This window comes from Oncorhynchus tshawytscha, linkage group LG30 (assembly GCF_018296145.1).
Source record: "Oncorhynchus tshawytscha isolate Ot180627B linkage group LG30, Otsh_v2.0, whole genome shotgun sequence".
Classification (NCBI taxonomy): domain Eukaryota; kingdom Metazoa; phylum Chordata; class Actinopteri; order Salmoniformes; family Salmonidae; genus Oncorhynchus; species Oncorhynchus tshawytscha.
The window spans coordinates 744,631-888,809 of NC_056458.1; the positions used below are offsets into that span (position 1 = coordinate 744,631).

General features: G+C 43.9%; 6 protein-coding genes across 10 annotated transcripts; 4 read left to right on the forward strand and 2 right to left on the reverse strand.

Annotated features, from left to right (window-relative positions):
* The first annotated feature begins 8,988 nt into the window (after nt 1-8,988).
* Nucleotides 8,989-30,485, forward strand: LOC112229041 (platelet-derived growth factor receptor beta). 2 transcript variants are annotated; one of them, XM_024394925.2, is made up of 24 exons: nt 8,989-9,495; nt 12,333-12,411; nt 14,811-14,884; nt 15,061-15,342; nt 15,736-15,993; nt 16,154-16,284; nt 17,820-17,979; nt 18,185-18,368; nt 18,495-18,610; nt 20,157-20,277; nt 20,570-20,781; nt 21,101-21,195; nt 21,794-21,926; nt 22,061-22,165; nt 22,304-22,414; nt 22,515-22,677; nt 22,852-23,003; nt 24,741-24,859; nt 24,988-25,110; nt 25,782-25,893; nt 27,546-27,645; nt 27,759-27,864; nt 27,959-28,230; nt 28,495-30,485. In XM_024394925.2, exons 3-24 carry the CDS (start codon nt 14,836-14,838, stop codon nt 28,679-28,681), a joined length of 3,291 nt encoding a protein of 1,096 aa, XP_024250693.1. In that variant the 5' UTR covers nt 8,989-9,495; nt 12,333-12,411; nt 14,811-14,835; the 3' UTR covers nt 28,682-30,485. The 2 variants fall into 2 exon arrangements, with proteins under 2 accessions (XP_024250693.1, XP_024250692.1); XM_024394924.2 differs by lacking the exon at nt 12,333-12,411.
* Nucleotides 30,486-39,381: 8,896 nt separating this feature from the next.
* Nucleotides 39,382-73,832, forward strand: LOC112229040 (macrophage colony-stimulating factor 1 receptor 1). 2 transcript variants are annotated; one of them, XM_024394922.2, is made up of 21 exons: nt 39,382-39,533; nt 55,139-55,405; nt 55,488-55,766; nt 55,870-56,006; nt 56,143-56,311; nt 56,577-56,787; nt 56,931-57,046; nt 57,186-57,297; nt 57,472-57,629; nt 57,822-57,949; nt 58,041-58,167; nt 58,252-58,359; nt 58,533-58,643; nt 58,755-58,935; nt 65,015-65,094; nt 71,636-71,745; nt 71,848-71,970; nt 72,078-72,189; nt 72,297-72,396; nt 72,491-72,596; nt 73,028-73,832. In XM_024394922.2, the coding sequence occupies exons 1-21, from the start codon at nt 39,482-39,484 to the stop codon at nt 73,181-73,183; spliced, it is 2,943 nt and encodes a 980-aa protein (XP_024250690.1). In that variant the 5' UTR covers nt 39,382-39,481; the 3' UTR covers nt 73,184-73,832. The 2 variants fall into 2 exon arrangements, with proteins under 2 accessions (XP_024250690.1, XP_024250691.1); XM_024394923.2 differs by having other exon boundaries at nt 39,405-39,533; nt 55,144-55,405.
* Nucleotides 73,833-80,706: 6,874 nt separating this feature from the next.
* Nucleotides 80,707-89,155, forward strand: LOC112229039 (vascular endothelial growth factor C). The gene is made up of 7 exons (XM_024394921.2): nt 80,707-81,289; nt 84,205-84,418; nt 86,018-86,208; nt 86,405-86,535; nt 87,352-87,455; nt 87,669-88,005; nt 88,798-89,155. The coding sequence occupies exons 1-7, from the start codon at nt 81,194-81,196 to the stop codon at nt 88,910-88,912; spliced, it is 1,188 nt and encodes a 395-aa protein (XP_024250689.1). The 5' UTR covers nt 80,707-81,193; the 3' UTR covers nt 88,913-89,155.
* Nucleotides 89,156-98,019: 8,864 nt separating this feature from the next.
* On the reverse strand, nt 98,020-104,374 carry LOC112229038 (steroid receptor RNA activator 1). Of its 2 annotated transcripts, XM_024394919.2 has the most exons (5): nt 104,261-104,374; nt 102,124-102,252; nt 101,661-101,935; nt 101,390-101,498; nt 98,020-99,383 (listed from the first exon to the last, which is right to left on the reverse strand). In XM_024394919.2, the coding sequence occupies exons 1-5, from the start codon at nt 104,289-104,291 to the stop codon at nt 99,187-99,189; spliced, it is 741 nt and encodes a 246-aa protein (XP_024250687.1). In that variant the 5' UTR covers nt 104,292-104,374; the 3' UTR covers nt 98,020-99,186. The 2 variants fall into 2 exon arrangements, with proteins under 2 accessions (XP_024250687.1, XP_024250688.1); XM_024394920.2 differs by lacking the exon at nt 102,124-102,252 and having other exon boundaries at nt 104,261-104,358.
* A 201-nt stretch (nt 104,375-104,575) lies between these two features.
* Nucleotides 104,576-132,197, reverse strand: LOC112229035 (amyloid-beta A4 precursor protein-binding family B member 3-like). 2 transcript variants are annotated; one of them, XM_042309273.1, is made up of 13 exons: nt 131,799-132,197; nt 117,985-118,172; nt 117,784-117,857; nt 116,351-116,402; nt 115,561-115,707; nt 115,124-115,251; nt 114,218-114,223; nt 109,462-109,576; nt 109,266-109,353; nt 109,026-109,109; nt 107,472-107,587; nt 106,971-107,150; nt 104,576-106,716 (listed from the first exon to the last, which is right to left on the reverse strand). In XM_042309273.1, the coding sequence occupies exons 1-13, from the start codon at nt 131,845-131,847 to the stop codon at nt 106,489-106,491; spliced, it is 1,455 nt and encodes a 484-aa protein (XP_042165207.1). In that variant the 5' UTR covers nt 131,848-132,197; the 3' UTR covers nt 104,576-106,488. The 2 variants fall into 2 exon arrangements, with proteins under 2 accessions (XP_042165207.1, XP_042165208.1); XM_042309274.1 differs by lacking the exon at nt 114,218-114,223.
* Nucleotides 132,198-133,604: 1,407 nt separating this feature from the next.
* On the forward strand, nt 133,605-138,812 carry LOC112229036 (SLC35A4 upstream open reading frame protein). The gene is made up of 3 exons (XM_024394918.2): nt 133,605-133,985; nt 135,457-135,540; nt 137,954-138,812. Exons 1-3 carry the CDS (start codon nt 133,971-133,973, stop codon nt 138,149-138,151), a joined length of 297 nt encoding a protein of 98 aa, XP_024250686.1. The 5' UTR covers nt 133,605-133,970; the 3' UTR covers nt 138,152-138,812.
* Nucleotides 138,813-144,179: the final 5,367 nt, after the last annotated feature.

The window sequence follows — 144,179 nt, forward strand, 5'->3', positions numbered from 1 at the left end:
TCAGGGTAATGTTAAGCAGTTAACTTCTATTAGATAACTAGACGGATTCAGCTAGGTACAACCATTTTTCAACAACCATTTTCCATCTAACGTTAGCTAGTTGCTAGCTACAGTACAGCATTCCTCACTGAGTTCCCTGAATTCCTATCGGACCTTGTAGTCATGGCAGATAATATTCAAATTTTTGGTGACTTCAATATTCACATGAAAAAGTCCACGGACCCAATCCAAAAGGCTTTCGGAGCCATCATAAACTCAATGGGTTTCGTCCAACATCTCTCCGGACCTACTCACTGCCACAGTCATACTCTGGACCTCGTTTTGTCCTGTGAAATAAATATTATGGACCATTTTATTACGTTTACAATCGCAACAAATAATTTGCTCAGACTCCAACCAAGGATCATCAAAAGCCATGCTATAAATTCTCAGACAACCAAAAGATTCCTAGATGCCCTTCCAGACTCCCTCCACCTACCCAAGGATGTCAGAGAACAGAAATCGGTTAACTTCATAAGGTATAGGGGGCAGCATTTTCACTTTTGGATAAATAGCGTGCCCAATTCCAACTTCCTGATACTCATGCCAAGAATATAAGATATGCATATTATTAGTAGGTTTGGATAGAAAACACTCTGAAGTTTATAAAACTGTTTGAAACATGTCTGTGAGTATAACAGAACTTATGTAGCAGGCAAAACCCAGAGGACTAACCGTTCAGATTTGTTTTTTTTGAGGTCTCTGTCTGTTCAGTATTATCTCATTGGGAAACAATATTTCGGAGGAACTTGTTTTCAGGTCCTACCGCTTCCACTGGAGGTCACCAGTCTTTGGAATTTGGTTGAGGTTATTCCTTTGTGCAATGAAGAAGTATGGCCATCTAGGAACTGTGTAACACTGTTGACACTTGAAAAGTAGCTTGGTTTGTTGTCTTCCTGTATTGAACACAGATAGACCTGTCTTCAATTTGATCTATTATTAACGTTTAAAAATACCTAAAGTTGAAATGTTTTGGCAAAGTTTACAGGCAACTTTTGAAATATTGCGCATTTTGGAAGCTGTTTTTTTCTGGATCAAACGCACCAAATAAATTGACATTTTGGATATATATGGACGGAATTAATCGAACAAAAGGACAAATTGTGATGTTTATGGGACATATTGGATTGCCAACAAAAGAAGCTCGTCAAAGGTAAGGCATGTTTTATATTTTATTTCTGCGTTTTGTGTAGCGCCTGCAGGGTTGAAATATGCTAACCTCTGTTTACTGCTGTGCTATCATCAGATAATAGCTTCTTATGCTTTCGCCGAAAAGCCTTTTTAAAATCTGACATGTTGGCTGGATTCACAACGAGTGTAGCTTTAATTTGCTATCTTACATGTGTGATTTAATAAAAGTTTAGATTTTTATATCATTTTATTTGAATTTGCCGCAATGCATTTTCCCTGGCTTTTGGCCAAGTGGGACGGCAAGCGTCCCTTATACCATAAGAAGATAACCACCTAAATGAGGTACTACATTTAACCTTGTGTAATACCTTAGATGCAGTCGCACCCCTAAAAACAAAAAACATTTGTCATAAGAAACTAGCTCCCTGGTATACAGAAAATACCTGAGCCCTGAAGCAAGCTTCCAGAAAATTGGAATGGAAATGGTGCTACACCAAACTGGAAGTCTTCCGACTAGCTTGGAAAGACAGTACCGTGCAGTATCGAAGAGCCCTCACTGCTGCTCCACCAAACTGGAAGTCTTCCGACTAGCTTGGAAAGAGAGTACCATGCAGTATCGAAGAGCCCTCACTGCAGTTTGATCATCCTATTTTTCCAACTTAATTGAGGAGAATAAGAACAATCCAAAATGCATTTTTGATACTGTCGCAAAGCTAACTAAAAAGCAGCATTCCCCAAGAGAGGATGGCTTTCACTTCAGCAGCGATAAATTCATGAACTTCTATGACAAAAAGATCATGATCATTAGAAAGCAAATTACGACTGCTCTTTAAATCTGCGTATTTCTCCGATGCTCAGTTGTCCTGAGTCTGCACAACACTGCCAGGACCTAGGATCAAGGGAGACATTCATGTTTTTTAATCCTATATCTCAGTGGGGCAAAAAAGTATTTAGTCATCCACCAATTGTGCAAGTTCTCCCACTTAAAAAGATGAGAGAGGCCTGTAATTTTCATCATAGGTACACTTCAACTATGACAGACAAAATGAGAAGAAAAATCATCCAGAAAATCACATTGTAGGATTTTTAATGGATTTATTTGCAAATTATGGAAAATAAGTATTTGGTCACCAACAAACAAGCAAGATTTCTGGCTCTCACAGACCTGTAACTTCTTCTTTAAGAGGCTCCTCTGTCCTCCACTCGTTACCTGTATTAATGGCACCTGTTTGAACTTGTTATCAGTATAAAAGACACCTGTCCACAACCTCAAACAGTCACACTCCAAACTCCACTATGGCCAAGACCAAAGAGCTGTCAAAGGACACCAGAAACAAAATTGTAGACCTGCACCAGGCTGGGAAGACTGAATCTGCAATAGGTAAGCAGCTTGGTTTGAAGGAATCAACTGTGGGAGCAATTATCAGGAAATGGAAGACATACAAGACCACTGATAATCTCCCTCGATCTGGGGCTCCACGCAAGATCGCACCCCATGGGGTCAAAATGATCACAAGAATGGTGAGCAAAAATCCCAGAACCACACGGGGGGACATAGTGAATGACCTGCAGAGAGCTGGGACCAAAGTAACAAAGCCTACCATCAGTAACACACTACGTCGCCAGGGACTCAAATCCTATAGTGCCAGACGTGTCCCCCTGCTTAAGCCTGTACATGTCCAGGCCCGTCTGAAGTTTGCTAGAGAGCATTTGGATGATCCAGAAGAACATTGGGAGAATGTCATATGGTCAGATGAAACCAAAATAGAACTTTTTGGTAAAAACTCAACTCGTCGTGTTTGGAGGACAAAGAATGCTGAGTTGCATCCAAAGAACACCATACCTACTGTGAAGCATGGGGGTGGAAACATCATGCTTTGTGGCTGTTTTTCTGCAAAAGGACCAGGATGACTGATCTGTGTAAAGGAAAGAATGAATGTGGCCATGTATCGTGAGATTTTGAGTGAAAACCTCCTTCCATCAGCAAGGGCATTGAAGATGAAACATGGCTGGGTCTTTCAGCATGACAATGATCCCAAACACACCGCCCGGGCAACGAAGGAGTGGCTTCGTAAGAAGCATTTCAAGGTCCTGGAGTGGTCTAGCCAGTCTCCAGATCTCAACCGCATGGAAAATCTTTGGAGGGAGTTGAACGTCCGTGTTGCCCAGCAACAGCCCCAAAACATCACTGCTCTAGAGGAGATCTGCATGGAGGAATGGGCCAAAATACCAGCAACAGTGTGTGAAAACCTTGTGAAGACTTACAGAAAACGTTTGACCTCTGTCATTGCCAACAAAGGGTATATAACAAAGTATTGAGAAACTTTTGTTATTGACCAAATACATATTTTCCACCATAATTTGCAAATAAATTCATAAAAAATCCTACAATGTGATTTTCTGGATTTTTTTTTCTTATTTTGTCTGTCATAGTTGAAGTGTACCTATGATTAAAATTACAGGCCTCTCTCATCTTTTTAAGTGGGAGAACTTGCACAATTGGTGGCTGACTAAATACTTTTTTGCCCCACTGTATATGGCCCAGGAGGCCTGTAAACAGTAGCTAACCAGGAGGTGAGGCCTCATTTAGCACTGTATATTCTGCCGGAGTCTCCCGCCTGTCTAGCGCTATCAGAGCCTTTCTCCTCTCTAGCGCTGCCGGAGCCTCCCGCCTGTTCAGCGCAGCCAGAGCCTTCCTCCTCTCTAGCGCTGCCGGAGCCTCCCGCCTGTTCAGCGCAGCCAGAGCCTTTCTCCTCTACAGCGCTGCCGGAGCCTCCCGCCTGTTCAGCGCAGCCAGAGCCTTCCTCCTCTACAGCGCTGCCGGAGCCTCCCGCCTGTTCAGCGCAGCCAGAGCCTTCCTCCGCTACAGCGCTGCTGGAGTCTCCTGCCTGTTCAGCGCAGCCAGAGCTGCCAGCCTGCATGGAGCAGCCTGAGCTGCCAGCCTGCATGGAGCAGCCTGAGCTGCCAGTCTGCATGGAGCAGCCAGAGCTGCCAGTCTGCATGGAGCAGCCAGAGCTGTCAGTCTGCATGGAGCAGCCAGAGCTGTCAGTCTGCATGGAGCTGCCAGTCTGCATGGAGCAGCCAGAGCTGCCAGTCTGCATGGAGCAGCCAGAGCTGCCAGTCTGCATGGAGCAGCCGGAGCTGCCAGTCTGCATGGAGCAGCCGGAGCTGCCAGTCTGCATGGAGCAGCCGGAGCTGCCAGTCTGCATGGAGCAGCCAGAGCTGCCAGTCTGCATGGAGCAACCAGATCCGCCAGTCAGCCAGGATCCACCAGTCAGCCAGGATCTTCCAGATCCGCCAGTCAGCCAGGATCCGCCAGTCAGCCATGATCTTCCAGATCCGCCAGTCAGCCAGGATCTGCCAGAGCCTACTACCTGCCTGAGTTTCCTCTCAGTACTGGGCTTCCTCTCAGTACTGGGCTTCCTCTCAGTACTGGGCTTCCTCTCAGTGCTGAGCTTCCCCTCAGTGCTGAGCTTCCCCTCAGTCCCGAGCTTCCCCTCAGTCCCGAGCTTCTACCTCAGTCCCGAGCTGCCCCTCAATCCAGTGGGGTCCTTGGTGAGGGTTATTAGGCCTAGGTCGGCGGCGAGGGTCGCCAATCAAAGGACGCGTTACAGGGGGACTAAGACTTGGTTGGAGTGGGGTCCACGTCCCGAGCCGGAGCCGCCACCGTGGACAGACGCCCACCCGGACCCTCCCCTATGGGTTTTAGTGTGCGGCCGGGAGTCCGCACCTTGGGGGGTTCTGTCATGCCCTGGTCTTAGTATTTTGTGTTTATATAAGTATTTGGTCAGGCCAGGGTGTGACATGGGGTTATTTTGTGTTGTGTTGTGGTATTGGGGGTTTTAGTAGGTATTGGGATTGTGGCTGAGTAGGGGTGTCTAGCATAGTCTATGGCTGCCTGAGGTTCTCAATCAGAGTCAGGTGATTCTCGTTGTCTCTGATTGGGAACCATATTTAGGTAGCCTGGGTTTCACTGTGTGTTTGTGGGTGATTGTTCCTGTCTCTGTGTTAGTTGTCACCAGACAGGCTGTATAGGTTTTTGCATTCCGTTTGTTGTTTTTTGTATTGTTCGTTTTCATCGTTATTAAAGATGTCTCGATTTAACCACGCTGCATTTTGGTCCGATCCTTGTTCTACCTCTTCGTCAGAGGAGGAGATAGAAGAGAGCCGTAACAGTAGCCCTATTTTGAGATGTGAGATATCACAATCCCTTTCAATAATGACAGGAATGGAGGAGGTCTTTATTCTAGTGAGATTGCTAAGGTGAACACTGCCATGTTTAGTTTTACCCAATCTAGATCGAGGCACAGACACGGTCTCAATGGGGATAGCTGAGCTGACTACACTGTCTGTGCTAGTGGCAGACTCCACTAAGCTGGCAGGGTGGCTAACAGCCTGCTGCCTGGCCTGCACCCTTTCTCATTGAGGTGCTAGGGGAGTTAGAGCCCTGTCTATGTTCATAGATAAGATGAGAGCACCCCTCCAGCTAGGATGGAGTCCGTCACTCCTCAGCAGGCCAGGCCAGGCTTGGTCTTGTTTGTGGGTGAGTCCCAGAAAGGGACCAATTATCTACAAATTCTATATTTTGGGAGGGGCAGAAAACAGTTTTCAACCAGCGATTGAGTTGTGAGACTCTGCTTTAGAGCTCATCGCTCCCCCTAACTGGGAGGTGGCCAGAGACAATTACTAGATGCCGACACATCTTTCTAGCTGATTTACACTCTGAAGCTGTGTTGCGCTTGGTGACCTCTGACTGTTTCATTCTAACATCGTTGGTGCCGACTTGGATAACAATATCCCTATACTCTCTACACTCGCCAGTTTTAGCCTTAGCCAGCACCATCTTCAGATTAGCCATAACGTCGGTAGTCCTACCCCCAGGTAAACAGTGTATGATCGCTGAATGTTACTAATACTACGAGTAATACTACAGGCAATGTAGTCGCCATTGACTAGGGTGTTCAATTTGTCAGAGCTAATGGTTGGAGGCTTCGTCGTCTCAGACCCCGTAACGGGTGGAGGAGAGACCAGAGAAAACTCCTGACCTCCTGACTCCGACTCGTTGCTTTGATACGGCAACATTTTCTCTACGCCCCATAGCAAAATGTGTAAATTGCATAAAACATTTTTTATTTATCCCCACTGCCAATAGGGGGCTGCTAAAATGTTTTGCTCGCTATGTGGTGGGGGGTATGTACATGGATACGCAGATCCGGGAGAAACTGCAGCCCCTCATGATGAGGTCAGATTTTTTTGTGGTCCCAACCCCCATCAAAGTTGCCCTTCTCTGATCTAGGAGGAGGAGACAGTACAGGTGCATCAAAGCTGGGACCGAGAGACTGACAATCAGTTTCATCTCAAGGTCATCAGACTGTTATACAGTCACCAACAGCCGGCCTCCGCCGAGTATTCTCTTAAGAACTTTAGTCACTGTTACTAGCCGGCTACCACCAGGTACTCTACCCTGTGCCTTAGAGACTGCTTTGCCCTATGTACATAGATGAAAGAATGGCCCTCTGATTGGACACGATTCGGAAAGGCACGCACCTGTCTATATAAGTGTCACGCCCTGACCTTAGAGATCCTTTTTATGTCTCTATTTTGGTTTGGTCAGGGCGTGAGTTGGGGTGGGCATTCTATGTTTTTGTGTTCTATGTTTTCTATTTCTGTGTGTTTGGCCGGGTGTGGTTCTCAATCAGAGGCAGCTGCCTATCGCTGTCTCTGATTGAGAACCATACTTAGGTAGCCTTTTTCCACCTGCGTCTTGTGGGTAGTTATTTTCTGTTTAGTGTTTTCTGCACCTTACAGGACTGTTTCGGTTTCTTTTATTCACGTTGTTGTTTTAGTGTTCAGTGAAAAAAAATCATGAACACGTACCACGCTGCACTTTGGTCCACACCTTCTTCATGCAACGATGACCGTTACAATAAGGTTCCACAGTTGACAATGTCAGGGCAAAAAACAAGCCATGAGGTCGAAGGAATTGTCTGTAGAGCTCCGAGACAGGATTGTGTCGAGGCACAGATCAGGGGAAGGGTACCAAAACATTTTTTGCAGCATTTAAGGTCCGAAGAACACAGTGGCCTCGATCATTCTTGAATGGAAGATGTTTGGAACCACCAAGGCTCTTCGTAGAGCTGGCCGCATGGCCAAAATGAGCAATTGGGGGAGAAGGGCCTTGGTCAGGGAGGTGACTAAGAACCCGATTGTAACTCTGACAGAGCTCCTCTGTGGAGATGTGAGAACCTTCCAGAAGGACAACCATCTCTGCCGCACTCCAACAATCAGGCCTTTATGGTAGAGTGCCCAGACGGAAGACTCTCCTCAGTAAAAAGGCAGAAGTTTGCCAAGTGGCAGCTAAAGACTCTCAGACCATGAGAAACAACATTCTTTGGTCTGGTGAAACCGAGATTGAACACTTTGGCCTGAATGCCAAGCATCACGCCTGGAAGAAACATGGCACCATCCCTACGGTGAAGCACGGTGGTGGCAGCATCATGCTGTGGGAATGTTTTCAATGGCAGGGATTGGGAGACTAGTCAGGATCGAGGAAAATATGAAAATAATAAAATACAGAGAGATCCTTGATGAAAACCTGCTCCAGAGCGCTCAGGACCTCAGACTGGGGCAAAGGTTCACCTTCCAACAGGACAACGACCCTAAGCAAACAGCCAAACAGGGGTGGCTTCGGGACGTCTTGAATGTCCTTGAGTGGCCAAGCCAGAGCCCGGACTTGAACCTGATCGAACATCTCTGAAAATAGCTGTGCAGCGACGCACCCCATCCAACCTGACAGAGATTGAGAGGATATGTAGAGAAGAATGGGAGAAACTTCCCAAATACAGGTGTGCCAAGCTTGTAGCGTCATACCTAGAAGACTCGATGCTGTAATCGCTGCCAAAGGTGCTTCAACAAAGTACGGAGTAAAGGGTCTGAATGCTTATGTAAATGTGATATTTCAGTTTTTATTTGTAATAAACTTGCAAAAATTTCTAAAAACCTGTTTGGCTTCGTCATTATAGGGTATTGTGTGTAGATTGATGGGAGAGTAAAATTAATTCAATCAAATTTAGAATAAGGCTGTAACGTAGCAAAATGTGGAAAAAGTCAAGGGGTCTGAATACTTTCTATATTTGTTCCGGACTCTGACATTGCTCATTCTCATATTTCTTTCTTTTTACTTTTGAATTATGTGCATAGTGTTTTGTATTGTTTTCTAGGTATTATTACTACACTGTTGGAGCTAGAAATACAAGCATTTCACTACACCCACGATAACATCTGCAAATCTGTGTACGTGACCAATAAACTTCGATTTGATTTTCGCGGTTACCCCCACACACTGGTCGAAAACTGGTGAGGTCAGTAATCAGGGTCTGCCTCATTTAATGTGGGTGTGTGTGTGTGCCAGTCCTCCCACAGAGCAGAGCCATGAAAAACACTGCTGTGTCAGAGAGAGCAGGAACATGCCAGCACTAACATCTCCCTCTCTCTACAGCAGTGCTATGTGGGAAATCTCATATGAATATGATCCCGCACACATTCGGGATAAATAAGATCCAAATGCGATCTCCAAAAAGTCATAAAAGTTTTGAAGTATTGAATTTAGTTTCACTATTATATTATTTTAGCTAATGGAAGACGATTAAACTCATGCATACACAAACACACACTGAACATTTAGACGGTATCTGTCCAAGAATGACTTCACCGAATCCAGTTAAATCCCTCCACTGACCTTGCTTCCCCTTCCCCCACAAAAAAAACACAAATAAAAAAGCTCTAGCCAAGGTTCTGGCGAGCGCCCTGCATTTTCTAGCCAGCCACTCACATCCTGAGAAGGAAAAGGAAAAAGAAGGGCTGAAAAGCCAAGATTGAAAACAGATATAGAGCTTGGACCCTCAAAGGAAGGCAGCAGCCATTCTCTTTTCTCGCTCTTTATCGGAATGGAATGATATTGACTTTCAAGGCAATAATAGACTTCCGCCAGTGGATAAGATATTTATTTTGTATTGATTTGTTTGTCCTTTTGTAGTAAGAACGGACATAGAAATTCTAGCCAGAATGCTGTGCTGTTCAAGGAGGAGGAACTGTTTACCCTAATGGCTTCAAGAGAATTGTTGTGTATTGTTTACTTCCCATACACCCACTCTCCTAAAGCATGCGCCAGACGGAAGGTTTCCACACATATATCCCTGCAAATTGAAGGAGCTCACTCAACATCAAAATCAAGGACTTCTCTCCAACTCAGAAAGGATACGAGAAATCTTACTAGTCAACAGACAAGACAGGGTGGTGAAAAATGTGGAGAGGAACTCTCCCAAGGTAAGTGACAACAACATCGTCCTTATCACCTTTCTTCTTCCCACCCTTATTCTAACACACAAAAAAGGAGGGTTTCAAGGCTGCGTCTCTCTGTCTGCAACCAGCCCAGACTATTGTACAACTGCCAACCCACACTTTTGCATGTGAGACAGTACTGGTTTCTCTGCTCTCAGGCATTATAAAACCCCCAACTTGGTGATGGGTGACAAAGCTATCCACATCCTGATGGGTCTCTCTTGTGGCATTGCCAGAGTGAACAACACAAACGGGTGTTCTTCCGAATAGCTTGTCTCTCAGTGCAGCTGGTATGCGTATCCCCTGCTGTGCATCCCTTCCCATCAGGCAAGGCAGCTAAATGATAACAAGAGGATTCGAACCAAATAGTACTTCCAGACACGGAAGGCTACTCAAAGTACTTCAGTTCGACGGACAGGGTGGTCAAACAGCATATAACATGGTCTGAGAGCCACGACGGCCCAGACACATCTATCTGTTGAAAGATTTACTGACCCTCTATGGATACCACTCATCTCCTTCAATGGGGGCTGTTCGACATGAACACTTGTTTAGATTTCAGTTCAGTGGCACAATGGTCAAAGAGCACATAGACATCGCGTGTTACCATGCTGTTGCATAATGTGCCATAAGCCACACAGCTCATTATATATTGACTATTCCACTGCGGTTTCAGTAGCATCATTCACCAACATTTTATTATTCTGCACATTGGAGTCAACACTGGTGTGTGCTGCCGTGCTTCGTGCATACTTACCAAAGAACGAAGACAGGAGAAAAGGCATGCGTGGAATGTCACCGCGGATACACAATTCACGCGAAAGCAACAGCAACAACAACAACAACAAATAAAGGAACCCACTACTGTATCTGTGATAAAAACAGCTCGTCTAGATCACATGGTGCAAAAAGAAACCAAATTGCAATAGCAGATTGTGCAGTGTAGAGTTTCATGCCCATACGCCCTTCCATCTCTACTAGACACTTACTTTCCATCACAGAATGTACTAACCTCAATGGGTTAAAAGTAATACCGCAAGACTTCCCTCAACTAAAAACAATGGCATAAAATACTCTTCTAACCCAGAACTGGGTACCACTCTATACCCTGTAACCTGATTACTCTATAACCACCACCTACCCCTCCCTTCAATCCAGACACTGCATGGAACATGTGTTAAATTGATTAAAGCCTTGTTTTGGTCACAGATGAACATTTGCTTAGTACTGAAAACGACGAAAATGTCTATCGATATACTGCTGCAGGGTCGTTTATGTAACATCTAGACAGGCCAAACTCTCAAGGAGTACAGCTTATTTACGCGTATTTGAAACGGTGAAATGATGGCCTCTGTGTGATTTCATTTCCATTGCATTTTGCTATAGCGGCTACTCGAGCGCCTATTACCATTTAATAGGCTTGCGACGATCTAGGAGGAGCTTGTGTTTAATTTAGTACATCTTTTTTAAATAAAAATATGCCATACCCAATGAGAGGGTCTGCTGCAGACTGTATGTGGGCTGAAAATGTACCAGTCTTGGAGTCGTTGACGTGCTAAATCGGATACAGGAGCGTAGGCCATATGAAACAGAGGTTCAGTTTGTTTTGCAGCCCTTCCGATTGGTGGGAAACACATGGCATGCAGTGCGGCTATGGTAGGGTGCCACAGATCAGCATCTGTGTTCGCAGGCTGGTTGCGTCTGGTGTGTCAGTCACTCACCCACACAAGGGAGGCCAGTGTTCCTCATCACAGAGACACTGTGATGGCCAGGTTCTGCCTCCCTCACAATGATAAGAAAGCAGCTGGCTTCTTTAGCTCAGCTCAGAGGGCTTCGTAAACACCATGCTCCAGACTATAACTGATTGAACTGATGAGGTGATGCACAGTTTAGTTCCGTTGGCAATTCAGTCTTATCCCGAATTTGCCTAGACCTCTAGATAAAGTATCTCTCACTTACTCAGTGGTACCTCCCTGGTGAGGAGGTAGTATGAGTGTGAAATGAGTTTGTGTGTGTTCATGTAAACATTATTTGACCTGAGGTCAGGTCACATAGAGACAGTTTATTTTGTTTTATTAGACATTTTGACTCACAGCCAGCCCCTCTTGGGCAGCGGCCAACTAGCATTATAGGACCTGGGCCAATGTGCTTACATACTATTGATACTTTTCTGAAAGAGTTCATTTGCAAACCTTTGCCAGAGAGAGGTTTTGGTTTCTGGCAAATAATGTTTGTTTTAATTCCTCAAAGAGCACGAGTCCTGAGAGGATGCTTGATTAGAAAAGAGCTGTTTATCTCAACAAGGTATTTTGATCGCATTGGCTTTCAGGCTTTCAGTGGAAAATTCCCCTATCTTTGGGGCTCTTTCGCAACATCTCCCTCTGTGGCCTCCTCCCTTAACCACTCTTCCTCTACCTCTTTATATTTTTCCCTGAAAACACATTGCTTCTTTCAGATGGAATTTCCTTATACTTGGCCTGCTTGGTCTAGTCATTAAATCCATGCCATATTCCGTTTGTTTCCAGAGGGAACACAAAATTGAAATGATCAGGTAGCTAGAGCAATTCTTTTTAATTCTGTCTAAAATGCCTGGGGTCTGTTTATTGAGTTGTTCATTCCCCAGAGAAAAAGGCAGTGTGATTGATGAAAGGATATAGGGGGGGGGGAGTCTGTTTTTAGCTCTAGTAAAAACCAGAAGGAGGGAAACAGGGAGAGAGAGAAAGAGAGGCTAACAGGGCAGTCACATCTCAGTGAGGTTCTGTCTGTCTGCACCTCTTGCCTGCGAGTTGCCACCAATGCCCCGTCTGTACTCTCACTTTCAGACATACTGTAGCTGGGAAGGACATTAACTTCACTTGCTGAGGATCACGATAGCTGCCTGAAGGGTCTTGTAGCAGAGAGGTATGCTTTTGATTCATGGTACCAGACAGACAGCAGAGCAGTGTCCTGCTGCTTTTTTGTTCGGCAGCCGGTGGTCTGAGACAACCAACGATGTTCGACTCCGAATAGCAATGGCCTTGACAACATAAGGTTACTATGACTGAATGGAAAAGATTAATCATACAAGATACCATGACTCAGATTGTACAAACAAAATTGCTCTCAATAGGTTAATACAAACCTTTTCTAAAAGTGCAGAGGAAGAAAGACCTGCTGGTTGGTGTAGTGAATTCCAGAAGCAGTATGTCATACATTTTGGGAAACCCCAGCCGCGACATCTCTATTTTGACTGTGAGCTCAGCCTGGCCTCAAAGAGCAGAAGAGACATGGTAAATGCAGTGCCGTGTATCCATGCATGCCAAGGGAAGCGGGGCTTCCCCCAAATATTGACAAAGAAACAAAACAAAAAATTGAGTCTCTCTGTGTTTCCATAATCGTCCTTAAATTCGCAAGAGCCTGAATCTACCTCACTGGAGAAAGCATCCGAGCAAAACAGCGCCCCTCTGTCTCTGTAGGCCATGTATCTGGTCATAAAGAGTATGGCATTGTTGCCGCCAGTAGCATTTTAAAATTTAACTAGGCAAGTCAGTTTAGAACAAATTCTTATTTACAATGACGGCCTACTTTGGCCAAAGCCAGACGATGCTGGGCTAATTGTGCGCCACAATATGGAACTCCCAATCACAGCTGGATACAGCCTGGATTCGAACCAGGTACTATAGTAGCACCTGATGCAGTGCTAGCCATGGATGAAGATAAGGATTTGGACTTGTGGTTTTTCTTAATTCTCCGTACTGGCCAATGATTATAACGGCAACTCTGATCCAACCATTAATTCATACATTGTGTCCCTGGATTGGAAGTTCAAAATGTATCTAGATGTAGAAGGCTAATGTTAACTAGCTTACACACACAAATCAGAACCATGGAAAGCCACATAATATTTAGCTTATGTTGACTGAACTAAATCGTTTTTGGTATCCTTTAGTTGTCACTGTCTTAGACTAACTATCAGTGAATTTGTGATGTTGAAATGGTGCAGGAATAGTGGAGGCAGCTTGTGTTTTCTTTGCGACTTGCGGTAACTCTCCGTGGTTCTACATCAATAGTTGTTTAGCAGTCTGAAAATGCCGGAAAAATTAACTTGCATGACCATGCTGTGGGTCATGTAACCATTTGCAATATGCTTATGCTTTGTGGATTTCACCGGACTGAGGTTGCTCTCTGGTTTTGTGAGGAAACAAAGGTGTGGTTGAATTTATTCTGCCACTGTATCTTCTTATTGTCTCGGTCTTAGGCCTATATATCACAGTCGCAAGGCAAATGAACTAACAGGTCACAGAGCAAACAACGTAATTCTCTGACTTTTCAGACTTGGCTTCCCCAGTGATTTTAGCCACGCACCGCTACTGAGTAAATGTGAATCTGTGACAGATGTGTTACATTTCGTATGGTTATTTAAGCCAAAAATGAAAGAAGGGCGTTTGGGCGGGGATGGGTGGGCAGGGAGGGAGGATGGGTGGGCGTATACTCAAAGTTTGTTCGGAACACATCACGGACAACTTTAGCATTTTAGCTAATTAGTACGTTTGCAACAACTACATGAAACGCTTTAGCTACTTTTCAACTACTTAGCAGGTTAGCTAATGATTTCCTTAACGCTAACCTTAACTCCTGACCCAAACCTTATCCCTAACCTCAACCCCTAACTTTAACCTTAACCCCTAGCCTAGCTAATTTGTAACATACACTCTTAGGGAAAAAAAGGGTTCCAAAGGGATTCTGCGGATGTCCCCACAGGAGAAACTTTTTTGGTTCCATGTATAATCCTATGTGGAAAGGGTTCTACATGGAACCCAAAAGGGTTCTACCTAGAATCAAAACGTTTCTACCTGGAACCAAAAAGTGTTGTTCAAAAGGTTCTCCTATGGGGACAGCCGGAGAACCCTTTCTGGTTCTAGATACAATACAACTTTTTTTTCTAAGAGTGTATCATACAAAATGGATGATGGACATCCCCAAATTAAAACATACCATACGAAACGTAACATATCATACTTAATGGAGGGAGACAGATTTACACTTACTATGTTACATCTACCCCTGGATGGTGAGCTTCCAATTCACAGACCTTACTTACTTACTTACTTGACATGCTCTGTGCACTCCCAGTACACCCACTCATTCCTGTCCCAGTGTCCTCGCCATCTTTGTGCTCTCCACTCTTTGATTTGAGCCTAATTGTTTCCAGACACGGCAAGTCCTCCATGCTTACAATCCCTCTAAAAACATCACATACATAGTATTTACAGGCCTCTCTCTACACAGTACTCCTTCACCATTCAATGTTTATTTTCCAGAGTGTTATCAATTCACACTGGCACTATGGAGTTGGGCTTGGCAAAGTCTCTGCCTTTGGTGGCCATCTTTACAGGTAAGAAAAAGCTAAATGGGTTTTTACACTGTAGTTGGATCGTGAATTGGTCAAGATTGCACATTTGTAACGTGTTCACGTTGTTCATCTCATTATGTTTGAACCCCAGGAAGAGTAGCCACTGCCTCGGCAGCAGCTAATTAGGGATCCTAATAAATACTAAATACATTTCCCAGTGCTGCTGCAGTTTTGTCCAGAGGGCTTCAGTCTGGAGCTCAGCCCCAGTGAGAAGGAGGTCATACTGAGCACCAACTCCTCCTTCACGGTGGTCTGTTCTGGTTGGAGCAAGGTGACCTGGAAGTCTCCCCACGACCCCAGCCTGGAGGGAGTGGCTGTGGAGGACAGGGGAACCACCAGTGTGCTGGTCCTCCACAATGTCACCTGGAGGCACTCTGGGAACTATGTCTGTGAAGAGCCCTCTACAGAGGAGGCCAAGGACATATCGGTGTTTGTACCAGGTGAGACCAAACACCCTCTATGAAACTTCTATTTTCTTTGTCATGCATTTGTCTTTTATTTGATTGGAAAGGACAAAGGTAGAGAGGAAATATAGAGGAGCGAGTGTGCTGAAATAGCAGTGGGCTGGATTTGACCCATGCTGCAGCGATATATGTGATCTGGAGGCAGTGGCCTAGACCACTAGACCTACTAACCCTAACCCATCCTAGACCACTGAACCTTCTATTGTAGGAGGACTATGGAGGAACAAACTGTTACAATTTGAAGCTAATACAAATTAGTGCTGGTTTCACAATTGACACCACCCCCTACCGTTTGAAAACAATGTCCCCGTGTCTCCAAAGGCTATTTTAGAAATGTCATTGTTTTTACTTCCCTTTTTACTTCCCCAGACCCTGAGGAATGGTTTCTTCCCCTGCAGCAAGCAGTAGTGATGAAGGAGGGAGAGGAAGGTACCATTCCCTGCGTGGTGACTGACCCTGGCATTAATGTGACCCTGTACGAGAGGGCCAGCAAGGCCAGTGTGGAGGGAACATACCACCCCAGTAAAGGGTTCACCGCCATCCTGAAAGACAGCTCCTACATCTGCCGAGGTGCCATGAACGGAGAGGAGAAGGCGTCCCAGGTGTATTATGTCTACAGCATTGTGGGTAAGGCTCTGTGTCAACCCTCAAAGTAAAACTTCAACCAAAATAAAAATAAAAAGTGTCTCAACAATATTCTTTCAAAAGCTGTAAAATGCTTATTGAAGACCAGGCTGCAAGAAGGTCGGACCTGTTATAATGTCCTCTTCCGATTGACTCTTTCCAGTCCCCAAATCCATGAACGCCTTCATGACACTCTCAAAGACGGTGCTGAAACAAGGCGAGGCCTTAATGGTTAATTGTACTGTAGAAGAAGCAGAGATGGTTTACTTCGAATGGGATTTTCCTCGTAAAGAGGTGAGTGGACAATATGTGACCTATATGTCGTGACGTTGTATTAGTTAATGTGACGACTGTTGCTCATCGAATGATTACAAGTTTCTAATTACGTGATTAACTGAATCAAGCAATTATTAACTCATTATCCTGGGGCACCATGGGAAAACTAGTTTTTATTGAGTTTCTATTTCCCAAATTAACTCAAAGAATATCAGAATATCGATTTTACAACAGCTGCTAATTAACCAGTTGCCTCTATCAGTCTCATAATCTGAACGTTGTATAGCCCTTGAATCTGCACGGACCCGGGTCCCACTAATGAATTTGCACCACACCAATCTTAGTTTACTAAGAAGCTAAAATGATGATAAAAGATACACATAGACAAAACACATTATAGGCTATTGATTTGAACTTAGTACAATGGGGATTTCAAAAGAGAGAGAAAAAAGAAGTACACAAGAGAAATATACATTTGGTGAATTTGTCAGCTATGTTATTCTAACCCTAGCCTTGCCCCAAACTGCCGCTCTCCAGGAATTCTCTGTGAGGACCATTCCACGGTTCGATGACGCACTTCTCCTGCGCGTCCTCCCGGTGTCACTGTCCTTTTTTGGCTTAGGAGTCTGTTCCCCCACCCCTTTCTCTGGAAGGAGGACAGACAGCTCTGTAGCTCAGAGCTCACAGCATAGGAATGAAACCCTTTAGATACCACGATTCGATGGGAGATGGAGGCTAGGTGGTTCGACTTGAATTCACCCGCTTAGACACAGCTACTCATCCGTAGCTTGGGTAGAAAAGGATTTCTTTGTCCTCAAACTTGCGTTGCGTTCTGGGTTGGTTGACTTTTTCAGACCCTGCTGCAGCTGGGGTCACGTAGTCCTGTTGTAAATTCTATACTCACAGGTTTTATACCCTTGGGTCAGAAGTGGGCGTAGCCGCCTTTAGGGCAATTCTCTGGGCGTACCAAGTTAATGAGGCAAGGGCTAGATTTTTCTCAAATACCATTTTAGACAACTAACTTAACATTTCATCTTCCCCAAAACATTCTCTTTGATTTGGATATTTTCCATACAACCGTACAATGTATAAACATCAAACATATACTAGGAAAACACTTCATGTTACAATGTTTTCGTAATAACGTCATCTATTAACCTTTAATAACAGAACAAAAATGACATACATTTTCATAGTCCATCTATCGTCATGACCACCATTGTGGCTGACGGAAACCATTGTTCCAAAGTCCCTTTATTTCATGTTTACTGTTCTGAGGCTGGTTCTCCATAGTAACAGGACAAAGGAATTTGTCTGTGGCCTGAGATTTACCAGGGGCGTGAGGGGCCATAAAACTCCCCACGTCTTCAGACCCACAGATCTCTCCTCCTCTGTTGGGGTTGAGAGATAATCTGTAGGGTTGTGGTGTCCTGTAACCTGACCTGATCAAGACAGTCATGACATATATTACCAAGCATAATCATCTCTTTTGTTGATAATTAGGTTGTTGCTATGCTGTTCTTACCTCTGTTATAATTTGTTTCCATCTGAAGACAATTGAGCCACTGACAGACTTTCTATCGGAGATTAGAATCCGCTCCTTCTTGAACATCTCCAGTGTTACTCTGGAGGACTCTGGCCAGTACATCTGCCGAGTGCAGGACCCTTTTTCCGGAACGTCAGCCATGGATAATCTCACTGTCACTGTTCTGGGTGAGCAAACACCCTCAAAGCTTTTCCAAACTCACAACAACATAAGCAGAGTAACTTTTCATTAAGTCGAATGAAAAGGTGGAAATACTATGCACAATGTTATGGGACCTCAATGGGCTTTGTGTGTGTCTGCTTTGGAAAGTATCTAACTGATTGATGTTCTTGCCATAAGGTAGTGATCTTCTATTCAAATGTAATTTTACAGAACGGGGCTTTGTGGATTTGGAACCCTCCATCAACACCAATGTTTCAGCGCTGCAGTATCAGAGCGTTGCGCTCACAGTGCAGATCGAAGCGTTTCCCAAACCTCAGGTGCTCTGGACCAGAGACAACACCACCCTTACTGGGGAAACTGTATCCATTGACACCAGAGAGGTGCATGAGACCAGGTACCCGTCATATATGTTCATGAACAGCCCAACAAAGAAATCTATTATTTTGGTGACAATGAAATTGAGAATCAGTACATAAGCCCCATGATATTGATTGTGTTCTGTTTGACCTTTGACCTTAAGTTACCTCAGTACTCTGACCTTGGTAAGGGTCCGGATGGAACAGAGGGGGCTCTACACTGTCCAGGTGGCCAATGAAGACGACGTCAAGGAGATAACCTTTGATCTTCAAGTCAAGTGTAAGATACACGCCTGAATCATTATCAACTCTGGACAGACATATCTACATTAGATGGGATCACTATTCAGCCATTTTTCTTTATTGAGTTATCATGTTTGAATTTAAAGGATGTTGAACAGTTTCTTCTATTGATTAAACAATCAACTACACTGAACAAAAATGTAAACACAACATGCAACAATTTCCAAGATTTTATTGAGTTAAAGTTCATATCATTCAAATTAATTAACTACGCCCTAATCTATGGATCTCACATGATTGGGAATACAGATATGCATATGTTGGTCACAGATACCTTAAAAGAAAATGCAGGGACGTGGATCAGAAAACCAGTCAGTATCTGGTGTGACAATCACTTGCCTCATGCAGCGAGACACATCTCCTTTACATAGAGTCTCACTACTCTTCAATGGCTGTGAGAAGTTGCTGGATATTGGTTGGGAACTGGAACACGGTGTCGTACACATTGATCCAAAGCATCCCAAACATGCTCAACGGCTGGCATGTCTGGTGATTATGTAGGCCGTGGAAGAACTGGGATATTTTCAGCTTCCAGGAATTCTGTACAGATCCTTGCAACATGGGACTGTGCATTATCATGCTGAAACATGAGGCATTGGCATTGGGCCTCAGAATCTCGTCACGGTATCTCTGTGCATTCAAATTGCCATCGATCAAATGCAATTGTGTTCATTGTCCGTAGCTTATGCCTGCCCACACCATAAACCCATCGCCACTATCGGACACTCTGCTCACAGCGTTGACATCATTAAACCGCTCGCCCACACGACGTGTAAAAGAGCACACTTCTCCAGCGTACAAGTGGCCATCGGAGGTGAGCATTTGCCCACTGAGGTCGGTTACGAACTGCAGTCAGGTCAAGATCCCGGTGAGGACGGCGAGCACGCAGATGAGCTTCCTTGAGACGGTTTCTGACAGTTTGCCAAAAATTATATGGATGTGCAAACCCATAGTTTCATCAGCTGTCCGGGTGGCTGGTCTCAGACGATCCCGCAGGTGAAGAAGCCAGATTTTGAGGTCCTGGGTTGGCGTGGTTACACGTGGTCTGGGGCTGTGAGGCCACATTCTCTAAAATGATGTTGGAGGAGGCTTACAGAAGAGACATTAACATTCAATTCTCTGGCAACAGCTCTGGTGGACATTCCTGCAGTCAGCATGCCAATTGCACGCAATCTCAAAAGTTGAGACATCTGTGGTATTGTGTTGTGTTGTGTGACAAAACTTCACATTTTAGAGTGGCCCTTTTTATTGTCCCCAGCACAATGTTCTTGATATGCCACACCTGTCAGGTGGATGAATAATCTTGGCAAAGGAAAAATGCTCTCTAACAGGGATGTAAGCAAATTTGTGCAAAGGAATTGAGAGAAATAAGCTTTTGGTGCGTATGGAAAATTTCAGGGATCTTTTATTTCAGCTCATGAAACATGGGGCCAACACTTTACATGTTGTGTTTATATTTTTGCTCTGTCTATCTATGTTTCACTACCTTTCACTGTCTCATTGGATATTTCCACTCCCTGCAGCTTCCCCGAAGATAATAGATTTGTCTGACCAGCACATAGACCAGGGCCACGGAGTGCTCTGTGTCACAGAGGGGGTCCCCACACCCACCGTCCACTGGTACAGCTGTGAAAGCATTGGAAAGTAAGGGAACAGACCCCTGTAAGGGAACAACACAATGAAGCATATTCAGGCTTTTCAGTTGTGTTTAGACTTTTAACTCTCAATCTGTAGAGGGCAGTGTTACAAAGGGGTCACACGTTGTAATTAAACAATTGAGTGATATTTGTTAGACCTGTTGCTTATTTTGGACTCTCAATAGTCTACAGCTGTTTTTTTTCTGTCACCCCATATCTCGCTCAGACAGAAAGTCTCACGACCTGAACAAGCATTTTTTCTATCACCATTCGAAGCTAATTATGACATCTTCACCCAGATGCAGTAATAAGACCACAGCATGGAAGTCTCTGTCGGCTGACCAAGAGAACGTCAGCATCCAGATGAACGTCAGCTACATCGAGGCCTCAGGGGTCAACCAAGTCCGCAGCCTTTTGACCTTCCAGACCATGGGGGGTATTACATCAGTACGCTGTGAAGCCCGCAACGAGAGAGGGCGCAGGGCCTGGGACATCAAACTGGTCTCCAACTGTAAGCATTCATGCAAATAAGCGATACGTATTTACATATATGCAAATAAGCTATAAGTAGTTACAGTAACTCTCATTTAAAACATTTCATTTAAAATGGAAACAATTTGATTACTTTTGATTTACTCTTTCAAATCACAATCTATTTAAAGTGCATTGGTCAAATGCCTCAATACACTTTACAGACATATTTATAAAAATAAAGTCATAGAAATGTATTAGTCTTTGGCTAAGTCTTTGACTTTTACTAACAGAGTATGAATAAGGAACGCTGAGGTTCTCCTCTTGTATGAGCTCCTTCTCTGTGTGTGCATCTGCAGCTCTGTTCTCCCAGGTGGCTGTCTTGGCTGCAGTGTTAGCCCTGGTGGTCATTGCCGTCATCTTCCTCATCATCCTCATCGCCCTTTGGAGAAAGGTGAGCCCCCAAACAGAAACCCATCTGTTTGTCTTGATAGTGATGCTACTGTTGAACGATGAGACTGTAAAATTAGCGAAGACTACAATAATTAACTGGAGCCTGGCCAGTAGGTCTGAAATCATGTGGAACTGCCTTAAGTCACAGCCTTGCATGGCATAACAAACTTTCTGTTGATTCTATGTATTCATGTATTTTTGTGGAAGTAGCAGCACTCTTTCATTGTCCAAGACAAATTTCCCCTCGGGGACAATGAAGTATAATTCTGTTTATAAACTGGGTGGTTCGAGCCCTGAATGCTGATTGGTTGACAGCCATGGTATATCAGACCGTATAGCACCGGTATGGTAAAACATGTATTTTTTACTGCTCTAATTATGTTGGTAACCAGTTTATAATAGCAATAAGGCACCTCAGGGGTTTGTGCTATATGGCCAATTTTTCACGACTAAGGGCTGTGTCCAGGCACTCCGCGGTGCGTCGTACATAAGAACAGCCCTTAGCTGTGGTATATTGGCCATACACCACACCCCCTCGTGCCTTATTACTTAAATATATGATATATAAAACTCTGACAGCCTTTTGTACCTGCCTTTAGAAGCCCCGGTATGAGATCCGTTGGAAGGTGATCGAGTCAGTGAGCTCAGATGGCCATAAGTACACCTACATGGACCCCATGCACCTGCCATATGACTGTGTATGGGAGGTTCCCCGGGATAGCCTGGTCCTGGGTGAGCGACTACTAAATTACAGGGAATGTTTTAGTATAATTGTGTGAATACTGCAGCCTATTTATGAATCATCATGTAATGATATATTTGACATTAGCTAAACTAACAGTACACCTCATTTTCTGTCATACCAGGTCACACTCTGGGTTCTGGAGCATTTGGGAGGGTCGTGGAGGCCACAGCCTATGGCCTTGGTCACTCTCAGTCCACCACCAAAGTGGCTGTGAAGATGCTCAAGTGTGAGTGCTTTATGCTTTTACTATTACCAACAACTTGACATTTCCTCTATTTTACACACTGACCTCGTTACTCGTTACTCATTCTACCATGTGAAAATATTGCAACGCTGCATGTTCTGCTATTGTTTTGACTGACAGCTACAGCAAGGACAAGTGAGACTCAGGCTCTGATATCTGAGCTGAAGATAATGAGTCACCTTGGGCCCCATCTAAACATCGTCAACCTACTGGGGGCTTGTACGAAACGAGGTGGGAACTGGAAAGCATGCCACTGCTTATAGTCTTAACATATTCTGATATGTTAGTCAAAGTATGTGTTAACAACTGCCCGCTTTCCTCTGTCCTGAAGGTCCCATTTACCTCATAACTGAGTACTGTTGCTATGGTGACCTGGTTGACTACCTTCACCGCAACAAGCATACCTTCCTGCAGTACTACGCAGACAAAAACCGCAGGGATGCTGATATGTGCAGGAACAGCACAGAGAGTACAGTCCAAATCCAAGGAAAAAGGCAAGACTGATGCCTTCCCGAAGTACACACTACTAATTTTACATTGCAAAATCACCCATCAACATTCAATGTTAAGTTGCATTGGAAAATGGATTCAGAGGCCAATGCTTTCTGTTTTAAGTCAAAGATGTACTATCACTTATTGTAACAAATTATGCCCTTGGTTTTTGACAGTGAGTGCGATGGGGGTTACATGGACATGACCAAGGAAGATTCTTTAAATTATGTCCCAATGCAAGAGCTGAGTGACAACATCAAGTATGCAGACATCGAGCCCTCAGTCAATGAGACACCCTACCATCAGGACAGCAACTACCAAGGACAAGGTACATTTTTGTACACATTATCCACTGGGCACACACTGGTTGAATCGACATTGTTTTCACGTCGTTTCAACTAAATGACGTTGAAGCAATGTGGAATAGTTGTTGAATTGACGCCTGTGCCCAGTGGGTACTTTCTTTTTCAGGGGTTGGAACCAATTCAGGGACCAGAACCGAAAACCTGAAAAATAACTTTACAAAAAAAAAATAACTACAAGGAACAGAATCAGAACCGGAAACGAAAGTGATCTATACTTTCCTGGAACAGGAACCGGTTAATAACGTTGTTTAATGTTCTGGCCATTTCTTCCAGTCCCATAAAAAACGCAGCGCCTATTCAAAGCCCTCCCTCTGTCAATCAGAAACTTCCTCCAGTGTCTGCCTGCCAGCTGACAATCTTTGACAGTATGTGTTAATTTAGGCTACCTGCCCATCCCCCTCCAAGCATTGTCTAGTAGCCTACTGACTTAAGTATGATTCAGAAGTTAGGGAGAGAGATTTTTTATTGGAGGAGAATGGATTCACTTTTTCAATGCTAGTTAGGGATTCTATAGTTATCACATTTCACATTGGATGTATTAACTACAAAAAGCTAAGAAGTGCATTTAATTCAGGTGCCGCTCTTCACACACAAGCTTGTTAGCTAGCTAGCTCTGGTCCAACATTTAACCAACTCTGAAGTTCAAAGACATTCAAAGTTCCTCTATAAAAGCCGATCCTCCAGGTATGATTATGTGGGCCTAATTCAGATAATGCATGTCATCACAAGATGCCCAGCACTTCAAGCCAAGCCTCCTTCCTCCTTCACCCTCTCTTGCACTCTCCACACCAGTAAAGTTTCAGTTACATCTCGTGCCCTACACTTGTCTTTCTATCACAGCATGTAAACAACTCACTGAGCTATAGTTTTCCTGCTCCATAGCAAGCTGCTCTATCCGCAGTGCATGATTGGTGAATTAATTTAATGTCGAGCTAATTGTTTAAAAAGTATGATTTCAGTGGTTTAACAATGAACAGAAAAGAACGATATAAACCGGTACTTTTTGGTAGGTTTGAACTGGTTCAGAACTTTATTTTGCTGATTGGAGCAGTGGAACAGAATAAAATAAATCTTGGTTCTGTTCAAAATGATCCGATTGGAAATGTATTTTCGTTCCAACCCCTGCTTTCTACAAAGAAATGTGTGTTTTATGGCACCTTATTCCCAATATAGTGCACAAATTTTGACCAGAGTTCTATGTGCCCTCGTCAAAAGTTGTGCACTATATAGGGAATAGGGTGCCATTTCAGACACAGGCACACACTTTCTATTAATTGGTTTAAGCAATGTAAATACTGAAGGCATAAAACACTTCATAAAACCAACATTTTATTTGATGAAAACTTGGTTGTTCATCATGTATTATGGTAAGCAGCAGCAAACAATGGTCATCCTCACGCTACTTTAGTCTGTTGAAGACATTTCAACATCCCTGTCAGGCAGATGGTGAGCAGACAAACAGACCCCTGATGTTGAAATACTACCGGAGAGACCAAAATAGGGAAGCCTTTCTCTCCACTTAGAGTTTTGACAACCAAGCATCTTTCAGAAAAATATATACATATGTTTCAACTTCTTGTGTAACCAGACAATGCCTTTTAACACGGTTCTTTTGATAAACACCATCAGTTGATCAATTTGTTTGCACGGTCTGGCTCAAAGTTTATGACAATTTGATGTTCTCTTTTCATGTTGCTCAGGCCAAGAGAGAGCAGACGTCGCGTTGTCTATCAGTGACTCCCCAATTCTGAGCTACACAGATCTGGTGGGCTTTAGCTACCAAGTGGCTAAGGGCATGGACTTCCTGGCATCCAAGAATGTATGACAATGGAATAGCTTCATAATACATCCTTATTCATATCATGACATTTCTTGCCATGTCACATCGAACGTTCCTTAATTCTTGAGAACACGTGTAACTTACCTTACTGTTGGCCCTGTCCTCAGTGTGTTCATCGTGACCTGGCTGCCAGAAATGTTCTCATCTGCGAGGGAAAGCTGGTGAAGATCTGTGACTTTGGCCTGGCCCGTGATGTCATGAACGACTCCAACTACATAGCCAAAGGCAAAGTGAGTTCATTTGTTTAGTTTTTTTGTCGTTGTGTATTTGTTTACAGGCCATTGGAAGATGTACAGTAAGCAAAGGAGGGGAAGAAACAACCAAACAGCCATTCTGTTCGGAGATGAAAGTGATTGAAACTGAAAGACAATTTTTTTATAAGGAACTTCCAGAGATGTGGGTTAATATGACCTACTTATGCAAACTATCTGACCGACATCACTGTAATGTTTAGAATCGTTTTAGCTATTTTTTCCCCTAACAGACTGCTGTATTGCTGGTAAATTCTGCACATCCTGAGAGTAAAATATGTTTTAGGTTAAAAAGATGGCGCAGGCGCCATTTTCAGGGTTTTTAAATGCTAAAACTTCCTAGTAGGGTGAAGTTGTTTTTGCCAGAAATGCGGTTGAGTTATTGGATATCTGGGCTGCAGACTCTTTCCACTGGGGTTTTCTTGGCTTTTGTTTTTTTTGGTCTTAGATCAGAAGAGGATGTGAAACAGCTTTCCAAAAGTCATTATGCCATAGATGGTACAGGACTTCAGTCAGAATACCAAAACAATGTCAATTTTCTTCACTGTACCAAAAGCAGAAGGCCATTTTCCATAATTACATCTGTAACTCTGTATCGCAACTGTCATTACCTAAAATGGATTACCCACAGTATGTCTCTGATATCATAGACATTCCTGCCACTGAAGTGGATGGCTCCAGAGAGTATCTTCCAGAACCTCTACACAACCTTGAGCGATGTTTGGTCTTTTGGCATTCTGCTTTCAGAGATCTTTACTCTAGGTAAATACAAAAATCTCTGCATAGAACAGATGTGTTTTGATTCTTTACTTATTGCAACTAGAGATAATATATATGAATGTATGTCTTGATATTAGTTACAGTGCATTCGGAAACTAATGAGACCCCTTGAATTTTTCCACATTTTGTTACGTTACAGCCTTATCCTAAAATAAATAAAATATTTTTTAATCTACACAAAATACTCCATAATGACGAAGCAAAAACAGGTTTTTCCACATTTTTGCAAATTTATCACAAATAAAAACTGAAATATCACATTTACATAAGTATTCAGACTCTTTACTCAGTACTTTGTTGAAGCACCTTTGGCAGCGATTACAGCCTCAAGTCTTCTTGGATATGATGCTATAAGCTTGGCACATCTGTATTTGGGGAGATTCTCCTAATCTCCTCTGCAGATCCTCTCAAGCTCTGTCAGGCTGGATGGGGAGCATCGCTGCATAGCTATTCTCAGGTCTCTCCAGAGATGTTCGATCGGGTTCAAGTCCGGGCTCTGGCTGGGCCACACACGGATATTCAGAGATTTGTCCCAAAGCCACTCCTGTGTTGTCTTGGCTGTATGCTTAGGGTCGTTGGAAGGTAAAACTTCTCCACAGCTTGAGGTCCTGAGCACTCCGGGGGCAGATTTCCAACAAGGATCTCTCTGTACTTTGCTCCATTCATCTTTCCCTTGATCCTGACTAGTCTCCCAGTCCCTGCCGCTGAAAAACATCCCCACAGCATGATACTGCCACCACCATGCGTCGCCTTAGGGATGGTGACAGGTTTCCTCCAGACATGACACTTGGCATTCAGGCCAAACAGTTCAATCTTGGTTTCATCAGACCAGAGAATCTTGTTTCTCATCGTCTGACAGTCCTTTAGGTGCCTTTTGGCGAACTCCAAGCAGGCTGTCATGTTCCTTTTACTGTGGAGTGGCTTCCGCCTGGCCACTCTACCATAAAGGCCTGATTGGTGGAGTGCTGCAGAGATGGTTGTCCTTCTGGAAGGTTCTCCCATCTCCATAGAGGAATTCTGGAGCTCTGTCAGAGTGACCATCGGGTTGTTGGTCACCTCTCTGACCAAAGCCCTTCTCCCCCGATTGCTCAATTTGGCCGGGCAGCCAGCTCTAGGAAGAGTCTTGGTGGTTTCAAAGAATGATGGTGGCCACTGTGTTCTTGGGGACCTTCAATGCTGCAGAAATATTTTGGTACCCTTCACCAGATACAATTCTGTCTCGGAGCTCTACGGACAATTCCTTTGACCTCATGGCTTGGTTTTTGCTCTGACATGCACTGTCAACTGTGGGACATTATATAAATAGGTGTGTGCCGTTCCGAATCATGTCCAATCAATTGAGTTTTAATCAAGTTGGAGAAACATCTCAAGGATGATCAATGGAAACAAGATGCATCTGAGCTCAATTTCGAGTCTCATAGCAAAGGTTCTGGATACTTATGTAAATAAGGTATTTCTGTTTTTTTATTTCTAAAACTCTGTTTTCACTTTGTCATTATGGAGAATTGTGTGTAGATTGATGAGGGGGAAAAAAGTAGTTATCAATTTTAGAATAAGGCTGTAACGTAAGAACATTTGGAAGAAGTCAAGGGGGCTGAATGCACTGTATATACCTTGTTTCGGCCTAACTTCAGGAGGAACGCCCTATCCTGGCATTCCCATGAATGAGCAGTTCTACACTGCCTTGAAGAGAGGCTACAGGATGCCTAAACCTGCTCATGCTACAGACGAGATGTAAGGCCTCATCTGTCTCTCTTTGTCTGTAGGAGCTTTGTGGTTATAAGTCAAATAACTTATGCATGCATAGGACAAGGTGAAATTCACTCTGAATAAAAATGTTCTTTCAGCTATGATATCATGTGCAAGTGTTGGGATGAGAAATTCAAGAAGAGGCCACTCTTCTCCTCTCTGGTTAATTTGACGGGAAACCTGCTGACTGATGCTTACAAAAAGGTATAGAAAACTAGAATAATTCTCAAAACTATGACTATGACTTTTTGATTGCTCATGTAATTAATAACTCCATACAATTTCCAAACCATCCCAGAAATACACCCAGGTGAATGAGAGCTTTCTGAAGAGCGACCACCATGCTGCAATCAGGTCCAAACCTATACCAGCAGGGAACCCGGCTGTGTCTTCAGATGACCACTCCTCAGGGGATCGAACGGGTCAGGAGACAGGGGAGATAGAGGAGACTGGGACGGAGGCTGGCCCCTCCCAGACTGACTACATAATCGCCATCCCAGATATCCATGTAGCCGAAGAGGCAGAAGCAGGTGGTGAGGTGCTGGACACCGCCACACAGAGTACATCAAGGTAACGTAGGATCTTCTCTCCACAGAATATGTCTCTTGTCTGTCAACTCAAACTGGCTGTTTGCCACAGGAAGAGTGTGGCTGCGTGATTCAGAGGCAGCATTTGAGGACTTCCCGATTCTGCACAATCTTTTCTTATGTTGGGTTTTTGTTTATTGCTTATTGTTTTTAATGATTTCCAGTTGACACTCGGTCTTATTGATTTTCCTCTGACATTAATAAAGCAGTAATAACGTAGAAAACGATCTTTGTTCTGCCTTCTTAGTCCTCCAAGCACAACCGACCAGGCTGATACAGCCTCCCTGGATGGACCAGAAGCACCCCTAGAAGAACCAGTACCCACAGAGGAAGCGGTGCTTGCCCCCACAGAGGAAGCGGTGCTTGCCCCCACGCAAGAAGACAAGCTCCCCCAGTCTCCATGTGTCCCTGAAGTGGAGGAGAGTTTCCTGTAGACCCTCATTAGAGAGCTGAAGTTAGAGGTGTCTACTGTATAGGACAATGTTGTACATGACAATGTGTGTTGTTAGTTAAACACTAATGTTGTAGGCCCTTTTAGGAAACATTATATCGTTATTATTTTTGTATATTGGTAATATACTGTATATCTTTCAGGTACTTTTCCCCTTGTAATGCTATGATTCACAAAAAAAGCATCAGCAGTTTGACACATGGCAATGGTAATATTATATACAAATGTAATCAAATTGAAGTTGTCAAACTGTAAAGAAAAGTATATTTGGCATGGGAATACATTTAATTTCAATCATTAAAAAATTATAATTTAAAGAGAATGTAAGCTTGCAGTAATGCACCTCATATTTGCACTTCTCATTCTCAATTTTAGACAAAATAATGCTTTGAAAAAGCGATTAAATAAATTGATGCATACATTTTTGGGACTATTAAATGAATGATATATACCCATTGATTCTCGAAGAATATAACTTATAAATGCCTGCTTAGCTTAACTGTCCTACCCCATCAGAACCCAACATATAAGCTTGCTTTAACTCCACTGTTTGTAAACAATGGGATTGTAAACAAACACTGTAACAAACACTGCCTCGAAACATGGGCCTAAATTCAATCAGATCAAGCTTTAACCGGCGATAGCAGACAGCTTGCATAGGATGCTTTGGCGTGTTGGAGGTGGAACTGCAACTGGAGCGATCAAATCAGTCAGCAGCTGCTCTTGCGATCATTTGAAGCAACACATGCCCCACTCGCGTTAGAAGTGTAGGCAATCTAGAACCTAAAAGGGTTATTTGGCTGTTCCCATAGGAGAACCCTTTGAAGAACCCTTATTGGTTCCAGGTAGAACCCTTTTTTTGTCATTCATATTCCATTCACCCAGTTCAACGTAACATCGATAAGTTTAGGCTACTACATGATACTCTAATTTTCCCTGTACCCATCATGAGTTTGCTAAAAAACCTAGCCTATGAATGAGTTTAAAACATAGGCGCGCACAAGTCGAGAGAAATTTGAGTAATCAAGGTGACAGACATTGACACATTCATCCGCCTTGCACAATCTTGCCTGCATCTGGCTGATCTAGGGTGTGATCATTAGTCCAACAGTTGCAAACGAGAGTTTCTATTGGACCAATTCAGTTATGTTTATCCACATTTCAGCTTTTTTTTTCAAAAGAATGGGCGGAATGAATACACCCCTGATCACACTCAAACAGTTCAATTTCATAGCAGCCACATACAAACAGCATGATCCCTTTGATCGTTGTAGAATTCCTTCTTGCATCTACTCCTCTCACCTTTTCCCTTCGCTTGTGTACTTCAGTGCACAACATAACAGCTGTTCTGTGACCAGGCGAAAAAAACACAGACTACATCTTTGTCACCATATTATCTAACGTCAAGTCAACAGAGCTACTAGAACTAATGCGTTAATAAACCCACTACATTGCCGTACAGTGTACAGTCAGCAAGCAGTTTAGCCGTTACATTGGCGGCCCCGGTGGCAATAAATTAATCAAACCAAAAGCTTACCTTGACTTGGAAGAGATCCACTGTTGGATAGCCATAGTCAGCTAGGTAACATAGTATCCATCTCTGTTTGAGCCGGGTGTTTGAGTAGGCTAAACTAGCTAGCTGCATTCCCTAGCTAAGAAAGTGAATGTGAAAAAAACTAAATATAGCTCTCCCTCTCTTTGATCTTCATTTTTGAAGAAATGTATTCGTTCTGTAAATGTAACTGTTCAACTATTGTCCTTCTCTCTCTTTCAGTCAACTACTTACCACATTTTATGCACTGCAGTGCTAGCTAGCTGGGCTTATGCTTTCAATACTAGATTCATTCTCTGATCCTTTGATTGGGTGGACAACATGTCAGTTCATGCTGCAAGAGCTCTGATAAGTCAAAGGACATCCTCCAGAAGTTGTCATAATTACTGTGTAAGTCTATGGAAGGGGGTGAGAACCATGAGCTTCCTAGGTTTTGTATTGAAGTCAATGTACCCAGAGGAGAATGGACACTAGCTGTCCTCCGGCTTCACCCCCCTTGGTGTTAACCTACAGAGTGCTGTTGAGGCTACTGTAGACGTTGATTGCAAAACAGTGTGTTTTAAACAATTGTTTGGTGACGTGAATATATTTAGCATAGTTTTATCTAAAAAGGATAACTTTCTTAATGTTTCACCAAAAAATAATATTCTGAAATTCACTGAGGATGGTTCTCTGAGGACCCTCCACTGCTTTCCACAGAGGGTTCCACATGAAGCCCAATAGAGTTCTACCAGGAACCAAAAAAGGTTCTACCTGGAGCCAAAAAAGGGTTCTCCTATAGGCACAGCGGGAAAAACGCCAATTGCAGCAACGCTCCCCAATAATGCCCAAATCCTTTTTTTCTGAGAGTACATAGAAATAATTTTGCCCAAATTGAAAAATCATTCAACAAAATAGAGGATTCAATTATCTTAATTGAGGTGTAAAAATCATCACAAATTCCAATGTTCGAACTTGTAAACAATGCTGCATGGGTGTTCTTTTAATGTGACTCCGTGCAGCCAATGGCAATGTCCGCCTTAGGTATAATGCCAGGAGCCGCTTGTGGATTTGACAGCTCTAAAGCGCCCACAGTACAGTGCCTTCGGAAAGTATTCAGACCCCTTGACCTTTTCCAAATTGTGTTATGTTACAGCCTTCCACAATGGATTAAATAGATTAAAAAAAACCTGCAGCAAACCTACACACACATCCCCCATAATGACAAAATGAAAACAGGTTTTTAGAATTGTTTTGTACAATTAACAAAAAAACACTGAAATACCTTATTTACATAAGTATTCAGACCCTATGAAACTCGAAATTGAGCTCACGTGCATTCTGTTTCCATTGGTCATCTTTGAGATGTTTCTACAACTTGGATGGAGTCAACCTGTGGTGAATTCAATTGATTGGACATTATTTGGAAAGGCACACACCTGTCTATATAAGGCCCCACAGTTAACAGTGCATGTCAGAGCAAAAACCAAGCCACGAGGTCGAAAGAATTGTCCGTAGAGCTCCAAGACAGGATTGTGTCGAGGCACAGATCTGGGGAAGGGTACCGACACATTTCTGCAGTATTGAAGGTCCCAAAGAACACAGTGGCCTCCATCATTCTTAAATAGAAGACGTTTGGAACCACCAAGACCGGCCAAACTGAGCAATCGAGGGAGAAGAACCTTGGCAGGGAGGTGACCAGGAACCCAATGGTCACTCTGACAGAGCTCTAGAGTTCCTCTGTGGAGATGGGAGAACCTTCCAGAAATACAACCATCTCTGCAGCACTCCACCAATCAGGCCTTATATGGTAGTGGCCAGACGGAAGCCACTCCTCAGTAAAAGGTTACAAACTTCTTCCATTTAAGAATGATGGAAGCTACTGTGTTCTTGATGACCTTCAATTATGCAGACATTTTTACGTACCCTTCCCTAGACCTGTGCCTTGACACATTCCTTTCTCGGAGCTCTACAGACAATTCCTTTGACTTCATGGCTTGGTGTTTGCTCTGACATGCACTGTCAACTGTGGGACCTTACATAGACAGGTGTGTGCCTTTCCAAATAATGTTCAATCAATTGAATTTACCACAGGTGGATTCCAATCAAGTTGTTGAAACATCTCAAGGATGATCAATGTTGCACCTGAGCTCACTTTCGAGTCTCATAGCAAAGGGTCTGAATACTTATGTAAATAAGGTATTTCAGTTTTACATTTTTATAAATTTACAAACATTTCTAACAACATATTTTTGCTTTGTCATTATGGGGTATTGTGCATAAATTGATGAGGATTTGTATTTATTTAATGCATTTTAGAATAAGGCTGTAACATCACAAAATGTAGAAAAAGTCAAGGGGTCTGAGTACTTTCCGATTGCACTGTATATAAGCAAACTGTTTGGACTGGGAAGCAAATGGTAAGCTTAACACAGTTCCACCTCAGACACCGCCAAAGCAGCTGCCTTGTGGATGTCGACTAAAGCAGTCCTTCCATCCGTAGCTCTGTCTATGAATTTGAGCGGGGTTGCATTTCTCCAGCCCCATCCCTCAAGCTGTTTGCCCAAAACAGGGGCAGGGTGCCGGCTTTGTTATTGTTTGAACTGCAGATTCCCCCCTTAAGCACTACATCTCATTCCTTCCAAGGGTTCTCATGTGGTCAGGGTTGTTCCATCAGGTTTCGTCAGCATATTAAAAGGTACTGATTGTAAATGCCAGAATTCATTTGTGATGTTACATTTTTCATCAATAGTATATATTCATTGTTTCTAATCTGTTTGCCTGGCTAGAGTACTGTCTTGTACAAAATGCTGTTGAATTTCCAACTCCATATTGAAAGGTCTGTGGCATGTATCCTTGAGTGTTAACTCAGACACATTGAAAGGGCAGTTGATACTTTACATGCAATTTCTTGAGCTGTACTAAATGACTGAGTTTTAATGTTGTTTTAATGATTTTTCATGTGGTTTAATTTCAAATGAAGTGCCTTTATTGTTAACATTTTCTTCATAATCTTTCAATTTGTACTCTCGGTATGGTATCATTTGTATACAGTCTGTAATGTATGGTACCTCTATATCAAAGCAATGATAGTATATTCTTATTTATAAACTGGGTAGGTTCCTGAATGCTGATTGGCTGAAAGCCGTGGTATATCAGACAATATTCCACAGCTATGATGCAAAATTACTTTTAATTATTTTTGTAACCAGTTTATAATAGCAATACGGCGCCTCAGGGGTTTGTGGTATATGACCATTATACCAGGCTAAGGGGCTATATCCAAGCCCTCCGCATTCTGTTGTGCATAAGAACAACCCTTTGCCATGGTATATTGGCCATATACCACAGCTCCTCTGGCCTTATTGCTTAAATATACACTTTTCCTTACTGTAACCAGGGCTGGCAAAACATGTATGTGTTCCCTGTTCTGTTAGGTATCTAAATTGTAAATAATAGTAAGATGGAAAGGCAAGCGGCAGAGGGATGTTTGAAAAATATTGTCGATATCTAAACATCTTAGATGGGAAAAAAGGTGCACATTTCTATTTTTAATGAACTCCATACATTAATTGAGATGCATACATTGCTACACAGCAAATGCACTGCGAGTTTTTTTTAAAGGCATTTGCTTGCATATTTTTATATCCGTTAAAATGAATAATGGGCAGCCCATTCTACTGTACATGCAATAAAGATGTTCACTATTATTTCCACTCATGTCTAATTGAATTGACCATCTGTAAATACATTGTATTAACTGTGAACGTTATGTTGTAAAAAAAAAAACTATGAGTAAGTTTACATGCACACTAATAATTTGATATTAAACTGATTATAGCAGTAGGTCGGTTATGGCATTAGTCATGTAAACACCTTACTCTGCTGATCTTAATCGGCGTGAGGTCATGATCGAAGTAAGCACGCACTAATTAAAACACCTGGTTTTCTGAGCTGGGATAAACATCGGCGTTCTGTACATTACCTTGGAAACAATGGATGAAGCAGGAGAGTCTCTTTGGGGAGTTCATTTTTCCAAGGTAATGTACATAACAGGTGTTTATCAGCCATACACCACAATTGCCAAAGAAAACAATATTAAGGCTCACATTTACAGGTATAAATTATATTTTCATTTTTAGAAGATAATTCATACTTTCGCATCTTTTGGTTGCAAGAGATGCGACCCAGTCTTTCGTTCGATTAGTTCAACATTTATGGGACGCGACAGAGTTGTTCATTCTATATGCTCTGTTGCCATGCTCACTGGCAACATACTAGTCCCTTGCTTGCTACTGTAGCTAGCCTGCCAACTAGCTATGGCTAACACAGTCACAACCTCTGCAGCCAGAATAAAAGCAAGTAGCCGGATTTGCGTTTGCTTAAGCTGTTTTCTATTGACATTAATTTGGATACATCCATAACAATGAGCTGATGATGTCCGATTGCCTTGGGTAGCTAGAAAAGGTTGCCTTCTTGCCATGACACTCAACACTGTTCATTATGAGGAGATCGCATTGCATATCTAACACTAGACTAGAAGCGAGCTAAATAGTTTGTTTCCAGAAAACCTACCAGTATGACAATCGAATTAAAAGATACCAGTAGCTGGAAACAGCTGTTCAAACTAGAAACATGTGGGAGGATTTGCGTCATGACTGCAACAAAGGGACCGGAAAAATTCATGCTGATCACTCACTGCATTAAGTCACCAGATGCTCCCCCAAAACTATGTCTCTATAAAAAAAACTATGCTGGCTAGCTATGTTTTTCCTAGTTGGGCCAGTGTTTACAATGTATCCTATTTTGGTTTGTATGGTTGTAGGTTTTACCTTTCTGTAACTTTGTAGCAAGTATGGCCTGCATTGTGTAGGCGCATATTGTGTCATGAAATCTTTTCCAACTGTCAACTCCAGAATGCCCTTCTAGCCAATCATAAACGAGTATTCAACAATGTTGTGCTATAATTAAGCAATAAGGCCCGAGGGGCTGTGGTAAATGGCCAATAAACCACAGTTTAAACTTCTTTGGGATAGGCGTGCCGCTAGCGCCCCAGCTCGACAACATTACAAACATTTTTCAACCAAGCAGAGGCGTCACGAAAGTCAGAAATAGCGATAAAATAAATCACTTACCTTTGAAGATCTTCCACTGTTTACAATCACAAGGGTCCCAGCTACATAACAAATACTCCTTTTGCTCGATAAAGTCCTTCTTTATATCCCAAAAAAGTCAGTTTAATTGGTGTGCTTGACTCAGTAAACCACCGGTTTCCCTCATTCAAAATGCATACAAATGAATCCCGAAAGATAACAAATAAACTTCGCCCAAACAATTCAAACAACGTTTCTAATCAATCCTCAGGTACCCTAATATGTAAATAAACGATCAAATTTAAGACGGAGAATAGTATGTTCATTACCGGAGATAAATAACGAAGTGCGCGCCCTCACCGATATGCGCCACAACACTACAGCCAAAATGGGAGCCACCTAGAAAAACTACAAATTCTAGATCATTTTTCAAAAACCAAGCCTGAAACTCTTTCTAAAGACTGTTGACATCTACTGTAAGACCTAGGAACTGCAATCTGGGAGGTATTCCATTGATATTCCCATAGACAGCCATTATAATGAGTGGTGTGCTCAAAAACAAATTCCAGGATGGATTCTCCTTGGGTGTTTGCCTGTTATATCAGTTCTGTTATACTCAGACATTATGTTAACAGTTTTGGAAACTTTAGAGTGTTTTCTATCCAATACTACTAATTATATGCATATCCTAGCTTCTGGGCCTGACTAACAGCGAGTTCATGAGAACGTGCGTTGAAGATGACGTTCCCATAGCAACGATTAAAACATTCCCAAACCAGAAACCGTGGATTGATGGCAGCATTCGCGTGAAACTGAAAGCCCGAATCACTGCTTTTAATCAGGGCAAGGTGACCGGAAACATGACCGAATACAAACAGTGTAACTATTCCCTCCGCAAGGCAATCAAACAAGCTAAGCGTCAGTATAGAGACAAAGTAGAATCTCAATTCAACGGCTCAGACACAAGAGGTATGTGGCAGGGTCTACAGTCAATCACGGATTACAAAAAGAAAACCAGCCCAGTCACGGACCAGGATGTCTTGCTCCCAGGCAGACTAAATAACTTTTTTTGCCCGCTTTGAGGACAATACAGTGCCACTGACACGGCCCGCAACTAAAACATGCGGACTCTACTTTACTGCAGCCGACGTGAGGAAAACATTTAAACGTGTCAACCCTCGCAAGGCTGCAGGCCCAGACGGCATCCCCAGCCGCGCCCTCAGAGCATGCGCAGACCAGCTGGCTGGTGTGCTTACGGACATATTCAATCAATCCCTATCCCAGTCTGTTGTTCCCACATGCTTCAAGAGGGCCACCATTGTTCCTGTTCCCAAGATAGCTAAGGTAACTGAGCTAAACGACTACCGCCCCGTAGCACTCACTTCCGTCATCATGAAGTGCTTTGAGAGACTAGTCAAGGACCATATCACCTCCACCCTACCTGACACCCTAGACCCACTCCAATTTGCTTACCGCCCAAATAGGTCCACAGACGATGCAATCTCAACCACACTGCACACTGCCCTAACCCATCTGGACAAGAGGAATACCTATGTGAGAATGCTGTTCATCGACTACAGCTCGGCATTTAACACCATAGCGCCCTCCAAGCTCGTTATCAAGCTTGAGACCCTGGGTCTCGACCCCGCCCTGTGCAACTGGGTACTGGACTTCCTGACGGGCCGCCCCCAGGTGGTGAGGGTAGGCAACAACATTTCCACCCCGCTGATCTTCAACACTGGGGCCCCACAAGGGTGCGTTCTGAGCCCTCTCCTGTACTCCCTGTTCACCCACGACTGCGTGGCCACGCACGCCTCCAACTCAATCATCAAGTTTGCGGACGACACAACAGTGGTAGGCTTGATTACCAACAACGACGAGACAGCCTACAGGGAGGAGGTGAGGGCCCTCGGAGTGTGGTGTCAGGAAAATAACCTCACACTCAACGTCAACAAAACTAAGGAGATGATTGTGGACTTCAGGAAACAGCAGAGGGAACACCCCCCTATCCACATTGATGGAACAGTAGTGGAGAGGGTAATAAGTTTTAAGTTCCTCGGCGTACACATCACAGACAAACTGAATTGGTCCACCCACACAGACAGCATCGTGAAGAAGGGGCAGCAGCGCCTCTTCAACCTCAGGAGGCTGAAGAAATTTGGCTTGTCACCAAAAGCACTCACAAACTTCTACAGATGCACAATCGAGAGCATCCTGTCGGGCTATATCACCGCCTGGTACGGCAACTGCTCCGCCCACAACCGTAAGGCTCTCCAGAGGGTAGTGAGGTCTGCACAACGCATCACCGGGGGCAAACTACCTGCCCTCCAGGACACCTACACCACCCGATGTCACAGGAAGGCCATAAAGATCATCAAGGACAACAACCACCCGAGCCACTGCCTGTTCACCCCGCTATCATCCAGAAGGCGAGGTCAGTACAGGTGCATCAAAGCTGGGACCGAGAGACTGAAAAACAGCTTCTATCTCAAGGCCATCAGACTGTTAAACAGCTACCACTAACATTGAGTGGCTGCTGCCAACACACTGACTCAACTCCAGCCACTTTAATAATGGGAATTGATGGGAAATGATGTCAAATATATCACTAGCCACTTTAAACAATGCTACTTAATATAATGTTTACATACCCTACATTATTCATCTCATATGTATATGTATATACTGTACTCTATATCATCTACTGCATCTTTATGTAATACATGTATCACTAGCCACTTTAACTATGCCACTTTGTTTACATACTCATCTCATATGTATATACTGCACTCAATACCATCTACTGTATCTTGCCTATGCCGCTCTGTACCATCACTCACTCATATATCTTTATGTACATATTCTTTATCCCCTTACACTTGTGTCTATAAGGTAGTAGTTTTGGAATTGTTAGCTAGATTACTTGCTGGTTATTACTGCATTGTCGGAACTAGAAGCACAAGCATTTCGCTACACTCGCATTAACATCTGCTAACCATGTGTATGTGACAAATAAAATTTGATTTGAACTTACAGGCAGTTTACTTTGGGCACCTCAGTCATCCAAACTTCCGAATACTGCCCCCTATCCCAAAGAACTTTGCATTCAGGGCTCGATGAGAAGGCAACCTTTTCTAGCTATGCCAGGCATACTTAGCTCATTGTTATGGATGTATTTGAATGACTATCAATAGAAAATATCCTGAACAAATGCAGCTACTTTGCGGTTATTCTGGCTGCAGAGGTCGAGACTGTGTTGTCTAGTTAGTAAGCAAGGGACAAGAATGTTTCCAACACGTAGAACAGGTTTGCGTCTCAAGCAACCAAAAGATGAGAAATAATGAATTATCATTAGCATTTTTTTTTATTGCTACCCGTAATTGTGTGCTTTAGTATTGTTTTCTTTGGCAACTGTGGTATAGCGGGATAAACGCCTCGGTTCTGTCCAAATGAACTCCGCAACGAGACTTGGCTCCACCTCGGCTCTGCCTCGTCACGCCGTGTAGTCCATTATTTTCAAGCTAGTGTACAGAACGTCAGTGTTCATCCCTTACATGTAAAAGCCTTCAATCAGAATTATAGCGGCGCAGTTGATCTGCGCATGTGCTAGCACAAGCAGCGCAAACCTCTTTCTTTTGCACAACAGAAGTGAGCTCGAAATAGCTGAAAGTAGGCATCTTAGAAAGAGTTTTCACATACAAACATTATGTTTCCGAACTCAGAATCAAACATTCTTCACAAAAAAATAGCATGGGCGCTGTGGTAGAACGTTTATTTTGATTGGGGATTTTCTGCATTTGTCAAAGTCCCATCAGGTAGCCTGATTTCAGATGTGTCTATGTAAACAGGATTATTATGGAAATCATGCACAGCTTTTAACTTAAATCAAACTATTATATTAATCTGACTATTCACAGGAATCGCATTATTGTGTGCACACAACCGTACTCATTGACTCGTCCATCAAAAGGATGAAAGAAAACTTTAACATGCACTGTGCGAGGTGAGTAAGGGGAAGTTCTGATGATATTAGGCTATAAGGACTGAGAAGCCACACCAATCAACCAGTTCCTTAACTACCCTGGAGTAGAGCGGACAGACATTTACACAGAGAGACAGAGCAGTCAGAGACAGACAGAGGCAGTGAGAGGGACAGAAGATGCTCTTCCTAGCCCTTCTCCTGGGCATCATGGTCTGCTGCACAGCCCAAGGTAAGCACATGAATCAAATGATACCCTAGTAATACTGTAAGTAGTTGAAAATCAGCCCCTATGGCTGCGTAATTTGTCTTTTGACCAATCAGATCAGATCGTTTGGCAATAACTGGGCAAAATATCAGAATTGGGCTGCCTGCGTAAACGCAGCCTTTGTTCTCCGAATTCTTGGGATTTCTTAACCAACGAGACCTAATTTAAAATCATGGTTCTGTTAATATTCACTAAAATGTGTAATAAATGTGTCATGAGTTATTTTGATTTATAAAAATATTCATTTTATTGTATTTTTCACAGATAATTTGTCATTTACATAATTCAAAAAAAGTCATCCGAAAGTGTATATTTCATATAAAATGTTTCTGTAGTTTCTAATGAATTTATAAAACACATAAAAACCCACAATATTCTGTGCGGTTGTATTATATTTGACATATTCTACAATATAGATACATTATATTTTGTCTTAATTATGAGTTTATGACAAAACATAAAAATGTAACCATGGGTGTAACAGAATTTTTACTCAAATTGATAGTGACTTTGAGGTGTTCTGCGTTAGTGAAGACGGTTACAGTGAGAACAGGTGTTTAGTTAGCTTTGTAGGTTCTGACATCTGAGAGCTGGGGGGTGGGCAGAGGTAACAGGACCTGTCCAGTTCCTGGTGACCCCCCCACTCACTTCCCCACATCCTCATAAAAAGCAGAAGTAAGAGTGAGAATGGGAAACAGGCCCCCAAAGACCTCGATCCGCCTAAGCAGGTCCCCAGCCCAATGTGTTTCCTGGAACTAGACGCTATGTGGGGTTTCGTTTCAAACATTTCCACACACACAAAGACACACGTAAACCAACTCAGGCACACTCTCATTTCCCCTTTCTCCCTAAAAAAAGAAAACTGAAAAGAATATGAAACAAATAAGAAATATGCCAATTAATTCTCTCTGTTGACGTTGGACCACACCGAGAAATGACATTTTCCTTGAATCATTCCTTTTGTCTATGGATGATTTCTAAGGCACACCACTGAAGTAACTCATCATTCATCATTATGAGACAATTCTATCATGTCAGTAAGAGCAAATTACATAACTTTGGTACTCAAGGGTTGGCATCATTCCTGACAGAGGAGAAATTCAAGAAGATGCGCTTCACTGACTTAAAGTAAGGGGATTGTTTGATGCCCATTTGAGTATTTTACACAAAAAAAGTGAAATACTATGTTGTACAGTAAAAAAAAAGGTTTTGCAGGTTTGTGGCCATGAATTAAAATGGGATGTCTTCACTCACCACAAAATCTCTTTGTTTTCACTGTTGGCGTTGTCGTGTCTTTACTATCATTAAATTGAAACTTATAGTTTTTATCAAAGATTCTTCTCCGGAACGTAAACATTGTTCGGACCTCAAGTTCTGTGAGGTGGAAGAAATTCCTTTGTTCTCTATGAAACTTCACTCTCTCTCTATACTGTGTGGCCATGAGGAGATCCTCAGGAATTTACGACCTCTCTCTGACCACAGCAGCCTAGTTGAAGGAGGAAAGGGGGAGGGGGATGGTGCTTGCTGTACCCAAAGAGGGCAACGTCATGACAGGGGTTACCCTGTGGGCCTTGTCAGCTCGGGGGTTTGAACTTGCAAGCTTCCAGTTACTAGTCCAACGCTCTAACCACTAGGCTACCCTGCCGCCCCAATGTTAAGGTATGATTGATGGTAGGTTGTCCACACCCACTAGAGTGTTGTGTCCTGTTTCGCCACACAGATCTTTACTATGGACTACTGAGGTATGCTGGATGTGAATCTCTGTCTGCAGTTGTATTTTATGACTAAAGAGTTTTATACCAAGGTTCCTGTATCTGTGTCATCTATCTGGAAGACTAATTGTTGAAGGAAACGTACATCACCCCATGCAAAGAACCACCCAACATCACTCTCTTTCAGGTAACGAAGAAGCCCCTGCCAATGAACCAGTTGGCATGACCATGGGGGCCCCTAAATCAGCCATCCTCCCTGCCAACCCAGAGTCCAGTCAGGCTCCCCCAGTGGTAGCCCCTCCATCCCTCTGCTGTGGTGTGGACGAGCTGAAACAGTTACTCTCCCAACTAACCCACGACCAGCGAAGAGGTTGATAGCTGGAGGGGAGAGGTGGTCAAGGTGCTGTCTCAACTGGTCCAGGAGCACCAAGAGGTGTCCAGCGGCTAAGGGGAGGTCATCAAGCTGCTGAAGGCTATGAAGGACCAGGGAGCACAGCACCTGAGTGAGCTGTGGAACCTGGCTACACACCAGAGTCTCCTGGTGGAGAACCACCAGGCCCTGCTGCTGCTACCCACCTCCAGGACCTGGCCAAGAAACCCAAAACTCACCCTGCCGCTCCCAGACAATGAGATGCTCAGATCTTAACCTGCATGAGACAGGTTGTCCAATCAGGATGAATATTAAAGCTTTATAACAAACTAAGCAGCTCAATACAGTTTTAGATTGTGGGCGTCAACCTGCTACTAAACCAAGCTTGGTCAATAAGTCATGTAATTATACAGTTAATTTGCTTGTGATAGATTTAAAACCCATTACAGTCCAAGCCCTGTCTAAGCCGGGGGAGGGGGTTCTACTACGCTATCTGGCATTGTTTTAAGAAGGTCATACCATGGATCAGTTTGCTATTTAATTTGACATTTTAAGACCCATTGAAGTATATATACAGTGAGGCAAAATAGTATTTAGACAGCCACCAATTGTGCAAGTTCTCCACTTAAAAAGATGAGAGAGGCCTGTAATTTTCATCATAGGTACACTCAAACAATGACAGACAAAATGAGAAGAAAAAGAATCCAGAAAATCACATTGTAGGATTGTTAATGAATTTATTTGCAAATTATGGTGGAAAATAAGTATTTGGTCAATAACAAAAGTTTATCCCAATACTTTGTTATATACCCTTTGTTGGCAATGACAGAGCTCAAACGATTTCTGTAAGTCTTCACAAGGTTTTCACACACTGTTGCTGGTATTTTGGCCCATTCCTCCATGCAGATCTCCTCTAGAGCAGTGATGTTTTGGGGCTGTTGCTGGGCAACACGGACTTTCAACTCCCTCCAAAGATTTTCTATTGGGTTGAGATCTTTTTCTGTGATTTGATTTGATTTGATATCTGGAGACTGGCTAGGCCACTCCAGGACCTTGAAATGCTTCTTACGAAGCCACTCCTTCGTTGCCCGGGCGTTTGGGATCATTGTCATGCTGAAAGACCCAGCCACGTTTCATCTTCAATGCCCTTGCTGATGGTAGGCTTTGTTACTTTGGTCCCAGCTCTCTGCAGGTCATTCACTAGGTCCCCCCCTGTGGTTCTGGGATTTTTGCTCACCATTCTTGTGATCATTTTGACCCCACAGGGTGAGATCTTGCGTGGAGCCCCAGATCGAGGGAGATTATCACTGGTCTTGTATGTCTTCCATTTCCTAATAATTTCTCCCACAGTTGATTTCTTCAAACCAAGCTGCTTACCTATTGCAGATTCAGTCTTCCCAGCCTGGTGCAGGTCTACAATGTTGTTTCTGGTGTCCTTTGACAGCTCTTTGGTCTTGGCCATAGTGGAGTTTGGAGTGTGACTGTTTGAGGTTGTGGACTGGTGTCTTTTATACTGATAACAAGTTCAAACAGGTGCCATTAATACAGGTAACGAGTGGAGGACAGAGGAGCCTCTTAAAGAAGAAGTTACAGGTCTGTGAGAGCCAGAAATCTTGCTTGTTTGTTGGTGACCAAATACTTATTTTCCACCATAATTTGCAAATAAATTCATTAAAAATCTGTGATGTGATTTTTTTAGATTCATAGTTGAAGTGTACCTATGATGAAAATGACAGGCCTCTCTCGTCTTTTTAAGTGGGAGAACTTGCACAATTGGTGGCTGACTAAATACTTTTTTGCCCCACTGTATATTGTATTTGGCATTACTACTATTAGCCCATACAAACGCATTGAATAACAGATTCACTACATGGAACAACAGATAGTCCCCCCCAAAAATCTAAAGGAAGTTTGTTCTGAGAGATATAAGAAAGATCAGGAAACACATTTATTTGTTTTACCCCTTATTATTGGCACTAAACAGTATAAGCCCTGTCTAAGCCAGGGAAGTGGTAGGGCTATATGGTTTTTTTAAGATGGTCATATTAAGGCTCTTTTTGCTATTTGATTTTGCATTTTTATTACCCTTTGAGGAATAAAAAAAATATCAACCGACATGTACGTGTTCGTAAGCGCCTCACTTTTCCACATATTAGTGTGTAGCCCAAACTGTTCAGACGCTACAGACAGAAGTTGGCAGATCAGCTGTACCTACTTCAGACGAGTCCCAAGACGCTTGTGGGGATCGTAAAGAGGGGTCATAATAGTTTGAACACTAAACCGTTCGGACGCTACAAACAATTTAGTGAGGAAAACGATTTTCGCGATGTCTCTTTGTCTGACAAACACCGCTCTAGCTCTGTCACCTTTCACCGCAGATGCGGAAGTGTGACACCGGCTGATGCGGTATACTGATACTGAGACGCATCCAACGCAAAACATATGTTTCTAGCTTAGACTGACGGATTTTGATAGGGTATGTTTTTATTGTGCTAATTCGATTTCTCGGGGGGCACGCACATCGACTCAAGGTTAACAATTAGGTGATAAACCAATCACAGTCTGATACTCAAATAATGTGAATAGGTCAAGGTTACTCTCCTATCCCAGGTTCTCTGATATTATGAGTGAGATATCTCACATATGGGATTCACCTGAATCTCATAATATCTCTTTCGATATCTCACATGTGGGATATGGCCAAATCCGTATGGCAAACATGCTCTTCAGAAGCCAGGTCGTCTCAACGTGCCAACCCTCAGAGGCCCTGACACAGGACGGTAATGCACCAAAGAAGGCGCAGTGACGTCTAGCCAGTAGAACCTCAACAAAAGTAAGAGGAGATGATGCCCAACAAGCCACATTGCAATTCGGAGGCTGTAACTGCTTGCCATTATAGGCCAATATAATAGCTTCCACAATCCAACATGATAACCGTTGACAAGAGAGGGGCCTCCCCCATTGGTTGCACCAATGTACAGTTGAAGTCAGTAGTTTACATACACCTTAGCCAAAGACATTTAAACTCAGTTTTTCACAATTCCTGACATTTAATCCTAGTAAAAAGATTCCCTGTCTTAGGTCAGTTAGGATCACCACTTTATTTTAAGAATGTGAAATGTCAGAATAATAGTGGAGAGAATTATTTATTTCAGATATTATTTCTTTCATCACATTCCAGTGGGTCAGAAGTTTACATACACTCAATTAGTATTTGGTAGCATTGCCTTTAATTTGTTTAACTTGGGTCAAACGTTTCGGGTAGCCTTCCACAAGCTTCTCACAACAAGTTGGGTGAATTTTGGCCGATTCCTCCTGAAAGAGCTGGTGTAACTGAGTCAGGTTTGTAGGCCTCCTTGCACGCGCTTTTTCAGTTCTGCCCACACATTTTCTATAGGGTTGAGGTCAGGACTTTGTGATGGCCACCTTGACTTTGTTGTCCTTAAAACTTCTTATGTCTGGGGGCAGTATTGAGTAGCTTGGATGAATAAGGTGCTCAGAGGTGCCCACAGTAAACTGCCTGCTACCTGGTCCCAGAAGCGAATATATGAAGTTTCTAAAACTGTTTGAATAATGTATGTGAGTATAACAGAACTCACAGGGCAGGCAAAAACCTGAGAAAAAATCCAACCAGGAAGAGGAAATCTGAGGTTGGTCGTTTTTCAACTCATTCCCTATTGAAGATACAGTGGGATATTGGTCATGTTGCACTTCCTAAGGCTTCCACTAGATGCCAACAGTCTTCAGAACCTTGTTTGAGGCTTCTACTGTGAAGGAGAGGGGAATGAGAGGGGAATGAGCCAGGTGTCTGTCAGAATGCCATGCACTCGTGACACTCGTTCACGTGAGTGTTACCTTGCGTTCCATTTCAATTCTACAGACAAAGGAATTCTCCGGTTGGAACATTATTGGAGATTTATGATAAAAACATCCTAAAGATTGATTCTATACTTTGTTTGTTTCTATGGACGGTAACGGAAATGTTTGACTTTTCGTCTGCAACTAGTGAACGCGTGTCATGAATTTTGATTTGTGAACTGAAAGTGCTAACAAAAGGATGATGGACATTATCGAACAAAACAAACATTTATTGTGGAACTGGGATTCCTGGGAGTGCATTCTGATGAAGATCATCAAAGGTAAGTGATATTTATAATGTTATTTCTGACTTCTGTTGACTCCAACATGGCGGATATCTGCTTGGGTTGTGTTGGTCTCTGAGTGCCGTACTCAGATTATTGCCCGGTTTGCTTTTTCCGTTAAACAAATTCCGGAAGCCATGGCACCATTTTCTGGAATTTTGTTGAAAAGCACAGTCAATTTAGTGTATGTAAACTTCTGACCCACTGGAATTGAGATAAGTGAAATAATCTGTCTGTAAACAATTGTTGAAAAAATGACTTGTGTCATGCACAAAGTAGATGTCCTAACCGACTTGCCAAAACTATAGTTTACTAACAAGAAATTTGTGGAGTGGTTGAAAAATGAGTTTTAATGACTCCAACCTAAGTGTATGTAAACTTCTAAATTCAACTGTAATTGGACAAACTAGCATAATCATAAATTAAATTGTGAGTTTTAATACTTGTTTGCAAATCCTTTGCAGTCAATGACTGCCTGAAGTCTGGAATCCATAGACGTCACCAGATCCTGGGTTTCTTCCCTGGTGATGCTCTGCCAGGCCTTTACTGCAGTCTTCAGTTCCTGCTTGTACTTGGGCGTTTTGCCTTCAGTTTTGCCTTCAGCAAGTGAAATGCATGCTCAATTGGATTCTGGTCGGGTGATTGACTTGGCCATTGCAGAACATTCCACTTTTTTGCCTTAAAAACGTATTGGGTTGCATTCGCAGTATGCTTCGGGTCATCGTCCATCTGCACTGTGAAGCGCCGTCCAATGAGATCTGAAGCATTTGGCTGAATCTGAGCAGATAATAATAGCCCTACATACTTCAGAATTCACCCTGCTGCTTTTTTCAGCTGTCACATCATCAATAAATACAAGGGAACCAGTTCCATTGGCAGCAACATGTCCACGCCATACCACTACCTCCACCATGCTTCACAGATGAGGCGGTATGCTTCGGATCATGAGCAGTACCTTCCCTTCTCCATACCACTACCTCCACCATGCTTCACAGATGAGGCGGTATGCTTCGGATCATGAGCAGTACCTTCCCTTCTCCATACCACTACCTCCACCATGCTTCACAGATGAGGTGGTATGCTTTGGATCATGAGCAGTACCTTCCCTTCTCCATACTCTTCTCTTCCCATCATTCCAGTACAAGTTGATCTTTGTCTCATCTGTCCATAGGATGTTGTTCCAGAACTGGGGCGGCAGTGTAGCCTAGTGGTTGGAGCATTGGACTAGTAACTGAAAGGTTGCAAATTCAAATCTCTGAGCTGACAAGGTACAAAATCTGTCGTTCTGCCCTTGAACAGGCAGTTAACCCACTGTTCCTAGGCCGTCATTGAAAATAAGAATTTGTTCTTAACTGACTTGCCTAGTAAAATAAAGGTAAAAAAAACTGTACAGGCTTTTTAAAATATGTTTTTTTTTGGCTAACTCAAATCTGGTCTTTCTGTTTTTGAGGCTTAACAATGATTTACATCTTGTGGTAAACCGTTTTGTATTTTCTCTGGTGAAGTCTTCTCTTGGTTGTTGACTTTGACACAGATACGCCTGCCTCCTGGAGGGTGTTCTTGATCTGGCCAACTGTTGTGAAGGGTTTTTTTCTTCACCAGGGAAACAATTCTTCTGTCATCCACCACAGTTTTTTTCTGTGGTCTTCCATGCCTTTTGGTGTTCCTGAGCTCACCAGTGCATTCTTTCTTTTTAAGAACTTACCAAATAGTTGATTTGGCCAAAACTAATGTTTTAGCTATCTCTCTGACAGGTTTGTTTAGATTTTTCAGCCTAATGATGGGCTTGCTTCATTGGTGGTGACAGCTCTTTGGACCTCATAATGAGGGTTAACAGGAACAGATTCCAAATGCAAATGCCACACTTGAAATAAACTCTTGACCTTGTAAATTAACTAATGAGGGAATAACACACACCTGGCAATGGAACAGCTGAGGAGCGAATAGTCCAATTACTTTTGGACCCTTCAAAAAGGGGGTGACCACATATAAAAAGTGCTGTAATTGCCACACCGTTCACCCATTTTAGATGTAAATACCCTCAAATTAAAGCTGAAAGTCTTGGTGGTTCCAAACTTCTTCCATTTAAGAATGATGGAGGCCACTGTGTACTTGGGACCTTCAATGCTGCAGACATGTTTTGGTACCCTTCCCCACATCTGTGCCTCGACACAATCCTGTCTCAGAGCTCTACGGACAATTCCTTTGACATTATGGCTTGGTTTTTGCTCTGACATGCACTGTCAACTGTGGGACCTTATATAGACAGGTGTGTGCCTTTCCAAATCATGTCCAATCAATCAAATGTACCATCTCACGAATGATCAATGGAAACAGGATGCACCTGAGCTCAATGTCGAGTCTCCAAGCAAAGGGTCTGAATACTTTTATAAATAAGGTATTTCTGTTTTTTATTTTTAATTACATTTGCAAAAATGTCTAAAAACCTGTTTTTGATTCTTCATTATGGGGTATTGTGTGTAGATAGATAAGGGAAATTATTAATGTAACAAAATGTGGAAAAAGTCAAGGGGTCTGAATACTTTCCCGAATGAACTGTACTGTAGGTATTGGAGTTACAAATGTGTTAATTCAAATATGAAGTATATCATTACAGTAGACCAGTGGTTCCCAAACTTTTTATAGTCCCGTTCCCCTTCAAACACTCAACCTCCAGCAGTACCCCCTCTATCACCAGGGTTAGCGCACTCTCAAATGTTGTTTTTTTGCCATCATTGTAAGCCTGCCACACACACACTAAACAATACATTTATTAAACATAAGAATGAGTGTGAGTTTCTGTCACTTCCCATGAGCAAAGTTGTAACAAAGAGCTCTTATAGGACAAGGGCACAAATAATAATATAATAATAATCAATCATTTTGCTCTTTGTTAGCCATCTTACATATAAAACCTTATTTGTTCATCAAAAATGGTGAATAACTCACCACAGGGTAATGAGAAGGGTGTGCTTGAAAGGATGCACATAACTCTGCAATGTTGGGTATTATTGGAGAGTCTCAGTTTTAAATCATTTTCCACACAGTCTGTGCCTGTATTTAGTTTTCATGGTAGTGAGGGCCAAGAATCCACTCTCACATAGGTATGTGGTTGCAAAGGGCATGTAACGGTTTTCTAGTGGTGATGAAAGAGAGTCGGACCAAACTGCAGCGTGTCGATTGCGATCCATGTTTAATATACCAAAGAAACACGAACTTACAAAAAAACAATAAACGAAACCGAAACAGCCTATCTGGTGCAAACTAACAACGAGTACACATAGGACACTAAGGACAATCACCCACGACAAACTCAAAGAATATGGCTGCCTAAATATGGTTCCCAATCAGAGACAACGATAAGCACCTGCCTCTGATTGAGAACCACTCCAGACAGCCATAGACCTTGCTAGACAACCCATTAAGCTACAATCCCAATACCACCACCAAAACCCCAAGACAAACACACCACAATTACAAAAACCCCATGCCACACCCTGGCCTGACCAAATACATAAAAATAAACACAAAATACTTTGACCAGGGCGTGACAGAACCCCCTAAGGTGCGGACTCCCGAACGCACCTCAAAACAATAGGGAGGGTCCGGGTGGGCGTCTGTCCATGGTGGCGGCTCCGGCGCGGGACGTGGACCCCACTCCTTTAATGTCTTAGTCCCCTCTCCCTTCGTCCCTGGATAGTCCACCCTCGCCGCCGACCATGGCCTAGTAGTCCTCACCCAGAACCCCACTGGACTGAGGAACAGATCGGGACTGAAGGACAGCTCGGGACCGAGGCAGCTCGGGACTGAGGGGAAGCTCGGGAGTGAGAGAAAGCTCAGGAGTGAGAGAAAGCTCAGGAGTGAGAGAAAGCTCAGGAGTGAGAGGAAGCTCAGGAGTGAGAGGAAGCTCAGGAGTGAGAGGAAGCTCAGGAGTGAGAGGAAGCTCAGGAGTGAGAGGAAGCTCAGGAGTGAGAGGAAGCTCAGGCAGGTAGATATCTCTACCAGCTCCTGGCTGGCTGGTGGTTTCAGCAGATCCTGGCTGACTGGCAGATCCTGGCTGACTGGCAGATCTGGAAGAGTCTGGTTGACTGGCAGATCTGGAAGAGTCTGGTTGACTGGCAGATCTGGAAGAGTCTGGTTGACTGGCAGATCTGGAAGAGTCTGGTTGACTGGCAGATCTGGAAGAGTCTGGTTGACTGGCAGATCTGGAAGAGTCTGGCTGACTGGCAGATCTGGAAGAGTCTGGCTGACTGGCAGATCTGGAAGAGTCTGGCAGACTGGCGATGCTGGGCAGACCGGCGGCGCCGGGCAGACTGGCGGCGCCGGGCAGACTGGCGGCGCCGGGCAGACTGGCGACGCTGGGCAGACTGGCGGTGCTGGGCAGACTGGCGGTGCTGGGCAGACTGACGACGCTGGGCAGACTGACGACGCTGGGCAGACTGGCGGTGCTGGGCAGACTGGCGATGCTGGGCAGACTGGCGATGCTGGGCAGACTGGCGATGCTGGGCAGACTGGCGATGCTGGGCAGACTGATGGCGATGCTGGGCAGACTGGCGATGCTGGGCAGACTGGGGGCACTGGCGGCGCTGGGCAGACTGGCGGCACTAGCTGCTCCATATAGGCTGACAGCTCTGGCGGCTTCTTACAGACTGACCACTCTGGCGGCTCCGTGCTGACTGGCAGCTCCTTGCAGACTGGCAGCTCCTTACAGACTGACAGCTCCGTGCAGACTGACAGCTCCGTGCAGACTGACAGCTCCGTGCAGACTGACTGCTCCATGCAGACTGGCTGCTCCATGCAGACTGACAGCTCTGGCTGCTTCATGCAGACTGACAGCTCTGGCTGCTCCATGTAGACTGGCTGCTTCATGCAGACTGGCAGCTCGGGCTGCTTCATGTAGACTGACAGCTCTGGCTGCTCCATGCGGACTGACAGCTCTGGCTGCTCCATGTAGACTGACTGCTTCATGCAGACTGGCAGCTCGGGCTGCTTCCTGTAGACTGACAGCTCTGGCTCCTCCATGCAGACTGACAGCTCTGACTGCTCCATGCAGACTGACAGCTCTGGCTGCTTCATGCAGACTGGCAGCTCTGGCTGCTCTATGTAGACTGGCTGCTTCATGCAGACTGGCAGCTCGGGCTGCTTCATGTAGACTGACAGCTCTGGCTGCTCCATGCGGACTGACAGCTCTGGCTGCTCCATGCAGACTGACAGCTCTGGCTGCTCCATGCGGACTGACAGCTCTGGCTGCTCCATGCGGACTGACAGCTCTGGCTGCTCCATGTAGACTGGCTGCTTCATGCAGACTGGCAGCTCGGGCTGCTTCATGTAGACTGACAGCTCTGGCTGCTCCATGTAGACTGGCTGCTTCATGCAGACTGACAGCTCTGGCTGCTCCATGCAGACTGACAGCTCTTGCTGCGCTGAACAGGCGGGAGACTCCTGCAGCGCTGTGTCGGAGGAAGGCTCTGGCTGCGCTAAACAGGCGGGAGACTCCGGCAGCGCAGGAGAGGAGAAAGGCTCTGGCTGCGCTAAACAGGCGGGAGGCTCCGGCAGCGCTGTAGAGGAGGAAGGCTCTGGCTGCGCTAAACAGGCGGGAGACTCCAGCAGCGCAGGAGAGGAGAAAAGCGCTGGCTGCGCTGAACAGGCGAGGCACACTGAAGGCCTGGTGCGTGGTGCTGGAACTGGTGGTACTGGATCGAGGACACGCACAGGAAGCCTGGTGCGGGGAGCTGCTACCGGAGGGCTGGGGTGTGGAGGTGGTACTGGATAGACCGGACCGTGCAGGCGCACTGGGGCTCTTGAGCACCGAGCCTGCCCAACCTTACCTGGTTGAATGCTCCCGGTTGCCCTGCCAGTGCGGCGAGGTGGAATAGCCTGCACTGGGCTATGCAGGCGAACCGGAGACACCGAGCGCAAGGCTGGTACCATGTAAGCCGGCCCAAGGAGACGCACTGGGGACCAGATGCGTAGAGCCGGCTTCATGGCATTTGGCTCGACGCTCAATCTAGCCCGGCCGATACGCGGAGCTGGAATATACCGAACCGGGCTGTGCACCCGCACTGGAGACACCGTGCGCTCCACAGCATAACACGGTGCCTGCCCGGTCTCTCCAGCCCCCGGTAAGCACAGGAGTTTGCGCAGGTCTCCTACCTGGCATAGCCATACTCCCTGTAAGCCCCCAAGAAATTTTTGGGGCTGACTCTCGGGCTTCCATCCGCTCTGCCGTGCTAGCTCCTCATAATGCCGCCTCTCTGCTTTTGCTGCCTCCAGCTCGGCTTTGGGGCGACAATAATCTCCAGGCTCATTCCAGGGTCCTTTACCGTCCAATTCCTCCTCCCATGTCCATAACTCCAGGTGGTGCAACCTCTCCCACTGTAGCTGCTGCTGCTCCTGCTGCTGCTGCCTCTGTTGCCTCTTCTCCTGTTGCTCCTTTGGGCGGCTACACTCCCCTGGTTTAGCCCAGGGTCCTCTCCCGTCGAAGATCTCCTCCCATGACCAGAAATCCTTGGTGAGCATCTCCTTTTCGGCTGCTCCTGCCTGTTGACACGCCGCTTGGTCCGTTGGTGGTGGGTGATTCTGTAACGGTTTTCTAGTGGTGATGAAAGAGAGTCGGACCAAACTGCAGTGTGTCGATTGCGATCCATGTTTAATATACCAAAGAAACACGAACTTACAAAAAAACAATAAACGAAACCGAAACAGCCTATCTGGTGCAAACTAACAACGAGTACACATAGGACACTAAGGACAATCACCCACGACAAACTCAAAGAATATGGCTGCCTAAATATGGTTCCCAATCAGAGACAACGATAAGCACCTGCCTCTGATTGAGAACCACTCCAGACAGCCATAGACCTTGCTAGACAACCCATTAAGCTACAATCCCAATACCACCACCAAAACCCCAAGACAAACACACCACAATTACAAAAACCCCATGCCACACCCTGGCCTGATCAAATACATAAAAATAAACACAAAATACTTTGACCAGGGCGTGACAGGGCATCAGTGTCTTAACAATGAGATTTGCAAAGGCAAGAATCTCTGAGCATAGCCCTATCCAGAAATCTGGCAGTGGCTTCTGATTAAATTCAATTAGAATAAAACCGCTTGTTGCAATTTCGATGAGGGTCTCTTGTTCAGATATCGGTAAGTGGACTGGAGGCAGGGCATGAAAGGGATAACGAATCAAGTTGTTTGTGTCATCCATATCGGGAAATTACCTGCGTAATTGCGTGCCCAGCTCACTCAGGTGCTTCGCTATATCACATTTGACATTGTCCATAAGCTTGAGTTCATTTGCACACTAAAAATCATACAATGATGGAAAGAGCTGTGTGTTGTCCTTGTTAACACAGACAGAAAAGAGCTCCAACTTCTTAATCATAGCCTCAATTTTGTCCCGCACATTGAATATAATTGGGGAGTGTCCCTGTAATCCTAGATTCAGATCATTCAGGTGAGAAAAAACATCACCCAGACAGGCCAGTCGTGTGAGAAACTCGACATCATGCAAGTGGTCAGACAAGTGAAAATGGTCAGTAAAAGAAAACTTTAAGCTTGTCTCTTAATTTAAAAAAATGTGTCAATACTTTGCCCCTTGATAACCATTACATGGTCGCTGCCCATATCATTGCATAATGCAGAAAATTCACAAGAGTTCAGGGGCCTTGCTTTAACAAAGTTAACAATTTTCACTGTATTGTCCAAAACGTCTTTCAAGCTGTCAGGCATTCCCTTGGCAACAAGAGCCTCTCGGTGGATGCTGCAGTGTACCCAAGTGGCAACGGGAGCAACGACTTGCTCATGCGTTACCACTCCACTATGTCTCCCTGTCATGGATTTTGCACCATCAGTACAGATACCAACACATCTTGACCACTAAAGTCCATTTGATGTCATAAAGCTGTCCAGTACTTTAAAAATATCCTCTCCTGTTGTCCTGGTTTCCAGAAGAGGATGTCCTTCTTAATAGGGCAGTTGTACAACTAAATGCTTTCAACTGAAATGTGTTTTCCGCATTTAACCCAACCCCTCTGAATCAGAGAGGTGCGGGGGGCTGCCATAATCGACATCCACGTCTTCGGTGCCGGGGAACAGTGGGTTAGCTGCCTTGCTCGGGACCAGAACGACAGATTTTTACCTTGTCAGCTCGGGGATTCAATACAGCAACCTTTCGGTTACTGGCCCAACGCTCTAACCACTAGGCAACCTCCCGCCCCCCGACATATATCAGGAGCTGTGCCAGGCCCGACACATCTGTTGGCTCATCCAGCTGTAGCGCATATAATTCACTGGCTTGTATGTGAAGTAGTAATTGTTTCAAAACATCTCCTTTCATGTCAGTGATGCATTGTGAAACAGTGTTGTTTGATGAAGGTATTGTCTGTATAGTTTTTATGGCCTTTTCCCCCCAGCAGTGTCCCAGTCATATCCGCGATAGCAGGAAGAATGAGGTCCTCCACAATGGTATGGGGCTTGCCTCTCCTAGCCACTCGGTAGCTCACCATATAAGATGCGTCTAGCCCCTTCTTATTAATGATATCTGTTGGTTTTATACATGTCTTACTACTCGAAAGTCATCTTTATTCTCACTCAAAAAACTCCCGTGGCTAATTTTTCAAATTGTCATGTTTTGTTTCTAAATGTCTGCGCAAGAGTGAAGTTTCCCACAAGAGAGTAACGGTTAATGTGATTGGATGTTCATTATTTGACTAGGCTACCTGTATTTGACATTTTGTTGCTATTTCGCTGGACACTAGATAGTTTCATTTTATTTTTGGAAGTGAAACGAGGCTACTCAGGCGAGAGAAAAAAAATGTGGATCACGGCCTCCCGGGTGGCTCAGTGGTCTAAGGCTAGCTGTGCCACCAGAGGCTCTGGGTTCGAGCCCAGGCTCGAGCGCAGTGTGCGCTGACCAGGTCGCTAGGTGCACGGTGTCTCCTCCGACACATTGGTGCGGCTGGCTTCCGGGTTGGATGCGCGTAGTGTTAAGAAGCAGTGCGGCTTGGTTGGGTTGTGTTGGCTTTCGCATGGCTTTCGACCTTCGTCTCTCCCGAGCCCGTACGGGACTTGTAGTGATGAGACAAGATAGTAACTACTAACAATTGGATACCACAAAATTGGGGAGAAAAAGGGGGTAAAACATATATTTTTTAAAGGAAAACAAAGAAAATGTGAATAACATTTTTGTTTGGCGTACCCCCGACGGCATTGTACGTACCCCAGTTTGGGATTAGCTGTGTAAGACTATGTCTGCATTCCATGAAACAGGAGATTGCTAGATTTGTTTATGTCTGTTATTAATTCCTGGTTCTGTCTTTGGTTTGTTGACAGAGCAGAGCCCTCCAGTGATCAAGCTGAACTCGGTGGTGCTGAGGGAGGCTGTGTGGACTATCCCTGTTGGAACCTCATCTTTCACATTGACCTGTGAGGGGTACAGCACAGTCACCTGGTCAACCACAGCATTCAAACTCATGAGGAAAACTAGACTGGGGAGTGTGATTACCACCAGGCGCCTTACAGTAGACTACACTGGCACATACAAGTGCATGTATGAGAACCAACCAGACCTCCTCTCAGAGGTCCACATCTATGTGAAAGGTAAGTGTATAAGTATTGTCATATTCAGTGCTCAACCTGAGGACTCACATGCACCATATATCACGTGTTATGTTCCTTATAGATCCCCATAACATCTTGGTGACCCCTCGAACCCTGGGAGATGTGAAGGAGGGCAGTGATGTTCTCCTCTGTCAACTGACAAACCCCATAGCCACCGACCTATCCGTCCGTATGGCCAACGGAGACCCTACACCCCCCGACATGAACTACACTGTCAACCCAAAGAGAGGAATCCTCATCCGACACCTTCTGACAAGCCACAGCGCAGACTACGTCTGCAGTGCAAAGATCAATGGGGTCACGAAAGTCTCCAAAGTTGTCCCCATCTTCGTCTTTCAAAGTGAGATGAAGTTGATGTCTGTGCATTTGTGTTTGTTGGATATTGAGGTTATTAGCCCCAAAGCATTTCAACACATCTAAACACTTCTCTACGTCTGTTCCAGGCTTGCGTTTGCCACCATCTGTGCTAATTGTGGTAAATGGGTATGTTCGTATTGTTGGAGAGCAGCTCCTGATCCCCTGCATTACCAGCAACCCTAACCACTTCTACAACGTGACGTGGAAACACTCCTCCCTCAAAGTCAGTTACACAGTAGCCTATTGTCAATTTCTGTCATTAAATCATAGATGTTTTCCCTACCTACGTGTGCTTTTAACTTGTATGATACAGTATATTTCTGAAGATCTGAACTGATATGTTGGTGTTGTTTTTATAGGTATTGGACTTTTCACATAAAATGATACAAGAGGACCAGAGTAATCAAGTGCACATCACTAGTAGTGTGACTATCCCAGCTGTGGCCATGTCTCACACAGGGAACTTCACCTGTACAGCCATGAATGAGGCTGGGTTCAACAGCTCCACCACCTACCTGCAGGTTGTAGGTAAGCATTAGGTAGTGTTGATCTAGCGTCTAATATGTTTCACTACACAGACACATACAGTAGTTATGTAAGCCTGCAAGATCGGGATGGTAGTACGAGGCTTGTGTTGATTTCCACAAACACCAAACACGGAAACCTGTTTTAAAAGTGAAACTCAGCTCAGCATCCTCAAAAGGAAATTGGGGTGTGACAATCTCAATTTTCAGTTTAGTTCAATTTCGTGGTCACAATAACGTTTACTCTATTTTCCCTCTCACCTCATCAGATAAGCCTTACATGAGGCTCATACCCCGCCTGTCACCAGATCTCTACTTAAATGGCTCCTTAGTTGAAGTGAACGAAGGAGAAAACCTTGAGATAAACATTCAGATCGAGGCGTATCCCCAAATCAAGGAGCAGTGGTGGGACATCCCCATGTCTCACAATCACAACATCTCCACTCATGACGACACATGGGCCGTCCGATTCAATAACAGGTCATTGTTTTCCCCTCTAGTTTCACTGGACATGATTTGTCTGATTCTGAATGTTTGTATCGCATCATTTATAAAGTAAGTACAGAATCTATTTATTGAAACTGCGCTGTTATTTGAAACTGACTGATACGGTCACCCTGTAGGTACGAGAGCAGACTGCTGCTACAGAGAGTGAGGTCTGAGGAGAGAGGCCAGTACACCCTCCACACCAGGAGCACATGCCTCAATGGCTCCATCACCTTCAATGTCCAAGTCTACCGTAAGTGATCTCACTCCAGCGTGATCGGTCACATCAACATTCAAACTGGCAGGAAAATAGGACCGCAATTGTGACCAGATCTGAGAATGTGACGCCGACTTAAAAAGCGTGATGCCGTTTGTCCTCTCTGACTGAGTAGAGAAACCCAGTGCCAAGGTCAGACTGAAGAATGTTACCACCCTGACCTGCACCTCCTCTGGATACCCAGCCCCAACAATCCTCTGGTACCAGTGCCCAGGAATACAAAACACGTAGGTGGAAAAACTGCTGATGTAAAAAAAAAAGGGCTGTATAAAATACATTTGATGGATGGATTGTAGATTCTCTAACTGGATTGCAATTGAACAAGATCTTTCCAAGGCACAAGATGCAGAGAGAGCTGTTTTGACTCTTCTGTGCTCATCCTGATGTTCCTCTGTTGTCAGGTGTGATGGTGATAATGACACCGTGGAGGTGCAGCCTCTTCTCACCAGCACCATGGCGGTGCAGAGTGAGCTGACCCTCAGTCCCTCAAGTATGGAGGTCACAGTGGAGTGTGTGACCTTTAACCTGGTTGGTAAAGAGCGGGACATCTTCGTATTGCGTAAGACAACCTTTGCAGATATACAATATACTGTACAAAGAAAGGTTTTGTGAGGTTCTCACATGGCGCTGGTTCTATCACATCATGACTAGTATTAAAACAGCTACAGGTAGTGTTATATCTAATATCACTTTTCAGTACTGAATAATGTCATGAGCTGACTTCAGGGGCATGTTGTTTATTATGTCTTAGGTGTCCCTGCTGCGACTTTACCAACATTTGTAACGCCCAAGCTGTTCACACCCACTTTCATTGGAGCCACCAGCACAACAACCCTTCTGTTCCTTCTGCTTGTCATCGTCCTGTACAAATACAAGCAGGTGAGCTGCATTTACTGGCCCATTCACTGGCAATCAATGCCCAAAGACATGTGCAGTTAGACCATTACTCAACATATGTTTTCTCTCATAGAAACCAAAATATGAAGTCCGGTGGAAGATTATTGAGGCCAATGATGGGAATAACTACACCTTTATTGACCCTACACAACTTCCTTATAACAAGAAGTGGGAGTTCCCTCGTGACAAGCTGAGGCTTGGTGTGTTTTATTGCAGTTTTTGGGGGTAAAAACAGAGACCAGTACACTAAACAGTAATGACTGACTGAATACTGTGTGTTCCAGGCCAGATTCTGGGAGCAGGGGCTTTTGGGAAAGTAGTGGAGGCCACTGCCTATGGTCTGGGGACAGATGACAACATGACCACGCGCGTGGCAGTAAAAATGCTCAAGCGTGAGTTAGCCTCCTCATACTGTGTGTAAATTCTTTCCTGCAGCGTTGCATTTACATTACAGAAGGAAGTCAACTGTTATTGGATACTTGCTGTTATTGGATACTTGCACCCATCGTAGAAGAAGCACTACCTCAGTACATGTAATAATGAAAAAATGACTTCTCCTCCTCAGCAAGCGCCCACTCCGAAGAGAAAGAAGCTCTGATGTCAGAGCTGAAGATCCTCAGTCACCTGGGATCTCATGACAATATTGTTAACCTGTTAGGGGCGTGTACTCAAGGAGGTGCGACAAACTCTTTTCTGTCCTTGCATTTCCATACAACAAGGTCAACACGACTTGGCGAGTGTCATTGTTAACCAAATCGATCATCCCATTTATTGTGTTCGACCACAGGCCCAATGCTGATGATCACGGAGTACTGCAGCTATGGCGACCTGCTGAACTTCTTGCATGGCAAGGCCAAGCTGTTCCTGTACTCTATCCCGAGCGGACCAGGGACTCCAGAGGATCCACGGGTTCCAGAGAACCGTGATCACTACAAGAACACATGTGCACAGGAGTCCCGTGTAAGGAGGTAGGCTGTAATGATCACTAACACGCCTCTCTCGTCTCAACTCACTCTTCTTTTTCCAATCTCCCAGCAGACACATGGTTCCTGTTTAAGTGAAAGCACACCAGAACGAGAAACAGATGTGAGACAAAGTTTCAGTCTCCACAAATGGTTTATGTAATGTGTATTCCAATAGTCAGTGACCTCATGTGCCCCGATTTTATTCACTGCTCTCTGTGGTGCTGTATCACAATCCCCATTCTAACAAGACATGCCTCTTCACACGTGTCAAGGTCTTTATGCTTTCATTGAAACCACACATTATAATGCCTACACAGAATATATGTACAGTGTAGACCGTAGTGTAACCTTGTCATGTAGCAGGCTCAGTAACAAGAGGACACAATGGGTACAATTAAAGGGTAGGATTACTCTGCAAGCTTAGCATTCCATCACAGCAAACATCATCCGCACATGCATACTCTTCTTCTACATATCACTACATCATCTCCGTAGTGATGTGCAGTTCGCATACGATTCATTCTTTTTGAACGACTCTTTTTACTGACCCGAGAGTCATGACTCGTTCATTTTAGTCTTTTGACCTGCTAGTGCTGGCCGCAATGAGTCCTACTGCAGGATTGATACACACTCCTCCAGCTCAGAGGCTCCAGAGACCTGCTCCGACAACCAACTGCCTGTCATTATGCTTGCGGAAAAATAGATCATGAGCATAGAGAATTTAAAAAATACATGTTTAGAACTCATGATAAATCGCATGGTGCAAGAATGACTACAATTGATTTATTATTGAATTTTATAATGGATACAGCTTTGTAGAACCAAAACATACATACATACTCTCCTCAACAAAAATTCCACTCGGGAATGAATTGTTTGGGGGGCTGCGGTTTACAAACGATTGTGCTTATCACCCTCACCGCATTGCTGTGCCTTGGTTTCTCAAATGATTGCCTTGCCTGGTTTACCAACTACTTTTCTGATAGAGTTCAGTGTGTCAAATCGGAGGGTGTCACGCCCTGGTCAAAGTATTTTGTGTTTATCTTTATGTATTTGGTCAGGCCAGGGTGTGGCATGGGGTTTTTGTAATTGTGGTGTGTTTGTCTTGGGGTTTTGGTGGTGGTATTAGGATTGTAGCTTAGTGGGTTGTCTAGCAAGGTCTATGGCTGTCTGGAGTGGTTCTCAATCAGAGGCAGGTGCTTATCGTTGTCTCTGATTGGGAACCATATTTAGGCAGCCATATTCTTTGAGTTTGTCGTGGGTGATTGTCCTTAGTGTCTTACTTGTACTCTCTGTTAGTTTGCACTAGATAGGCTGTTTTCGGTTTTCATTACGTTTATTCTTTTGTCGTGTTTAGTGTTTAGTCGTGTTTAGTGTTTAGTCGTGTTTACGTTTTGTTTAATAAATATGGATCGCAATCGACACGCTGCAGTTTGGTCCGACTCTCCTTCATCACCACTAGAAAACCGTTACAGAATCACCCACCACCAACGGACCAAGCAGCGTGTTAACAGGCAGGAACCACAGGAGAGGCAACAGAGGCAGCAGCAGCAGGAGCAGCAGCAGCTGCAGTGGGAGAGGCTGCACCACCTGGAGAAATGGACATGGGAGGAAGAACTGGACGGTAAAGGACCCTGGGCTCAGCCTGGAGAATATCGCCGCCCCAAGGAAGAACTGGAGGCGGCGAAAGCTGAGAGGCGCAGATATGAGGAGGCAGCACGGCGTAGCGGATGGAAGCCTGAGAATCAGCCCCAAAAATTTCTTGGGGGGCTCAGGGAGAGTGTGGCAGAGTCAGGAGTCAGACCTGAGCCAACTCTCCCTGTTTATCGTGAGGAGCCAAGGAGGAGACCAGAACCAGAGACTGTGAAGGAGTTAATGGGGAAATTGGAGGAGAGAGAAATGAGGGAGTTGCTGTGTTGGTGCTTTTTGCATGGAATTCGCCCGACGGAACGTGTTGGGGATTTGATGGCACCTGGGTTAGCGCTCCATACTCGTCCTGAGGTGCGTGTTAGTCGGCTGGTGAAGTTGGTGCCAGCCTCACGCACCAGGCCTCCTGTGCACATCCCTAGCCTTGCACATCCTGTGCCAACACTGCTCTCAAGATCTCCAGTACGCCTTCACGGTCTAGCCCATCCTGTGCCACCTCCACACTCCAGTCCTCCGGTAGCAGCTCCCCGCTCCAGGCTTCCTGTGCGTGTCCTCGGTCCAGTACCACCAGTACCAGCACCACGCATCAGGCCTACAGTGCGCCTCGCCTCTCTAGCGCTGTTAGAGCTTTCCTCATCTCCAGCGCTGCCGGAGCCTCCCGCCTGTTCAGCGCAGCCAGAGCCTTCCTCCTCTACAGCGCTGCCGGAGCCTCCCGCCTGTTTAGCGCAGCCAGAGCCTTTCTCCTCTCCTACGCTGCCGGAGTCTCCCGCCTGTTCAGCGCAGCCAGAGCTGCCAGTCTGCATGAAGCAGTCAGTCTACATGGAGCAGCCAGAGCTGTCAGTCCGCATGGAGCAGCCAGAGCTGTCAGTCTACATGAAGCAGCCCGAGCTGCCAGTCTGCATGAAGCAGCCAGTCTACATGGAGCAGCCAGAGCGGCCAGTCTGCATGGAGCTGCCAGTCTGCAAGGAGCAGCCAGAGCTGTCAGTCTACATGAAGCAGCCCGAGCTGCCAGTCTGCATGAAGCAGCCAGTCTACATGGAGCAGCCAGAGCTGCCAGTCTGCATGAAGCAGCCAGAGCTGTCAGTCTGCATGGAACAGTCAGAGCTGTCAGTCTGCATGGAGCAGCCAGAGCTGTCAGTCTGCATGGAGCAGCCAGAGCTGTCAGTCTACATGAAGCAGCCCGAGCTGCCAGTCTGCATGAAGCAGTCAGTCTACATGGAGCAGCCAGAGCTGTCAGTCCGCATGGAGCAGCCAGAGCTGTCAGTCTACATGAAGCAGCCCGAGCTGCCAGTCTGCATGAAGCAGCCAGTCTACATGAAGCAGCCAGAGATGTCAGTCTGCATGAAGCAGCCAGAGCTGTCAGTCTGCATAGAGCAGCCAGTCTGCATGGAGCTGCCAGTCTGCATGGAGCTGCCAGTCTGCAAGGAGCTGTCAGTCTGCACGGAGCTGTCAGTCTGCACGGAGCTGTCAGTCTGTAAGGAGCTGCCAGTCTGCAAGGAGCTGCCAGTCAGCCCGGAGCCGCCAGAGCGGTCAGTCTGTAAGAAGCCGCCAGAGCTGTCAGCCTATATGGAGCAGCTAGTGCCGCCAGTCTGCCCAGCGCCGCCAGTGCCCCCAGTCTGCCCAGCGTCGCCAGTCTGCCCAGCGCCGTCAGTCTGCCCAGCATCGCCAGTCTGCCCAGCATCGCCAGTCTGCCCAGCGTCGTCAGTCTGCCCAACGTCGTCAGTCTGCCCAGCACCGCCAGTCTGCCCAGCACCGCCAGTATGCCCAGCGCCGCCAGTCTGCCCAGCGCCGCCAGTCTGCCCAGCATCGCCAGTCTGCCCAGCGCCGCCAGTCTGCCCAGCGCCGCCAGTCTGCCCAGCGCCGCCAGTCTGCCCAGCGCCGCCAGATCTACCAGTCAGCCAGACTCTTCCAGATCTGCCAGTCAACCAGACTCTTCCAGATCTGCCAGTCAACCAGACTCTTCCAGATCTGCCAGTCAACCAGACTCTTCCAGATCTGCCAGTCAACCAGACTCTTCCAGATCTGCCAGTCAACAAGACTCTTCCAGATCTGCCAGTCAGCCAGGATCTGCCAGTCAGCCAGGATCTGCCAGTCAGCCAGGATCTGCTGAAACCACCAGCCAGCCAGGAGCTGGTAGATCTATCTACCTGCCTGAGCTTCCTCTCACTCCTGAGCTTCCTCTCACTCCTGAGCTTCCTCTCACTCCTGAGCTTCCTCTCACTCCTGAGCTTCCTCTCACTCCTGAGCTTCCTCTCACTCCTGAGCTTCCTCTCACTCCTGAGCTTTCTCTCACTCCCGAGCTTCCCTCAGTCCCGAGCTGCCTCGGTCCCGAGCTGTCCTTCAGTCCCGATCTGCTCCTCAGTCCAGTGGGATTCTGGGTGGGGACTACTAGGCCATGGTCGGCGGCGAGGGTGGACTATCCAGGGACGAAGGGAGAGGGGACTAAGACATTAAAGGAGTGGGGTCCACGTCCCGCGCCGGAGCCGCCACCATGGACAGACGCCCACCCGGACCCTCCCTATTGTTTTGAGGTGCGTTCGGGAGTCCGCACCTTAGGGGGGTTCTGTCACGCCCTGGTCAAAGTATTTTGTGTTTATCTTTATGTATTTGGTCAGGCCAGGGTGTGGCATGGGGTTTTTGTAATTGTGGTGTGTTTGTCTTGGGGTTTTGGTGGTGGTATTAGGATTGTAGCTTAGTGGGTTGTCTAGCAAGGTCTATGGCTGTCTGGAGTGGTTCTCAATCAGAGGCAGGTGCTTATCGTTGTCTCTGATTGGGAACCATATTTAGGCAGCCATATTCTTTGAGTTTGTCGTGGGTGATTGTCCTTAGTGTCTTACTTGTACTCTCTGTTAGTTTGCACTAGATAGGCTGTTTTCGGTTTTCATTACGTTTATTCTTTTGTCGTGTTTAGTGTTTAGTCGTGTTTAGTGTTTAGTCGTGTTTACGTTTTGTTTAATAAATATGGATCGCAATCGACACGCTGCAGTTTGGTCCGACTCTCCTTCATCACCACTAGAAAACCGTTACAGAGGGCCTGTTGTCCAGACTTCTGGCAGTCTCTATGGGGGTGCCACAGGGTTCAATTCTCTCACCGACTCTCTTCTCTGTATACATTAATGATGTCGCTCATGCTGCTGGTGATTCTCTGATCCACCTCTATGCACCTCTATTCTGTATACTTCTGGCCCCTCTTTGGACACTGTGTTAACTAACCTCCAGACGAGTTTCAATGCCATACAACTCTCCTTCCATGGCCTCCAACTGCTCTTAAACACAAGTAAAACTAAATGCATGCTATTCAATCCATAACTGCCCGCACCTGCTCGCCCGTCCAGCATCACTAATCTGGACGGCTCTGACTTAGAATACGTGGACAACTACAAATACCTAGGTGTCTGGTTAGACTGTAAACTCTCCTTCCAGACTCACATTAAACATCTCCAATTCAAAATAAAATCTAGAATCGGCTTCTGATATCGCAACACAGCATCCTTCACTCATGCTGCCAAACATACCCTCGTAAAACTGACCATCCTATCGATCCTCGACTTCGGTGATGTCATCTATAAAATAGCCTTCATCACTCTACTCAACAAATTGGATGCAGTCTATCACAGTGCAATCCGTTTTGTCACCAAAGCCCCATACACTGCCCACCACTGCGACCTGTACGCTCTCGTTGGTTGGCCCTCGCTTCATAATCGTCATCAAACCCACTGGCTACAGGCTATCTACAAGTCTCTGCTAGGTAAAGCCCCGCCTTATCTCAGCTCACTGGTCACCATAGCAGCACCCACTCGTAGCACGCGCTCCAGAAGGTATATCTCACTGGTCACCCCCAAAGCCAATTCCTCCTTTGGTCGTCTTTCCTTCCAGTTCTCTGCTGCCAATGACTGGAACGAACTGCAAAAATCTCTGAAGCTGGAGACTCATATCTCCCTCACTAGATTTAAGCACCAGCTGTCAGAGCAGCTCACTGCATATAACTCATCTGTAAACAGCCCATCTATCTACCTACCTCATCCCCATACTGTATTTATTTATCTATCTTGCTCCTTTGCACCCCAGTATCTCTACTTGCACATTCATCTTCTGCACATCTACCATTCCAGTGTTTAATAGCTATATTGTAATTACTTCGCCACCATGGCATATTTATTGCCTTAACTCCCTTATCTTACCTCATTTGCACTCACTGTATATAAACTTTGTTTTCTTTTGTATTATTGACTGTATGTCTTGTTTATTCCATGTGTAACTCTGTGTTGTTTTATTGTGTCGAATTGCTATGCTTTATCTTGGTCAGGTTGCAGTTGCAAATGAGAACTTACCTAGGTTAAATAAAGGTGAAATACATTTCTTTTTACAAGGATTCTGTTCTGTAATTCTGCCGCACAAAACAGAACAAACCTCTCAGTACTGTGTGTGTCTGCAGTGACAGTGGGATCTCCTGCTCCAGCTCAGACAACTTCCTGGACATGCATCCAGCGCAGAGACCGAAACACTGTCCTATGGGTAATTAGCATCCTTTTACTCATCACAGTAGCATAGAGCGGTTTGTGGAGTGGAACGTCTTAAGGTTGCAAAGCTACTGGTCATTTACAAAAGTTACCAGCATTTTCAGTACATTTTGTAATTAACAGGTAATCTATTGCAAATGTGGTCATTTATACCTGAATATCTTTTAAACATGTAATCATATAAAATATATTTTCTTCGTCTTTATATCTGACCATATTGTCCATGAGTAGGGCTGTAATAAAAGTTCAATCAGGAGAAACCACAGGGACTATCCAGTCGCAGTACATTTTAATGACCTAAAACATGACATTTCCACCTTTAGATTATTTTGAGGCATAGAGAAAGTTAAGATATCAGACAGGGGAGGTGATATAAATAATACTCTCAGCAAATGAGAATGTTTTGGGATTTTCACCCTCCAGACATTATTTCCTCAAGGTCTTAATGACGAAAAATCGATGTATATGTTATGTTGTGAATGTGAACATAAATGAATGCCCCCATTTCAGATTGCTCTGACGTTTTGCTTGCGCTGTACCCAATGATTTTAGAAAACTTGCTTGGTAGGTCGATGTCCTCATTGTGATTTTACAGGCATGTTTAATACGTTTTATGTACACACTGAAATAGAATATTTGTGAAATGCAGATTGTTATATTTGGTAGCGCTTACTTGTTTTCCCTCGACTCCAACCCTATTGGATGCGTGGAACGGATGTGGGTGAGGCTATGTCTACATAAGGGTGCAATGTTATTTTTTTTAACTCACAAAAGCTCTGACGAAGGCCTTGGGGCCGATGCGTAAACTTATTAAACAGCAGTGATACTATCAAGAGCAGAGACACTATCAAGAGCAGTGATACTATCAAGAGCAGTGATACTATCAAGAGCAGTGATACTATCAAGAGCAGTGATACTATCAAGAGCAGAGACACTATCAAGAGCAGTGATACTATCAAGAGCAGTGACTATCAAGAGCAGTGATACTATCAAGAGCAGTGATACTATCAAGAGCAGTGACACTATCAAGAGCAGTGATACTATCAAGAGCAGTGATACTATCAAGAGCAGTGATACTATCAAGAGCAGTGATACTATCAAGAGCAGTGACACTATCAAGAGCAGTGATACTATCAAGAGCAGTGATACTATCAAGAGCAGTGATACTATCAAGAGCAGTGATACTATCAAGAGCAGTGATACTATCAAGAGCAGTGACACTATCAAGAGCAGTGATACTATCAAGAGCAGAGACACTATCAAGAGCAGTGATACTATCAAGAGCAGTGATACTATCAAGAGCAGTGATACTATCAAGAGCAGTGATACTATCAAGAGCAGTGATACTATCAAGAGCAGTGATACTATCAAGAGCAGTGATACTATCAAGAGCAGTGATACTATCAAGCGCAGAGATACTATCAAGAGCAGTGATACTATCAAGAGCAGTGATACTATCAAGAGCAGTGTGCGAGTTTCTTATTTTTTTCACAATAGAAAATGACATTTAATGAATAAATAAATATAATACCCTTACGTCTTTCTAATCACATCAAAGTGATTTGGTGTGAAAACTTGGCTCATTCCACATTTTGTTAGGTTACAGCCTTATTCTAAATTTGATTAAATTGGGTTTTTCCCTCATCATTCTACAAACAATACCCCATAATGAAAAAGCAAAAACATTTTTTGTGTGCTAATTTATATGAACAAAAACGTAAATATTACATTTACATAAGTATTCAGACCCTTGTGCTTTGTTGAAGCACCTTTGGCAGTGATTACAGCCTCGAGTCTTTTTGGGTGTGACGCTACAAGCTTGGCACACCTGTATTTGGAGAGTTTCTCCTATTCTTGTCTGCAGATCCTCTCAAGCTTTGTCAGGTTGAATGGGGAGCGTTGTTGCACAATTATTTTGAGGTCTCTCTAGAGATGTTTGATCGGGTTCAAGTCAGGGCTCTGGCTGGGCCACCCAAGAACATTCAGAGACTTGTCCTGAAGCCACTCCTGTGTTGTCTTGGCTGTTTGCTTAGGGTTGTTGTCCTGTTGGAAGGAGCAGGTTTTTATCAAGGATCTCTGTGTACTTTGCTCCATTCATATTTGCCTCGATCCTGACTAGTCTCCCAGTCCCTGCCACTGAAAAACATCCCCACAGCATGATGCTGCCACCACCATGCTTCACCGTAGGGATGGTGCTAGATTTCCTCCAGCCGTAATGCTTGGCATTCAGGCCAAAGAGTTCAATCTTGGTTTCATCAGACCAGAGAATCTTGTTTCTCATGGTCTGAGACTTTAGGTGTCTTTTGGCAAACTCCAAGTGGGCTGTCGTGTGCATTTTACTGAGGAGTGGCTTCCGTCTGGCCACTCTATCATTAAGGCCTGATTGGTGGAGTGCTGCAGAGATGGTTGTCCTTCTGGAAGGTTCTCCCATCTTCACAGAGGAATTCTAGAGCTCTATCAGAGTGAGTGTTGGGTTCTTGGTCACTTCCCTGACAAACGCCCTTCTCCCGATTGCTCAGTTTGGCCGGGCAGCCAGCTCTAGGAAGAGTCTCAGTGGTTCTAAACTTCTTCAATTTAAAAATGATGGAAGCCACTGTGTTCTTGGGGACCTTCAATGCTGCAGACATTTTTTAGTAACCCTTTCCCAGATCTGCACCTCGACACAATCTTGTCTCGGAGCTCTACAGACTATTTCTTCGACCTCATTGATGGTTTTTACTCTGTCGTGCACTGTCAACTGTGGGATCTTTATACAGACAGGTGTGTGCCTTTCCAAATCATGTCCAATCAATTGAATTTACCACAGGTGGACTCCAATCAAGTTGTAGAAACATCTCAAGGATGATAAATGGAAACAGGATGCACCTGAGCTTAATTTCGAGTCATAGTGAAGGGTCTTGTCACACCCTGGTCGAAGTATTTTGTGTTTATCTTTATTTATTTGGTCAGGCCAGGGTGTGGCATGGGTTTTTGTATGTGGTGTGTATATATGGGGGATTGTAGCTAGTGGGGTGTTCTAGATAAGTCTATGGCTGTCTGAAGTGGTTCTCAATCAGAGGCAGGTGTTTATCGTTGTCTCTGATTGGGAACCATATTTAGGCAGCCATATTCTTTGAGTTTGGTGTGGGTGATTGTCCTTAGTGTCTTTGTTCCTGTCGCTGTGTTAGTTGACACAAGTATAGGCTGTTTCGGTTTTCATTACGTTTATTGTTTTGTAGTGTTTTGTGTGTATTCGTGTGTATTTGTGTATTTGTTTGATTAAACATGGATCGCAATCTACACGCTGCATTTTGGTCCGACTCTCCTTCACCACAAGAGAACCATTACAGAATCACCCACCACAAACGGACCAAGCAGCGTGTCAACAGGCAGGAGCAGCCCAAAGAGGAGATGCGTTGGTAAGGTTGGGCAGGCTCGGTGCTCAAGAGCTCCAGTGCGCCTGCACGGTCCGGTCTATCCAGTACCACCTCCACACCCCAGCCCTCCGGTAGCAGCTCCCCGCACCAGGCTTCCTGTGCGTGTCCTCGGTCCAGTACCACCATTACCAGCACCACGCATCAGGCCTACAGTGCGCCTCGCCTCTCCAGCGCTGTCGGAGCCTTTCTCCTCTCCTGCGCTGCCGGAGTCTCCCGCCTGTTCAGCGCAGCCAGAGCCTTCCTCCGACACAGCGCTGCAGGAGTCTCCCGCCTGTTCAGCGCAGCCAGAGCCTTCCTCCTCTACAGCGCTGCCGGAGTCTCCCGCCTGTTCAGCGCAGCCAGAGCTGCCAGTCTGCATGGAGCAGCCAGAGCTGTCAGTTTGCATGGAGCAGTCAGAGCTGTCAGTCTGCATGGAGCAGTCAGAGCTGTCAGTCTGCATGAAGCAGCCAGAGATGTCAGTCTGCATGGAGCAGCCAGAGCTGTCAGTCTGCAAGGAGCTGCCAGTCTGCAAGGAGCTGCCAGTCTGCAAGGAGCTGCCAGTCTGCAAGGAGCTGCCAGTCTGCAAGGAGCTGCCAGTCTGCAAGGAGCTGCCAGTCTGCAAGGAGCTGCCAGTCTGCATGGAGCCGCCAGAGCTGCATGGAGCCGCCAGAGCTGCCAGTCTGTAAGAAGCCGCCAGAGCTGTCAGCCTACATGGAGCAGCCAGAGCCGCCAGTCAGCGTGGAGCAGCCAGAGCCGCCAGTCAGCATGGAGCAGCCAGATCTTTCAGTCTGCCAGGATCCGCCAGTCAGCCAGACTCTTCCAGATCTGCCAGTCAGCCAGACTCTTCCAGATCCGCCAGTCCCTTCCAGATCTGCTACTCAACCAGACTCTTCCAGATCTGCCACTCAACCAGACTCTTCCAGATCTGCCACTCAACCAGACTCTTCCAGATCTGCCACTCAACCAGACTCTTCCAGATCTGCCAGTCAGCCAGACTCTTCCAGATCTGCCAGTCAGCCAGACTCTTCCAGATCTGCTAGTCAACCAGACTCTTCCAGATCTGCTAGTCAACCAGACTCTTCCAGATCCGCCGGGATCTGCCAGAACTGCCAGTCGGCCAGGATCTGCCAGTCGGCCAGTATCCGCCAGTCAGCCAGGGTCAGCCAGGATCCGCCAGTCAGCCAGGATCTGCCAGATCCGCCAGTCAGCCAGGATCTGCCAGTCAGCCGGGATCTGCCAGTCAGCCAGGATCTGCCGAAACCACCAGCCAGCCAGGATCTGGTAGATTTATCTACATGCCTGAGCTTCCTCTCACTCCTGAGCTTCCTCTCACTCCTGAGCTTCCCCTGACAGTCCCCCCGAGCTGCCTCAGTCCCGAGCTGCCCCTCAGTCCCGATCTGCTCCTCAGTCCAGTGGGTTTCTGGGTGATGACTACTAGGCCATGGTCGGCGGCGAGGGTGGACTATCCAGGGACGCGAGGAGAGGGGACTAAGACATTAATTGAGTGGGGTCCACGTCCTGCGCCGGACACCATGGACAGCCCACCGGACCATTTGTTTTGGACAGTCCGCACCTTAGGGGGTTCTGTCACGCCCTGGTCGAAGTATTTTGTGTTTATCTTTATTTATTTGGTCAGGCCAGGGTGTGGCATGGGTTTTTGTATGTGGTGTGTATATATGGGGGATTGTAGCTAGTGGGGTGTTCTAGATAAGTCTATGGCTGTCTGAAGTGGTTCTCAATCAGAGGCAGGTGTTTATCATTGTCTCTGATTGGGAACCATATTTAGGCAGCCATATTCTTTGAGTTTGGTGTGGGTGATTGTCCTTAGTGTCTTTGTCGCTGTGTTAGTTGACACAAGTATAGGCTGTTTCGGTTTTCATTACGTTTATTGTTTTGTAGTGTTTTGTGTGTATTCGTGTTACGTTTGTTTGATTAAACATGGATCGCAATCTACACGCTGCATTTTGGTCCGACTCTCCTTCACCACAAGAGAACCGTTACAGGTCTGAATACTTATGTAAATAAGATATGTTTTTTATTTTGAATACATTTGCAAACCTAAAAAAAAACTGTTTTCGCTTTGTCATTATGGGGTATTGTGTGTAGACCGATGGAGTTTTTTATTGAATCCATTTTAGAAAAAAGCTGTAAAGTAACTAAATGTGGAAAAAGTCGATGGGTCTGAATACTTCCCGAAGGCACTGTATTTATTAATGTTCATCACACATTTGTTAAAGCGATAGTTCACTAAATTGACAAATACTCTATATCCTATGGAAAACTAGCAACATTGCTAAAGTTTAGCCCTGGGTGATATATTTTTCTGGTCTCTGACACCCGAAATCAGTAAACTATTTGCTAGTTATCAATAAACCGTAGTACATTTTTTATTTGAGTGAAATACCCCTTCCATGGAGGTTTTCATATTGCTATAGAAGTCAACAAAATAGCGATGCCTCTCCAATGGGCCTTAAACAAGCTGTAAGGCCGCTGCATTTATTTATTTTTACCACAAAGACCATTCTTCTGAAAAAGTGGTGAAAAAATTCTAAGTACTTGCAAAAGCAGACCAGAACTTATGATACGAATAATGAAGGACTTGTGCAAAATGAAGGTTGGTCCCGTTGTTACGACAGCCGTGACACCACCTAAAGAACAGCTTTATGTGAACAACCCATTCTAGACCAAAATGTCAGATAGATCCTTATTCTCCCAAGGTCTCGATTAACAAATAACTATGCAACACTTCCAATGATTTACATTTCTCACAACTGACACCAGTTTGGCACCAAAACATTTACAACAAAGACCTATTGGCATTGTAAAATAAATAGAAGCATGTGCCATATATAAAGGATATTTCATGCTGAAAAACGTTCATATTAAACACCAATGGTATTCACTTAGTTGATGGGATATATTTAGGATAATGTTTTACAGCTTTGTCATTCCATTTGTTATGTTACAATTATATATATTTGATTATTCTATACCTTTTATATGTTATGAAAATTCCATAAAAAACCTTGAATGTTTCCAAAATGTCAGTAGATTACTGGTAAACTTAGAAGGTTATCTGAAATATACCCTCCCTTTGCAACCCTAGGTCTCATATACTCTCTCTCTTTCTCTTCCTGATAGGTTCCCTATGTGAGGATCCAGAGACAGGCACCTGGTCGCTGGACATAGAAGACTTGTTGAGGTTCTCCTCTCAGGTGGCTCAGGGAATGGACTTCCTGGCATCCAAAAATGTAATAGAACAAAACAAATGTAATTAATAACATAACTCATGTAGTGTAAAATGCAGATGCACACGTGTACATATGAATGACGCCTATGTTGTCTTCGCGCAGTGCATTCACAGGGACGTGGCGGCTAGGAACGTCCTCTTGACCGATGGCCGTGTGGCTAAGATCTGCGACTTCGGCCTCGCCAGAGACATCGAGAATGACTCCAACTATGTGGTGAAAGGAAATGTGAGTAAATAACATATCAAGAAATCACTTTAGTTTTAGAGGCTCCGATCCTTGAATGATTGCGAACTATGATATGATGATGATCTCTAAATCTATTGTATTCCCAGGCCCGTCTGCCGGTGAAGTGGATGGCCCCTGAGAGCATCTTTGAATGTGTGTACACAGTGAAGAGTGACGTCTGGTCCTATGGGATACTGCTGTGGGAGATCTTCTCCCTGGGTGGGTCACACTGGCATTTGATGACAAAAATACTGTCTTATGTTGAATTAATCAAAGTTTGTGTCCAAATGAAATATCTGAAATAAATATTTGGTTGGTATTTCTAGGTAAGAGCCCATACCCTAATGTTGTGGTGGACACCCGGTTCTACAAGTTGATCAAAGATGGGTGCTACATGTCTCAGCCGGACTTTGCCCCTCCAGAAATGTGAGTATTGTTCTTCAAGATGGGTATATCAGTGAAGAGATATGACGTTACCTGACAGCCTGCTGCACTATCTGAAACGGATTGTTCTCCTCAGATACACCATCATGAAAATGTGCTGGAACCTGGAACCAACAGAGCGTCCAACCTTCAGTACCATCGGCCAACTTATCCAAAGGCTACTGCCTGACCAGCCAGACCATGTAAGATGGACTTAAGTGACACACTGCCTAGTGGTTAGAGCATTGGGCCAGTAACCGAAAGGTTGCTGGATTGAATCCCCGAGCTGACAAGGTAAAAATCTGTCGTTCTGCCCCTGAGCAAGGCAGTTAACCAACTGTTCCCTGGGCACCGTGAATGTCGATTAAGGCAGCCCCCCACACCTCTCTGATTCAAATGCGGAAGACACATTTCAGTTGAAGGCATTCAGTTATACAACAGACTAGGTATCTCCCTTTCACTGTAGAAAATATTTTAAAGTTTAGTCTCTCTCTTAGCATTCCACTAACTTCTAATCATTCCCTACAGCTAGATCTACTGTACTTCTAAAATGTATTTAGAGTTTGTGGAAGAATATAATTTGGTGGGAAAAAAAGTTTTGGAATGTGATACTAAGTATCCTGACTTCTGCCAGACCTACAGGAATGTGCAGGATAAGACCCCACAGCAGGGGGACCCAGCTAAGACGAATGGGGATTGTGATCAGACACTGAACCAGGAGGGAGAGGAGGAGCCCCTGATGAAAAAGTACCAGTTCAGACCATCATCAATGACTATACATTCACGTTAACATCTGTCAATCACAGGCAAGAGATGGGTGGATACACACCAGTTTATCCAAATGTCTTGATTCTCATTGTGCTGAACATGATTTCAGTGCCATACAGTAGCTGCCAGTAAGCAACATTGGGAACTAAGCTTTTATGCCTTGATCATTGATCAAATGACCAAAAGCTCATAATTAGGTCATATAAATCTAATTATCTTTAAAGCTGCAATATGTACGCTTTTGGGTGACCCCACCAAATTCACATAGAAATGTGAGTTATAGATCTGTCATTCACAGTGAAAGCAAGTCTAAGAAGCAGTAGATCTGTTCTGTGCACTATTTCTGTTCTGTGCACTGCTTTTCCGTTCACAAGTTTTGTTTTTGCATCTTTGACTTTCTATTTTGTACACAAGCTTCAAGCAGCTGAAAAAACAATATCTTTTGTTATTTCACAGAGGTTTAGATGGTGCAATGATTCACAACACTATACTTGCTTGTTTAGTCATAACCTGAAATGAGGCATTCTATTAGAATGTTAGCAACCAGGAAATGGCTGAGCGATTTCTAGATAATGTACCTTTAACATTTATGAGATACTTTATTAACTGATCTAACCGGCTTGATAAACTTGATGAATGTCTATTGGAGAATAAAGGCAGTTACATATGCAGCTTTATGTTTCCAAAAATCCCTAAATTCTCAACACCAATTTCACTGATCTGAGATCAACATTTCAGCACGCCTAAGCAGCACAAAAAGACATAGTTATTGCAAACGTTTTACTATTATAGTGTATAGTAGCAACATAGTCTCTTTTGAAAGTTATTCTTGAGTGTTTGAAAATCTGAAGTGTGTGAACTTCAATGGAACCAAATGATTTCTGTTTTTTGTCTTATGCCTTCAGCGTAAGAAATGCTTTACATTCAACTGAAACGTACTGTAACTCTTGGCTCAACACCAGCTTCACAAGGTAGTGACCTGGAATGAATTTCAATTAACAGGTGTGCCTTGTTAAAAGTTCATTTGTGGAATTTCTTTCTTTCTTAATGTTTTTGAGCCAATCAGTTATTGTGCGGAAAACTTCAAGAACTTTCAAAGTTTCTTCAAGTGCAGTCGCAAAAACCATCAAGCGCTAATGATGAAACTGGCTCTCATGAGGACTGCCACAGGAAAGGAAGACTCAGTGTTACCTCTGCTGCAGAACATAAATTCATTAGAGTTAACTGAACCTCAGATTGCAGCCCAAATAACAGAGGAGACTGCGTGAATCAGGCTTTCATGGTCAAATTGCTGCAAATAAACCACTACTAAAGGACACCAATAAGAAGAAGAGACTTGCTTGGGCCAAGAAACATGAGCAATGGACATTAGACCAGTGGAAATCTGACCATTGGTCTGATGAGTCCAAATTTCAGATTCTTGGTTCCAACCGCTAAAGGTGAATGGATGATGTTCCCACCGTGAAGCATGGAGGAGGAGGTGTGATGGTGCTTTGTTGGTGTCACTCTCTTATTTATTTTTATATTCAAGGCAAACTTAACCAGCATGGCTACCACAGCATTCTGCAGCAATACACCATCCCATCTGGTTTGAGCTTATAATTTGACTTCAACAGGACAATGACCCAAATCACACCTCCAGGCTGTGTAAGGGCTATTTGACCAAGGAGAGTGATTGAGTGCTGCATCAGATGACCTGGCCTCCACAATCACCCGACCTCAACCCAACTGAGATGGGATCAATTAGACCGCAGAGTGAAGGAAAAGCAGCCAACAAGTGCTAAGCATATGTGGGAACTCCTTCAAGACTGATGGAAAAGCATTCCTCATGAAGCTGGTTGAGAGAATGCCAAGAGTATGCAAAGCTGTGTGCAAAGCTGTCATCAAGGCAAAAGGTGGCTACTTTGAACAATCTAAAATACATTTTTTTTGTTTTTGGTTACTACATGATTATTTCATAGTTTTGATGTCTTCACTATTATTCTACAATGAAGAAAATAGTAAAAATAAAGAAAAACCTTGAATGAGTAGGTGTGTCCAAACCTTTGACTGGTACAGTATATATATACAGTGCATTTGGACCCTTAGACTTGTCCACATTTTGGTACATTACAGCCTAAGTCTAAAATGCACTACATAAAACATTTTCCTCAATCTACACACAATACCCCATAATGACAAAGGGAAAAAAGTTTTTAATATTTTTTTTGCACATGTGTATTGTATCGACCCTTGGTTTATAAGCTCTGAAATCGACTCTGCCACACGAGCATGCTTTTGCGGCACAGTCGATAGAGCGCCGGACCTCGGACTCGAAGGTCCGAGACCTGCTCCCTGCTGTTTCATTACAATATAAAAAAATGAAATACCATACTCACGTAAGTATTCAGGCCCTTTGCTATGAGACTCGAAATTGAGCTCAGGTGAATCTTTTTTCCATTGATTATCCTTGATGTTTCTACAACCTGATTGGAGTCCACCTGTGGTAAATTCAATTGATTGGACATGATTTGGAAAAGCACACACCTGTCTATATCAAGGCTCGCATAGTTGACAGTGCATGAAAATCAAGCCACGAGGTCGAAGGAATTGTCCATAGAGCTCCGAGACAGGATTGCATTGAGACAGAGATCTGGGGAAGGGTACCAAAAAATGTCTGCAGCATTTAAGGTCCCTAAGAACACAGTGGCCTCCATCATTCTTAAATGGAAGAAGTTTGAAACCACCAAGACTCTTCCCAGAGCTGGCCGCCTGGCCAAACTGACAAAAGAAAGGTGAGAAAGGAGAAAGGTGAGAAAGGCTTTGGTCAGGGAGGTGACCAAGAACACGATGCTCACTCTGACAAAGCTCCTCTGTAGAGATGGCAGAACCTTCCAGAAGGACAACCATCTCTGCAGCATTCCACCAATCAGGCTTTTAAGGTAGAGTGGCCAGACGGCAGCCACTCCTCAGTAAAAGGCACATGACAGCCCGCTTGGAGTTTTCCAAAAAGGCACCTAAAGGACTCAGACCATGAGAAACAAGATTCTCTGGTCTGATGAAACCAAGATTGAACTCGAAGGCCTGAATGCCAAGCATCACGTCTAGAGAAAACCTGGCACCATCCCTAATGTGAAGCATGGTGGTGGCAGCATCATGCGGTTGGGATGTTTTTCAGCGGCAAGGACTGAGAGACTAGTCAGGATTGAGGGGAAGATGAACGGAGCAAATTACAGAGAGATCCTTGATGCAAACCAGCTCCCAAGCGCTCAGGACCTCAGACTGGGGCGAAAGTTCACCTTCAAACAGGACCATGAACCTAAGCACACAGCCAAGTTTTTTTATAAAAAAAAAAATTGAAAATATTTCTAAAAACCTATATTTGCTTTATCATTATGGGGTATTATGTGTAGATTGATGATGGGGAAAACAATTTAAACCATTTTAGAACAAGGCTGCAACATAACAAAATGTGGCAAAAGTCAAGGGGTCTGAATAATTTCCGAATGCACTGTGTGAGTATACGCAACCCTAGATTTGTGTCAGGGTTATATCTCGTGGAAGTATGAAATAGTATGAATAAATTCCTCAAAACACGTTTCAATAATTTCAATCATTTTTTGAAAATGTTGGTAACCCCTTTTATAAAAGTGATAATTCCCTCAGAGCCGGTGTTCGTGCCAATATATCCTACAAACACCGGCTTCTCGGGCATTATCACTTAAATATATACTGAGTGTACAAAACATTAAAGACACCTGCTCTTTCCAGGTGACCAGGTGAATCCAGGTGAAAGCTATGATCCCTTATTGACGTCACTTGTTAAATCCACTTTAAATCAGTGTAGATGAAGATTTTGAAGCCTTGAGACATGGATTGTGTATGTGTTCCATTCAGAGAGTGAACGGGCAAGACAATAGCTTTAAGTGCCTTGAACAGGTTAAGGTAGTAGGTGCCAGGTGTCAAGACCGGCAACACTGGTAGGTTTTTCACGCTCAACAGTTTCCTGTGCGTCTCAAGAATACCCCACCACCCAAAGGACATCCAGCCAACTTGACACCACTGTGGAGTGTTATGCCATGAATTTCATTGACTCCACATAACCAGTCCCGGTAAAGGGTACACTTTCCCATGCATGTAACTTGTCTTGAGGAAGTCGAGTGTGTATACACATACCCAAAAATGTGCATATTAGCTTTTATTTTTACTACCAGGAAGTGCTGAATTTTGCACAAATTTCTTGAAAACAAAGAGTCCAGACATTGCAAAAAACGGTCAAGTTACTTTTTTGCAATTCTGGAAGATGACACCCTCCCTTCATAACCACAAAAACTAACCATAAAAAAATAAGAATTCAGAAGAGGGGTTGGATATAAAAAAGGTAAGGCAGAGTGATGACAATCCACAGGTGAATAACTGTCATTTATGCTGATCTTTCATGGACAGTTGCCCAATTGACCTCATTCCCCTGTATGTGACTGTTTGTGACACTAGGGGGTACCCTTGCACACAATTTATTAACAGAGTTCTAACAAAACAGCCACTCGGCTCCATCTCAGATTGACCCTCACCGACATCCTCTTCTCTGTGTGGCCACATCACGTACTTTCTATAGCCCGTTCTATTACGTTGTTATGAGCCAGACAGCTTGGAGTGTGGCTCACTGAGAGTAACTTCAGACTAACCCGAGACCAACGTTTCCTTCTAATAAAACCCCTCAGACATACAATAGGTATGAAAACGAGGTCCACTGTCAGATAACAAATTCTCCCTACTGTGCTCTCAGCAAAGGACATTGCTGTATTAACCTTTCGAGCCCTTTCCCAAACTTTCATGAAAGCTTGGCATTTTACAAGACGCCTGAGGGCTATATTTGTCTGAGACAAAATAGTTTGAGAGGCCTTCTATATTTAAAGGAATTACAAAACAAAGCCAAATAAAGGCTTCGCTTTCAGAGTTGCCTTCTGAAAAGTGCTGAAACCTCAATCTCTAATGGGTACATACAGTAACATAGATCTGTCTTGGTTCTATGATAATGGTGTTTGGGTTCGTGTTTTCCTGTGAAACCATTGAGGGCCCCAGGCCATGGCCCACAGTGTATGTTGGAGAAAGACAACATTCCATCGTGTTTCCTGCCATTAATCCAGAGCAGGTTCCTGGGAACCTGCCTGTCACTCACATCACAGAGATTTACTGGGTCTGAGGATCTGAAAAGCTTCCACCTTGTTCTCACGTCTCACCTGCAGCCTTTGTCTGTAACGTTACACACTGGGATGACATTTCAATTACCTTTGTCTTCTTCTATTTGGCAGAATAAAACTCATTTTCCGGCATCTGTTGCCCATCAACCCTTCGTTGTGATTAGATCACATCTGCTAAGAGAATCTACAGAGATCTATTGCATCTACCAGCGTGTCGTTTATGAATCGCGTATACCAACTTCATGCTTTACACATCCTTCAAATTTGACATTTGATGTGCACATTTAACGTGCCAATCCAACCCCAAAATGCAGCATAGATTTGATCTACTTTATGGTTATTGTCTACCAATCCAGCCATATTGCAATCCCCTTTTGCCTCAGTGTAGAGTTCACGTTTGTGAGTTGCGTTAGGTGCGAGCTCCAACACGTCCCCAATAGTAAGGGATCTACCACACACAGATATCTCAGATATGCACTGGCAAGACCTGCTACTGTGCACTACAAAAGCCTTGATCGCCTCCAGCACTAAAGGCACTAGCAAGATTTGTACTCATAACATTTGACATTTATAAAAAAGGGTATGTGGAGAGAAGAGAGTTGTGGCCTGAGAGAGGAGCTGCTCATCACTACTGTGTCATGCAGAATATTGTCTAGTCTACAAACTGGAGCAATCTTTGGTAGTCCCAATGACGAGCTGTTGAGCTTATAGCATACGATGGCCAGCTGCTGACTTTCACCCTGCAATACCACTCGTCTTCCATTTACTTTCTCTGTTACTCCAACTTAGAGACAATTCATATACAGAACACTTGTGCTCCGGTTATACAGTATGTTCTGTGAGTGTGTCTCAGTTTGAAAACCCCCAAAAAAAAAAAAAAAAAACAACTCCAGGCTACAGTATGTCTCCATCATCCGGGAGAAAAGAATGGGGGAAACAGTTGGGTGGGTGGAAATGAGTGTTTTGGCTGTGGGAGAATTGAATTAGCCAGATATTGTAGATGGGGAGATGTTCATTAGGAGCGGGATAAACATGGCCTTGAGAGGATTGAGCCCATTAAGTGTAATGACTGTGGCTGGCCAGAGCTGAGCCATACTCGCTGCCTGGCTGGCTGTCCCCACGCCAGCAGCATGATGACGACAGATGTATAGCAGTTTTACACTAGGTGGACTCAAACAACCACATTCAACAAGAAATTTGTTAGATTGCTTTGCAGATATTGATTAAAGACCATTGCATCAATACACTCTTTGGGGAAAAAAAGGTGCTATCTAGAACCTAAAAGGGTTATTTGGCTGTCCCCATAGGAGAACCCTTTGAAGAACCCTTATTGGTTCCAGGTAAAAACCCTTTTGGGTTTCAGGTAGAACCCTTTCCACAGAGGGTTCTACATGGAACCCAAAGGGGTTCTACCTGGAACCAAAAAGGATTCTTCTGTCGGGACAGCCGAAATACCCTTTCGGAACCTTTTTTCTAAGACCGTACCAAGGAATCAGGGAAGTCAACTTCTCAGCATAGCCATTTTCAATGACTCAAAATGTGTAAATCCTTTCATACAGCATAGTAACTCATAAACAGTCCTATCTGTACTACTAAAATAAAAACAATTGCCATTTAGCAGATGCTTTTATCCAAAGCAATTTACAGTAATGCATGTGTACATTTTTACATATGGGTGGTCCCAGGAATCAAACCCACTACCCCGGCTTTACAAGCACTATGTTCTACCAACTTAGCTACAAATGACCACAACTCCTTCTGCTGCTCAATCATCCATGAAAATAAACATTGCTGTACAGTTGGACTGACTATTCACTCACTAGACCACCATGCCAGCATTGACACCCATGTCAGGGATGTACAAAGACAGGCATGACATGTCTAAAGTTTACTGTAGACTGTCAGCGATGGGAGGGTCGAGGAGGACAGTAGACAATCATACAGCACATAGTAAGGGCGATCATGCAGTTTGGTAGGTTATGTTTTGATAGCATTGAATCATAGAATGAGTGCTTCTGCTTCTCCCCGCTTTACAGAGCAGTACAGTAGACCACCCTGAAAAGCAGGAGGCCAGGTGGTATGGTGATAAGAGAAGAGGCCAAGTCAGATACGAACACCTTTCTGGAGAAGCACATTGCCTCAGCATGTTACAGGGAAATATACAGAGTGAGCATTTGAAAATAAGAGATTATACTGTAGATATTGAAAATATAGCACCTTAAAAAGTGTGCTCACCAAGCGTCAGAGACAACAGTACTCACTGGTACACAGGCTCACACACACACACACACTAACTCCCAGTCTGGAGAGGCAGTTGCAGCTACTCCCAAAACAGAGAGAGTGAAAGGGAGAGAGAGAAAGGAGGGCACTCTGCCGAGGGAGCCTGCCTGCTGTCACATGTGTCTGCGCTCACTTCCTCTGTACTCTGGCTTCACTGGAGACAGACACAACCCTACACTCTCTCAGCCCATCTGGACCTGCAGGAGCCCCTATGGAATCTGGCCTCTCAATCTCTACACCTCTTTTCTGATTAAGATCATCTACAAGGACCTGATCCCAAATACAAAGCCTTCAGAGGAAAACTCAAGGGAGTAGCGATGGAAATACTTGGAATGAAACAATGAAAGTGGTCTCACATGCTGTACGAAGTGAAAGAAAATCCTTCCTGGAGGAAAATGCTGTGTTTGAAAGGCACTCTACGGGGCTCATCTTATCTCAAGGTCAGTTCCTGGCTAAGGAACGAGGAGATCCTTGTGCTCTGTGGGATGAGAGTTCAACTGTGGGGCATTAGCTGATCCTTCATCATCTCCCCCTCGTCCTCCTCCCGCTCCCCCTTTCATCCCAGACACACCATGTGGATATTATCTTTAGTCCTTTGGATTCTCAATGTCACCAATCTCACTCATGGTTATGACTATGATGAGTACCCGGGTGAGGAGGACACAAAGGTGAGTAACTAAACAACACGCTGCTGCTTTTGGATGATGTGTCATATTGTACGGTACGGATAAGAATTGGCCAGACGAGGCTCTTTCCCAATGAATCTTCATTATGCTCAGAAATCTGATTTCAGTACAGAAATAAATAGGCATGTGAAGGTAATAGACTACTGTTATTGACTAAATCAGTTTGTTGACTAAATTAGTTGTCACAATAGTTTTTTTTAAAAAGAGACAGGCGGTTTCCTTGTTACTCGTCAGTGCTTTCACTACAGCGGGTGTGTCTTTAGTTGGGCAATAAAACATCCTCCTCGCCTTGTGGCTACATTGTGCATCATTAAAGGTGAATGAGTTAGTCATGTTGTACCTGTCTACTTCCACTATTGAGGCGGGTAGTAGGCCATACCTTTAGACAGACGTCTGCCGTTGAAAAGGTTGAATGGAGAGGGACTGTCAATTTGGACAAAAGGAGACGAGTGAGGTTGAATAGCAAAAGTGACTAGGGATGGTTACAATTGAGTTGGCTACCTTCTTTAAATTGTGAGGTAAACTGACAATGGATTGTGTGTGATGATAAACACTCACCCTGAGCGATCGATCGTGTGGGAGGTATACACCGTTTATCTATTGGTCAGCCATGACCTCATGTTGCCAAGGGGATGACCTCATGTTGTGTGATCTGAGCAGGTGCTTACCGTCAGCCACAAGGGGTGACATTTGCAAGTCCAGTGGAACCGAAATCACACAAGCGGCTTACATAAAAGGCCACGTTCAAAATGTGAATACTAAACAACATTAGAAGCAGCTACAGTGCCTTCAGAAAGCATGCCCCTTGACTTATTGCAAAAAAAATTGTGCTACAGCCTGAATTCAAAAAGTATTCAAAAATAATAATTCTCACCCATCTACACACAGTACCCCATAATGACTAAGTGACAATAGATTTTTTTTTTTTTTTTTGTGCAAATGTATTGAAAATTAAATACAGAACCATCTAATTTACATAAGCATTCACACCCCTGAGTCAATACCTTGTAGAAAGCACATTTGGCAGCATTTGCATAGCTTTAAGAGCTTTCACACCTGGATTGTACATTTGCCCATTATTCTTTTAAAAAAATTCTTCAAGCTCTGTCAAATTGGTTGTTCATCATTGCTAGACAACCATTTTCAGGTCTTACCATAGATTTTCAAGTAGATTTAAGTCAAAACTGTAACTCGGCCAACATTCCCTGACTTCTTGGTAAGGAACTCCAGTGTAGATTTGGCCTTGTGTTCTAGGTTATTGTCCTGCTGAAAGGTGAATTCATCTCCCAGTGTCTGGTGGAAAGCAGACTAAACCAGGTTTCCTCTAGGATTTTGCCTGTGCTTATCTCCATTCCATTTAAAGCTCTCCCGTCCTTAATGATTACACACATACCCATAACATGATGCAGCCACCACTCTGCTTGAATATGGAGAGTGGTACTCAGTAATGTGTTATATTGGATTTGCCCCAAACATAACACTTTGTATTCAGGACAAAAAAAGTTAATTGCTTTGCAACATTACTTTAGTACCTTGTTGCAAACAGGATGCATGTTTTTTTTGAATATTTTAATCTGTACATGCTTCCTTCTTTTCACTCAGTCATCTAGGTTAGTAGTGTGGAGTAACGACAATGTTGTTGATTCATCCTCAGTTTTCTCCTATCACAGCCATTCAACTCTGTAACTGTTTTAAAGTCACCATTGGCCTCATGGTGAAATCCCTGAGCGGTTTCCTTCCTCTCCGGAAACTGAGTTAGGAAGGACACCTGTGTCTTTGTAGTGACTGGGTGTATTGATACACCATCCAAAGTGTAATTATTAACTTCACCAGGTTCAAAGGCATTTTCAATGTCTGCTTTTTATTTATTTTTACCCATCTACCAATAGTTGCCCTTCTGTGCAAGGCACTGGAGAACCTCCCTGGTCTTTGTGGTTAAATCTGTGTTTGAAATTCACTGCTTGACTGAGGAACTTGTATGTGAGGTAGTCATTCAAAAATCATGTTAAACACCGTTATTGCACACAGAGACCATGCAATTTATTATGTGACTTAAGCACATGTTTACTCCTGGACTTATTTAGGCTTGCCGTGACAAAGAGATTGAATACTTATTGACTCAAGACATTTCAGCATTTCATTTGGTTTTAATTCACTTGTAAAAAAATAAAAATAAAAAATGTTTTAGATTAAAAAAAAACTTATTCCACTTTGTGTATAGGCCAGTGACAATTCAGGCTGTGACAACAACCACATGTGGAAAAAGTCATGGGGTGTGAATACTTTCTGAAGGACCTATAATGTATATTTGAAAATGTCTGATAGTGAACTCAAGGCTTTCATCTGAAAATGGAGACCTTTGATTGTAACAGACATAATAACCTTGTTCCTTATCTCTAGGAAAGAACTTGGCTGATCTCAATGGAAAAAAATATGATCTTGCATTGCTTTGTTTTCCCTGGGCTCAGACAGACACAGTGCTCCATACTGGCTCAGTTTCCATTCCATCCCTGACAGAAGTGACAGTCTAGCATTACCAACCTGGGGGAAAAAAAATAACAGCATTTGTTTCCATAAGAGATAATGACAAGGTAGCACCCAGGCTGCTTGGTGGGTGTTGATCTCTGAGGCAGACAGTGATAATGTTACAGTGACGCCCTTAGGGTTCTTATCGTAGTAGTGACAGATTACAACTTAGTTACAGACAGTTCTGACTTATCAAATGGTCTTTATTACAAACACGTTTTTTTCTATATGTTGAGATACCCATCCGTGTCATTTGATATATTCTTTTCTACATAATATATAGCAGTGGATGATCAACATAAACTGAATTTTGGTAGATCAAAGATATGAATTTGATGTTCTCATTGCTCATTTTTCCGATTCCTCATCAGGCCCCACTGGTTGGCGAAGGTATTAGTGGTTTGGACACCGTCTCCAATGTGGACGAGCTGGTGGAGCTGTTGTACCCAGAGTACAGTCTGGTGCAGCACTGCCTACGTAGGAAAGCCTTGCGCACCTCCCCTCCTCTCCATGCTGAAGACGATATCTGGGCCTGGGGCAAGCCCAGGGAGCTGGCACTGGTCAAGTCTGACAGCACCATTGAAGGTAAGGCTCTTTGGTCGAATGGCCCTAACAGCAGCAAACACCAATTGAGAGAGAACGTTGTCTGCCTATCTCACATGGGGGAACTGCTAGTGTGATAGCCCATTTCTCTTCCCCCCCCAAACCCACAGATGGGAGCAGTACAGCTGTGTGTCGTTGTTAAAAAAGGAGAGAGAAAAGCCTGTTCTTGTTTTCCTAACAGTTAAAGAGGCCCCTCACTCTTCCCTCCTCACTCATCAGAGACTGAGGGTTCTCTCTCTGCGCTCTAGTATAAACTAGCTGTGTCTGCTTCCTGATCACAGGAGCTCATCACAGAAGATATAGGCCCTACTGGAGAGCTGATTAAGGCTGAGTGGACCCTTATAACCTAAAGGACAATGAAAGGAGGTGGCCTGGCCTCAGTTCACCCATTTACACAACAGACCTCCAGATGCCATTGAGAGAAAGTTGTAAAAAGGGCACATTACAAAACTGTTATTAATCTTGCTCCATTGCCTTTCATTGACCAGCCCCAACCTCTATGAAATGATGCCAGAAACAATTCAAAGAAAGGACATCAGATCCACAGACTAAAATTAAGCAAACAGTCAGCTCCAGTGACTAAAAGTCTTATGAAGGAAACAGTCACGCTGGACAATCAAACAGTCACGCTGGACAATCAAACAGTCACGCTGGACAATCGACCAGTCACGCTGGACAATCAAACAGTCACGCTGGACAATCAAACAGTCACACTGGACAATCAAACAGTCACACTGGACAATCAAACAGTCACGCTGGACAATCGACCAGTGGCAGAAAGTAGGACATCAGATTGAATTAGAAGACATTAAACAATGATACTTTACAAGAGACATCCCAAGATGAAAGAGCTGGGCAAACACAGCCACCTATTGTGTCCTTCCATCAGACAATAATAATAGATGTTTATTGGCCAGACGCCAAGTTGTCTAAAAAGTTCATATCATTAGGGGTTAGCTTTTCTCATTCTCCTCTCTTTGAGTATTTGCAGTCTGTTGTCCTCATATTCTGTTACCGAGACAAATTGCACATTGTAACAGTGATCATCCGACAACAGAAATTGCACTAAAAAGGAAATTATTTGTTGAATTCAATCTTTTAAAACATGGACATTACTCTTACATACACAATGTGGCTTAGTGGGTGGCAGTGTGGTTCTGTGGTTAAGTTATTGCGATGGGCTTTCCAAAAGGAAATTGCCCTTTACAAATCCAACCAAATTTGTAGGTGGGGGACGCTGTCGATGAGGTTGCAACCAATTAGCGCAGCAATATAGCCTAATCATGCAGCTACATTATTACCTGGGTGGCTGAAGATGGTCAATAACAGAATGTTCCTGACGATTCTATTCCACATTAGTCAGGATTAGTTATTATTCTCTAGACCTTGGTGGTCCTGTGTGGCTCAGTCGGTAGAGCATGGTGCTTGCAACGCCACGGGTTCGTTTCCCGCTGGGACCACCCATACGTAAAACGTACGCACGCTCATGTCGCTTTGGATAAAAGCGTCTGCTAAATGGCATATTGTATTTTATCATCCCTGATAACCTGTCTCTGCTAACACCACTCCATACATCCCCAGTCATTCTGGAGGAGATCCAGCGTACCATGTGTACTCCTCGGGAGGTGTGTCTGGAGGTGTCTAAGGAGTACCCGGAGAGCACCAGTCACTTCTACGTGCCTCGCTGTGTGTCTGTGCACCGCTGTGGGGGCTGCTGTCCCCAGGAGGGTCTGTACTGCACCAACACCAGCCACATCTACATCAACAAGACGGTGAGCAGCGGAGGACAAACTAAATATCATTCGACATTTTAAAATGACGCTACTGTACAGCGTAACACTTTACATCAAGTCGCTCTTATACCCGCGTTGTACCAATGGCACAGCTGTAGTAACAACATTGTATTCAATAGATGCCGAATCCGAATGTTAGTCATTGACACCGTGTTGTTTTCCCCTGTGGCCTCAGCTGGTGGAGTTGTCTCACCGTGACCGCTCTATGGTGATGGTGGCGTTCGTCAACCACACGTCCTGTGAGTGTCTGTCCAAGAGGCCCCTGCACTCCGTCATCAGGAGGGCCGCTGCAGCTCACCTCACCGTGTGAGTGAGTAGTGAGGACTAGTCCACTTTAAGACGTAACCTCTGATGCTGCCGATCGAGACACAATGTGCGCACACACACACACACTTCATTATTATTAAAGGCCCAGTGCAGTCAAAAAATGTGGGTTTTTCCTGTGTTTTATATAGACGGGATGGCTGACAACGTCACAAAATTTATGCGTGCGCATCGATGGGGCCGGAAGCCTTGCCAACAACTGTAACCACTCCCAGAAAATACATTTTGTTTATTTTTTTTACAATTTTAATTGAAAACAATCACAGTAAGGTACTTAATAGTTACACAGAAAATATTTGATATTGAGATAAAAATGGCTGCATTGGACCTTTAAGGAATACAGTATTTGGTTCATATTAAACAATATCGTCCAGTTTTAATGCAATGTAATAATATAGCTGACTGACTAAGCCAAGGATACTAAACCATGCCATCTAATCCTATTTTATGTGGACCAGCATCTGACGATGCAAGTGAATGAGCTAGACCATCAGCTATTCCGTCACAAGTGCTTTGCGTGTGCATTTGCTTTTGAACTGAGGCCATGGAGAAGAGGCCATGTTTCCCCCTGCTCTCTCCTCGTCTTTCTGTGTCCAGCCTAACTGCTCCAGACGGCTGTGTGTAGGCTGTCTGCCAGGCCAAGGCCAGCAGGGAGGAGGGCCAGGGGATTCAGTTCCCTCTCACAGACCGCCCATGGTGTCCAGCCCATTCACAGGAATGCTTTGTGAGAGTAGCAGTCCCCCTAAGCCAAGACCTCTGATCTGATCCTGGCCTGTGTGTCCCTCCTTCCCTCTCCAGGTGTTCCCCGCCAGATGTTCCCTGCAGTACAGGACTGGTCTGGGACCCCACCAGCTGCCTGTGTGTTCCCATGGACACAAGCCCCTTCTCAGAGAGAGAGCTAGGTAAGTTAAACTAGCCCGTACCCATACAAACCCGGTACAGTCGTTTCCGTTTGCCAACACAGAGAGATACTGTAGCCCATAGGTCAGGGAGTTGGTAAATGAGAATGATATAATGCCTCGCCGCATTGAAGTGAAATGTACTAAACCACATGTCTGTCTAGAGGTCAAGAAGTGACACTAACTAGCCTCTCTCTTCTCCACCATCTGTTGCAGAGCCCCTGGAGTCAGCCTTGCTGGAGCTGTGTGGCCCCAACAAAGTCCTGGATGAGGACAGCTGTGAGTGTGTGTGTCAGAACGGTCTGACGGAGGCCAGCTGTGGGCCAGGCTGGCGTCTAGACCAAGAGTCCTGTGAGTGTCTCTGTGAGGACCAACCCGGCCCAGGGACCTGCCCACCCAACCAACGCTGGGACCCAGATCTGTGTGGATGTGTGTGCCGGGCAGAGTGCCCCCGTAGCCAGCCTCTCAACCCAGAGACGTGCCTGTGCCAGTGCAGGGAGAGTCCCCACACCTGCCTGCTGCAAGGCAAGAGGTTCAACGCACACAATTGCAGGTAAAACAATTGACTCAAAAACACAGACAGCACAACAGAAGAGGCTGAAAGTTCAAACACTTCACATTTCATTAGGCCTCATGACTCCGGTGGACATCCCCATTGCCATTTCTAGAAAACTATTCCCAGAACTATGATGCGGGTCAAAGTAATAATATGCGCTTGACCTAAGTGTGACAACTTGGGAACACATAGTACAAAAGCTATAACTGCTATAGCTACAGGTTATTTTAATTTGGCAAGAACAACACACAACCTGTTCCACTTAAAGAGGAGACCGAGAGGAATTCAATAGACGAAACTCAAACTCAGTGTGAAGTCTGAATCCAGATACTGTATCGGTATCATGAGCAATATGTATTTCAGGGGAATCTGTTCAAACGTAATGATAGTTATACAAATATTATTTCACACTTCCGGATAATGACAAGACATTAATGTGCAGAACTACTCCAGCGTGAGAATTCATATCCTGTTTACGTCCCTTTACAATGAATCTGGATAAGCGAGGCAAGGCACCTGCCACATTTCTTTGGAATGTAGAAACCAGACTTTCCAGAAAGCTCAGAATTCCCCTCTTGCGAGAGATTAAAAATAATGTTTTATGTTCTATCCAAACAGCGGAAAGAGTTAGACCATGTTTTATCAATGAGACAATGGGGATTGGTCCGAGATCACACACACAACTCGCTTACACACGCAGGGTCATGCAAGTGGGTCACAGTTGAGTTGAAGCTACAGTACATTGCGTAAAACCAACTGTTCTATCGGTTTCTCTTCCCCTCCACCAAGCTGTTACCGGCTGCCCTGCAGAAAGCCACACAAGAACTGTCCAACTGGCTTCTACTACAGCCACTACGTCTGCCAGTGCATACCCAACCACATGAGGTCAGAGGAGTGGAACTGACAAAGCTGGTGTCACTAGCACTGGTGCCAAACTGCAATGTACTGTAACTGTATGATGAAATAGAGCAGAAATGAAGGCTGACCTGACCACAACCATTGTCCACATGGGCCGGAATAGAGAAGAAGGTGTGGCAGAGAGGACACTGACCAAATGGTATTCTATACTCAACAATAATATAAACACAACATGTAAACTGTTGGTCCCATGTTTCATGAGCTGAAATAAAAGATCCCAGAAATTTGATATTTGCACAAAAAGCTTATTTCTCCCCCCCAAAAAAACACATTTGTTTACATCCCTCTTAGTGAGCATTTCTCCTTTGCCAGGATAATCCACCCACCTGACAGGTGTCACATATTAAGAAGCAGATTAAACAGCATGATCATTACACAGGTGCACCTTGTGCTGGGGACAATAAAAAGTCACTCTACAATGTGCAGTTTTGTCACACAACACAGTGCCACAGATGTCTCAAGTTTTGAAGGAGCGTGCAATTGGCATGCTGAATGCAGGAATGTCCACCAGAGTTGTTGCCAGATAATTTAATGTTAATTTATCTACCATAAGCCATTTCCAACGTGGTTTTAGAACATTTTGCAGTATGTCCAAACGGCCTTACAACCCCAGACCACGTGTAACCACGCCAGCCCAGGACATCCACATTCGGCTTCTTCACCTGCGGGATTGTCTGAGATCAACCCCTTGGACAACTGATGACACTCAGGATTATTTCTGTCTTTAATAAAGCACTTTTGTGGGGGAAAACTCATTCTGATTGGCTGGGCATGGCTCCCAAGTGGGTGGGCCTATAACCACCCAGGCCCACCCATGACTGCGCCCCTGCCCAGTCATGTGAAATCCATAGATTAGGACCTAATGAATTTATTTCAATTGACTAATTTCCTTATATGAACAGTAACTCAGTAAAATCACTGAAATTGATGCATGTTGTTTTAATATTTTTGTTCAGTATATTTCTAGGTCTGTGAGGAGGAGCCATTTAACTGATACAGCTGTGAGGAGTTCCCATTATTTTTCACTCAGGGCCCCCTAATACAAAAATGTAAGCTGACATGCCCCCTCCCCCTCTGCCGACCGCCCCACAGTTTGGAAGCCACTGATTTAACCAATTCAGTTAAGAGGAGTCATTTAACTAATTCGGCACATGAGAATGTACTGAAATGGTCCCCAAAAGAGTAAGAAACTTGTAACAGATGACTTGTGTTTTTATGTCACTAAAATAACATGTAATGAACAAACCCAGTCCTTTGTAACAATCAGTGTGTTATAAATTATAACGTTTTGATCTGTGAGAAGTGACAAAGCAACTCGCTGTAACTTTTGTAATAAATACAAACAATAGCTATGTTTGCAATGTACAGCAAGTACGTAGGCTATATGTATCTCAAAACCCTTTCACATTCCCTCTACAACACAACATGGAGACTAGACTGTGGGAATATTTTCATAAATTCTCCTGATAGGCCATGATCAACATGTTCTCCATCTTCAGGCCAGGGAACATAAAATGGAGCACAGTCCCCATTCCACAATTATCAACATTATGTAGTTGTCTACATACTGCAGTCATGGACATCATTGACATTGCCTCAGATACAGTGGCTTGCGAAAGTATTCACCCCCAATGGCATTTTTCCTATTTTGTTGCCTTACAACCTGGAATTAAAATGTGTGTGTGGGGGGGGTTGTATCATCTGATTTATACAACATGCCTACCACTCTGAAGATGCTAAATATTTTTTATTGTGACACAAACAAGAAATAAGGCACAAAAAACTGAAAACTTGAGCGTGCATAACTATTCACTGCACAATTACAGCTGCAAGTCTCTTAGGGTTTGTCTCTATAAGCTTGTCACGTCTAGCCACTGGGATTTTTGCCCATTCTTCAAGGCAAAACTGCTCCAGGTCCTTCAAGTTGGATGGGTTCCGCTGGTGTCCAGCAATCTTTAAGTCATCAGACAGATTCTCAAATTGGAATGAGGTCTGGGCTTTGACTCGGCCCTTCCAAGACATTTAAACGTTTTCCCTTAAATCACTTGAGTGTTGCTTTTGCAATATGCTTAAGGCCATTGTCCTGCTGGAAGGTGAACCTCTGAAACAGGTTTCCCTCAAGAAGTTCCCTGTATTTAGCGGGATCCATCATTCCTTCAATTCTGGCCAGTTTCCATTATGCTGAGGATGAAAAACATCCTCAGCATAATGCTGCCACCACCATGCTTCTCTCTGGGGATGGTGTTCTCGGGGTGATGAAAGGTGTCGGGTTTGTGCCAGACATAGCGTTTTCCTAGATGGCCAAAAAGCTCCATTTTATTCTCATCTGACCAGAGTGCCTTCTTCCATATGTTTGGGGAGTCTCCCACATGCCTTTTGGCAAAAACCAAACGTTTGCTTATTTTCTGGCCACTCTTCCATAAAGCACAGCTCGGTGGAGTGTACGGCTTAAAGTGGTCCTATGGACAGATACTCCAATCTCAGCTGTGGAGCTTTGCAGCTCCTTCAGGGTAATCTTTGGTCTCATTGTTGCCTCCCTGATTAATGCCCTCCTTGCCTGGTCCATGAGTTTTGGTGGGCGGCCCTCTCTTGGCAGGTTTGTTGTTGTGCCATATTCTTTCCATTTTTAATTATGGATTTAAACAGTGCTCCGTGGGATGTTCAAAGTTTCTGATATGTTTTTATAGCCCAACCCTGATCTGTACTTCTCCACAACTTTGTCCCTGACCTGTTTGGAGAGCTCCTTGGTCTTCATGGTGCCTCTTGCTTGGTGGTGCCCCTTCGCTTAGTGGTGTTGCAGACTCGGGGGCCTTTCAGAACAGGTGTATATATACTGAGATCATGTGACACTTAAATAAAGTCCACCTGTGTGCAATCTAACTAATTATGTGACTTCTGAAGATAATTGGTTGCACCAGATCTTATTTTTTATTTATTTTACCTTTACTTAACTAGAGTCAGTTAAGAACAAATTCTTATTTTCAATGACGGCCTAGGAACAGTGGGTTAACTGTTTGTTCAGGGGCAGAACGACAGATTTGTACCTTGTCAGCTCAGGGGTTTGAACTTGAAACCTTCCGGTTACTAGTCCAAAGCTCCAACCACTAGGCTACCCTGCCGCACCCGGGGGCTTCATAGCAAAGGGGGTGTATACATATGCACGCACTACTTTTCTGTTTTTTATATTTTAGAATTTTTTTAAACAAGTTACTTTTTCATTTCACTTCACCAATTTGGACTACTACAAAAATCAATTTAAATTACAGGTTGTAATGCAACGAAATATGAAAAATGCCAAAGGGGATGAATACTTTGCAAGGCAGTGTACAGTATTTGCTGCATTTAAAATGAGTTAAAAATGACATTTATATTTATTGTAAGTGACCCTGCACCTCTCTGAGATGACAAAGTCATGATGTAATTGGGAAGGAAGAAAATAATACCTAAAATGTAAGACCCATGCATATACTGTATCGTACAAAATGTGTGACTTAACTTGTGTGACATACTGTAGTCAGTGGTGACTGTGAATGAAAAGTGTGTCTACACTACATGGCCAAAAGTAAGTGGAACAATTAATTCCAAAATCATGGACATTAATATGGAGTTGGTCCCCCCTTTGGTGCTACAACAGCATCCAGTCTTCTGGGAAGACTTCCCACTAGATGTTGGAACATTGCTGTGGGGACTTGCTTACATTCAGCCACAAGAGCATTAGTGAGGTTGGGCACTGATGTTGGCCGATTAGGCCTGGCTCGCAGTCTGCGTTCCTATTCATCCCAAAGGTGTTCAATGGGGTTGAGGTCAGGGCTCTGTGCAGGCCAGTCAAGTTCTTCCACACAGATCTTGACAAACCATTTCTGTATTGACCTAGCTTTGTGCATGGGGGGCATCGTCATGCTGAAACAGGAAAGGGCCTTCCCCAAATGGTTGCCACAAAGTTGTAAGAACAGAATCTTCTAGAATGTCATTGAATGCTGTAGCCTTAAGATTTCCCTTCACTGGAACTAAGGGGCCTAGCCCGAACTATGAAAAGCAGCCCCAGACCATTATTCCTCCTCCACCAAACTTACAGTTAGCACTATGCATTGGGGCAGGTAGCGTTCTCATCCGCCAAACCCAGATTCGTCAGATGGTGAAGAGTGATTCATCACTGCAGAGAACAATTTTCCACTGCTCCAGAGTCCAATGGCGGCGAGCTTTACACCACTCCAGCCGATGCTTGGCATTGCACATGGTGATCTTAGGCTTGTGTGCAGCTGCTCAGCCATGGAAACCATTCCATGAAGCTCCCGACAAACAGTTATTGTGCTGACGTTGCTTCCAGAGGCAGTTTGGAACTCGGTAACCAAGGACAGACGATGTTTACGCGCTACGCGCTTCAGCACTCTGCGTTCCCATTCTGTGAGCTTATGTGGCCTACCACTTCGCAGCTAAGCCACTGTTGCTCCTAAATGTTTCCACTTCACAATAACAACACCCACAGTTGACCGGGGCAGCTCTAGCAGGGCAGAAATGCGACAAACTGACTTGTTGGAAAGGTGGCATCCTATGACGGTGCCACGTCGAAAGTCACAGAGCTCATCAGAACAGGCCATTCTACTGCCAATGTTTGTCTATGGAGATTTCATGGCTGTGTGCTCGACTTTATACACCCGTCAGCAATGGGTGTGGCTGAAATAGCCAAATCCACTAATTTGAAGGGGAGTTCACATATTTTTGGCCACGTAGTGTATGTGTTTTTAATGTCTTATCATATCTGTATGGTATTTCAAATAAAACTTGATTGGCTTCGGTAAATGTGTACGGTGTGTGTTTGATACAAGTGTGTTAAAAGGGCTGTGTGTTTGCATGATTAATGCCTAAGGAAATGAATTTCAATGTGTCCTATCTGTGCTTGGAGTTCAAAACAGTTAAACTAAGCTAGCAGTGTTAATACAAGTCTTATTGAGACATTCAGTGAAAGTTAAGGAAATTATTTAAAAAATTCTAAATTACCTTTCATTTCCATTCTCAGAACGTTAATAAAACCTCCCACTCAAAACATTCAATTTTACTGCTAAGGAAACTTATGGCTTCGTTCCTAGAACCAATGGGAAACCAAAAACGTACGCTCCCACAACTTCCAAGGAACCATATGTGCTAGCTGGGTTGGTTGCATGTCAGGGAGTTTGGCAACAGACTATGGGAACCAGACCAGACTAGCACCATGGTGTGTGATGTGTTCACAACACCTTCTCCAATCACAAAAGAAAGGCAATGAAAACACACACCCCTGCAGTGGAAATGGATCCAGGACCTTCGTCTCAAATTCCTCATACCCGCCATATGTGTCCGGAACAATAAACACACTACACCGAGGTCAAATGAAGAGAGATCTAATTCCCTTCTGGCTTGTGTCTGTAGAAACTGCCATCCACAGTTGGTACTCTAAACCAGCTCATTCCTCTGTACAGAAACGTGACCGCATAGCTAAACTGAGTGATAGTATCTTTTGTTTGTGATATTCAAAAACGTTTGGTTTAGACATACAGAGTAGAGACAGTACTTGAGACAGGAAGGTTGACTTCACTTTTTATCAAGGGTGATATGTTTTCTTAGAGGTCACATCGTTTTGTTTTTACAAGGTTAAACACTGAATGTCACCACCAGGAAAAGCCATTCAATTTCAAGGCTGCACCTCAATCTTACATAAAATTAAATTTTCACAAGACGATAGACACTTTATCTTCCTGCCTTGTGTTGTTCTTAAACCTGGAGCATTCATTAATCCATCAACGGATGCCATTATTGGGGGTGAGGAATGGATACACACAATTCTCTTGGCATAAGTTGTGGTAAAGATACTATGTATTGCCTGGCCAGGACACTCAAGTCTGAATCTGCAATGTGAAGTCTTAATAATCATCACGAATTCATCTGAATAAAACAACTGACTGCGGCAACCTTTGATTTGGATACACGTTATGTGATGCTGGACACGTTCATTCACGAGTTCTCACCTCATGGGAAAAACAACAGAGAGAGAAAAGTAGAAAATGGGCAGTAGAAGGGTAGATGTACATGATTAACATATGTCTCGTGGGATCTCGCTCTTCAACATCAGCCTTGGATGTGGTGTGGCCAAAGCTACATTCCTGCTTCATGTGTGCACCTATTAGCATTACTGTAAACACAATATAGGCAAACCAAGTGAGGATAGCAATTCAAACTTCACAGGTGCTTCTCATCTAAACCATATTGCACAGTTGATACATGCAATGATTGGCATATGTGTGGATATTTTAAAATCCTGCGTGCAGTTCTAAAGAAATGGCTAACTAGCGCTGCACAATGACTGCAAGTCTATGGGTATCTGCAAGCACACTAGAATATACCCATACACTTCCAGTCCTTGTGCTAACGCTAGTTAGCATTGGCTAGGGACACTACCTCCAACGTCCTCCTTGACACAGAGACTTAAAAATGGTTCATCTGACTCTGGGGAAGTAGATCAAGGGTCTCATTGCCAAAATCCGGAAGTGTCCCTTTAAAAAGGTAATTGGGGTAATTACTAGGAAAGGGAAAGGTGGACACCTAGTCAGTTGTACAACTGTATGCATTCAACCCGAGATGTGTCTTCCAGATTTAAACTAACCCCTCTGAATCAGAGGTAGTGTGGGAGACGTCGCTTACAGTGAGATTTCAATCTAAATCGTGTCTCTTTACCCGAGTAGCTCTCCTGGACCTAGTTTGTGTCGAAGTAGCGTAGCGTAAAAGAGGCCCTAAGATTGCAACCATCTGTCTACATTCAAAAGTGAGATGTAGCAATAAAGCGATTGGAAGTGTATTAGTGCTGCTAAGGGTATGTATATGAGTGCTTATTGAGGCCTCAGCAGTCACCACCACAGCGGGAGAGAGTGACTGTTGCTTTGCCACTCATGTCTGGAGAGAGGGCGTTTAATAGCCCAGCAGGATTACTGTGATTGGGTGTCGGTTCTCCTTTCAGCCAGTTCACAGCAGCAACAGCGTGAGACGATCAGTCTCACAGTATCTTAACATATACAACCAAATGGGGCCGCGGAGGAATAGAATGATGGCTTTTCTGTCAATTTCCTTTTCCTCCACCACCTGTTCAAACACAGAGGTCTCTTGAGACAGACACCCATGTTTTAGGAAATATTGATTTCTGTGAAACTAGCCTGTGGAGCTCGGTCTGTTCCTCTCTAAGGAAATGTGGTATAGTACCCCTTCTGCTTGAAGCTATTTGTCAGTGAAGATATACATATGGTGGGAGTGTTTGGACAGTGAAGGATCATTTCTTTTTTGTGGGCTCTATACTCCAGCGTTTTGGATTTGAGATCAAACTGTTTCATATGAAGCGACTATAGAATGTTGTCTTGTATTTGAGGTGGTTTTCATACATATCCGTCTTCCCCCTCCCCATGTGAAGTCGTCAAGTATTTGGGCAAAATTACTTACAGTCAAGTGTCGAATTTGGTCCCATATTCCTAGCGCGCAATGATTACATCAAGCTTTTGTTTGTTTTGCCTAGTAGTAAATGATGACTGTATAGACGGGCTGTGACTGTGAGGCTGATTGAGCTGTGTTGTGAATGCTGTAATACGTTTGACACACGGCATCTCCCGCTACAAGAAACAGTGCAAATAAAAATAAACTGTTGGAACACATTTAACACAGAACTGTTGAACAGATAACAAAGATGAGCATTTTCTAAAGAGATAAAAAGAGAACGTTTACAACAGTTGATCATGTACTGTAGGTGGTGGTAGACCTTAAAAAATATATTTAAAAAAACACAGTGGAGACCTAAGATCTCGGCAAGACGCAAACAAATAGCATCAGTTACCTCTAGAATGCTAGACTGCTAAAACTGCTTGTAGATGGAACTGTGTCAGACCATGTTAACGCGTTCACAATAGCCAAGATTTTGGAATGTGTGACGCAAGTTAACTTTGGGGGTGGGGGGGGGTGTTTTCATTCCAGAAAGTTATCAGGAGAAGAATCAGGAAACGTAAGCGCTAATCCGAGGACGGTGTTTCACCCTTCAATACACGATTGCTTGGGTGAGAAAACATCCGACACAACAGCCAATCGCAACTAGCTTCTCAGGACTTGAGTTGTGATGCACCGGTATGGTGTGATGTGTGCATTAAAGCGGCAATCCGCAGTTTGAACAATAACAGCGTGGCACCCCGCCACTGATTTGGCAAACAGCTGAGGGATGGGGCTGGAATAATGTAACCACTCTCAAAATCCTTGTCAGAGCTTCGGAGACACGGACGGACCGTCCATGATATCAACATTATAGTTGCGGGTATACCGTGTTTGTTTAGATTTAAAAACAAGCTTATACTTTGGGTTCTGATGGGGTAGGACAACTAAGCTCATAAGTTATTTCCTTCACGAATCAAAAGAGTACACATGATTCATTTTAAAAAGTCAAATAAAATGTACCAACTTCAGATTGCTTCTTAAAACAACACAAGATCATTTCTCAACCTCCCCAGCAAGTGTCTGCTTGCACTGTAGACTACACAGTATTTGTTCAAATCAACACGGTAAATCCACATTCCTTTCGTTCAATTCAAGTTCACTTCCCCGTATTTCTTATGTCAATGTTTTCACCAAATTAACACACATGGAGTGAGTTTGGCAAATGGCATTGTGACAACACTTGCTGCCAGAGCTGTTATACTGCCAGCCTTACATGATTAGTCAGAGTTTACTACAGTACGCAAAGCAGACGCTATTGTTAACATGTACATGTCAGTGAGAAGTGTTGGCCTGCAGCTCCCAGGAAGTCCGGTAACATGATTATAGCCCTACACCAGCCCTACCCCCAGTGCCAGAGAGATACAGTGTGGGAATTAGTAAACACAGATTCTACTGAAAAATCTCAACCCTGCAACCCCACTCTCTCCCGATACACAACCCAAGCTCTCCCAGCCATACTGTATTATTCAAATCAGCAGCTGTAAACCCAAACACAGGAGAGCTGAATAAACTATGCCATGAGAGGAAAAGCTCTCATTTAAACCCACTTTTCTACAACAATGACAAAAGGAGAGGAGATTCAGATGGCTCCATGACTTAATTGGAAACATTCAAACTTTACTCCAACATGATCTAATCTTTTATGGGTAGACTGGGACAATAATGGATAATGTGATCATGACATTATCCATAATGAGTTCACATCAATTACTGTCTCACTTAGCAACAATAAAACAGTGTTGTTGTCACAACCCTTGGACGATCAAAACAAAGCCACGCCTCATTCATGGTGGCTAGTCCTCTAAGCGCTATAAAATTTAAGGCATAAAATCTTGTGTAACCCTTCCTATAAAGTGCCCAAGTTTCTCTAGTTATCATAGCCACAACACTGTCATCAGTGAAAAGTCAAGCCTTAAGACGCCACCTTGTGGTGGCTTCTCCTTGCATCTGTGTCCACGGAGGTAGACAAGTCAGAAAATCTGGAAGAATGGCACATCCTCATTGCCTAACTACAGAACCGATATAAATAACAGTTCATGACATGAACCTACTGTCATATAAAAATACATTATATATATATATTTTAAACATTTTTTAAAATGGAATACTTCCACCACAAATCAGCTTTATTTGGTCTCATCGTGTATGATACACATGTAATGCAATGCCACCGTCAACAGAAGCAGACCACAGTCTTCAAAACATTCTTATTGCTCTTATGATTATGTACATGGGGGATGATAAGTCATTGAAAGCTGTAGGCTAAACCAGGAAAAATACATTGGACCTTGTGTACAATTAAAGTAATCTTAGCTCCAGTAAAATACTGTTTACAAGGCTGTCCAAGGGAGGTTATAGAGTATTTTGAAGAGAGAACGATCCAAATAAAATGTTCCATTACTGACACTTCTGATATAAGCACTTTAACCAAACAAGACACAAAAGGGGAAAGGCTGTATCAAACGTAAACAATCGACATAAAACAGGGATAAAGGCATCTTTGTAGTGTCAGAATTGGTGGAGCTCGGTAAAAGCAATACACTGCAATCAAATGCAATTCATTAAAAAAAGTCCCAAAAAATGTATATGCATATTGAATAATTACAGGAAAACCATGTTAAAATATATGTGGAATCTCCACATACGAAAGCAAAAGAGAGAGTAAGCCTAAAAGTTGAACTTCAATGGCTTTTCAGATGGACGACCGAGAGTCCTCATGGTTCCACAACCTAATAGAAAAGTTCCAAAAGTGTCATTATTGATCTAGTCAGAGTTACCAGTGCTGCTGGTGTCTAGACTCTGGTCTACTTCCTGTGTGTGCAGGAGGTCTGGGTTTAAGTTGCGTGTTTCAGCGATGAGACGCTTGACCCCCACCATCCACTGACCGACCTCGTTAACATGGTCCACTATCAGAGCCCGGTGGATCTCATCAGCAGCGTCCCAGTTACAACTCTTCAACTCTGACAGGAGCATAAAGACAGGAGCATCAGAGATGTGGTTAGGTCATTTGAACATTTGTTTGTCTCATTTGAAACATGCAGAGAAAATCCCTGCTAGGGGGGAAGTGCAGGTTTTAACTAATTAAACAACAAAGAATATGACCTACATGATCAGTCTCTGTTGTATAAAATAAGTGGTTCATGTGAACCTCACAGCTAAAACATAAATAAATCAAAGAAAGCAATCCAATGTTATTTGTTGCCTAGACTTTACTGCAAATGACACTCAAGTCTTGAGAGAAAAAAAAAACAATACACTAATATTGCAGTTAGCCATGACAGCCTTTATAATAGAACACTTGTGACCACACACACACACACATCTAAACTTGCACTTGGGGGGAAAAAAACATCTTAAAGTAGAAATAGAATGCCTGTTTGTTTCATTCTACAGTGGGGCAAAAAAGTATTTAGTCAGCCACCAATTGTGCAAGTTCTCCCACTTAAAAAGATGAGGCCTGTAATTTTCATCATAGGTACACTTCAACTATGACAGACAAAATTAAAAGTCTCCAGATCTCAACCCCATAGAAAATCTTTGGAGGGAGTTGAAAGTCCGTGTTGCCTAGCAACAGCCCCAAAACATCACTGCTCTAGAGGAGATCTGCATGGAGGAATGGGCCAAAATACCAGCAACAGTGTGTGAAAACCTTGTGAAGACTTCCAGAAAACATTTGACCTCTGTCATTGCCAACAAAGGGTATATAACAAGTTATTGAGAAACTTTTGTTATTCACCAAATACTTATTTTCCACCATAATTTGCAAATAAATTCATAAAAAATCCTACAATGTGATTTTCTGGATTTTTTTCCCTCATTTTGTCTGTCATAGTTGAAGTGTACCTATGATGAAAATTACAGGCCTCTCATCTTTTTAAGTGGGAGAACTTGCACAATTGGTGGCTGACTAAATACTTTTTTGCCCCACTGTATTTTTGCTCTATTATAGTGGCCACTATAGTAGATATTGATCAAATACACACGGCTACATGTGTGCAAAAAAAAACATTTACAGAGTAAATAAAAATGTTATAATCCCCCCTAAAATCACACACATTGTCAAATTCAACCCAACAAAAACAATATATTTGGGCTACACTGCACATTATTACATTGTACACTTTCTGCAGAGAGTACACCTGGCATACCCCCGGAAAGTGTGTGGTGTTCCTTTCACCTCTATAGTGGCATCCTGTTTAAGCCAGGCCCAGCTACACTCGATCCCTGAATCCACTTGTTTAACAAGCAACGCCTCATTTTCACATAATTCTCTCATTCTGAAAATTAACCACATAACTAGAGGGAAAACATTAGTTCACAGATAGTAGCGAGTTCAATTTTCATACAGATTGCCAGGGTCCAGTAAGCAACTAACGCGTTATAACTTGAGGAAAGGCAAGGAGACTTATACCAGTTAATACTATAACGAATTGGTTCGGTTAGCGCATCTGACTTTATTAGCCAGCTAATTTTCACACCATAAACTCAATTATTTGATCAGTTAGCAAGTCGTCTTATTTTGCTCAACATTTCTCTGGCCAGCGAACGGAGAATTCGATCTAGCTAGCAAGATACTTAACCATGCTAATACTTGTTCCACCACACTTTCTCCTTCATTTCAAACTTTCCAAATGCCAGTTGTTTTTCGGTTACAGCTCATGAAGTACACGTCATCACCTTCACGCCCCCGTCTCCGTGGTTAGGCTTCTCATCTACCTCTTCGCTATCGTTCAGGGGACGTGTTGCTTTCTGTTATGTGAACGATGGGCTGAGCCTTGGACACAGTCAATATTGCTCCAAACACGCATTACCCCATTGCATACAGCCAGTAGTGATCCAACCCCCAAAAAAAAAAAACTTCTCATCGGATCTACACGAATCACGTAGGTCACTAGTTTGCATCCCTGATTTATTTATCATCCGTAGAAATATGACCTCATCTATCAAACTACACAAGTTCTCCTACCTTGCACCAGTCCATTCATTCTTCTCCTAACAGGAAGTGACAGCTTCCCAGACTTCCACATGTCCTCAAAGAGCTTCAGACGCTTCGCCACATCATTACACACCTGTTTCTGCAAGGGGCACAAGTAAAACATTCAGCAATTTGGTTAGCAAAGCAGTGAGTGTCATTTCAAAACAGTGCACTGCACCATGACAGAGTTAGATACAACATGCAATTTGTAAATGGTTTGTCAACTGTGGCTGGGAATTAGAGCTATAGAAATCATTCTTACTTTGACTGTGTGTCTACAAGCTGTCAGTGCCCAGTTGAGAAGAGTGACTACATCGTCTACATCTGGCTCATTTTCTGATTGGCTACTGGCAGAGTCTGTGTGCTCTACCACAGGGAAAGGTGGTGGAGGTGTGGCCATCATCATCACCCCACCAAGAGGAGGGGCTGCGACAGGACATGGACGAGGGGGCGTGTTCATACTACATGGAGGGGCCAGTGGGTTGGTAGGTGGAGTCATTGGAGCTGTTAGGGAAGGAACATCTCCTGGGACAGGACCTGTAGATAAATAGAACCAGGATGATTCATTATCTGCTCTGACAGTCTGGGGAAAGTACAGTCATCAGAAAGACAATCTCACAAACCCCTGAGTAAACATCAAAAGTACCAAGGTACTCAAAAGATCAAGGAATTTAAAACATGTTCAAGGCACAACGTCCAATTCTCTGCCAAAGCCTAGAACGTACAAGGGGATCCTGTGAGTTGAGGTGGAGGCACTCTCTTGTTGAGAGGGGTCCTCTTGGGTGCACCTTGTGCTGCTGTCTGCAAACCATAGGAAAACTGTGGAGGGTCATTCCAGCCCCGCTCCTGATTACCTTAACAAAGGTAGAGAGGGTTTTATTTTAAAAGACCTACCATTTACTAACTACTCGTTAGCAGCTAGCACACACACACACACACACACAGTTGAAGTCGGAAGTTTACATACACCTTAGCCAAATACGTTTAAACTCAGTTTCACAATTCCTGACATGTAAAAGCCTAAAAATTCCCTGTCTTAGGTCAGTTAAGATCACCACTTTATTTTAAGAATGTGAAATGTCAGAATAATAGTAGAGAAGGATTTATTTAAGCTTTTATTTATTTCATCACATTCCCAGTGGGTTAGAAGTGTATATACTCAATTAGTATTTGGTGCATTGCCTTTAAATTATTTAACTTGGGTCAAATGTTTTGGGTAGCCTTCCATAAGGTTCCCACAATAAGTTGGGTGAATTTTGGCCCATTCCTCCTGACAGAGCTGGTGTAACTGAGTCAGGTTTGTAGGCCTCCTTGCTCACGCACACTTTTTCAGTTCTGCCAACAAATTTTCTATAGGTTTGAGGTCAGGGCTTAGTGATGGCCACTCCCAATACCTTGACTTTGTTGTCCTCAAGCCATTTTGCCACAACTTTGGAAGTAGCTTGGGGTCATTCATTGTCCATTTGGAAGACCCATTTGCGACCAAGATTTAACTTCCTGACTGTCTTGAAATGTTGCTTCAATATATCCACATAATTTTCCTCCTCATGATGCCATCTATTTTGTGAAATGTACCAGTCCCTCCTGCAGCAATGCACCCCACAACATGTTGTTGCCACCCCGTGCTTCACGGTTGGGATGGTGTTCCTCGGCTTGCAAGCATCCCCCTTTTTCCTCCAAACATAACGATGGTCATTATGGCCAAACAGTTCTATTTTTGTTTAATCAGACATTTCTCCAAAAAGTACCATCTTTGTCCCCATGTGCAGTTGCAAACCATAGTCTGGCTTTTTTATGGCAGTTTTGGAGCAGTGGCTTTTTCCTTGAGGAGTGACCTTTCAGGTTATGTCGATATAGGACTAGTTTTACTGTGGATATAGATACTTTTGTACCTGTTTCCTCCAGCATCTTCACAAGGTCCTTTGCTGTTGTTCTGGGATTGATTTGCACTTTTCGCACCAAAGTACGTTAATCTCTAGGACAGAACGCGTCTCCTTCCTGAGCGGTATGACGACTGCGTGGTCCCATATGGTGTTTATACTTGTACAGATGAACGTGGTAGGTGCGGGAATTTGGAAATTTCTCCCAAGGATGAACCAGACTTGTGGAGGTCTACAATTTTTTTTCTGAGGTCTTGGCTGATTTCTTTTGATTTTCCCGTGACGTCAATTAAAGGGACACTGAGTTTGAAGGTAGGCCTTGAAATACATCCACAGGTACACCTCCAATTGACTCAAATCAAAAGCTTCTAAAGCCATGACATCATTTTCTGGAATTTTCCAAGCTGTTTAAAGGCACAGTCAACTTAGTGTATGTAAACTTCTGACCCACTGGAATTGTGATACAGTGAATTATAAGTGAAATAATCAGTCTGTAAACAATTGTTGGAAAAATTACCTGTGTCATCCACAAACTAGATATCCTAACAGACTTGCCAAAACTATAGTTTGTTAACAAGAAATTTGCGGAGTGGTTGAAAAACGAGTTTTAATGACTCCAACCTAAGTGCATGTAAACTTCCAACTTGAGATGAACATGACGGTACTGACAGGCCAACAAAACTGATTATGTTTATAATCATGATCAAACTCGTGTGATGGTACCTGTAGTCACGCTCAAATTAGATGGGGAAATAACTCAAGTGAAGAGGTTGTATAAAGTCTAAGCAAACGCATCTTCAATATGTTTTGACAACTTTGTTAGCAAGAGAGCAATGTAGTTTGATAGTTACTGCTAGCTAGCTTGTCTTCAAAGTAGCTTGCATTATCACCCTAGCACAGGTGCAGTAGACTGATGTCTATCGTCAGCGAACTTTTCTCGCTAAATAAACAAAGTAGAACTATTAAATTGGACAGAACATACCTGGTTTGATGTAAAGGTCCTTCGCCTCCATGGCTTATTTTCTTCTTACATATACAACAAATCAACTTGTTTTCCGGGACACGTGGACAGGATGTTGAACATTGACATTACGCATGTCCGGTTGGTTAATAGAATAGAATAGAGGAAATTAGTTCATTTTTCTGGTCTAGTAAACAGTGGATGACTTCATGTAGAGCAAAGTGGCCAGATTCTGAGTAATGAGACTAGACTTCATGTTGAAATAAAAGGCTCTTTCTTTGTAAAAGAGGAGTTGAAGTTGAACTTTGATAAACATAACACACAAAAAACAGAGAACAGGATTTCCAAGCAATTTATTATTCCAGCATAGACCACCACAGTGTGGACCAAGTGAGGTACAACTGCGAGAAATAATCACAATTTAAAATAGTTTGCATTTACATGACATCCTATTTTCTTTTGTGCTAAAATATTGCAAATATATATATATATATAGAGAGAGACATATGTATTTACTAGTAGTATAAATAGCAGAAACCAAAAAAATCTCAAGGTGCTACATTAGCTTTTTTATGACATCACCTATCCCAAGTTCTCCTGGATAAAACGTATTTCACATCTCCACCCATGTTATTTTACGCCAAAGCTCCACCTTTTCATTCTTCCAACTTTGACATGAGCCTTCCACTAATATGGAGACCTGAGTTGTTTTCTCATATAATGCCTATTTAGAATGGGGGAAGAGGAGCTGTTGCATATCGGTAATATATAGCATGACCTCTCTGAAGTGCCATTCCTTTTATGTGCCCAAGTGTTTCACAGCATACAGCGGGCCTACTCTCGCAAATGACTTTGAAAATCAGCATGCAATAAACCAAGTGCCTTTCCCCCCTCCCCCCATACTTAATTCAATGCAGTGCAAATAAGTCTGTATTTTGGGGGGGATTCAGTGTGTTTTGGTGTTTTCTCAAGTGAAAATGCTGTTTAGCGTGTCCTCCAATAGGAGCAACACAACACAGGCTTTCAGTGGTGGGGACTGTTTTGCATTTAGAGTTTAGTCATTGACTTGATTTCTAAGTGTTTTCAGTTTTACTAGTGAGAGTCAGTCTTTCTTTTTTTTTCATTGCCAATAGCATGGAAAGTACCTGAGCAAAGCATTTCATTCCCAGGCGTGTGCGAAAACATGCAGTGCTTCTGTAGAGCTTCGGGGGACTGTCTACATACCTTTCTAAAATGTTTAAATATTTTTATTACACTTTTATGCTTTTTGTGCTGCTTGTACTAACACAAACCTTTTTCAGAACAGAAATAAAACACCTTCTCTTTCACTCTAATGTGAAGACCACTGTGGCACTGGTGCCACTCCTGAATCCTGCTCAAAGGGATTCTTTCTGAGTATGCTGCGTCAAAATTGTACCAAAGCCCAGATCTGATTGGACTTCATTTGCTGTTGTCAAACTGGGGTCTAGATGTTCGTCGGTATGATTCTCGATTTTGCCACGTCTAATTTGAATAATGGAGGAATGTAGAGTGTGATATCTTCTCTCCCATCTTTATGATGCCTAATCTCACATTTGAAACCTATTTGTTGTCAACTGTCAGAGGGACTATAGGCTATAAGTTGACACACTTCTATGAATATATCTGAAGTTAAAGATCCCTTTACATTTATTAGAAAGAACAGTATAAGTATTTAACACAACCTACCCAGCTACATTGATTGTACAAGAATGAGGTCACTGTTACATTTTGCTGATGTTCAATATCAGATAACTATATTAAAGAGTAGTCAATTACTGCACCATATTTTTTTGCTACTGTATGTTTCACCTAGAACTAGGGAGCCATTGTTGTGTATTTGATGGTATTTTGCAATAAAAGCACAAGTCAAGATCCTAATGACTTAAACTCTTCCTTGATAAGAAAGGTGTGGAATGTGAGAGTACAGCACCTCAGTGTTCTTTTCTAAATCTGTACCACAAACCAGCCTAGTTGAGATATGTTGTATACCCAAAGAAACACAGTAGAAGCAGAAATGCAGAAAAAGTTTGTTTTGTTTAAGATAATGGTCATCCTTGCCTGGTCAAATAGAAACTCAGCTGGCCTTCAATCTTCACATTCTAATGGCTGGTTATACATCTGTTATACATTCTACCCTTCGCCCTAAAACTGATTTGCCGCACCTTCCTTTACCCAAGTCCCCTTTTCTCACTTGCTCCCTCCCTCCCACCTCCCTCCCTATCTGGTTGTTATGGTGTGGAAACTGCTGACTGTTTATTTCTGAAAGTCTCAAAAAACGCCAGCATGCCCTTTTTGGCTGTGGAGGAGCCAGTCATGGGTGGGGACAGTCCTTGGTGAAGGGGAGCTGGGAAAGTGAAGCCGTCCATGGAGTTGGCCCTCTTCACCTTGGAACCCGCCTGCCACATTTTGGACCTGGGTGGTGGAGTCTGGGCCACCAAGCACTTCTGGTACTGGACCTGCAGGGGGCACAATGGAGCCATGTTAAGCAGTGACCTTAGATTCTCTTTCATTTTAGAAAGATACCATACATGACTCATGGCTCTAGTACATTCTCTACCAGTACCTACAAATTCCGTTAAAATATTCATCATTCAGCCATGATAGCATGTTTAAATTCAAGTACTTATCATGCTAGCTTCACCTCTGCATCTACAAAAGCCATTTTGTACGTTAGTTCTCCAGCCCTGTGTTTCATCCCTTAGTCACTCACCATGCACGCAGCCTGCACAGCCTCAGAGATGATCCCTGCGTCCGGCTCACACCAGAAAACATGACACTCAAAACGCTGCGTCCCGCAGTCCACTATCACTGCAAAGGTGTGTGTGTCATGACCCACACCCAGAAAGGTCAGGTAACGCACTTGACATTCCCAGAAGGGATCATCTCCATCCTGAAAGAGAAATCCCAGAGAAGGTAACAGAGAGAAAGGGAGAGAGAGAAAGAGAAAGAAAGTGAAAGAAGGAGAGAGAGAGAGAGAGAAAGAAAGTGAAAGAAGAGAGAGAGAGAGAAAGAGAAAGAAAGTGAAAGAAGGAGAGAGAGAGAGAGAGAGAGAGAGAGAGAGAAAGGGAGAGGGAGGGACAAAGGGAGAGACAAAGGGAGAGAGAGTGTAAGAGAGAGCGAGAGAGAGAGAGCATCAGGTAGACAGAGGAATGTAATCATTTCATTGGTTGGTGTGACCACTGCATTTACAGGTTTCCTGAGCACTCCTCACCTCTCCTTTCCAGAGTGAAAGCACAGTGTCGGAGATGTGGATGACGATGGGCTCCCACTCGTCACTGTCTGAGGTGTTCATGATGCTCTCTATGGCCCGGTTCAGCACCTCCATACCTGCCAGAGGATCTCACATAAAGCCCCTTAATAAAGCTGCTTCAGTAACAGCCCAGTGACTTCTAAAAGTACTGTAAAAACCAAGGTTAGGGTTAGATCACCAGTTTTGAGAGGAAATGCTCCTAGCATCAACTCTTCTTCATTGTACTACACAGTATACTCAAACGACATTCCAGTGATTGCGAACCTATGCGATCATCACCTCGGGTGTGTAGTCTCCAATGACGGCTAATGGCTTGTCATCATTATTAAGAAAACCTCTTTGGTAGCTACAATCTGCCTTTATTGCCTTGCAGAAAGCCTTTAGTCAACTGAAATTGGTACTTAATGCAGGTAAAACCAAGCATATGTTGTTTTCCAAAACGCTTAAAAATGTATCTGATGATTTATGCATATATACATTGGATGGTGCCCACATTGATCGTGGGCTGCCTTTTAAATATCTGGGCATCTTAATGTTTAAGAAGTTAAGACTTAAAATGGGCTTCCTTTAGATAGGAATAGGCCATGCCTTTCGTTAAATAGCACAAAGCAAATCATTCAGTCGACATTCATAGCGGTTCTAGACTATGGCGATATTGTCTATATGCATGCAGCTGCCACTGTATTGAAGACATTGAATGCAGTTTATTACAGGCAACAGGTTTAGTACACATCACTGCTTTCTGTATCAGAAAGTAGACTGGCCCTCTCAGAAGTCTCATAGATCGTTGCATTGCACTCTTTTTGTACATAAAGCCCTCTTGCACAAAGTTCCACAGTACCTTACTTCATTGTTAACCTACAGACGTACGAGCTACCAGACCCGGTATCAGGGATGGCTAACTCTGGGGATCCCTTCTATCTCCACTGATTCAGGTTAATCTGCTATTCGTTTTTTTTTGCACCTTACTTGTGGAATAATCTCCGAAACAATTGAAAGGTTAAATAAAAACCTCAGTGGAGCACAATATCTCCGACATAAAGCATCTGGGACTGGGCGTTTATGTCAGTTAGTCAGCTGATCCAGCTAACAACACCTTGATGGAAGCTACCGTTTTGGAGCCTGTAATCAATAATCCATTTTCTGAAAGAGTGCCGTGTTACATACTGCGAGACGACGCCTCGCCTGGGGACAGCCAAATACACAGTGAACCTGAGAGTTACCTAGCCATGAGACGTGACTCGGCGTATTTGCTGAGGATAAAGAGACGATGTCCTCTGTCCCGTTATCCGGCCCCAATTTTAAACATGCCTGTGACTCCTGGCTGCGGTCTAATCCTCTATATCTGGTGATGAGATATTACATATCCTCTTCCCCTGTTGACTCTCAAGGTGGTTACAGGAAAGGGAACATTGGCTAGTTTAAAAAAAATCTAGTTCAATTAGATGACAAGTTTGATGGTATTTTGCCAGTTTAATAAATCAATATGGTGGGATTAGAATACAGTAAACCTACCCATCGCCCTGGAGACAGGCAGGTTTCCGATGTACTGCACCTCAAACTTCTGCACCCTTTTCCTCATTGCATCCAGGAAGTCCACTGCAGCAGAAATATGAATATAATGTATCACGTGATTTCTGCCACATTATGGAGTTTACCATCCGTATAAACTACACATGGCTCCAGTCAGACAAATCCCTACAAATTGTAACGGATGGGTTTCTGTGGGCTCTGAGCTCAGCCAGGCTACAGCACCTTGACGTGGCAGGTCCTCGGGGGAGATGTTCTCCATGGTGAGGGAGCGGGCCATAGATGGGCTTCTAGTCGTCTTCTCTGCCATGATCTGGATACACACACAGACACATCATTCACACTCTGGAATGAACCTAAACTCCTACGGAGGGCTGAAAGGGAAGTTCAACCACTTCCTATGCTGGAAACCTTTGGTTACCTTTGAGCACATTTCATGCAAAGCCGTGGCGATGGTTTTTGCTGGGGCGTTGCAGCGAAACACATGGCACTTCAGCATACAGGTGTCTTTGTCACTGGCCACAAAGGCAAAGTCTCTGTAAACGGTGCGGAACACAAAAGCAGAGGTTAAACACAGAGAACGGGCATCTATATGTCTGGTTTGTGGGGAAGTTAACCAACTTCACAATTCATCTGGTGATCTGGTACTGTATGTATGACAAGATAATAGCATTAGTATGAATGGGATGGAATTCAAAGCCATATTGAACACACGCGACACATCAAACTATCGCTTCTTCGACACAACTACTGTGCCGCATGACCGCGTTGGTCCACTGAACTGAAACCAGTGGTACACCAGCCAGTATCACGTTAACAGTTGGTTTAATAACATGCACAATCATCAAACGACTAAGCAACTGAGCACTGAAGACAGCACAGGCTCTCGCAACATCAGTTCCATTCTGGCTCAACACATTGTGACCTCAGGCTGTTCGGTGTGCATATGTGCAGTTGCTAACTGAGAAAAAGCTCTGTGGTTGCAGTTTGATGGCTTTACGTGGCTTTACGTGTGTAATTATCTCTATAACATCCTCAGTGACCTCGAGCAACAGTGCTGTTTTATAGTCCCCAACTCTGGTGTACCAGGATATGCCGATGCCTGCAAAAAGACCTAAGAGACCTGCAGCTTTTGAATTATTGAGGGAAAAGAGGGAATAACAGATGGGCTTCCGTTTTGGCATCAAAGGTGGGCCCACAAACGGTAGGGTGGGATCCTTCCTCTCTATTAAATCTCAGGGAACCACTCAAACAGATTGGCAGTCGGTACAGGCCACTATGTCCTCTGATCTTGTCCACACAGCATCTCGCCACCACGTCACCAAAAAAAAAGAGTGAATCTATTTTATGACAGACGTAGCCGGCCCTAGCCTTTTGGTGGCCTTAAGCAAGATTAGGTTGCGGGGCCTCCCCACCTAGCTGGCAAAACCTTTTAGAGGCCCCCCACTTGACAGCAGAGAGAACATTTGCCAAATTTCGTGCAATTCTACACAGTTCGCCATGAGGAGTAAAGAAAATGTTGCAGTTTTAAAGCAAGCTTTCATGCAATTCTACACATTTTACCATGGGGCGGAGAGAAAAATGTGTAGTTTTACAGCCAATTTCTTGCAATTATACTCATTTTACCATGGGGTGGAGAGCACAGAAGGTTGGTGGCACTTTAATTGGGAAGAACGGGCTCGTGATGACTGTAATGACTGGGGCCAAATGAGTGGTATTGGTATCAAACACATGGTTTCCATGGTTTCCAGGTGTTTGATGCCATTCCATTTGCTCCGTTCAGGCCATTATTATGATCCGTTCTTCCCTCACCAGCCTCCAGAGTGGAGAGACATTTTTGCCGTTTTAAAGCAAATTTCCTGCAATTCTACAAATGTTACTAAGACTTATATGTCATGTTAATAATAGCTGAGTGAGAGTAACTAAAACAATCAATAGGGGCCCCCTGGAGGTCAGGGCTCCTGGGCACATGCCCTGCATGGCCGATCGGCAGTCGGCCATGATTACTACAAGTTTAGATAGCTGGCTAGACTAACATACCAATAAAAAAAATGTGTTAGCTGATATGGCTAATTGAGTGACTGTCAGTGACTGACATAGGAGAAAAACTGCTGATGCACAAGCAAATTTCGAAATTACACTTTGTGTAATTATTCTAACGCTGAGCAGTAATTTGAGAGTGGGGGCCCTTAGTGACCGCTTATATCGCTTATGCCCGGAGCCGACCCTGCATAATCCACGTCTTTGGTTTGGGTGTAATACAGTAAAAGCGAGGAGTACAGTGCCTTCAGAAAGTACTCACACCCCTTTACCCCCCCCCCCCAAAAAATGGTGTCACAGCCTTAATTTAAAATGTATTAAATTATGATTTTGTGTCACTGGCCTACACACAATACCCTATAATGTCAAAGTGAAATATTTTTTGGGAATATTTAGAAATATTCATTTAAAGTTAAAAGCTGAAATGTCTCGAGTCAATAAGTAATCCAACCCCTTTGTTATTGCACGCCTAAATACGTTCAGGAGTAAAAATGTGCGGAACAAGTCACATAATAAGTTGCATGGACTCACTCTGTGTGCAAGAATAATGTATAGCTTCTTAAGGATCGGACCCTTTTTTTCAATTTTCACCTAAAATTACATACACAAATTTAACTGCCTGTAGCTCAGGACCGGAAGCAAGGATATGCCTATTCTTGATACCATTTGAAAGGAAACACTTTAACGTTTTTGGAAATGTGAAATTAATGTAGTAGAATATAACACATTAGTTCTGGTAAAAGATAATACAAAGAAAAAACATGTATTAATTTTTTTTTCTACCATCATCTTTGAAATGCAAGAGAAAGGCCATAATGTGTTATTCCTGCCCAGGTGCAACTTAGATTTTGTCCACTAGATGGCAGCAGTGTATGTGAAATGTTTGAAACTGATCCAATGAACCATTGCACACCTGTTCAAAATATATCAAGACTGCCCAACTGTGCCTAATTAGTTAATTAATACATTTTCAAGTTCATAATTGTGCACTCTCTTCAAACAATAGTATGGTATTCTTTCACTGTATTAGCTACTGTAAATTGGACACTGCAGTTAGATTAACAAGAATTGAGGCTTTCTGCTCAAATCAGATACTGTATGTCTATGCCCTGAAATATTTTGTTTGTTACTTACAACCTCATGCTAATCGCATTAGCAGCCTGCGTTAGCTCAACCGTCTTGTGGAGAGGGGGGCTATCCCATTGAAGTTAACATAATATTTCCATAATATTTGAATGACTACCTCATCTCTGTACCCCACACATACAATTATCTGTAAGATCCCTCAGTCAAGCAGATAATTTCAAACACAGATTTAACCACAAAGATCAGAGAGTTTTTCCAATGACTCGCAAACAAGGGCACCTATTGGTAGATCGGTAAAAGTTAAAAAAAAAACAGACATTTAATATCCATTTGAGCATGGTGATGTTATTAAATACACTTTGGATGGTGAATCAAAACAAACAGTTACTACAAAGATACAGGCGTCATTCCTAACTCAGTTGCCGGAGAGGAAGGAAACTGCTCAGGGATTTCACCATGAGGCCAATGGTGACTTTAAAACATTTACATAGCCTAATGGCTGTGATAGGAGAACACTGAGGATTGATCAAGAAAATTGTAGTTACTCCACAATACTAACCTAAATGACAGAGTGAAAATAAGGAAACCTGTTCAGAATAAAAATATTCCAATACATGCATCCTGTTTGCAATAAGGCATTAAAGTAAAACTACAAAAAACTAGTCAAAGAAATTAACTTAATGTCCTGAATACAAAGTGTTATGTTTGGGCCAAATCCAACAAAACACATTACTGAGTATCACTCTTCATATTTTTAAGCATGGTGGTTGCTGCATCATGTTATGGGTATGCTTGTCATCGGCAAGGACTAGGGAGAGCTAAGCACAGGCAAAATCCTAGAGGAAAACCTGGTTCAGTCTGCTTTCCAACAGACACTGGGAGACAAATTCACCTTTCAGCTGGACAATAGCCCAAAACACAAGGCTTACCAAGACGACATTGAATGTTCCGGAATGATATAGTTACATTTTCTTAAATCGTCTTGAAAATCTATGACAAGAATTGAAAATAGCTCTTCAACAATGAACTTGACAGTGTTTGAAGAATTTTTAAAAGAGTAATGTGGAAATATTGTACAATCCAGGTGTGCAAAGCTCTTAGAGACTTAACCAGAAAGACTCACACCAAAGGTGATTCTAATATGTGTGGTAGAAGGGGTGTGAATACTTATGTAATTTAGATATTTCTGTATTTAATTTTCAGTAAATTTGTAAAAACATGTTTTCACTTTGTCATTATGGGATATTGCGTGTAGATGGGTGAGAACAAATATATATTTAATTCATTTTGAATTCAGGCTGTACCACAACAACATGTGGAATAAGGCAAGGGGAATACTTTCTGAAGGCACTGTATATGGGGAGTATTTGTCACAGCGAAAGGTGCGACTACAGTTTAACTCAGACTGGCAGAGTAGAAAGTAGTGCAACTTGGCTCAGGGGAGCTGATCAATTGGACACGACCCAGCAATCTCTCCCGGTCCATTCGTCAAAAAAAAGCCCATTCAACTGTAGTAGAAAACCTGTGAGATGAACATTGAGATACACACTGTAAGATACACATTGATGCGTCCTCCACTTGGCTCTCAAAGGAATGCAATCACTATGGCTTCTAATTTATTCAAATTCAGTTTGAGCTGAACTTACCTCAGGTATTCCTGTATACCATTATGAATCTCACTTTATAGATCAATCATCAGCAGTAATAATTTGGCAAGACAACCGCCTGGGATAGTACTGAGTGGGCATTTTGTTGTGAGACAAGGACAGAACAGCACATTGCATAAGAAACAAGGGTCACTACAAGTCGAGAAGGAAATAGACAGGGGTTCCTTTGAACATGCATGAGAAACAGGGCAGGCATTCACACACAGTACATTACATGTCGACAGAAGCACGTTACATTATCGATGAGACACTAGAGCATGACTACAGAAACTACACAGAAGCTTCCCGAGGCACCAAGCGTTCACTTGCAACCATGATGCAAGCTGTCAAAGTCACAAATGGCACGTCAACAGAAAATGAGTTGACCAAGAAGAGAGTGATTACCTGTCTCTGTTTTCATGAGTGGCAGTTAAAAAAAGAAAGAAAGTTCATTATTACAACTACTTCAAATATGAGACAAAACTCTTGCATTGGTTTACAATTATGATCATAACACAATATAGCGTACCGTGTGTAAAAATGTTGCACCTATATATTGACTTATTTTCAGTAGTTTCAGTCTTGGATTTTTCAAATCCTTAGCATTTTCTATCATTGTCACGTTTCTTCCTCGGGGCTATTCCATTCTACTTAGATGTAGTTCCACTGACACTGCCATCAGATCAATGCCTGAATGTTCTCCACCAAGAGCGTAGACAAAAATAAAGCTGCTCTCAAATCCACTCAACATGAGCTCCCAGTGTATTACAATAGGCCATAAACATCTGTGACCCAGAAGAACTAACCTTACCCAAGGCTGTATAGCCCATAGAAAAACAATATCATATAAATCATTTACTTTCTTCACTCAGTGGAATATTTCCATGTCATCAAGTATACACAATAACAACAACTTTGAACAGTCTTTCCTGACCGAACAACCCAAGAGCATTGTGCTTAGTTGGTCAGTTCATCATATTATACCGTGTTTGAAAATGTAACTACAGATATATTCATCTCTTGTAGACAGGATGGAACGTGTAGGATAATGAGCAGCACTGGTTCCGTTGCTTGGGTTTTCGTCACTGATTATTTGTACATATCAGGACGGGGGAACTTCGCACGTGTGTTGAAATTAGCTATGGCTGAGAGTTTACTTTTGCGAGGGGGAGACTTCGTAAACCGGAACTCCCAATTTCGAACACCTATGGACCCAGAAATAAATCACAAAGCTGACCAAATTAGGTGATATTTTCATTCTGGGAGAGAGGAGTGGGGGTATTTGCCCATACGATCCCCAGGTTGGCCCACCTGCCGTTGTTGCATCCCACGCCCCACACACGGATGTTGATGATAGGTTGGCAGTGGATAAGGCTGCGGTCCACTGGGTCCATCAGGCTAAGGGTGTCCTTCTTCAGCACCATCATCATGTCCTGGCCCTGGGAGAGACAGAGGTGACAGGGTGGGTGGGCTTCAGTGGGACTGCTTTATGGTGGCAGTAAGGGTAATCTGGCCTGCAAGCAAACTGCAAGCTCACATGTACTGGACCAGACCCAAGGTCGTATGAGGTACTGAGGGTTCTCAAAGCTACTAATGGTTTCATTTAAAGGAGTAACGCACAATAAACAATTGCACAATGAGCCATGTACTGCTTGCCAAAATAGACCAAACTAAAACAAAACCTAATAAACAAGTAATGTTACTGTATTCTACTTCACCACCCACCATTACTCCCCCCCAACTCTTACCTCTCCCCAGGCGCCTAGTGCATCGCGGCCCTCAGCCTTGCTGCTGGACAGCTGCTGGATGCAGTTATTGACAGCCAGACTGCTCTTCCCCGGGGTCAGCTCCTCCTCTGGGATCTCCACCCAGCCCAGTGAGCGCACCGCAAAACACTGACCAAGACAACCACACCACGCCAACAGGGCCCAGGAGGCAGCGGAGAGGAGTGGATGGTAGAGATGAGGAGGAGGCAGCAGAGCGGAGTGGATGGTAGAGATGAGGAGGAGGCAGCGGAGAGGAGTGGATGGTAGAGATGAGGAGGAGGCAGAAAGAAAAGGGAATGAGCAGAGAGTGTAAGAGAGAGATGTGCATGGATGCTCAGTGTTTTTCCGATCATGTGCAGTATAAAAGGTTATAAGTGTCTTCGGCATCTACAGTATATCAACATGATGCATCCACGAAATGCATTTAGCGACTTTCAATCACTACTGCTCCTCACTGTGACTTCAACGATAACTCTCACATCCTTTTAGTGGACGTGGTCTATGAACTCCTCTAAGAGCTGCCTAGCCTGGGCCAGAAAAACAACTATCGACCAGGGCTTGCATTAAAAAAAAAGGTGTCCTCTTTTAACCCTCAGCGAATAAATGACGGCAAATACTGTTAAAAGTTCTGATTCAGCTAGAATGCATGAAAAAAAAAAAACGTTTTACAATAAGCTGACGTAAATGGACACATCTGGTTTTATGGATGTTATTGGTCAGAACATGCTGTGCTGCAGAAGGAGAGGGATTTGGACACCGTAGCCCACTCTACCTTGGAGTCAGGATCCATGTTGGTGCAGAAATAATCGTCCTGCCAGGAGATCCTGTGGGAGATTAGCAGAACAGTCAAATTACATGAAGGATTACCACCACGACAGCACAAATGACACGGTAGCCTTTTCTGCATCCCTCACTGCTGCCCCGGATGATGCTGTGTGGAATATTGTGTTGTATGTCACCATCTCGTCCTTTGTTTATCTGTTTTGTGTTTGACTTTGAAAGTAAAGCCCTTGCCTGCCACTGATGGAAACAGCTGTTGAGTGAGCAGTGGATGACAAAAACAAACAGAGAGCTGGTTTGATCGCCTTCATGCGGACTGACTCAGAGGTGGTGTTCTCATTAGCCCTCTGATACAGCTGACTGGAGACAATCCCAAGAGGCTGCTATTCCTGCAACCAGGAGCCCACTGAGTCAAGGCTCTCCCTCCCTTTCCATTGCACTCTTTGGTGAAGCAGAGTAGGGTGTGATTATGCCCATTATAAGACCTATGGATTTCTTGATGCTGTGCTCAGTGAGCTGAGTTTCACTATTCTCCGCAATCTCTGCCCATACAGAATGTTATGCTCCCAGGTGTCAAATGCACCCTGAATCTACACATGACCACTGCAGCAGAGACTGTGTTTATCGATGGATTCAACAACCTCTACATGTTACAGGACACAGTGCCAGAATAACTTGTGATAATTGAATTGTTGTGTGCTTTTGCCCGTAATGGTAAAAGCAAGGCAGCCATATGTAATGTTAAAGAACTTATGAACAACCATCCAGGTGATTTGACCAAACAGGTTGTACCTTGCTTTAGGCTAAAGAAACCTTCGAATACTGGTTTGTGTGACAGATGGTTTAGACTTATCTTCAGGCACTATATTGGACAGATCCACCCCCACCCCCCCGCAATTGCCTGTATGTATTCAGATTATGGCACAAAGGCTGGACTGTAACGATATGCCGTAGTGGTTGTCCCATCTGCACATGACGCGTCAAAGAACTTATCCATTCCCGATAAGGCAGGAGACAGATCTGGCCTCTGCTCAGAACACAGACAATTCAATAATGGGTGTTGTTCCAGGAGCCATAGGGATATGTGGTCTGCCACATTCCCGGGCCAGTGAAGCTATCATGAGCCCTTTTGCCATCAAAACAGATTCAAAGAGAGAGAATACATCCCATGCACTAACCCTCTCATTTGATTTACACAATCAACGTCTTTTATTTCAAAGAGCTCCCTAAGCATCCGGATCTGTAGGTGATACAAATGTACCTCATCGACCCATTAACCTTGTAGAATAACTTTGGCACAGAGCTTAATTGTGTCGTACTCAATACTCTACCATGGATGGCCTGAACGAGTTTGTAACAAGGCTACAGTGCTTGTGAAGGTGAATGAGTGTTGGTGTGGGTCTGCAGAGGATTTTGAAGGAGTACCTGTCATTTACGGAGGCCACTGGGCTCTCTGTCAGCCTTGCCCTTGAGCCACGTCTGCCACCAGCCTCCAGGCTCTGGAAAATAGGACATGGGACATTATTAGAGGTGTGATCCTTTCCTCTCTGATGAAATCACATCCAGTATAAAGCAGCCAAAGTCAAACAGCAGGACTGAACTGTGTTTTGAAATTGAAACCCTAACCTTGAGGTCCGTGGCAGTGACGCCATTGACGGCGCTCTGGTCCTCCTCATTGCTGTAGGATGGGTGCTGCCATTGTGTGGTGCCTGTAGGCACGTGCCAGTAGTAGGTGCCAGTGCTGTCCCTGATGGTGCGCCACCCAGACGGCAGGTCAGTGTCCAGATCAAGACTCGGGTCGTTCCAGATGTTGTCTGAAGAACACAGAAGGGATCCCAACGGTGAGAGGCGAAAGCAAGTAAGCTTAATGAATGTGCCCATGACCAATATTACAGTGCATTTGGTGTCACGTGAATAAAGTGATGAGGACGATAATAACAGTAGTTTCAGATCTATATATTCCATTATGCTCATAATGGTAGCTGGACGTAGCACAAACACAGCTCTGAGGTCCATCGTACCCAGGGGGCTGCATCCCATCGGCATCTAGCGTTAGCCTCACCCAGTCTGAAGCCCAGGTCAGCCACACGGCTGACCTTACTCTCCACAGCCTGGCAACATGCTAATTCTGTCAAATGCCAGATCGGAATTCGGAGCAGTCCCTCTGCATCACAGCTGGCTAGCAATAGCTACAGTGTCTGAGGCTCGACTCCTTTGTTTTCTCCTAACACTGAATATGTGATGGAACCGCTTCGAGTTCGGAAAGGGCAAATGATTATGTAACGCACTCACGAAATGACAAATTCTGCACATTAACTCAATGTGCTCAGCTCAAAGGGAGAGCAGGCCGAATAGAGAGGTGGTAAAAAGAAATGTAAGGAGAGAGAGCGAAAGCAAGAAGTGGGTCAGTAGTGACATGAGGGCTGTGTCCCAAATGGTACCCTATTACCTATGTAGTGCACTACTTTTGACCAGGCCACATAGGGAATAGGGTGCCATTTGGGACACCGCCGAGGTCACCTGGGCACGGATGTCTCTCTCACAGCAGAGTGCCACAGTTACCCTCAACCTGGGGGCACAGAATGAAAATAGAGAGGCTAAATCAAGCATGCAAAAAGCACTGATGCCTATTTTTCTTTATTTCATTCTGGTCTGTCGTTGGTGTGTGTGCGTGACCCAAATGAATTTGACATGATTTCATGCCTTGTACATCTCATCCCCATTCGTCTGGCTTTTTAACCCTGGTCACCCCTGTGTCTGGCAATGAAAAACAACACCACGCATCCCTGGGATAAATAGCATGGGAAGATTATACCCAGGAACAGATCAGCTGAACCCTGCTACAGGGAAAGACAAATCAATAAGAGACAGCAGTGTATAAGAGACCGCAGTGTTTGAAAGAGATGGAGGCAGAACTCTTCAGTCTTCGTGGATGCTTCTATAGGCAGGCGGGCGGGCAGGCCTCCTGGGCTTGGATGACACTACTATTCAATACATTTCACAGTCTGATTGATGGGTCAGTGCACCATCTCCGGGGCGTGATGAAGCTGTGTGAAGAATTAGAACTCATCCCAACCCTGAGGACGAGGCCTCCAGAGGAGACAATTTGACACAGAGCTGTCCTACTGTAGCCTCCCTTCTCCCATTATTGACCAGTGAGTAATACAGGGGAGGGATTCTAAGAACTAGCATCCGTGGGACATCGTAATGTATGACAGTTTGAAAGAAATTGATATTTTCTGCTTTAAAAATGGAATGGCAAAGTGTACTTGTCACAAACAACTACTGTATATCACAATGGCTGGTGCTGTCACTGCTCATACCAGACTAGAGTAGAGCCTTTCTCCCAATTATGCTCCTTGAGATCAGAACAAAGGCTCTGAGCCTATGTGATGTAGCCTAGTCCTAATCCATGTTGCAAAGGTGGGAGACATCTCCTAATGCTGGGTTCTTACCGTTACCCTGGGTTCGTACTTCTATGCTGGGTTTTTACTCCTACGGTGGGTTTGTAGTTTAAGTCAAGCTATTTGGTATTATATAACCTGACACCAGGGCTGATGATGGGTAATCCTCATATCACAAGACCTCAATATGAAAGCCAAAACATAGCGAATCATCGTCTTCCATGCAACTGACCCCATTCACCAAGATAGTGGCACGAATCCTCTCCGAGGTAGCAACATCGTACCGCTCAGACTGCCAACTGTGCAGAGTGAATGTCCAGTCCTTTTGGGATCTATGGAAGACAATGAGAGTTCCAATAGCTCCAATCATGAACCGATCAAACATTCTTCTGTTCCCACATCGGCTACAGCAAAGCCTTCTGCTGACAGGCCATAAGCAATGACCGCCCAAATGACTTTTTTTAGTGTTTTAGGCTGACTAGTTCTTGTGCAGTCAGCATCGTGTGACGAAGCACACTTGGGGACAGCCACTAAAAGAAAAAAGCTTGGTGAAATGGGAAAATCTATCATGTACAGCCTCCACTGTAAAAATGATTTCCAATAACAGATTAAATGTGCCGTGCAATTCCTGTGGTAAGCGAATAGTATTGATGTAACTATTTTGATGTTGACACACTGCACAAAATAGCCCCTGTTTACAGTTTGCATGGATCTGTAATGGGGCATTTCCATGTAAAAGGACCCCATGAGCACTAACATGTGAAGTTCAAATCTCGTGTCAAATGAAAGCTACAAGTCTATATCTTTGAGAAATTAAGGCATATATACATTTTTCAAAAATGTTCCATCCTAAATATTAAGACTAAGGCAAGGCCTTGATTTCTGGTCAAACAGATGGAAAAAGGGGACTTGGAAAACATCTACCAGAAAAATATGTTAAAAGATTGTGTTTGTACTTGTATTTTTCATTTTGGATAAATGATTTTCTTTCTGTAAGTTTAAGAAAGATTGCCTAGGGTCTTGTCATTCTGTTACAAAAATAACACATCTCATTTCCCTCCTTCGTGGGGAGGAGTACAAAGGAAGTTCAGAAGTAACAAGGTAGACCTAGTACTGTTATTTTCAGCTCATAACTGAATTCTTTCTCTTTCTGGTGGGCAAAGCAATAGTGAGGTCTCTCTCTCTCTCCATTTACTGTAACCAGCATCCACTGAGCACCGACAAGACACTGGGTGTTCATGGACATTGAAAAGTAGTTATTTGATATTCCACAGATTATTATTTTTTTTTTGGTACGGTCTGGACAGGCTTTCATTTCAATGTCCAGGGTTTGTTTTGATTTTTGGTCTGGTTCAATTGGTCCCAAACAGACGTCCATGACTGGTTCCGATTTGGTCCAGTCAGGTCCAAATCATAGACCAAATCAGGTCCAAATCATAGACGTCCACATACAGTAAAGTTTTAAAAAGTTGAGTAAAGTACAGTCCTGTACAATAGAATAGAGTTCAGTAGAGTATACAGAGCACACTAGAGTTGAGTACACTATAAAGAACTGTACTCTTCTGTACTATATTCTACTATTCTGTAGTGTACAGAACTATACTCCACTGTAGTTTGCTGTTCTATTACCATCATTCTGATACCGGGTGTAAATCCACTTCACTTACTGTAATTCAATAAACAAAACAGATTTTTTAAAAGTCAAGTTATCATGTGTCACGAACCGGCTCAAAGTCCGTAACAGAAAGGGAGACAACGTGGAGATTAGAATAACAAAAATATATTTATTAACTGAGGTAATGTAAATACAATTAACAATGGTGTGCGTAGTCAGTAATCAGTAGTGTAAGTGAGTGGTTGCGTGCATAACTGTGATAATGAGGGAGGTTGAAAGGTGCCAAAGCAAACAAACAAAACGGCCACAAAAAAATGCCAGAACCAAACTCTATCAGTGTGTCTGTATGGATAGAGTCTCAACGAATGGGGAAGAGGTGTATTTATCCCGGGACACACCCGAGCCCAGGTATGTCACATTTCGCTGACAACCCTCCAGGTTCCGCCCACCGACAAGGACCCCGGAACACCATACCAGTCACACAAACAAAATACTGCCCTGGATTCTAATAGAAGACCCAGCCTGCGTCCCAAATCCATAAGGGGGGGTACGTGTTCACACTTCCTCTTGCCCAGGCCAACCTCATCCTCTCCGGACCTCAGAACCTTTGCGCACAGGAAGCAACCTTTAAGAGGAAAGAAGAAAACGAGACCAGAAGGGAACAGACAGGAGCGATAGAACAGGACAACACCAAACATAAAATAACAGGGGTCAGTCACGGGGACATTCAGGAACAGGGTGCACGAGACAGCTCGCCAGCAACGACATTAGCAGTCCCCCTGATGTGCCGCACATTGATATGGAATAAACACCATCTCATTGTCCTCTGGTTAGGACACATCATGGAACTCAAGAAAGTGAGAGGATTATGGTCGGTGTAGACCATAATAGGTACTACTCCTGACCCGACATACACCTCAAAGTGTTGTAGCGCCCATATGAGTGCTAGCGCTTCTTTTTCCACGACCGAGTAGATCAACTGATAAAGATTCAACTTTTTGGAAAAGAAACCAACAGGCCTCTCAACACCCAGACACATCTGCTTGCAGCAGGACTGCACCTGCCCCCATGTGACTCGCATCCACCTGCAAGGTAAATGACAAATCCACGCGAGGAGCAGCCAGCACCGGAGTTGAGGTAAGCAACCTCTTCGCATCTTCAAAAGCCTGTTGACAACGAGAAGAGCAGATGTAAACGGCCTTAGCTTTCAGCAAATTCGTCAAGGGAGCGACCACAGTAGAGAAGTTCCTAAAAAAAAACTACGGTAATAACCAATCATTCCCAAGAAACGCATCAGTTCCTTTTTAGTAGTTGTGGTGGAAGTAGTAGTTGTGGTGGAAAAGCATCCATAGCTACCATCGTAGCCCCAAACAGCATGCACTTCAGCCTGCCCAACCACCTTTCCAAAATATGTAACGGTCGCCTGAGCAAACTCACGTTTAGCCAGATTGATCGTAAGGTGACCCGCAGCTAGGTGATCGAACAAGGCTTGAATATGGGACAGATGTTCCTCCCAAGTATCTGCATATATCACTACATCATCCAGATAAACAACGCAACCGACCAGACCGGAGACAAACCTGTTCATAAGTCGCTGAAAATTGGCAGGTGCATTACGCAGACCGAAACTCATAACCGAATACAAGTACAGACCAGAGGGTGTAATGAAGGCAGAGATTTCACGTGCCCTACTCGTCAGTGGCACCTGCCAATAGTCCTTTAACAGGTCAAATTTGCTCACAAACTTAGCTGCTCCGACATGATCAACGCAGTCCTCCATCCGAGGAAGAGGAAATTAATCTGGTTTAGTGACACTGTTTACCTTACGGTAGTCTGTACAAAATCTGTTTGTCCCATCCGGTTTACTGACCAAGATACAGGGAGGAGCCCAACTGGAGAAAGAAGGCTCTGCTATCTGACTCTCCAGCATGTACCTGACCTCAGTATCCAGACAACGCAGTTTCTCTGAAGAAACTCTATAGAACTGCTGACGAATGGGGTCAGCATCCCCAACGTCAATATCGTGTTCTATTAAGTTTGTAGGTGTATCAGAAAACAAACCTGGAAATCTCTGAATCAGACCGACCATCTCTTCCCGCCCATCAACAGGTAGAAAATATCCAGTGTCTCTGAATTTTTCAATCTCCCCTGCAGTATGCAATCGTCAGGACCAGGAACTTCCTCCCCATGCACGGACCTAGCATGACAAGAACCCAGCCAAATAACGGTATTGGCCAAAAGAACAGGTTTATCGTCCTCTGTAGACTCCCAAAGTTCAGCCTCAGAGGAACGTGCATAATATGGTTTTAACAGATTTACATGGCACAGTTGGTGTGCTTTTCACCGTTCTGGAATGGCAAGTAACCGTATATGTACCTTGAAACTTGGCTTGAAAAGGAGAACCAACAATTGGCAGCAGAGCAATAACCTGGTCACCTGGACAAAAGTGACGAGGCTCAGTTCGCCGATCAAATATGCCCTTCATCCTCTCCTGTGAAGATGATAGTTTCTCTTTAGCCATTTCACCAGGGGCGTACAGGCGTCGCTGGAAATCACACACATAAGATAACAGGGACTGAGGGGGCTCGGGAGACTTCCAGTCATCCTGGAGAACAGATAGAAGTCCACGCACCCTGTCCAAACACAAGGTCATTTGGACTGAAATCCGTGCTCTCCGGTGAAACCGCCCAGGCGGCTAACAGTAACCAAGGCAACCCCTCCTCCCAATCCTTATCCATCTCAGTACAATAAACTCTCAACAAAGACTTAAGTGTTCGATGGAAATGTTCCAGCGCTCCTTGACTCTGCGCGTGATAGGCGCTAGACAAATTGTTTTTAATATGGAGCTGTTGGAAAACCTGACCAAACAGATTAGAGGTGAAATTAGATCCTTGATCACTGTGACTGACCTTAGGGATTCCAAACAGTGAGATAAGTCTGTGCTAAAAGCTTTGACTCAGTTTAGTGGTGATAGACCGGAGAGGATAGGCAGCAGGAAACCTAGTGGTCTGATACATCACAGTCAACAGGTAACTACTACCATTCTTAGAGCGAGGCAGAGGACAAACACAGTCAATAATCAGATACTCAAAAGATTGGCTGAGTACAGGAATAGGAAACAGTAGTACCGGCTTAGTAGCTAGATTAGGTTTACCAGTTAATTGGCAGGTGTGTTGATGAACTCAGAAACATCCCTCTTTAACCTTAGGCCAAAATAAATGTCTTAATATGCAATTGTAGGTTTTCCACACCCCCATATGTCCAGCAACGTCATCGTGGGAAGTTGTCAACACCAACTCACGAAGCTTAACTGGTACAACAACCTGACTAATAGCCTCCCCCACAAAACAACTACCATGAGACACCCACTTCCTCATCAGGACATTCTCTCGGAGAAAATAGCCATGGGCGACATTTCCCAACTGTTCCACAGGCACGCAACTCTTCCAATGTGTGGGTCAGTCCGTTGCACCTGGATTAGATCTGAGTGGGGTACAGATAATGGGATAACAAGGAAAGTAGTGACAGATTTCTTTGTGCCATTCTCATTAGCCGGCGCAGTGATCAGGTCGCCACGGCTCATAGAACGCGTCACTGCACATGCAGAAAACACCTTTGGGAAACTATGCGCACTCATCAGGAATCCCTACAAATTACGGCTTAGCTGAAACCACTAGAGATGGAAACACGACAGGCCATACACGCTCACCAGCCAAGTTATTCCCAAGGATAACGTCGACACCCTCAATAGGCAACGAAGGACGCACCCCCACAACAACCTCACCTTTCGCCAGTCCACAATCCAACATCAGTTTATGCAATGGAACTGACATGAGTGTTCAAACCTATTCCCCTAATTAGAACACTATTCCCCGAATCAGTCTCAGCAGAGAAGGGTAACACAGACTCCAACACAAATGATTCAGAGGCACCTGTGTCTCTCAGGATCTTCACTGGCACTAGGTCGTTACTTCCTAACATTGACACAAAACCCAACGTAATGAAAGGTAAATAGTCTGGGTCAATATGGACTTTCACATGCCCCTGGGCATGAGACAGTGTGTCAGGAGTGAACTGATGTGGGACAGGCGCTGCTAACGCCATAGGCTTAGATTTAACGTAAGCACTGCATTTACCTTTAGCCCTGAGAACTGGACAGTCGTTTTTCCAATGACCTGAACCTTGACAGTAGTGACACTCTTGACCAAAGTCAGCTTCACCACGGGAGTCAGGCTCAACCCTAGTTGAATGAAACTCTGCCCGTGAACCAGAGTATCTCGGTGAGCGAGGCCCAAATCTCGCCGAACGGCCTCACTCACTCCGAATACAAAACGGCCACAACCAAACTCTATCAGTGTGTCTGCATGGAGAGAGTCTCCTCAATGAATGGGGAAGAGGTGTATTTATCCCGGGACACACCCGAGCCCAGGTGTGTCCCATTTCGCTGACGACCCTCCCGGCTCCGCCCGAAGTCCAGGTGAGTCCCCTCGCCCCCTGGGCGCCACCTGGCATCCCACCTGGGCGAGCCTGACGGGCTGGCCGAAGCATGGGCAATGGACGAGCCGGCTGAGGCGTAGAAGCCCGACGAGCCGGCTGAGGTGTGAGAGCCCGACGAGCCGGCTGAGGCGTGAGAGCCTGACGAGCAGGCTGAGGCGTGAGAGCCTGATGAGCCGGCTGAGGCATGCGAGCCGGCTGAGGTGTGAGAGCCCGACGAGCCGGCTGAGGCGTGAGAGCCCGACGAGCCGGCTGAGGCGTGAGAGCCCGATGAGCCGGCTGAGGCGTGCGAGCCGGCTGAGGTGTGAGAGCCCGACGAGCCGGCTGAGGCTTGAGAGCCCGACGAGCTGGCTGAGGCGTGAGAGCCCGACGAGCCGGCTGAGGCGTGAGAGCCCGACGAGCCTGCTGAGGCGTGCAAGCCGGCTGAGGCATGATGTGGGATGGGCGCCTGCCAAGCCAACCGAGGCAATAAAACCTCTCGAGCCAGCAAAGGCGTGGAAGCTATAGATAGATGGGGCAATCAACAAAGTGAAGGAGTCCAGGTGAGTCCAATGAGCGCTGATGCTCGTAATGATGGTGACAGGTATGTGTAAGGAAGGGCAGCCTGGCGCTCGAGGGAGAGCAAGAGCATGGTGACACGGAGAAGATATAGAGAGCAATAATAGTATTTTTTTAGGCACAGGGAAATTCTTTCTCACAACTTTGCATCTGCACAGTTCTTCCAGTAAATGTGTTTTTGTGTTAAAAGTTCAGTTTAAATTGTTAAAAGTAGTCCTTCTGCATAGAGTTGTACGGTTTGTTAAACTTTGAAGTCAACGTTTTTAGTTTGGGAATACAATTCAAAGTGAAAAATCTGAGTCTCCGCACCAATGGCTTTCCTGACTCAGATGGCTTTCTATTGAATAGTGGAGTTCATGAAGTCCGTGAAGTATTAGGGTATCGTCTCAACACCAATGACACAGGGGAGTAATAATTAAGTCTGTGGTTGGTCATCTAAAATGGTCATCTCTGAAGTAATATATGTCATTGCAATGCTATTTTGAACCAGTTCCTGCCTATTATCATAAATAATCTCCTCTATAGCATGGCTTTTCTTCTACCTAAATACTTAGTGATCTGATGTAAGTGAAGCCTCCATTATGACTTCCATTGTAGAACTAGGCTTCTGTCCGTGGATTGTACTGACCAGTAAGGTGAAAAGGTGTACGTGTTCCAATCACACAGAAGGTAAGATACACATGCATTTCTTACAGTTTTACTTAGTGTCGGGAGTAGAGAGCAGAATGCAGACTCGTGAAAGTGTGCCATACAGCAGTGAATCTCCAGCAGAGGGTGTTAGTGAATTATTGATGAATCTCAGAGTCTGCACTGCGTGATCAGTCCCAATAGCAACTCCTGCTGTAAACCAGCTGATCCAATGAGCTAACAGGGGAACAGACATTCGCGTGATATTGTTGTTGTGTGCGCCGCGGTGCACGTGCACTAGATTGATGCATGCGCATGAATGTGACTGCTATTCCCGTGACAGACATGAGCTAGTCCACCATGCGGGTATCCGCCATAGCTTTGTCAGAGTTGCCTTTACTCATTGGTGCCAGTCTGCACTGAGAGGTGTTCCTAAGTATTATGTTACATTGATTTTGGCAGGCGTTTATTTAATTATGGTCCCCGTTCAAATAACTCAATTCTCCATTGTGACTAAGTGGATGTAGGGACGCAGTGTTTCTATGGGGGAGGGTGTACAGTACAGTCCTCACCCCCCTTGTTATTGTCACTGATGGGTGACTATCTACTCTACTCTAGATACAGATACACACTTGAGTCTCTCAACACACGTTTGGACTGAGCCTGTTACCAAAGCACTCCAAAATGGCCAATCAAGACCGAGCCACAGATTGCACTCCTACGAGGCTGTAAACAGCTGTAATTGAGCAGTCATGATGGCAGTGATTGCAGTCGGGCAGCTCTCTCTGCCCAGAACTGCCCCTTACACTAAAGAATGGGGAACAAGTAACTGGGACAGCAAATGGAATATTGAAGCATAATGGGGATTTAGAAATGAGAGCTACGATTAAAAATAGAGAAAGAATGTAGAACATGTTTATAAAAATGTAAAACACCTGTGCTGTAGACTAGAGACAAAGACAAAGTGAGACCAGAAATTACATTATGCAGAGAGAATTAAGTAGAGACTATAAATAACAGTAATATGATAAACTGTAGAGAGAGAGAGAGAGAGAGAGAGAGAGAGAGAGAGAGAGGGTGGGGGGAGAGAGAGACTACAGTACATCTGGAGGAGAGAGAGTAATCCCAATGGTGCGTCTGTGCAAGGTCAGAGCTGGGCTCTATCTGCCAGAGGGATTATGGGCCAGAGTGGATCACAACTTCAATCTGGGATTCAGCTCTCAATCCGGGAGCAGGACGGCTATATCCTTTTCTACCAGCCATGCCACGCACCCCTTGACGAGTCGTAGATCTGAAGCCTATGTGCCAACCCAACCCAAACATGGACAGCATGACAACGAAAGTCAGATAAATTCATTCAAAACACATACCGTACAGATATGGGACCAGTTTTATGTTCCGCAGGGTGCTATTAAAACTCCATTCCCCACCCTAACCCCCTCCAACCCTGCAGGATAATGTGTATACGATGCTAACATTAGACAATACAATTTTCCAATAAACTACTGACAGTGTCCCTGTTTACATGTACCATGCTCAGCATAAGGATGATGCTCTCTCTACCTCTCCATTTCTCTCCCGTCGCCTCTTTCGAAGGGGAATTATTTTGGGAGCAATGACGTAACCAGTCAAGGCAGACTCTTTGTTTGAGGAACCTGTGGTGTTTGGGCTTATGAATGGGGGGGAAAGTTGATAGTAAAAAAAGGCACAACAAAGGTACAAGCCTTTGATAGCCTCCAGAGAGGATATGAACAGTGTTGTTGCTCAACAATATGCATTGGACTTGACATTTAATTCATCATTGCTTACAATACTATACTGTCGAATAAAATCATTTTTGGTAATATCAACATTTTAGTCAACAAACGTATAATTGACTCTCCATTGACTCTGCTCTCCTTTGTGCCTGCTGCCTACTGTGCTATGCATTACCCTCCATAATAAAAACCAGCCACTCCTAACGCCAGGAGATCAACAGTTACCACGACAACACCAAGTCACATGGCAGCCCACACAGTCACCAAGGTGAACAACACATCCTGTCCTCTGTAAATAAGAGCTCTGGGCTTGATTTTGTTTACTGTGTGTGGGGAGAGAGGAACACTCAACCTTCGTCTCTCCCGAGCCCGTACGGGAGTTGTAGCCATGAGACAAGATAGTAGCTACTAAACAATTGGATACCATGAAATTGGGGAGAAAAAGGGTAAAAAAATTTTAAAAATTTAAAATTCCAAGAATTACATAAAGATCAGCGGCAAACATACGATGCACAGAAGTTTATTAACCAGCCATGCAATGGAGAGTAGAATTCATGTCGGCTCTCCGGGAACACAGAGTAAAAGGGCAAACTGTAAAAAAACATTGTCCGGGGGGACTCTCAATTAGAGGTCGACCGATTAATCGGAATGGCCGATTAATTAGGGCCGATTTCATGTTTTCATGACAATCAGTAATCGGCATTTTTGGACACCGATCATGGCCGATTACATTGCACTCCACGAGGAGACTGCGTGGCAGGCTGACTACCTGTTATGTGAGTGCAGCAAGGAGCCAAGGTAAGCTGCTAGCTAGCATTAAACGTATCTTAGAAAAAACAATCAATCTTAACATAATCACTAGTTAACTACACATGGTTGATGATATTACTAGTTTATCTAGCTTGTCCTGCATTGCATATAAACAATGCGGTGCCTGTTAATTTATCATCGAATCACATCCAATAGTCAAAGGTATATGAAATACAAATGATATAGAGAGAAATAGTCCTATAATAACTACAACCTAAAACGTCTTACCTGGGAATATTGAAGACTCATGTTAAAAGGAACCACCAGATTTCATATGTTCTCATGTTCTGAGCAAGGAACTTAAACGTTAGCTTTCTTACATGGCACATATTGCACTTTTACTTTCTTCTCCAACACTTTGTTTTTGCATCATTTAAACCAAATTGAACATGTTTTATGATTTATTTGAGACTAAATAGATTTTTATTGATGTATTATATTAAGTTAAAATAAAAGTGTTCATTGTTCATTCAGTATTGTTGTAATTGTCATTATTACAAACATATATATAAAAATCGGCAGATTAATCGGTATCAGCCTTTTTTTTGGGTTCCTCCAATAATTGGCATCGGAGTTGAAAAATCATAATCTGTCGACCTCTACTCTCAAGGGCGTAATGATCCCATAATGATGTGTGAGCAAGAACACCTAGTAACACTGATATATGAAACCGTTTAGAAGCAACAGACAGATACATCACTGATTGTGAAATCCCCACCATCGCCATTATTATCATGAAAGTTCACCCAAAGTACAAAATGACATATTGGTTGATTTACCCTGTAAGCAGTCTATAGACAAGGTATGACAGCAATCCATGTTTTGGTTTAGTTTCCCCGTCACAAAGTTTTAGCATTTGTGGAAACAAATCCCAGTCAAGTCACGGTACCGATATTAGCACTTCTCGCGCATCATGTTCAGATCATCTATAAATGATTTTGTTTGAGCTGCACAATACATGTTAAATACTTTGGAATGATTTGGAAATGATGCGCAAACAAATGCTATTGACTTGAACTGTATTTGTGCCATGACTTGAATAGAGAGAAATAGTAATGGCTTTTTTTTGTGTAGGCACTAACTCTGCCGTGATTCGTTTGACAAAGCCTATGGGGAAGTGAATGCCGTTTTTGGATAAATCTCGAAAATAAGGTATGTGGTAAACACAGGCTTAGAATATATTATTCCTTTGGTCTATGAGACAATCTTCCTCAGCAAACATCACATTCTGTGAATTTTGACGCATGTATGAATTTGTTTTAAAAAAGATGATAAAGGACATTAAGGCTTCCTAATTCCTAAAGGTCAGGTTAACTGACTGATATTATCTCATAAAACAAAATGTATAAGATCTCCTAAACCTGTGTTAACCTCAGACCTTATTTTCGGTGTTCATCCCTAAACCCTATTCTCTCTCATTCATTTTCCCCATAGGAATGGCTGAACGAACTAGAGGTAACTCATTTCCGGATTTAAGGACTACAAGCTGGCAAGCTCTATGGGATTTGTTTCCACAAATGCTACAACGTTAGCATTTGGAAACAGTGCCAGGGAAACTAAACCAAAAGCATGGTCTGCTGTAGACTGCTAACAGGGTAAGGAAACTAATGTTATTGTGCAATTTGGGTGAACTATCCTTTGAATTCAAAGCTAAAAACAAAAATAATCCATAGATCAAAAATGTTATTTGTCTAATGGAAGCACTCTATAGTTCACTACCTGAACTCTCAACAAACACAATCGCACAACTCAACCTTAATAACCCTTCAAACTTTCCGCCAGGGAGCGTTGGGACGGTAACAGAGAGGTCGCTAGTTCAAATCCCCGAGCTGACAAGGTGAGGAAAAAAACACCTTTACATTGCACACATGCGTATAATACACACTTTTACATGTGTGAAACAAGACAAATATAAGCAAATTATTATTATTATGTATTTCCAGTTTCACTCTACGAAGTGTGTGGGACAGAATGCCTGGCCGGCCCTACATGACACAACACCTGTAGTTGAGCCTGTCTACCAGTGAAAATCAGATAATGAGCTCACCCCAGTACCTACTGCACTCACTACTCCTCGGCCGGCCGTCTCCTCTCCCTCTGAGGAACAAGGGACGAGGCGAGAAAAAGGTCTGGAGGGGCCCAGGACAGTGTGTGTGCGTGTGTGTGTTTACTCACCGTCATAATTGACTATGATGATGGCGAGCATGTAATCCTTCCCCAGCATGCTGTTAGGTGTTCCTTCCTTCCTGGCCAACCTGGCTTAGCTGCACCACATTCCCGTACCAAAATGTCCTGATGTCGCCAGGACAACTCTTCCCCGCACACACTCGTTACAACTGCACACAGCACCAAGCGTCAAGGGACACACTCACATGCCAAGAGGATTCAAAATATATTTCTTTCTCTGTCTGACTCTCTGTGCAAGCCCCGTTCTGGGAACTCTCGGGAGTCTTCTCCGTCCGTCTTGCTGATCTCTTTCTCTCTCTATCCTGCGTCTCTATCTCTTTATCTGTGCTGGAGGGATGCTGTTTGTTTTACTGCTGCTGCCTTTCGTTTCACTCTCTTTGTACTGCGCTCAGCGGTGCCTGCAGCTTCCGCCACTCCCCCTCCTCCTTCTCCCCACCCCTTACCTCTCTTTCTCACACGCTCAAGCTTTTCTATCGCTCTTCCTCTTTCTCTCCCTGCCTCTCTGGTTGTCCCCTGTCTCTCGGTGCCTTAAAAGGACTGCTGAGGCCGAGAACAGGCACTAAGGACAAAGGCACAGTGCAGACCAGCAAACAGACCCCAAAAGCATGCTTTTTCTAGAATAAATACATTACTACAGTTATATGGAGACCAACAAGAGGGCAATAATACAAAAATCAAAACAAACGTGCTTTCTCGAAGGGTGAATGCGACAGGTGTAGCCTATCGAGTATTTGTGTAGTGAGGGAGTCGTAATAGGGTTCAATTCAACTTGAGAAGGGATGCCTCTCTGTGTAAAAGGGGTGTCTCAGGAAGATTAGAGACATAAATCTGCCCCTCGCAAAGAACCTGCATCTGCCAAGCCCTACTCTTAAAAATATATGAGAAGGGACACTTTGAGAGTGCTTTTCATAGCAACACCAGCAACATCACAGAATACAGGATGATTTCCTGTGCATCAGTACGCTGTGGTGTTTTACAGGGAGGAAGGGTGTTCTATAGGGAGGAAGGGTGTTCTATAGGCAGGCTTCCTTAAAGGCAACGTCTGTTGCTGCAGCTTTCTAAACCCATCTCTTTTCCCTAGATGCAATGTTGTAGTGTGGTTGTGTGCGGCTCACACGGGACCAGTATGAAAATGTATCCACTCACTATTGTAAATTGCTCTGGTTAAGAGTGTCTGCTAAACTATGTAAAATAATCTGTCAGTTAAACTATCCTTATCACAGTACAACCAGAGGTTTCAACCGAGCAAAACGTTAGAGGCAATGTAAGATAGAGAGCCTATGACTGCATCTGTCATATGGCCAGTACCATCCATAGACAATCTACCTCCAAGCTGCAAATTCATGAATCAAATGGCCATACCTGTTGTATTCGGCGCATGTGACAAATACAATTTGATTTGACATAGCCTAATAATGTGTCCTCTTGAGCATTCTTATATGGAAATATCTTGGAAAACATGACTGCCACTGGCATCACATGGTCTGTAGTTCCATCGTGTACTTTATTTCTATTGTCCACCTTAATCAGCATCCATGTCTTGACGGATCACACTGCCCGTCATCGTTCAGTCTGCTTGCATCATCCTCTTCTCACCTCCACTCAATGTGTGTATATATGAAGCCTCCACTACGGTTGAAGCCGTATATATGAAGCCTCCACCCGGTTCGCGTGTAGAATTTACAACCCCTCTTGATGTACAAAGCTCCTCTGATGACATCAGGCAGAGCCATGTATTTGTGCAAACACTTAGAATTGTAAATATTGTTGTACTTCTTGATATTCAGTTTCATAGCATTATGCAAATGTTCCCCATATAATCCTCCCAAAAGGCTGTCCGATTACAATGACTAATTGTTTCAAATCAGTTCATTTTACTTGCGAATACTGCAAGCTAACTTTACGCCTGCCGTGTCCTGTAACTGTAACTCAATTCCAATTCTAATCATGTAATAAATAAATAATAACGCTAGTAGCTAGATTTTAAAATGAATTGATATTGCCACATTGTAAAGAATGCATATAACAGCGATGTAGTCCAGAAAGTAAACTGAGTAAAAACAGTCGGCACACCACACATGACTTTTAGTCACACATATTTTAGCAGGGAAGAAAATCGAGCCCAGTCAATAATCAGTACCACCATCATTGATTCAAGACATGGCGGACGACAAGGTTAGTGCCTTAAACTTTAGCCTATGGAGAGTTAAACATCTTGTGCTTGTATTCGCGGTTGTAGCAGTTGCTTATTAGCTAGTTGTATGTATATTCGGTGTAGCTAAGGTTACTTGTGACCGTTATTTAGCTTGCTAGCTGTATGTTTTTCCTAAGAAACTCAAAACTAGCCCAGCTATGCGAGCTAGCTAACGTTTACTAAACATTACATTCATGTAGCAACCTGACCTGCTGGGCCATTGGTCTAACTATATAGCTAGCAATTGTACTGGATATGATCGTGAGAATGTAGACTGGAAACACGATGCTCATATGGCATATTGTTTTAACCGGTAGAATACACGGATAGGACGAACAGACCGGTGTTTCACCAGATGTATAAATCAGAAGCATCCGGTTGGAATTGCGACTACCCACCAAATATGTTGAGGAGACGAGGGACTATGGAGCGAGATGGAATTGAACCGACATTCCGCTCATTTTCTCATCGAAGAAGAGCCCGATCTCAATATAGTTTTCTGCTCGCAAAACTATAAATTGTTACGAACAGAATGCTCACATTTTTTTGGTAGACGTGACCGTTTGCTAAAGTTTCAATAAAATGTGCGTTGTTTACAAAGATTGGAGGGGCTAATTGAGTTACGGCGCACTTCACAGAGAATGCGTTCTCTAACTGTTATATGCAAATGAGGTTTATGCCAATATAATCTCTCTAGCTCGTGTTTGGCTCTGCCCACCTCCTTGCTTATTCGGCCCTACTATGCCTCATTTGCTCCCATTGGAAACTACACAGATGAAATATCTTGGTTTTACATATCTTTGTCTGAGCGGTCAAAGCTGTGCACACTAGTCCAGACTAATCAATAGTCGATCAAGATGTTAAGTTCATTCATGCATTAGTATCGGCGAAGAATGGATTTCGTATACAATACAATGGGACTCAGTAAGAGGAAGAATTTTTGATGGACTATTGGATTGTTTTGGGACACACATGTTGGACTAAAGAATCACTTGAGTGTAGATCTACCTTAGATATCAAATAATATTTGTCACTTGCGCCAAATACAACAGGTATTAATACACTACTAACCTTACAGTGAGATGCTTACTTACAATCCCTTAACCAACAATGCAGTTTTTTTTAAATAGCTAAAAAAAAGAAAGAATAAGAAATAGAAGTAACAAACAATTAAAGAGCAACAATAGCGAGGCTATATTCAGGGGGTACCGGTACAGAGTCAATGTGCGGGGCACCAGTTAGTCGAGGTAATATGTACATGTAGGTAGAGGTATTAAAGTGACCATGTAACTTATAGATAATAACAGAGAGTAGCAGCAGCTAGACACTCAGGCACAGGAGGCTGGTGGCACCTTAATTGGGGAGGACGGACACGTGTTTTCTGTGTCAATAACTTGCCTTGCTTGCAGTCCTAAATTGACTTTTGACATGTACTACTACCCTTTGAGACAGCTAAAGGATCTGGCAGAGCTCAAGGACCAGCTAGAGGACATTCAGCGCCGCGTGGAGAAGGAAGTACAGGCTGGGATCCCACAGGTGAGCCGTCAGATGTCCGACACACAAACCAGGGTTTCCAAAAATGTGGCGCCATACATTTGACCGGCAGCACTTTAATTTACTGGACGTTTAAGACATTTACCGGACCCATATGCATTGGATGCTTAACCTGATTATGGCATCCACACGCAGTGCTCAGAATGACTGAAATCACATTTAGATGATGGGAGGCCTAATTCATTTTAACAGAACATGCAACTCGAGGATGCAATGTTGTGTGCCGTTCTTACTGAATTCTGATGTGAATTTGAAGATGTTTGAAGAACTCTCCACATTTACTTTTACATTTACTACCTCAGCCAACAAGAGGAGTAACAAGAGGAGTAATGAACAGCAAACTCACTAGCCTATGTCAATCTACTATCCCCTTTAGTACAAAAGTTTACCTATTCTATTGGTCAACTAAGCTTGTCGTTCTGTGCCAGAGAAATAGCCAAATGGACTCTGGGACCATTGTGGGACGATGGATCCCAAATTAATACAACCTTTAGGCCTAGGCTACATCCAAAAAACATTAAAAAAGCAAGGAGACTCATGCAACAGATCAGAACGTTTAGCTTAAGATTTTGAAGAACTAGGATTTCTTTACATTATAAGCGCAGCAATGCGCACAAGGCAGTAGGCTACGCGTGAATGTTTATTCCATAATGAAATGAGTGGGAAAACACCATTGGCAAAAGCGCACAGCACATGTGAGCGATTTCATACCGAGATGAAAATATCTGTTCGAAATGTAGAAAGAGGGGAGATCTAAAGATGCAAAAACTAGCATGGGTTGCTAATATGACTAGGACTGTGCCTTTGGCTACTGGACAATGAAAGACATTTGAAAACCAATTGAACATGAGAGAATAGGCTACTGATTTCATTGGCATAGTCTTTATAAAATAATTTCCTACTGCACGTTTGGTTGGATTTTATGTAGTAAAACGTTCAGGTATCAAAAAATGAAGTAGTCCTATATGTTTTCAAAATGCATATTGCCTCCAGTTTATTGCAATGTGTTGTGTGATGTCCTGAAGCCGGCCTAGTTGCCTATGCACTTGAATGGCAATTGGGAAGCATATATTAGCTCTTTTTTAATCGTGGCCATCAAAACTGTTTTTTTTTAACAAGCGATTACATTCAGAATTGTTGCCCAATTATTAGGCTTATAAAAGCACGTTTCACTCCACCATTAACGAACAAGCTGTTTGATGAGCTGTAGTAATCAGTTTTAGCGCTACATTGACAGGTATTTCAACCAATGAATAGGCTAAAATGCATTTTGGCAATGGGGGGGACCCTGACACACACACAGGACTCAGTATGGTGTCCACCCATGATATGAGTAGGTGAAAATGTGCTTTGGTGATGAAATTTCACTTTCTTATGTTATAAAATAGTTTTTGACCATAACAAATATGATTGTTCATGTTCTGAATCGTTCAGTGGGGTCTTTCTCTAACATATCATTAACATTATATCCCAAAAAGTCGGATTTCGTAACCTAGTACATACGATAATAAGCACCGAGCTCTGTTAACATAACTTAATTAACTAGTGGTGCAGGTTTCTCGTAACAACTTTTGAGGATTTGACATTTTGTGGCCTTTATCTTCAACGTTATTTCCACGGGTCGCAAAAAAGCTAAATTAGCATGGCAAGAGCTGAATTAAAAGTAAAACGCTTTGAAAATAAAAAGTTTGATCGATCCTCAGTTCTCCGTTTTTTTTTTGTTGGTGAGAAATGTTTGAAAAAGAACAGGAATTTCAAATGAATATTTAAAGTGAATACTAAAATGTGAAAATACAACATGTCATGTCTCAAAATCGATATCCACCTTACCTCTATGTTGTTTTATGTCCTGGGGATTTGATAAGAAAGATGATGAGTTCAACGAAAAAGCGAGCCTGTCAGGTAGCCAGTAGCCTTAACTCTTGCACAGAATCCAGCCTAGTTGATGCGATGCAATTTTCCAGATTTCTTTGACCCATTTTTTTCTCTGGCATCCATTGAATTAGACACCCTAATTCCAGTCATCCTACAAAATTACAAGGGTAAACAATCCAATAGCTTGTGAATGTATTATGATGGGTGACATGAAGTTTGGACCATTGTTTTTTTTAAGAGGATTATCTACACAATTAACTTATTAGTTTACCAATTGGTCAAAGATACGTTTTTGATTGGGCACCCTAGCCTCAGGCTGTGTTTTCACACAAACATGACCTCATACAGGCCCTCTCTTTTCTGTAGTTATTAAGCTACATATCAAGTCTGTTTGTGTGCATGGATGCATAGTGCACAGGTTTTCCATACATCTGGTCAAACTGTCAGATGAGAGCATCTACACACCTGTGTGTTGTGTTTGTTTCTAACATGAGGATTATTGTGTATTTATTTGTTCCAGGGTGGCAGTGTGCTGGCCTCTCCTTTCCTCAAGGGCTTCTTGGCAGGATATGTTGTGTCTAGGCTGCGATCCTCTGCGGTTTTGGGTGTGGTCCTTGGGACTTGCACAGGCATCTTTGCAGCTCAAAACTTTGGCGTGCCCAACATTGAGGAAACTCTGAAAGACTATTTCAACACTCTTAAAGGACCCAGCAATTAGCGGCCCTGGTTTTGGGGGGGGAAATATGGAGGGGGAATTATGGGGGGGTGGGGATATGGATCTCTGAACCCCTGCCCCCTCAAAAAGATCCATTGGACTACCCCACCTCTATTTTAGATTGCAGAATATTCTGAACTGAGAAAAAATTATATGATCTGTGTTTGTTAGGAGACATTTTGGGGGAAACGATATATTCCTTGAATTACGCATTAAGTGTCTTTACAATCATCTCTTGCAATGTGTGCAATAGTCCTGCAGGGACTTTAGTGTATGTTTTTATATTACTGGAAAAATAACATTGTTCCTATTTTATGCAATAGGGATTTGACTTATTGAAGTAGGTGCTTTATAGTGGGAGATCTTATTTGCCTCAGGTCAGTTTTCTATTTCGTCTTGCTCGCAGATCAACCATATAACCTTGTTATACCCAAATTATATGTATAACCTGTAGTATCCAGATTTGAAACATGACTAAGATAATATTATGTTCATATATACAAATTTGTCCCCAGGTAGATACCAGGTTCTCAACCTATTTTGGGACTTTTAGGTCACTGTAAGTCTACAGTATTCACACCCCTTGACTTTTTCCACATGTTGTTGTGTTACAGCCTGAATTTAAAATGGATTACATTTGGATTGTTTTGTCACTGGTCTACACACTACCCCCATAATGTCAAAGTGAAATGACGTTTTTAGAAATGTGTACAAATGAATGACAAATGAAACGCTGAAATGTCTTCAGTCAATAAGTATTCAACCCCTTTGTTATTGAACACCTAAATACGTTCAGGAGTAAAATAATAATAAGTTGTATGGACTCAATCCGTGTGCAATACGTTTTTAACATGATTTTTGAATGACTACCTCATCTCTGTAGCCCACACATACAATTATCTGTAAGGTCGCTCAGTCGAGCAGTGATTTCCAAACACAGATTCAACCACAAAGACCAGGAACCTTTTCCAATGCCTCGCAAAGAAGGGCACCTATTGGCAGATGTGTGAAAAAATTAAATAAGTAGCCACTGAATATCCCTTTGAGCATAGTGAAGTTATTAATTACACTATGGCTGGTGTATCAATACACCCAGACACTACAAAGATACAGGTATCCTTCCTAACTCATTTGCCAGAGAGGAAGAAAACCGCTCAGGGATTTCACCATAAGGCCAATGGTGACTTTAAAACAGTTACAGAGTTAATGGCTGTGATAGGAGAAAACTGGGGATGTGTGAAACTTACTCCTCAGCTTTAAGTGTCTCGCTTGCTTCACCTCATTAGCTGGCTTTTGAGGTGGCGCGATTGGCTAAGACACTTGAGGAGGGCGGTCACGTGTATTTGTGAGGTACTGGTACTCGCTAAGCAAGCACCGTGACATCCTTTACAAAGGCACTAAAGTAATACTGCATAAAATGTGGCAAAGCAATTCACTTTTTGTCCTGAATACAGTGTTATGTTTGGGGCAAATCCATCACTTTACTGAGTACCGCTCTCCATATTTTCAAGCATAGTGATGGTTGCATCATGTTACGGGCAATGTTCCCTGTTTTTTGGCACTGAGCAAATGTCAGGTCTGCTGAGCGCAAACTTGAACGTTGTGAAAATTCTGTGCAGGCAATGTTTGGTGTTCAATGTAGGCCTACATTCCATGAGATTTTGGAGAAAAAAAACATGTTGTGGTGATTGATGCAAGAAGACATTTTACAAAATAAAATGCATTATTATTCCCATACCATTATTACAGAGAATCAGACAAATGATGCTTCCCTCTGCTTATTGGCTACTTAGCTTATTCAAGCCTGTCTCAAAATACAACACGACCCCTTTAAGAGGCTCTTTACCTGACATTCTTTTCAAAGATGTCTAGAAATGTACATGTTTTGTGTTCTTGTAGGAAGCGATCACTTCCCTATTGCTGACTACAAATTACCTATAACGGGGCTAATAACTCACTAACTTGCAAAGGGTATGAACAAAATGTGCATACGTGGCTACATGCAGCTCTCGCTTTCATCTCAAAACAAGTGCATCTACTCACGACCGCTCATGCTGTGAACACAGTCCAGTTCAAAGTAAATGGCACAGATCCATACATGGCAATGGTCTAGCTGCATATAGGCCTACTGCAGCTCTGATTGTTTACGCAGCACCAGTCTTGTTTATACCTCACCATGTAGAGTACGGGCTGATGCATTCCGCCTACAACAAAATCTCTTGCATAGTTTGTTTTGTTTCGCTATGTAGCATTGAAAGTGGATAATATTGTGTTGATTCGATCACAATTGCCACAGTAAAGGGAAACGTTGATAGTGTTAACAGGGAAAACTCTTGAACAGTGGTCACCAACCTTTTCTGAGTCAAGATCACTTTCTGAGTCAAAATGCAAGCCGAGATCTACCATTCAGATTTTTTTTAACATGACTTATAAACCGTAAGCCTATGCAACGTTAACTAATTAAAAACAGTACTGTAGCAATGAGGTTTGTGCAGTAAACTATAGGCCCAATACATTATCACCGCATATTGGCTTTGCTTGAATTGCCCTGTCAATGCATTGATGTTCAGGACATTTCTTTAAATTATATTTCAAAATTTGAGGTAGAATATATGATCACACCAGTAATAGATCCGTTGTTTTATTACTTGTGAGGCACAGCTGCGTGAGCATACATTTAAAGACTGAACTAGATAAGACTGAATTTGATCAATTCGATAATCAATATTGTGTTGCACCTTTAACCAAAAGCCTAACAAATGAACAACTCTTACAAATGAAGTACAAAGATCAAACTTTTAATTGTCTTTTTAAGACATCCTCTATATCAAATTTTAGCCCGAGCTGCCTGCACACCTGACCCCCACCAGTCTAGTCAATAACTCAACTCTCTCTCGGACAACTTCCATCCTATCTTTTTACGTGTCAAGGGAAAGGATTGAAAAACATATGTTTAATAAAAACACACATACACCTACACATTAACACACAGAAATAGTACATCCTCCATATAATTCATATCATGGGCCTAATAAAGCTCTTTTTGCACACAACACAGCTGGGTCACCCCGTCCTGCCTCTAGGGGTTCACGGCCCTGCAGCGCCCCAACCCAACACACCCCACTCAGCTTTAGGATCTTAGTGAAACATTCATTATTGGTTTTAGGTGTGACAACCAACAGTGCTGCAGACCCCCAGGGCCAGGACTGAGCAGCCTAGCAGCTAGGGATTGCCTACATAGGTGTCTACCCTGATGTGGGCATGTTTTCAATACACAGACTCTTTTTGTCGCACAGTATTCCATATAAGGCATCCAGACGTTATGAAAGTTGCACAGTATACCCTTAATCTTGTAATAAATCAAATCTAGTGATACATAATTTGACATTTCAGCCATCCATTATGGGAGGATAACCAACCTTCCAATTAATGACAATACATTTCTTAGCCGCTACAAATGCTAGATTACACATTTTCTACTGATAACAGTCTCATTATCAACATTTTCAAGCAAACAAAAACAGGCAGAATCTGTAGACATGCAGAGATTACAGAACATACTCTTTGCCAGAATTCAGCCAGAATTCACAAGACCACAAGGTAGCCTAGTGGTTAGAGCGTTGGGCCAGTAACCGTAAAGGTTGCTAGATTGAATCCCCAAGCTGACAAGGTAAAAATATGTTGTTCTGCCTCTGAACAAGGCAGTTAACCCACTGTTCCTAGGCTGTCATTGTAAATAAGAATTTGTTCTTAACTGACTTTACTAGTTAAATAACAAAAAATATAAATAACATATAATATGTTATATGTCCCCTTTTGTGTTTTACACCTCCAGCAGAATAATTACATTTCTGAGTGCATGTGTTACCGATGTGAAATGGCTAGCTAGTTAGCGGTGGTGCGCGCTAATAGCGTTTCAATCGGTGACTTCACTCGCTCTGAGACCTTGAAGTAGTTGTTCCCCTTGCTCTGCAAGGGCCGTGGCTTTTGTGGCGTGATGGGTAACGATGCTTCGTGGGTGTCAGTTGTTGATGTGTGCAGAGGGTCCCTGGTTCGAGCCCAGGTAGGGGCGAGGAGAGGGACAGAAGCTAAACTGTGACACATGATATTCAGTTTAACTGGTATATAGTTAGTTCTATGGATGGTCTTAAACTGCAGTAATTTATGTCTGAGATTACATGAACATGACTGGGCATTCTAACATACCTGTATCCATTCATCATCATCAATAGCGTCTTCCTCACATTTTTGTTTGACATGTTTTGTGTCATCGGGAAGAGCCACCATCAACCCTTGATATAATTTGAAAGTCAACTTCGAGGTTTGTCAGACTGCCTTAAAATAGTTTCAATCTTTGAAACTTCTTGCTTGTCCAGTGTTTACTGCACAGAGAGAATAAAGTGTTGTATTTGCAAATGTTTCCTGGCTGCCTGACCCTGATGAGACCCCTGTCACCATCTGATCCTGCTCAGATGAGGCATGACAAAGCATTACCTTGGTGTACATTTATACATTATATTATCCAAGATTAATCATTGAAGTTACCAATATTCACAGATCCTAGACTGTAGCTACCCATCAACCCAAGATGGAACTTTGTATCCATTCAATGATTGTTATAATATACTGCAAAATTCACCTAAACTCCTTAGTCTGGTCGTCCCTGACTGTCTGACCCTGCTGGGACACCCGTCACTATCTGATCCTGCTAAGACATGGTGAGCATAGTATTGTGTACGACTATGCACCATGACAGTGAAGCCTGTAGAGCTGTTGATCCTATGTCAGTTTGAAAAGTAGGGAATTAGCTAGGAAAACTGAAGATCAGTGTTATGCGGTTAAGCGCACGGTGTCGCCAGTGCGTGCCCATAGCCCGGTGCGCTATAGGGCAGCCCCGAAAGTGCCATGCGAGTGTGGGCATTGGGCCTGCTCAGCGGGTCTGGTCGCCGGTACGCAGTTTTGGTCCAGGTTATCCTGCGCCGGCTCTGCGTGCTGTGTCTCCGGGCGCTGGGAAGGTGCAGTGCGTCCTCTGCCTGCGCTCCGCTCATGCCGGGCAAATGTGGGAGTGGAGCCTAAGGGAGAGGTGCGTGTAGCAAGCACTAGATCTCCCGTGCTTACCCACAGCCCGGTTCAACCTGTGCCTGCACTCTGGAGGGTCCGGGCTAGAGTAGTTGTCCAGCCTGGGGAAGTGGTGCCAAGGTTGCGCACCAGAGCTCCCCCACAGCCCGGTCCTTCAGGTGCCTCCTAACACCAAGCCTCCTGAAGGTCTCCCCAGCCTGGTGGTTCCTGTGGCAGCCCCACGCACCAGGCTGTCTCTCTGTCTCCTCCCTGCAGGTGGTCCCGCCTGTTCGGGCGCCGCTGCCGGAGTCTCCCGCCTGTCCGGCGCCGCTGCCGGAGTCTCCTGCCTGTCCAGCGCCGCTGCCGGAGCCTCCCGCCTGTCCGGCGCCGCTGCCGGAGCCTCCCGCCTGTCCGGCTCCGCTGCCGGAGCCTCCCGCCTGTCCGGCGCCGCTGCCGGAGCCTCCCGCCTGTCCGGCGCCGCTGCCGGAGCCCCTCTGCCCAGAGCAGCTGCCCCTCTGTCCCGAGCAGCTGCCCCTCTGTCCCGAGCTTCTGTCCCTCTGTCCCGAGCTTCCGCACCTCTGTCCCGAGCTGCTCCTCTGTCCCGAGCTGCTCCTCTGTCCAGTGGGGTCATTGAGAGGGGTGGCCATGGGTAGAAAGCCACGGAGGCGGACAATGAGGCGGACTAAGACAATGGTTAAGTGGGGTCCGCGTCCCGCGCCAGAGCCGCCACCGCGGACAGACGCCCACCCAGACCCTCCCCTATAGGTCAAGGTTTTGCGGCCGGAGTCCGCACCTTTGGGGGTACTGTCACGTTCTGACCTTTATTTCCTTTGTTTTGTATTTATTTAGTATGGTCAGGGCGTGAGTTGGGTGGGCAGTCTATGTTTGTTTTTCTATAATTTGGGTATTTCTATGTTTCGGCCTAGTATGGTTCTCAATCAGAGGCAGGTGTCATTAGTTGTCTCTGATTGAG

Coding starts and splice junctions, on each gene's coding strand:
- LOC112229041 (XM_024394924.2), top strand. CDS start 9,473: ATGTGGAGAGGAACTCTCCCAAG. Junction 22,166..22,303: donor GGCTGTGAAGATGCTCAAGT/GTGAGTGCTTTA, acceptor TTTGACTGACAG/CTACAGCAAGGACAAGTGAG. Junction 27,865..27,958: donor TGACTGATGCTTACAAAAAG/GTATAGAAAACT, acceptor AAACCATCCCAG/AAATACACCCAGGTGAATGA.
- LOC112229040 (XM_024394922.2), top strand. CDS start 39,482: ATGCTCTTCCTAGCCCTTCTCCTGGGCATCATGGTCTGCTGCACAGCC. Junction 56,312..56,576: donor CACCTACCTGCAGGTTGTAG/GTAAGCATTAGG, acceptor TCACCTCATCAG/ATAAGCCTTACATGAGGCTC. Junction 57,950..58,040: donor TCCTGTACAAATACAAGCAG/GTGAGCTGCATT, acceptor TTTCTCTCATAG/AAACCAAAATATGAAGTCCG.
- LOC112229036 (XM_024394918.2), top strand. Junction 135,541..137,953: donor TACAGGCTGGGATCCCACAG/GTGAGCCGTCAG, acceptor TATTTGTTCCAG/GGTGGCAGTGTGCTGGCCTC.
- LOC112229038 (XM_024394919.2), bottom strand. CDS start 104,291: ATGGAGGCGAAGGACCTTTACATCAAACCAG. Junction 101,936..102,123: donor TCAACTCACAGGATCCCCTT/GTACGTTCTAGG, acceptor ATTTATCTACAG/GTCCTGTCCCAGGAGATGTT. Junction 101,499..101,660: donor CTTGTAGACACACAGTCAAA/GTAAGAATGATT, acceptor TGCCCCTTGCAG/AAACAGGTGTGTAATGATGT.
- LOC112229039 (XM_024394921.2), top strand. CDS start 81,194: ATGTGGATATTATCTTTAGTCCTTTGGATTCTCAATGTCACCAATCTC. Junction 86,536..87,351: donor GCTGCAGCTCACCTCACCGT/GTGAGTGAGTAG, acceptor TTCCCTCTCCAG/GTGTTCCCCGCCAGATGTTC. Junction 88,006..88,797: donor TTCAACGCACACAATTGCAG/GTAAAACAATTG, acceptor CCCTCCACCAAG/CTGTTACCGGCTGCCCTGCA.
- LOC112229035 (XM_042309273.1), bottom strand. CDS start 131,847: ATGCTGGGGAAGGATTACATGCTCGCCATCATCATAGTCAATTATGAC. Junction 109,110..109,265: donor CGAGGACCTGCCACGTCAAG/GTGCTGTAGCCT, acceptor TTTCTGCTGCAG/TGGACTTCCTGGATGCAATG. Junction 106,717..106,970: donor CTGTGCAGGCTGCGTGCATG/GTGAGTGACTAA, acceptor TGCCCCCTGCAG/GTCCAGTACCAGAAGTGCTT.